Raw genomic sequence first — 144,179 nt, 5'->3', positions numbered from 1 at the left:
TGTTTCTGGGGGGACGATAACCCGACGGACCAGTTGCAGGAACCCAAAACATCGTAGGCGTGTTTTATCATGATTCATATAATACTGATGACGGATTTTTAGGCTAATAGTTAGGCTAACACACTTACCTCTCATCTTTTCTTTTCTCACAAAACCAACAGATCCTCCACTTTTAAGTGTCTCCCAGCGCAATTCTTAGCATATTTTGGTCCCTGCAACTGGTCCGTTGGGTTATTGTCTCCCCAGAAACACTTCCCTTGTGCTTTTGGAAATCTGTTTTTTCCTAGTTCTGTTTTTGTTTTTCCTTTTTCTGTTTTCTTTCCCCCTTTTTCCGTTGTGTTTTGTGTGCTTTTGCAGCGTTTTTCTTATTGCTGGTGTTTTCTTAAGTTGCAGTCCGTTTGGCCTCTCAGGGCCACCGTAGAATAGCATCAAATCAGTGAAACATCTGGGATATTAATCTGCTCAATGAAGTAGCTGGTGCACTTTACAGGTGCAAAAATGAGACAACCTCCAAATCAGAACCAAAATGAAAACTACAGAGGAAATTCCAAGAGACAATTACACAAGAAAAAGCTGGACAGGGCCATAGAAGGTCTGTGGAGCCCAACTGGCATTTCCCATAGAATACTAGGAATCGGCAAGTCCACCACTTATGAGAGCAGGTTCACCTTGAGAACATGTGACAGATATGAAAGGGTCTGGAGAAGCCGTGGTGAACATTGTGGTGCATGTAATATCATTTAGTATGACCGGTTTGGCGGTGGTTCAGTGATGGTGCGGGAAAGCTGTGTGCACATGTGTCTTTGTTTTTCTGTGTGTCACTAGTGGGACTGTCACCCTTTGGCTGTTGGCACCCCATCTGGGGCCTCCTTACTTCTCATGCTGGGGTAGATGCACAGATGTCACCAAGATGTTTGGCCTCAGGTGCTCGGTACGCCCGGGGCCTGCAGATGGCGCTGTTGTCCTGGTTCCATCTCTGTCTGCCCCCAGGCCTCACCCTCTCTCTCTCTCATTCACTCACCAGGGGTGGATCTAGAGAAATCTTCTTAGGGTGGCATGGAAATCAAATGGGGTGGCAAAATCAAAGTTTTCTTTGGTTAAAATACATCAAATACAGTCAGTATACACGTTTTATATAAATATAACTTTATTTTCTTTGGCCCAGATAATTAAAGATTTCAGTTACATAAAACATGGAATTTGATTTTATATACTGTATAGTCTATATAATAACTGTGTAGCCCAATAAGTATAAAAGCAACACAACATGGAGTGGTTCATTTGATTCAAACCCAATTCTAACTTAAGTTTCACGCTCTTTTGTTTTATTATTAGAAATAATCAAATTGTTACATGCTTAAATTTACACAAAATGCCAGAAATCTGCTCTGTCATGAAAGGATAAAGTTATATACAACTATTTACCTAAAAATGCAGCCACTGCATCTTTAGTTTTTTTGTACAACCATTTAAGAATACTACTAAAACTAAAATTAGAGATCAATCAGGTGTCACATTAAGATGCCACACAAATTATTTGTGCCAGGGAAAAAACAGTTTGCCAGAGAGAACACCACAGGGATAAAACCTGCAGGTCTGACAGCATCAGGTGTATCACTCACCTGTTTTTCACCTGGAGACAGTGTTTACATTGCAGTCTGCCTTTGGTGGGTTTTTGGCTAGCAACTGTGACATTCAGAAGTCGCCTCACAGAACAACACAAAGCAACACAACACACTCCAAACATGCTAAATGCCTCCCAAAACTTTACCCTCTTCCTAAATAACCAAATCCTACGTGTTGCCAAATCATTTTTATTAGTCAACATGGTACACCTTTACACCAGTAGGAAAGGAGTGGCATTTTTTCCCTTATTTTTTTGTGCTGTCCATCACGCATATTTTTTGATCACAACTGTGATTGGACTATCAATAAAATAAAATAAAAAACTGGTATATAGTTCTAAGTCTGAACTTTCAACTCAAGTTGAAACACACTCAGCACGGCTGCATCTTGTTGCTATGATATCTTAAATCTGTCATGTGATTTGAAGGTGTCGGCGTGTCTGTCGACCCCAGAGGGTTAATAACACCCACCTTCATTCCATTTTCAAAGTGTAACAATCAACCTAAAAATGCCCATGGTGTTGATTCAAAATGTGCTCTGGCACAATCATGAGCATCGGTTGCTATGGACAACAAGAAATAAAGTCACTTCGCACTATGGGCTGAACCATTTATTAGTGGTGGTGGTGGTGTTGGTGGGGGTAACTTTAATATATTCAGTTTTAGAATTTATATTTAATGTTAAAGGCTCAAAATGTTAATGGTAGCTTTAATAAACAACATCGTCATATGCAAAACTAAGATGGCACAAGGGGTGGCAAGAGATTTTAGGGTGGCACATGCTACTCCATGCCACCCCTGTAGATCCGGCCCTGTCACTCACTTGCTCGCACTCTCTCTCGTGCTCTCAATTATTAAGTCATGTACTAACAGAGACTTGGAAGAGAGAGACCTAATGTTTAATAATCCACATTTCACTGTTTTACTCTTTGGTTCAGATGTGGATGCTGTATTGTTCTTTCTTTGTGATTTTTTATGTTTAAGTCGTTTTTTGCTGGTTTTTAGTTTGTTTTTTGTCTGTTTGGAGCTGACACAGTCTCTAAGGGGATGGGGTTTTGGGGGGATAACGGGAGGAGAGAAGCTGCAGAGGCGTGTAAGACTGCAACTCTGCTTCCTGTTCCCAACTCTGGATAGTCACATTTGGGGGGGTTTATAAATGTGGCCAGATTTTTAGAAATGAGAGCTGCTCCATCCAAAGTGGGATGGATGCCATCTCTCCTAAAAAGAGTTTACAACATCTCAAAAGCATTTAAACTTAACTGTCCTCACATCAGTTATGCCTATTGGGGAAACCAAAGCAATCACTCACATTAGCTCTAAAAAAACAACCTCATTTAGGTCAGGGGTGCCCAATCCCAGTCCTCGAGAGCTACCGTCCTGCAGCTTTTAGATGGATCCTTGTTCCGACACACCTGAATCAAATGAATGGCTTGTTATCAGGCATTTGCCAAACTTGATGGCATGCTGAAGAGGCAATCAAACCATTTGATTCAGCTGTGTTGGAGTAGGGATGCATCTAAAAGCTGCAGGACAGTAGCTCTCGAGGACTGGGATTGGGCACCCCTGCTTTAGGTGCTCCCAGCATATTAATCCCTCAATGGAATGTGATGAACCCAAACAATGTGTCAGAATTCAGTACACATGTCAAAAGAACTCACAACTTTTGTTGCTCTGTATACTCAGACACTCAGGACCTAATGCATTTATGCATCAGGAACTAACATGCTAGAAAAGCAGTCTAGCTACCCTACAAAGTGTGCACAAGTAATTGCTAGTCAAGTAGCTGTAAAACTTGCATGCTATAATTACTCCAGTTGCTTTTACTCAGGCTGAGGACTCTTTTCACCCCTCACTCTCTTGTTCCAATGCAGCTGTAGGTTGAAAGGGCAGAGCACGTCGTACACCGTTTTGTCTTCCTCAGCGTCTAACGCAGGTCTTTCTTAACCTTTATGGTTATTGCTGTAGTTCTGAAATCTTCTCATGATGACTAGCAGGACCCTAAATGGCACGACCCTTGACCTCAGTCACTGCCTGGGCTGTCAGCTGTGCGTGGAATGGTCCTGGCTTCTTGCTGAGTCTCTGAAGATTTCCGATCAACACCCAGTCTCGGTCTGGAGATTCCACCCCTGGGATGATTTCTTCCAGCAATACTCTGGCTACTGCACCTGTATCTCCTTACTAGAAGTAAAAGTTTCTAACCATTTAGAAAACATATCAACCATCATCAAACCATATTTTCCTTTCCTTTCAGCAAACTTTACTCATGCGCCATGAAAACCTTATCTGAACCTGGATGTTCCCCCGTAGAGGTTTAATACCTGTACATGAACTGTTAATCACACAAATCACAGTAAAGTCATAGAAAAATCATCATGGAAAACATTGTTTCATGTTAAACCTGGACTCCCCCTTTTGACACATGGTCCCTCCCATGTGTCAACTCACCAGAACTAGGAGAATAAAAAGGTTAGTGACATTATTTCTCAGACAACATCAGAGATTCTTCTATGGAGTAGCTCCGCTTTGGCCTGTAAACCTGTGTTAGGAAATGAAATCAGTGTGGTTGTCATATTAAGTCTGTTTAAGTCCTGGCTCCACCACCACATCCACATTATTATTTCCTAGAAAACAAAACCTGTGAGTTAATAAGAACTTCAGATTTGCACAATAATGAAGACAGGGTACCTTGCCATTTTCGTTCAAGGACTGGAGGTGCACCACACCTTTGTAATACATGTAAGTCATTAGAATACATTGTCATTGTTTTTTGAATTATTATAATGACATAATGGGAACTTTAGTGTTTGTTGATATATAAACACTTTATTTAAAAACAAACAAACATCTGTTTCAGCTCACAACAGCATGTGCTGTTCCGTTTTGCACAACATCTGCCTCGGTGCTGGTGATATTGTGGCCCGGAGGATGATGTTCAAGATGAGGGGGAGACTGGTTCAGAGGCAGTCAGTGGTGCTCTTTGGTGGGACCAGCTATCTGCTGAGGTGTCTGCCCTGGAGGAGGTACCCCTGGACCAAAATGATTGTCAACAGGCAGGTATTCATTCATTAGTACATTTTTAAAGACCTAGAATATTACTTGTTATATCTGTATTAACAGGATTGTTTGCACAACTTTGTTCTTGCGTCTTTCTGAAGACATTTTAGTGACATGGCAGCCGTCAGTTACATCAGTCCTGCAAACCCAAGAGATAGATGATGTGGTGAACCGTGGAAACAATCATCCCTAAACAACTTGTGGAGCCCACCCTTTATGATGCTCAACTTAGAAGCTAGAAAGGCAAATCGTTTCACTTGTGGCGTCTCCTTCATCTCTTTGGTCCTGGTCCAGCTGATTCAGCAGCTCTGCCCAAGACTTCCTGCTCAGCCAAATATCAGGCCTGGTTAAAAGTGTGCATACTGGGACACTCAGGTTAATCCTGGACTTTAATAATAACTCTTAATAACTAATACTTCTGTTGTGTTTTTTCACTGTTGTTATTTTCTTAATTTGGACAATTTTTTTTTTTTTTTTGTCTGTCCCATTTGGTTCTTTAGCCGTCAGAATTGTTGTCTGAAGACCAACAAGCATACCAAATGGATTTATTTTGCCAAATGGATCATCATGGCATTGCCGTATTGGTCCATTTGATCAACTTTTGTTGTTATTATTTATTTTATTTTCAGTAGTTACAGATGAGACAGACATGATTGGGGGATAGGAAAGGGAGAAAGAAAGAGAGGAAGGAAAAGAAAAACAGAAGGGAAGAGGGACAGTGAGAAAGGGCACTTACAAAGACAAAGAGAAAAAAAAAAAATCTCCTGGATCACCTGTTGAGAGAAAAAGAAGAGAAAACAAGCAAAAAAAAAACAAAGCAACATACTAAACACAACACCATCATGTTAATCTAGGTAAGTGTAAACAGCAATAAATACTAAATATTGAATGTTGTTGTGCAGCACAGACAGCGCACAATGTGCTTTGAAGTAGCAGCTAAGAAAGGTGTAGTTTATGTCTACGAACAGTGAACACCCATGTGCACACCCGTATGGATCAGCGTGCTTGTATACAGAAGGTTTCCCCATGTAACGGTCTGCTAGAGGGTGTGGAGGGCCATAGCCCCGTCCCCCAGGGCATGAAGCAGGCATGGAGGAGATCCAGGCTCCAGACATCCAGGGACCCCAGAGTGCGAGAGCCCAAGGAGTACCACCGGAGGGGCATCCGTGCCACCCTCCTGGGAAGGGCTGAGGAGATCCCCAGACGAGGGGTCACCCAGTAGCCACGGAGCAGAAGCCAGAGGGGGCTGCACTGGCGCGCCCGCCAGCTCTGCCGGCAGCCAGCTGTGCCAGAGTGAACCGAGCTGCAGGCCCCGAGGCCGGAGGTTCGAGGGCCCCCTTTGCCCCGGAAGAGGCCTGACCGAGCGACAGGCACCAGGCCCCGCCAAGTAGCCACCGGGAGTGAGCTGGTGTATACCTGAGCGCCCAGCCCCGGACACCAAGAACCACCAATGCACCGACCCCTGAGTGCATCAGTTACCGGCAGGGAGTGTGGTGAGGGGAGATAGGCCTCCACACTTTGGAGGGCCTGGGTGTTCCCAGGGAGGTGGAGTCTAAGATCTGACCTGACATATAAACACAGACAAACAGGCACACACAGACACAAACATGCATTCCCACCCTCATGCACACATATACAAACACTCAGCACTCATCCAACGTAGGAATAGACATATATGCACATGTACACACAATCGCACTCCCCCAACATACTCTATACCCCGGGTCCAGGTACCCTCGCCCCCAGAGGGGGAAACGGCACCCAGACCCAAGAGATGTGACCCTTTCCCCCCGGGGTGGAGGCAAGCAGACCGCCCCAGGCCTCGCAGAAGCAGGGAGGCCAATCTGTCAGCCAACACCTCCTCCCAGCCCCCCGCCCCGATGGCTGGCAGAGAACGGGGGTGTGTGAAGACCCCATACCTCCCTCCTCCCGCTCATGTGTAGTGTTGCTGCGTGTTGTTCTAAAGTGCATTTAAAACAGGGGAGGGCATGGTGCTGCTGCCGGAGAGCAGCAGGTGTTAGCACGGCCCCTCCCGAGAACCCTCAATGTCTACATGGATTTAAAATTGAGAGGTGGGCACCGGCGCCAGAGGTAGGGTTGAATACTCAGACCATTCACTGGACGCCGTTGGCGTGGTCACCCTCAAGGCCCTATATATATGTGTGTGTTATGACAGTGTGAATAATGTGGATGTCTAAGTTGTGGAATAAAATTGAGGCACAGGTGGCCAGAAGGGGACAGAGGGGGGGGATGTCTCCCCTGCACCCTGGTGACACACCCACACCCCAAGGCCCTACCTGTGTGGGTGGGTGTGGTGGAGCGGGAAGAGGGAGGCAGCCGGGGATGGGGAGGAAAAGAAAGGAGGGGCAAGATGCTCCTCCCTAGGGCCAGCTCCCCCGCTGACCCCAGTAGGCACCCCCGTCCTCTGGCACCCACCAAGGCAAGGGAGTCCAGGCCCATCCAGACCGGGGCCTACGGCAGCAGCACCGCCAAGCCCCACAGGACCCAGGGAAGCCCACCCTACCCCACCGCAGAGGAAACTGTACCCACCCTAACATTCAATCATCTCCCAGACTACACAAGACAACAGACACCCAGGTTAGGTTTGTTCTCCACCTCTCCTATGTCTCTCCCCCACCTGCAGAGTGGACTTCTGCAAGGATGGAACAACCTCACCGCCAGTTAAAGAGCCCCCCAGTTAGGCCGATGCACCAGAGGCCCCCTGCGCCAGGGCTGAGCCCCCGTGCACCCACCCGCCCACAACCTCGGCGACACACCGACTAGGACCGAAGCCCCAAGGCCCAGCCAGAGCCCCATCACGGAGACGAAGCACCCCCGAACCCCAAGCCCCCCCGCCTGCCCCGGATCCACTCAGGGGCAGCCAGGCCACCAGGCCAGTAACCTACGTCCGCCAGCACAGACCATCCCCCAACCCCCGCTGCACGCAGCCACGAGGAGAACACCCTCTAAGAGCAACCAGAGCCACTGACCAGGTTATGACCACAGCCCCCCGGGTTGAGCCCTCCCAGGATAACGTCTCTAGGGGTCCTCCAGGCGCCCTAAGCCCGTCCCAACCTCCACATCAACCACAATAGCTAAGACGGGACCAAACCACGACCCCCCACCCCCTCTAGGTGACGGAGCCGATCAAAGGAGCCCAGAGGGATTGATCTAATGTGGTGGCAGAGGCTGTATCAAGACTAATGTGATCTATTAGATGGTTTCTATATTGGCTAGAATTAAGATTATTTTTATTTTTCCAGTTCATGAGGATCGTTTTCTTGGCGATGCATAGGGCAGTAAAAACCATGTGGACTGTATTAGTTTCTGTAGTGACATCATCCAATTTTCCCAACAAGCACACTAAAGGGGAGGCTGGAATTTTACATTTCAGACACTTTGATAAGTCTTCACATATCTCACGCCAAAACTTCTGAACTGGTGAACAGAACCAAAGAGCGTGGATGTAATTGTCTGGTGTATTGCCTTGACAGTGTGAGCAGTTGTTGGAAGATGTAAAGCCCATCTTGAACATCCGATGACCAGTATAGTGCACTCTATGTAGTATTTTGTATTGTATTAATTGCAGACTGGGATTTTTAATCAATTTAAAGGTTTTTAAGCATACCTGAGACCAGAAGTTTTGGTCTAAGCTTACTGATAAATCTGCTTCCCACTTTGCAATAGGAAGGGATACTGATTCATCTATTTTAGAAAGTGTTCTGTATATTTTAGATAATAATTTGGGGGATTTAAGAGTAAGAAAATGTACCACACTTGGTGGTGTTTGTAATTCAGCTTGTCTGGGGTAAAATTTCTTTTTTACTATGGATTTAATTTGTTGATATTCTAAAAACCTTTTCTTGTTGATCCCATATTGTGCAACTAGTCTGTCAAATGAAATAAATTCTGTTCCCTCTAATATATGTTCTAAGTATTTAATTCCTTTACAACTCCATTCTGGAAAATTAATCATATTATTGTTTTGTAATATGTCAGGGTTATTCCAGATAGGTGTAAGTTTGCATGGGATTAATGAAGACTCCGTTATTTTTAGAAACTCCCACCATGCTGTCAGAGAAGAGCTGATGTTAACACTTTTGAAGCATTCATATCTTTTGATGTTTGAGCTGATAAATGGTAGGTCTGAAATCTCTAGATCATTGCATAGTGCCTGTTCAACATCTAGCCAGGGCTCATCTAAGAGGGTATGTTTTAACCATTCTGAAATGAACTGAAGCCTGTTGGCTAAAAAGTATTGTTGAAAATTAGGCAGATCTAATCCTCCTTTATCCTTAGTTCTTTGTAGCGTTTTTAAGCTGATACGCGGGGGTTTATCTTTCCAAAGGAATTTAGAAATATATGAATCCAGAGATCTGAACCAATCTTGTGATGGTTTGTTAGGGATCATTAAAAATAAGTAATTTATTTTTGGCAAGATCATCATTTTTATAGTGGCGACCCTTCCCATGAGTGATATGGGTAAAGATTTCCATCTAGTCAGATCGCCTTCTACTTTCTTTAGAAGTGGGATGTGGTTTAATTTAGTTAAGTCTGAAAGCTTAGGAGAAACATTAATACCCAAATATTTAATGTTTCCAGATTGTAGTGGGGCAGAAGAAGAGTTATGGAAGGAGCAGTTAATGGGAAGAACTGTAGATTTTGACCAGTTAATTGAATAATCTGAAACTCTTGAAAACCAGTTTATTAGAGTAATTACCTCAGAAAGGTTGGTTTGGACAATTTAATAATTTAAATACAGTTAAAGTGTTTACAATGATTTTTATTTATAGAACTTTATACATTTTATGTTGGACATAGTTTTAAAAAAAATATTCACATAAAGTTCAACAAACAGCAAGTTCAACTATGTACAGTGATTAAATATTTAAAGAATGTTATTTGTTTTTCCCCCTTCTCTTGGCCCAGCTGGCCGTCATCCTCCTGGCTCACTGAATAACTGGGCCCTGGAGTGTCCTCTTGGATGGCGGCAATTAGGACTGGAGGGCCTCTCTGGCAAACCCGGGTGATGTCGCTGCAGTGGGCTTCTCACTCACACCCTAAATCCAGGCAGAGGAAATCAAAAGTGGCAGTTGACAAAAACAGCAACAGTACAGGTTTACATGAATACATTCAATACATTATAATTAACAATACATATTTCAATACTACTGTGCATACTTTGTATTTTTTTTTTTTAAATTGTCCCTTTTTTTAGGCCGGCAAAGGGGTGATTTTCCCCGCCAGGCCCATTTTCTCAAGAACTGCCCTGACAGACAGAATATAATAGAACATGTCAATCATGAACATGTACGCCTGAACAGCATCCACAACAAAATGTATTAATCCTAATTCAGGGGCCGCATCCTTGAGAAGGCGCATTAGAAGGCCAATTACATCACAGCCAGGCGACAAAGGCTGTCCCAAATTGAAGGCTGCTCCAAATGCGTCCTTCATTTCCCCAGATTTGAAGGATCGGTCGGGTGTATCCATCCTGTCCCAGAATTCATAGCTCTGCCCAGCCAATTCCAGTTTCCAACAATGGCGGCAGCTACTTTTTTTATTTTAATATGACTCTTTCTGGGTCACAAAACTTTTGAGATATTTTCAAGCTGTAGCTGTGTAAACTCCAAATATCTGCTCGGTTTATCAAGACATCACATATTTGCAAAAGTGCTCCAAAGTTTTCAGAAACGTCTGTTACCCACCAGCTCGACAGCTGACTGGGAGGTCAAGGCTTACTAGAGCCGGCGAGAACAGCGGACTTCGTTTTCATTGTTTTCAGACCCCCGCGGTCTTTTGCTACTCAGGTTAAACATGATATATAAATCACTGAGATCACTTAAAAATGTTATAGTTTGGCTTTTTTCAGTGTTTTATTTGTTCCTGAGTAAATCAGTTTGGCTGAGATTAAAACGGATTTTTTTACAATTATTTTCTTTTTGCTGTTTTTAGTGTTTTATATAAGAAAACAAAAGTTGCTGGATGTAAGCCCAGTTCAATGTAATAATGACGGTTTCACGGCAGTAAGAACATTATGTTTTATGCCATGTTTTTTCATTTTATATATGACTTCTCACCCATCAGCAAACGTACGCTGCCCAGCCCCAGTGCTGCCAACTTAGCGACTTTGTCGCTATATTTAGCAAGTTTTCAGACCCTCTCAGCGACTTTTTTCTAAAAAGCGACTAGCGACAAATCTGGCAACTTTTTATGGTGTTATTGGAGACGTTTTGATGTGAAAGCAGGTGTTGCCGTGGGCACCTCGCCCGTGCCAAAGCACTCACAGGCGGCAGATAGTCCTCACGCAGCAGTCGCCTCCAGCTGCAGGAGATGTTCACCCCTACGCGTACAAACTGCAAATGAATCGCGCATGAGCGAAGCCATTGCTCCCCTCCCACTGTAACGCAGGGCGGGAGCAGCGGTAAATGTAGATTTTTCTTTGTCTAAAATAACTCAGTGCACTATAATACATCATTCTAATCATTGCAAACGTAGAAATCGGATGTCCTTGCAGAGCCTTAACTCCACGTTGTACATCCGATTTCCACTGAAGAGGTTTGCTATGTTCATTTTGATTGTTAATGGTTAAAATTTTCTTTTTACTGTTACTTTTTTTGGATCACAAGGTTTAAAACCACTTAAAGGAACACACACACACACTAAAACAAAGTAACTCCGCCAGTAAGTCCGGATAAAGGAGGAGGGTTGGAATTATTGAAAACAATAATTACTAAGAGAAAATTAATTTGTAGTTCTAAATATATTCTAAATACTTTTAGGGTTTTTTTTTTTTTAACTCACTTTATGTCTCTTCCACAATGTTTTTTCTCTTTCCTACAGCGTCTGTTACATTTACATAGGCAGGACCAATTATGCAAATTAGGCAATGACATCATTTAGTGACTTTTAGGACAGTCAATAGCGATTTTCCTGACTGAGGAGTTGACAACACTGCCCAGCCCTCTTCCAACACCTAAAAAAAAGTAGTTATTTGTGGCTTGTCGAGCACACAGGCAAAGCAGACTGGGTTTATTATCAACTCAGCAAAATGTTGTATAAAAGGGAGCGCAAGTGTCAGCAGTGCAATGTAGGCCTTTGGCTACAGCTTGAGAGGAAGTGCTTTTTGGAGCTCTACCAGAAGCCTGAACTTATTTAGAAGAAAAGAGATGCCCAAAAACAAACCACAGGGCCAAAAGTCAAATACTTGTTGTTGTTCAGTGTTTTACAGTTCATACTTCAAATTGGCTATTCTAAATCTTTTATTCATGGACATTTTGAGTGCCTCATTCAGTAAAAACTGTAAAATTTCTATTTTTAATCCCTGATTACACTGTTATAGTACGCAGTGCAGAAAAAAAAACCTACCAGATGTGGAAACAAATAGTAATTGTAAAAAAAGTACAAAAGCACACATTCATAGCTGATTTTATGCCATTTTCTACAGTTAAAACAACAAAATAACTCCCGACGGCCTGTTTAATATTATACGAGATAAAGGGTTAAAGAGATTGTACTTCTTCTAGCATCACTGCACATTTACGCAGATTATGTTTAGAACTGTTATAAAATTCATTACCAAACTTATTATTTTAACTCAAAGTGTATCTCAAAAATCAATAAATATGTTATAATTGCTACTAGGTGTGAATGTGCGTGTGAATGGTTGTCTGTCCCTATGGCGACCTGTCCAGGGTGTACCCCGCCTCTCGCCCTATGACAGCTGGGATAGGCTCCAGCGCCCCGCGCGACCCTGAAAAGGATAAGTGGAAGCGAATGAATGGATGGATGTTATAAACTAATGGGAGGGAGATCCCCTATGAGCCCTAATATACTTATTATGAAATGCTTAACTGCCAGTGAGACAAAGCCAATTTTTACTACAAATGAGAAATGAACATACCAATAAAGACTAACTATTCATTTCTAAGCAAAGTTACCCTCTGCCGTGTCCTTTGGAGCAGAATCCATGAATTTTGTAGTAATTCATGGATTTCTTCATACTGTCCTTCAGACAGCTGTTGGATGTTCCTGACAATGACACAGGAAAAAGAAAAAACAACTATCAGAGATTTTGTATAGCACAACAATTACACAATTTAAACATGTATAAACACATCGATGATGCATTTGATGAAGCATCAAATGCATCGGTCACTCAAAGCAGCCAGCTGTGCCAGAGTGACCGAGCCCCAGGCCGAGGGTACCCCACTAGTGATGGGATTTCCGGCTCTTTTTAGAGAACCAGCTCTTTCGGCTCCGAACCGGCTCTTCAGGTTGTTTTGTTGCTTTAATTAATTTATTATTAACAATAATATAAAATTATGCACAAAAGGAATTACTAATGTTAAAAAAAGTGGTTTTATTTATATATGTTTATATATAAATCTATGTGGTGGCCCCTAGAGACAAAGCACGTACAAACTCCAAAACACATTTCTAGCGTTAACTGAACTTCCAAAACAGAGCTACCTAGATCACTTAAATTACACAATTGAAAGCATATGTGTATGGTTTGTGTATTTATACACAAGCACTCATATATATTCAAATAATTTAAAAAAATGTTCATTTACCTGTTACTACCACACACCAAATCCGGTCGTTGGTACTTGCTGGCTTGTGTAGCCACTAGGTAACAAAAGCTCAACACTGCGCCTAGCATTCTGGAGCACTTCTGTTGTGTTTTGTATGTGTTTTGGAGTTATTACGTGTTTTGGAGTTTGTACTGCTTTGTCTCTAGGGGCCACCGTAAATATACTTTTATTTATTCACTCCACATAAAATGTAATAAATAAATCATATAATATAAAAACCAACTAGTCACAGTTCAACTTTTAACTATTTAAATTTTCAGCTTTTTCCTTTTAAACATATTTAAAGTGAAACAACATAGAACACTGCAAACCACAACACAATTAAATATAAATTAAAATATGAAAACAAAAAGAATATGCACGTTCTCTGTCATATAGGCGTGCATGAATAAACTTTCTGAATCCTTTATCATCCGCAACTGAAAATAGTTGTGGATGATTACTATACCTTTCTAATGTGACGTTGTTGTCCCTGGCTCCCTTTCTCTCTCTCTCCCTCCCGCTCTGTTCTTGTGCTACTGCCAGTGTAACTACCGCCCCTCCCCCCTCTGCCCAGCGCAAAGCACAAGGCTCGCATGCGGAGAGAAGCGGAAAAAAAGTGCGAGAGAGAGGGTGAGAGAAAGGAAAAAAAACAACCCACGGCTCGCGATAAGTAGCCGGCTCGTGTCGTTCACGTGAAAGATCCGGCTCTAAGAGCCATTTCGTTCGCGACCGACCCATCACTATACCCCACCCCCGAAGTGGCCTGAGCGAGCCCCAGGCTCCAGGCCCCGACAAGCAGCCACCAGGAGTGAGCCGGTGTGTACCTGGACGCCCATCCCCAGACACAAAGAACCACCAATGCACTGATGTCTGAGGGCGTCTGCCACCGGCAGGGGAAGTGGTGGGGGGAGATAGGCCTCCATACCTTGGAGGGCCTGAGATGTCCCCAGAGAGGTGGCGTATGATACCCGACCTGACATATAGACACACACAGATACAGACATCCATTCCCACCCTCATGCTCTCATACGCAATTACTCAACACTCACCCGACGTGGAGACAGACATAAATAAAGACACTGTACACACAATCACACTCCGCAAGCGTACTCTAAGCCCTAGGTCTAGGTACCCTTGCCCCTGGAGGGGGAAACTGCAGCCAGACCCAGGTAGTGTTACCCTTTTCCCGAGGTGGAGAGAAGCAGACTGCCCCGGCTCGGCAGCAGCAGGGAGGCCCCACATTCCAGACCCCAATCGGACGGCCAACTCCTCTTCCTAGCCCCCCCACTCCAACAGCCAGCAGAGAACGTGTGTGTGTGTGAAGACTCCAAACCTCCCCCGCCTGCTCATATGTAGTGTTGGTGCATGTGTGTTCTAAGGAGCCTTTAAAACCCAAGAGGGCATGGAGCTACCTGCGAGAGAGAGCAGCAGGTAAGTGCATAGCCCCTCCTGATAGCCCTCAATGTCTGAGAGGTGGGCAATGACGCCAGGGGTGAGGTTGTACACCCTAATGGTCTTTTGGATTATGTGTAGCGTGCCCACCCTCAAGGTCCTATATGTATGTGTTATGAGAGTGTGAGTAATGTGAATGTCTAAGTTGTGGGATAAAATTGCACCCCCATACTCTGCAACCCACCAGGGAAAGGGGGCCCAGTCCCATCTGGACCGGGGCCCAGTTCAGCAGCACCGCCCGGCCCCACAGAGCCCAGGACAGCCCACCACAGAGAAAAGTCTGCATACCAGAGGCATCATTAATGCACAACACAAGTAGGATGGCCAAGAGAGTTTGCTTGACAACTTCCATACCATATGATTTATCTGTGTCATCACCAGGACAATTGCACTTTAACCCAACTCACGTTCAGATGTGCTGTCTAACAAACATAATTCTGAATGTTTTTCATTATATAATTATTCACCCCTGGCTGCAAATGGGACACCTAAGTTACCTGAAGTAGGAGACACTTGTATAATTTGGGTCAATAACGTAACACAGGTATTTCCTGAAAAGGCTGATCTCATTGTGACAGGTCACATTCACATAAAATCACACTCACCTAATTTCATCAGAGAAGCAAGGAGGATCCACAATGCAACTTCAAATGAAACTTGAACTTTGCCCACACTCGAGATAAAGTGGGAAAACCTTTCCGGTGCCGTTACTGCCGATGTTAGTTGCATTGTTGGTGGAGAAGGCTGTTTGGAGCTGGCAACATTGTGGGTAAGGCCCAAAACCATCAGCAGGAACACTGCCAACCTGTTGTGCATCTTGAGCAAGATGGATTAAAGAATGTACATTATAACCAACAAAATCAACACCATAGATAAAACCAAAATCAGAGACTGCTGTTTTCCCCGCTAGCTTGATAGTTGAGTGGGAGGTCAAGGATCCATCAATAGCAGCAGCTACTAAGTTTTAATATTACTCTTTCTGGGTCAAAATAAACTTTTAAGATATTTTCAGGTGAGAATGTAGCTGTGCAACAGGCTGTACCTGGGTGCAGATCTCTTCATCAATGGCAAGTTGTTTTTTCTTCACCACCAGCAGCTTCATTAGGCTGTTTGATTGTCATGCCCTTCAAAGAGGATAAGAGGAACAAGATATTATACAATGTACACACACCCCTACAGTGGTTAGGACAGAAACATATGTGTCCACCCGCCTGTTCAAACAATTTAAACTTATTTTAGTGTTTTTCTAACATTTCTGCATCTCTTTGTCAAAATAATGAAGAAACTTCACACTTTGATACATGCTGATCTTCTTAAATCAGACTTGGTTACTGAAATCAGCTGAAGGCTGAGTAGTATTACAGGGCACATTTGTTAGAATATCTAGCAGCATATAATATTTTACAGTAAACAGGAAGTCCCAGATTTCAACAAAATCATGCAAAACTAGTTTACATAGTAAATGTAAATCTGGAAATAAAAATCTGCATAACTCGAACAAATGTACTTCTCCTGTCATCCTCCCCATCTTATAATGTGTAATGTTTGTTTTTATGTATGTAAATTGATCTACTTTTTAAACTGCCAATATTGAGAAATAAACAACTCAGACAAAAAACTGAAGCAAACAACAGCACCATTCATTCTCTTAACTAACTTTTACTTGGTTATACTGGAAGTATTCTTATGTTATTATATGGTGCGATTGCACATCTCTGCACCTCGGCAGCTTGAATCAGAGTACCATTCTGCTTATTAAATTGATTAAGACAGCCATCTGGTTAACGGTATAAACTGGATGACAGATTCCTGCTGTTTAATAATACAGGCATGTAAGCACAGGACCCTTTGCCTTTATCACCTCATGTTTATTCCATAATATTTATTTATATAAGGACTAATATACAAGAACTTTCAATGACAATTGTTTCTTCAAGTAACTTGCAATTTGATTAAAATGCTGCACTTTCGGCTCATAGCACAATTAATCAATGTCAGATGGGAGCAATAAGACTGACTGCATTTTTAACAGTCATCTGAGCCTAAACAAAAGATGTATTATTTTAGTCCGAGTGACTTTTATCTTATTTCTACACTTGTAAAGATCCCTGCTCATAATTAAAGAAATGTAACACTCTGTACTGTAGTTTAACATTTAACTATAATATAAACATCATGAATATCTTACCAAACTAACTAGTTTCATATGGCCGTCTTGAATAAACAGTCATACCAGTTAAAACATCCAGTGACACTAAATTAGACACTCAGCCATGACCAAGATCACAAATCCAGACTTGTTAGGGCTCAGTTCCTAGTATAATGGCCACTAGGAGAAAACACATGTAACCCAAAAAGAGATATCTCACTCAAGCGCCTGTTGACAAATAAAATGATGAAGATTTTTTACTTCACACAAGTCAGACTTCCAAATAATAATGCTCATGCAGACACAGACAAATTAAACTTTAGTTGTAAATTAAGGTTTTAATCATAAACTCCAAGTTCAAGTGGTAATTCTAGCAGCATGAATAAAATATGTTCAAAAACAAAATTGGTTTAAAGCGAGAGAATATGTTTTCAGGGTTTTATTTTAGTTGCTGGTTGTCTGGGTCCAACTTACCTCTGAAAACCTTCCTACAATCGCACCTGGAGACGTGGCTAAGTGATGCACCACAGTGCTTAAAATAAACAAAACACAATGTTGGGTCTGTTCCCACAAACCCCGCTAGTTCTAGAGACTTATTCATCATGAAAGAAAACAAGGCAACAGTGTTCGATCGATTACTTGCGCAAGGGAGGCCTTTGGTCAAGAACCAGCTCTTGGAGCTCACGCTCCTAACCTGTCTCCAGCCCAAAGTCCTTCAAAGAGCAGCTTCCCTCGCAGCTATTTATTGAGAGACAGTTCACACAATAGTTTACAACACGTACCTCCCCTCTTAACCCCCCTTGGTTACAAAGACGAGGCACTGTGTGTGTTTGTGTGTGTGTGTGTGTGTGTGTGTGTAGGTAGGTGTGTGTGTGTGTGTGTGTGTGTGTTGCTGATCAAAGGGTCATAAACTCAGGAAGCTTAGATCAAAAGAAGTAGATCCTCCAGATAGGATGTATCTGTAATCAAACCTACAGCCCCTCACCCAAAAACTCAAGAATCTGAGGAGGGGGACTGTGGAATTGCTTTCATCCCACAGTTAAAACAATGTAGAAATGGATGGCAAGCATAAAAATGACAAACATTTAACAATCCACTCTAACACACAATATAGGTGCAACACTATGTGTCTTTATCTTGAATTTATCTTTCTTAAAGAACCAAGCTTTCAGGTAACCAATATCTGTTATTCCTTATTCACAGTTTTTGCATTTGATATACAGATTTTCTCACTTGCAGTTGTGTTAGGATACACAGCTACAGCAAAAAAATTCATTTTCAAAAACAGGAGTTCAGAGAAAAGAAAATATGAGTTGAGACTGAGCAACTAGTTTGACCAAATAGGCTTTTTTTCCAAGGGAGGAAGAAATAAGCCTCCTGTAAATACGTTCTATGAAGTGTTTTTAAGTTTAATTCTCTGCATGCACGTATGGTTGCAAAAACAACATTCGTTCTGAGATAGACTAAATTCTGCCTTGGTGACCACTGGCGATTCAAGTACAGGGAAACATTCAAACTAGATACAAATATAAACGACAAAAAGGAGCTCTTTTGCAAACCAGCATTAATACTGCTGAGAGATGGAGACGAGTGGGCAGAAATACACATCGTGATAACAACTGATGTGATGTCTAACCTGCATATCTGGCATCAACAAGACATTTTCGCCCCATGAACGGCTGTTTATTGGATATTTTTTCTTTTTCAGGCCATTCTCTGTAACCTTTAGAGAGGACTATCAGGGAAAATCAGCTGATTCTGAAATGCTAAGACCAAGTTTGTCTGGAAATGACAACTATGAGACATTCAAAGTCATTTAAGTCATCCTCCTGTTGCTAGATATGAACTTCAGAAGGTCATCTTTACAGCTTGACCAGTCCTTAAATGCACTGGGTTGCTGCCATGTGATTGACTGACTATATTTGTATTAACAAGCAGTTGAACTGGTATAGCTAATAAGTTTAAGTATACAATGCATTTTCATGAAAAGTTCTGATAAATTCTTTGTAACCCTCAAGAAAAAAAATTCTAACTCCAACTGTTTAAGAGTTTTGTGTGTGTGTGTGTGTGTGGGGGGGGTGTTCCTGGTTAATAAATAAATAGAGTACTCATACCTGAACAAAGACAGTGAAGAAAATCACTGTAATAATGGCAGTGATGGCTCTGTCTCTCTGGAAAGTGATCAGTTTCCAGCAGGAACGCGAGGGAGAAGGCAACGGCACCTCACAGGTCACTGCAGGCAATTAGAAACTGATCCTCTTTGGTCAGCTTGACAGTATGAAATTTGTTGGTCATAAAGGTCAGACCAACAACAGCTGGAAAGAAGAATGTAAGTGTCAACAAACAAGGATTAAATGCAATATGTCTAGTGTATTTAGATTGCAAGAAAAACAAAGTATTTTAATAATAATAATAACATTATCTGTAAAACACTTTCAAACAAGGTGCTGAACAGTTATTTGAGATTAAAAAAAGATAAAGAAATAAATAAAAGCAATACAATTTAAAAACTAAACTAACAAGCACGCAATTAAGACACATAGGATAGGGTGAACAGTGGGTCTTTAACTTAGCTTTAAAAAATCTCATAAAATTTCAGGGAAATAACAAACTTTCTCTTCAGAGCTGTTTTAGCTTTTGGTTAACAAGTATGCGAATACTTGTATGTATGTAATTGTATGTATTTGCTAGTATGCATACATTTGAAAAAATCACGCAAAAATATAGGAGGGCTGACCTATGACCCGTGCAACGAGACACAGAAATACTGTGACTGTGATGAAGGTCCAGTTCCAAACTTTTTTTTTTTTTGTTTGCCTGTCCCGTTTGGCTCTTTTGCCATCAGAATTATTGTCTAAAGGCGAAGAAAGATGCCCAACGGATTTACTTTACCAAATGGACCATTGCCTTGCCGTAATGGTCTATTTGATTCACCTATTATTGTTTATTTTATTTTTTATTTTCACTTTCTAGATAGACTTGAATGAGGAAAAGAAAAGGGAGCGTTCCAAACTTGAGGTCCGGCAACCGCGACCACTCCCACAAAAATAAAAATGAGGCTTTCATTAAACCTGCTCCACATGACCAAGTCCACTTGCAGGAAATGTTGGCCTGGACAAAGGGTCGCATCACAACACAGCGTGCGATTAACCTGTAAAGAGAAATGGTAATAATACAATTATTTTTAAATATATTATGTAATAATATTATTATATATAGTCATATAATATACAGAATACAATTAATGTGGGTTTTTTTTCATTTCACATCCAGTTGGCAACATTATAGACCACAATAAAGTCAGGTAACACACAGCCATGGTATGTTAAAATTAGTACCAGTTTACTTGAGCTGGCAGCAACAGTGACCACTTTAAAAAAACACAAAAGAAAAAACACACAGCTCAGAGGTTCAGTTACATACTAATTTGGAAAAATAAATAAAGATATATTACAATTCCTGTCTGGTAGGGACCTTCTCTAATCTATTCATGCAATGTTTCTGTCAAAAAGGCTCTTGTTATGTGAGGGCTGTGTGCAGGCAGGAATGGTGGACCCAAAGTGCAGACGCTCCAAGGCAAAAGGTGAACTCAAAACAGCTTTAATGCTTAACTCAAAAAAGTTAACAAAACTGAGACTCCAAGGTGAACTTACGCCAACAGAACACACAGCTAGATAAGGGTAGATCGTGACCCAGACAAACTGAAACACAGGGCTTAAATACATGGAGGGAGCAATCAGGGAATGGGCAACAGGAGGGAAACACAGCTGGGGCAAATCAGGCCTAATGAAACAAAGGAAGCACAACCAGACGCATTTAAATGAGACACGGACTTTCAAAGTAAAACAGGAAACATAACACAGACTGAACTTACAGACACAGACTCACAGGCAAGCACTACAGAGGGAACAGAGACGTGGGACCAGGGCAGACACAGACACACAGACAGGGGAGACAGCAACTAAGGATTACACAGAGACATAAACCATAAGACAAAACTCTAACAAAGAAACCAAAGACTAGAAATGATAAATAATATAATAAAACTCAAAACCCTGGGTCAACGACCCAGGCATCCAATCACCTCTGCTGCTGAGGATAAACTCATCCAAGTCACCAGCCACAGAAATTGCAAGTTAACATCCACTCAGATCAGAGCCCAGATAAATGCCACACAGAGTTCCAGTAGCAGACACATCTCTACATCAACTGTTCAGAGCAGACTGTGTGAATCAGACCTTTATGGTCAAATAGCTGCTAAGAAACCACTACTGAGGAAAAGCAACAAGCAGAAGAGATTTGTTTGGGCCCAGAAACACAACCAGTGGAAATCTGTGCTTTGGTCTGATGAGTCCAATTTGAGATCTTTGGTCCAGACACAGCAGACAATTTTTCAACAGCACAATGACCCCAAACACACCTCCGGGCTGTGTAAAGCGGGGCATACACTGTGCGATTTTTTCAGTCGCGCGATTCAGCTCCTGCTCAAACTGTACGATTGACTCGCAGGGGTTAGAAGTTCGTAGGTCACGATGCAGGGTCTCACACTATACGGCCCAATGCTCTGATGCGACCTGAGTGCTCACACTGTGCGTCCATAAAAATGAAGGTTATAAGAGAAAATCTGTCGCTCGCTCTCCCTCTGTCTTTCACTCACACAGACAGGCACACCACCACCATCAACTTTGCTAAATTGCTAATGAAAAACATTGATCAGGCAGCTGTGATTGAGCAGCAATGTAGATCCAACTATTTTCACGGTTGTTGTGGTCGTGATAATTTTGTGAGGCCACATCGAAAAGGCTCGGATGAGCTTTCCAAAGTTCTACAAGTGCCTCCATTGCTTGTGTCCAGATCACACGCGGCACTGCTGTGCTACTCCGTCTTTTTCACCGATGTTTATGTGTTTGCGCGTGCGCAGTGTGAGCGGCTGCGGTGACACCCTCACGACGGTCGTGAGGATTTCAAACAGGTTTGAAATCCTCCTGACCAAGCGATTGATGATCGGGAGCTGGTCGTGAGGTGTTAATCGCTTCTCGTTACCCCACGTATACTACACGAAGCACGATGAAGGCCAAACTCGGGCCGATCACCAAAACGGTTGCACGACTCAAAAATCGGCTCAAAATGGGCCAAAAATCGCACAGTGTAAGCCCAGCATAAGGGAGGGAGAAGGAGAGTGATGGTGTGCTGTGTTGTCAGATGGCCTGGCCTCCACGGTCACCTGACCTAAACCCAATCCAGATGATTTTGGAAGAAATGGACGGCAGAGTGAAGGCAAAAGGGCCAACAAGTGCTCAGCATCTCTGGGAACTCCTTCAAGACTGTTGGAAAACCATTTCAGGTGACGACCTCATGAAGCTCATCGAGAGAATGGCAAGAGTGTGCAAAGCAGTAATCAAAGCAAAGGGTGGCTATTTTGAAGACTCTATAATATAAACAAGTTTTCAGTTATTTCACACTTTCTTTGTTTACTACAAAATTCCATGTGTTCATTCATAGTTTTGATTCTTTCAGTGAGAATCAACAATGTAAATAGTCATGAAGAAGAAAACCATCAAGAACCATTAAATGAGAAGGTGTGTCCAAACACACTCACTCTCTGATATAAATATATATAATATATTAAAAAAGAACAACACACAGGCATTAGGTAGTATGACTATTAGGAAATATTCTTTGGTAATGACACAAGAAGAAATATATATACACAAATACACACATACAAAGGCGCACACACACATATATACACACACGCACACATATATATATATATATACATAAAATAAATGCTGACAGCACTAGTATATACATATCCACATCTCGCTCTCTCTCATATATCTCACCTATGGTGGATGTGTGGCTGGGCTGAGGGATGGGGCTGGCTCTTTTCTGCTGAGGGGGGAGACACTGTGCAGTGAATTTTTGAAAAAAATCACGCAAAAATATAGAAGGAGGGCTGACCTATGACCCGTGCAACGAGACACAGAAATACTGTGACTGTGATGAAGGTCCAGTTCCAAACTTTTTTTTTTTTCTGCCTGTCCCATTTGGTTCTTTAGCCATCAGAATTGTCTGAAGACCAACAAGGATACCCAATGGATTTATTTTGCCAAATGGATCATCATGGCCTTGCCGTATTGGTCCATTTGATCGGCACTCCTTTTCATTTTTGATCCACTGTGTATTGGAACTTATTTGACTACTTTTTTTTGGGGGGGGGGGGGGGGGGGGGGGGGGGGGGGGACCAAGACAGCACAACTGATCAGATGAGAAGTCAGCTCACCTGATCATTTGTGCTGTCGATGTGGGCACACGGGTAGATACATACAGTAAACAGTAAAAGAAGATACAGAGAAAATCCGTTGGATCACCTGTTAAAAGAAGAAAAGAAAAAACAAACAACAAGAGAATAAGACAACATAGAGAGAACAACCTAGATACATATAAGTAACAGTAAATACTAACTATTGAGTGTTATTGAGCAGCACGCAGGACCGACAGTGCACAATATGCTTTAAGGTAGCAGCCAAGGTAGATATAGTTTGTGTAAGCGAGGACCCGTGTGTACATCTGTGTGTGTGAGCAAGCTTAAGTTCAAAAGGTTTCTCCATGTAATGATCTGCTAAAGGGTGTGGGGAGCCATAGCCCTCCCCCCCAGAGTATGAAGCAGGCGCGGAGGAGTTAGTTCGTTAATCATTTACAAATCAATATTGTCTGTATGGACAGTGATTTTAAAAAGTGCACATGTAAAACACATGTTTTAAGCAATGCGATTGAAAAATTGGGGTGCACCTAAGTTTTGTGCTGGTGCACCAAAGAAAAAAATGTTAGACGCACCAGTGCAACCTAGGCCTGATATATATACATACATACACACACACACACACACAAACAGAAGAAAAGAATATAGTGCAATATATATCGTTACCACACATGCTTCAAATTATACTGCAATATGGATTTTACTCCATATTGCCCAGCCCTACTCTGTATGTAGAACACAATCTGTTCTGTGGGCTGTTATATAGCTGACTTGAACAAACTTACGCAATGACGCCAGAGAGGTTGAACATCTCAGCTGACAGGTAGGCCATGTTGCAATGATAGGCAGTGAGGATGCCGTAGCAAGATCCAACTAGGATGCCACCCAGTCCAGCTAAACTGAAAGCAATGACTCCCAGGAAGATCTTCAGAAATGTCACTGAGGCAGTAACATAAAATTCCTGATAAAGACGATACAATACCTATGAGAGGGAAAGCGAAAGAGGGAAGAAAAACTGAATAACAAAAAAAGATACGAACTAATGAATATTAGTCAAATAGTTTAAGAAACAGGAGACTGGCAGGTGATAAGGACATGAACTAATGTCTTAATCAACCAGTCAAGGTGCAGTTAAAATCCAGTCAAGGGATAAGCACAGAATGTATTGGTCACTGTGAAGCACTTTTTTCATGAAATATAATGAAAATAAATATGAACTCTGGGCTGGTTACATATTGTATGAATTAAAATGGAAATATTACAGCAAATCAGAAATCCAAGACCACAGTTCACAAAGTATATCACATTATTTAAATGTCAAGATTAGTATGGTTACATAGGTTGGAAAAAAAAAAAAGCATGCACAATGTGTGGTATATCTTTTTGACTTGTGCCAGTGTCACTTTAGCCAGAAAAATGTCTGCTTCTCATATATATATCAGTCTGGTGTGCTACTTAGACTCCAGTTCGGTCACTCACCACAGCTACAGCATCACTCAGGATTGACTCGCCGAACAGCAGGATGTGTACGATTGTGTTCATTTGGATCTTCTCAAATACAGCAGCAGAATCCACTGCTGATGTGACTGATCCAAAGAGCAGGCACTGCAGTAGACCTGTGTTGGTTAGTACTGTACTGCCTGTGCCAATCTTACATACTCCATAAAGAATGCCCCCAACAAAGAAGGCATTCCAAATGGAACCCACAAAGCCAAAGAATAGAACTCTGCCCAGGTTTTCTAATAAGGGTCCGATGGGCAGGAAGTAGCCAGCATCTAAGATGATGGGGGGCAGCAGGCAAAGGAAGAATAATTTATGGATGATTTGTGGGACTTCTTCTCCCACGGCTCTAAAGAATCCCCCAAACACCAAGCCCACCACAATAAAAAGGCACCTATCAGGCACACGGGTAGATACATACGGAAGCCGCTGGAACCCTGGATGGAAACAAAAGAAGAGACAATATCATGTAAGGAAACAGCAAACATGAACAAGGGCATGATATGAGTTATGACTATAGGCACAGAGCAGCAGTAGGTTTGTATTTATAGTATAGACCACCTGTGCTCACTGTCAACTACAAAACAAACGCAGTTCCATGTGTAAAATACAAGCAAATGGGTATTAAGCGAATAAAATGCTTTGTGTTGGTTTATTGGTTAAAGGATGAGTAAAAACAAACAACGAAACAGTTTTTGTGGACACTCCCTAAAATTTACCTCGCTGTTTTCTGCCTTACAGAGATTACACTGAAGAAACAAACTCAAACATGTCAACCCCATTGCATGAGAAATCAGCTGTGACATTCAGCACTTTTATTATGTTGTCAACTTCTTATTACAATTTAATCTTCTGTCATATCGCAAGACTAAGGGAGCTCGCATCCCTTAAATTTCTCGGTATTTTCCCCAAATGTGATAATTGTTGGTGACTTTAATATCCATGTGGACAATGATAAAATCCCTTTTTCCAGAGATTTTACTTCTTGTTTGCGCTTCTACAATACAAAACATTTTCTACTCATTCTAAAGGTCATATCTTGGATTTGGTCTGCTGTTCTGGCATTACCCCCACGCACTGTAAAGCCCGTTTATTACCCCAATCTGATCATATGTTTATTTCTTTTACTGTAAATACAATAGCCCCGAAAACCTGCACTCCCCGTGACATCATAACTCGTAATCCTTAAGAGACCATATTACCCCAATTCTTCAACAGCTTCACTGTTTTTTTGTATTTTTTTTGCATTTTAATTTATTAGAATCTATTTTAATCTACTGTTTTATTGATATCTTTTCTCTTTGTCAGGTGACCTTGGGTTTTAGAAAGGCGCCCTCAAATAAAATGTATTGTTATTATTATTATTAAATAACTTTTTCTGAGACTACGACGTTGTGTCTTTTGAGTTTACGAATGGTAACAGAGGATGGTTTCCAATTATAAAGTACCACCAAAGCTTGATGAAGCCAGGCCATACAAGTACTGGAAGAATTAAGTTAATATTTGGAGACGAGTTATGAAGCTGGATAAAAAGGAAGTAGGCACTTAAGCTAGCACTGGGACTCATGGAGAGAATCAGAGAAATGGCCATGGAGCAGTGTTGGGTGTAACGCGTTACTGTAATTAAATTACTTTTCCACTGAAAAAGTAGAGTAACTAATTACTGTTCATTTTTAGGTATTTTAATTACAGTTACTTACACTGTACTTGCGTTACATTGTAAAATAATTAAACTCGCTGAATATCATTATTTAATTTCAATAATTTGTCTTCTAAATGTAGAAGTAAACTCTGCTGCTTTAACATCGCTGTAGTGCAGCTGCACGTCATTTCGCACCAGTTTGCTGCATAGTCGTATTCTAAAGCGGAAGATGTCGGACTCGGCTGAAGCGAGTGGCTGTTTTATGAAATGGACATATTCCCGTCTCTTCACTTTTCTGAAACAAGCAGACAAGAACATTACAGTAATATGTAAAAACTATCGGCTGCTGTTAATAGCAGGAGTAATCTAAGCGCCTGACACGAGAGCATAGACGAACACTTCTGAGTGATCCTTGTTCATCATCCATGGATAACACTGCGGCAACTCCTGCTAAGCAGGCAAAACTTGATTTTACTTCAGCAGCACAGAAAGCGTCTAAAGGTGAGCTTAAAAAAATGATTGCAGGCTACATTGTGAAAGAGATGCTACCGCTGCGTACTGTAGTCTCCGTCTTTTAAAAAATGTATTTATTATTTAAAGAGTTTAATTTCTATTGTTTGCCCACTCAAGGTTTATAGGGATTTTAAGAAGTATTTAGTTAAATTATTTATTTAGTAATTAAGTTACTTTTCTGACACAGTAATTAGATAAGTATTTTAAATACAATATTGACTAAGTAATTAGTAATTGGTAATTAATTACTTTTTTAAAGTAACTTACCCAACACTGCCACAGAGATACCCACTGAACACTTAAACAAAGATGATGCTATGGAAACACTACTTGCAAAACTGGACACGGTGTTTCAGAGAGACTCCATTACAAAGGACCGCAGCGTGTCCATGGCAGACTACATAATAGACTTTGAACAGCATTAGAACCGGATGAAAAAGTACAAAATGACGCTGTCTGGAGCCAGCATTAGCATTAAAGCTTCTACAGCTTGTCTTAATGAAAAACATCGAAGAACTTACACTGACACGCGGGCATTTGCGTCTATGAGGTCTGCACTGAAACGGACTTTTGGAGGGAAAGCAGCCGGAGCTTGCAGTGGACTTCAACTGAACCAAAAAGCGGGGGGGGGTTGGTGCTAAACGACACAACGATACTTCATCGCAAAGTGGGCAGTAACAACCACTACAAGGTACTAACCCAATCAAAAAGTTTGGCAAGTGAACAAGATGTGCTATTTGTCAGAGCACTTACCACTGGGCTAAAGACTGTCCTCATCGCATTAGTGACAAGGCACTAACCTGGCACGTACAGAGGGGAGGGGGGGATAAACACCCGCCCCTTTCCTGCCGGGTGCCCAAAGTGCCCTTTTTTAAAGGCGATTTTTTTAAATTAATTTTTTTTAAATGTGTGTGCGTGCTGAGTCCTGTCTGTACCCATCAAGAATAATATTTAACTATTAACCATAGTTTTGTTAAATAAAAAGATCTGGCTTGCAACAGTCACATGTCTACCATTAACCAATGATCGTCCTTGAGAGCAGAGCACGCTGGTTACGAACCGGGAACGAGCTCGCAAAGAGCACGCGCATTTTTTGAGCGGCCAGAAGCTGTTGGAGAAACACAAGTTAATTGGGTGACGCTGACTGATGCAACAAAAACCAGTAAGAAGGCTGTACACATCGCTGGACTGGCCATCGGGCAGTAAAAAACAAACACCAATACAAAATCCGAAATCAGACCTCCAAGTAATAGTGATGGGATTTCAGGCTCTTTTTAGAGAACCGGCTCTTTCGGCTTGGCTCACTAAAAAGAGCCGGCTCTTTCGGCTCCGAACCGGATCTTCAGGTTGTTTTGTTGCTTTAATTAATTTATTATTAACAATAATATAAAATTAAGCACAAAAGGAATTACTAATATAAAAAAAGTGGTTTTATTTATATATGTTTATATATAAATCTATGTGGTGGCCCCTAGAGACAAAGCACGTACAAACTCCAAAACACATTTCTAGCGTTAACTGAACTTCCAAAACAGAGCTACCTAGATCACTTAAATTACACAATTGAAAGCATATGTGTAATTTAATTTTGTGTATTTATACACAAGCACTCATATATATTCAAATAATGTTTTAAAAAATGTTTATTTACCTGTTACTACCACACACAAGTCTTTGGTACTTGCTGGCTTGTGTAGCCACTAGGTAACAAAAGCTCAACACTGCGCCTAGCATTCTGGAGCACTTCTGTTGTGTTTTGTATGTGTTTTGGAGTTTTTACGTGTTTTGGAGTTTGTACTGCTTTGTCTCTAGGGGCCACCGTAAATATACTTTTATTTATTCACTCCACATAAAATGTAATAAATAAATCATATAATATAAAAACCAACTAGTCACAGTTCAACTTTTAACTATTTAAATTTTCAGCTTTTTCCTTTTAAACATATTTAAAGTGAAACAACATAGAACACTGCAAACCACAACACAAATAAAAATAAATTAAAATATGAAAACAAAAAGAATATGCACGTTCTCTGTCATATAGGCGTGCATGAATAAACTTTCTGAATCCTTTATCATCCGCAACTGAAAATAGTTGTGGATGATTACTATACCTTTCTAATGTGACGTTGTTGTCCCTGGCTCCCTTTCTCTCTCTCTCTCCCTCCCGCTCTGTTCTTGTGCTACTGCCAGTGTAACTACCGCCCCTCCCCCCTCTGCCCAGCGCAAAGCACAAGGCGGGAAAAAAGTGCGAGAGAGAGAGAGAGAGAGAGAGAGAGAGAGAGGGGAAAAAAAATCACGGCTCGCGATAAGGAGCCGGCTCGCGTCGTTCACGTCAAAGATGCGGCTCTAAGAGCCATTTTGTTCGCGACCGACACATCACTACCAAGTAAATAACTTGCTTGCTTCAGCTCCTACGACCAAATACAAACAGTGGGTTAGCTCAACCCACCAAAATACCCCCAAGCATGATAGCATTAATGGCGCCTAAAACACATTTGTGGCACACACATACTACACATTTCTAGCATCTAACGAAAACAGGCACAATGATGACAATAATTGAATTAAAATCACATTCAGAAACATCAGAGTGGACAAATATACATTATATGAGTGTTGTACAGTGTCTGGAAAGAAATGACACCCACCTCTCCCGCAGAGGAACTGTAGAAAAGGGGAGAGGCCAAAGGGGTACACTGTATTTATGGGTTGCACCAAAGAAGAAGAACAATGAGGAGGGGCTTCAACTGATAAAGAACATAACTACAGGCTTGAAGGTCCTAAAAGTCAGGTATAAACTGGCAAGTAAAATTTGTGGTCTGGAACAGATTTTTTGTGTAACTATAACAATATGTAATTTATGGCCCGGTTACACACGGCTGCTGCTTCTCTCCCCCTCCCTCTACTGTTGCTTTTTCAATCATGAAACCGATCAATGATCAGCTGATTGTTTTTTCTCTCTTGTTTGCAGTGTTGGGAAGGTTACTTTTAAAATTTATTCCACTACAGATTACAAAATAAATGCCAGAAAATGTATTTTGTAACGTATTCCGTTACATTAGTCAATGAGAGTAACGTATTCTGAATACTTTGGATTACTTAATATATTATCATGATTTTTTACAATCTTATATAGAAAACTATTCCGCACATATATAAAAAAGGTCCGGGGCTCTAAACCGTTGTAAGGTACCTCTGGCTAATACATCGGGTTCGGTGTCGGGCTCGTAGTCGAAAACCAGCTTTACTTTGTTGTCTGGGTCAACTTTGCTAGCAAGACACAGAGAGAGGAGTTGAAAGGCTGCTCCAATGGAACTTATTGTTTTGGAGAAAGACAGTGTACAGTCGAGTCTTAATAGCTTACTTACAACTGGGATCGTCAGGCACTCTTTTTGGCTGCAGTGGTTATTATTATATTTACATGCTTCTATCTCCCGTTTCAGCTCGTTGACAGCTTGTACTTTTCGACTCTCCTTTTCCTCCCTCCCTCGCTCACAGACACATAACAGGTATGGTAGTCCATTCTCCCTGCAGCACGGACTACACTGCCCATGAAGCTACATTCTTTAGGGGAATGCCTGCAACACTCTGTCTTCTTATTAAATAATTTTAAAAACTACTTCTTCACTTCATTATGAGACGCTAGATTGAGACACAGGCATTTGAGTCTTTTAATTAATGCGTGTTCTGTTTGGGTTTCCACTGGCGTGGAATTACCAAAAATAGAAAGGGCATAGCCTAACATATAAAACAGCAAAAGACCGCTGTGTAATCCCTTTATTTCAACAAAGTAACTGTATTTTGAATACCAACTTTTTATACGGTAACTGTAACGGAATACAGTTACTCATATTTTGTATTTTAAATCCGGAACGGCAGTACATATGTATTCTGTTACTCCCCAACACTGCTTGTTTTGTTTATCGCCCACTTTGCGCCAGAAAGAGGAAACCAGTTGCACTAAAAAACAGTACCATGTTGAAGCTTGATAAACTGTTGTTAGAATTTATTTAATATCACTTTCTAGTATCAGCTGATGTTTGCTGGAGCCACAGCATGATGCTGCTGGTCATGATATCGGTTTGGATATCTGGTGAGAGGGAAACATGAAGATGAAACCAGAAGATGTCCTTACTGAATCATCAGAGCTGAACAGGTGATAGAGAAACAGGTTTACCTTTTAGGTGGCATGAATGAGTTGAAGGGAAGTTGTGAACTGTTTCTGAGAGAAATAACACCAGGATCCTTTTCTTCGTAGCTGACAGCTGGTAACTGTGCAGGGGCGGGTCTAGCAAAGTTTTGCCAGGGGGCCAGGTAGGACATTAACAGGGAAAGGGGGGCACAAAGAAATACTTTTCTTTCTTATTCTCATTTCCACAGATGGGCAGTAACGCGTTACTTGTAACGTGTTACTGTAATCCGATTACTTTTTTCAGGTAACGAGTAAAGTAAGGGATTACTATTGCAAAAACGGTGATTAGATTACCGTTACTTTCCCGTAGGAACGCTGCGTTACTGCATTGCTAAAACCGAGATTTTTTTGCGAGAATGTCTCATGACAGTGACGTAAGCGAGTGCGACGTTCGTGACAACAGCTGTGTGCAGATCAACAATGGATCATATATCGAGTGCGGGAGAGAGTATGAGCGTGCAGCGTTTAAAGCGTGGAAGTACTGACCTTACTTTGAGTTTGATTCTATAAAAAGTGACAAAAACATTAGCGTCCATTGTGCGTGGGAAGAAAACTTCTTTTTACAGCGAAAAAACCCCCTAAACTTCCAAGTAAGCACCAGGAGTGCGCTACCACGTAATGGGAAACTCACAGAGAAACTCGCGGATTCTTCATCTGACCGCTGCAGCACACCTGCACCAGGGCAAACCTCCGCCTACGCCACTCCTGCTATACAGGTGAAAATAGAGCAACAGGACCGCTAGTCTTTGATTTTATTTATTTTCTGCTGTGTTTTACTTGCATCTATTTGAAAGAGTGAGTGTAAACACAAAAAATATTTAATTTTATGTGCTGGAATGTGCAGAAAATAGGTTTAAATGTTAAACAAATTTCTTCCAGTCAGAGAATGTTGCATATAATTACATTTTTGCTTGATGCATAAAGTTAAAAGATTAAAACTAATAAAACAAGTTTTAAAAAGAGACTTTTCCATTTGATTACATTTTGTATGATGGATTATGCAGAAAAAGTAGAACTGGGCTGAAAGATCTATCGCTTTATCACCTATTCAGGTTGTAAATCGTGTTTTTAAAAAGTAACTAAGTAATTAATTACTTTTGAAAATAAGTAATCAGTAAAGTAACGGGATTACTTTTTTGGGGAAGTAATCAGTAATTAGTTACTGATTACTTTTTTCAAGTAACTTGGCCAACACTGCTCATTTCAAATGTCTGTCTTTTAAGAAATAATTATCTGAATCTTACAACCAAAGTGGTCATCTGATGTAAAATGTATAGAAATCCATTATTGTATATAGTAAATATTAAGTTTAATACATACCCTTGTACGCTGTACTCCTTTTTCCTTTGGGAAGGCACCATCTGCACTCTAAAAAGTAATTCAGAGGCTTAGTAAATATCACTATAAATATAAGTTAGATGAGCCTGATAAAATCTTTGAATATCCGTTTAGTAATTATTTCAGTTTGATAAATTTAAATAAATGTCTAAAATTTTAACTTATGTGTTCGTATTAAATTAAGGTATTTATTTACATTTATCTCAAGACAAAAAATTCAGTATGTGGTTCACAGAATACCCTCTTTGCATGCACAGTCGTGGCCAAAAGTTTTGAGAATTACATAAATATTGGAAATTGGAAAAGTTGCTGCTTAAGTTTTTATAATAGCAATTTGCATATACTCCACAATGTTATGAAGAGTGATCAGATGAATTGCATAGTCCTTCTTTGCCATGAAAATTAATTAAATCCCCAAAAAACCTTTCCACTGTATTTAATTGCTGTCATTAAAGGAGCTGCTGAGATCATTTCAGTAATCGTCTTGTTAACTCAGGTGAGAATGTTGACGAGCACAAAGCTGGGGATGATTATGTCAGGCTGATTGGGTTAGAATGGCAGACTTGACATGTTAAAAGGAGGGTGATGCTTGAAATCATTGTTCTTCCATTGTTAACCATGGTGACCTGCAAAGAAATGCGTGCAGCCATCATTGCGTTGCATAAAAATGGCTTCACAGGCAAGGATATTGTGGCTACTAAGATAGCACCTAAATCAACAATTTATAGGATCATCAAGAAGTTCAAGGAAAGAGGTTCAATTCTTGTTAAGAAGGCTTCAGGGCGTCCAATAAAGTCCAGCAAGCACCAGGATCGTCTCCTAAAGAGGATTCAGCTGTGGGATCGGAGTGCCACCAGTGCAGAGCTTGCTCAGGAATGGCAGCAGGTAGGTGTAAGTGCATCTGCATGCACAGTGAGACGAAGACTGTTGGAAGATGGCCTGGTGTCAAGAACGGCAGCAAAGAAGCCACTTTTCTCAAAAGAAAAACACCAGGGACAGATTGATCTTCTGCAGAAAGTATGTTGAATGGACTGCTGAGGACTGGGGCAAAGTCATATTCTCCGATGAAGCCTCTTTCTGATTGTTTGGGGCATCTGGAAAAAGGCTTGTCTGGAGAAGAAAAGGTGAGCGCTACCATCAGTCCTGTGTCATGCCAACAGTAAAGCATCCTGAGACCATTCATGTGTGGGGTTGCTTCTCATCCAAGGGAGTGGGCTCACTCACAATTTTGCCCAAAAACACAGCCATGAATAAAGAATGGTACCAAAACACCCTCCAACAGCAACTTCTTCCAACAATCCAACAACAGTTTGGTGAAGAACAATGCATTTTCCAGCACGATGGAGCACCGTGCCATAAGGCAAAAGTGATAGCTAAGTGGCTTGGGGAACAAAACGTTGAAATTTTGCGTCCATGGCCTGGAAACTCCCCAGATCTTAATCCCATTGAGAATTGAGAGCTATCAGTCAGGATTTGGCCCAGAAGTTGATTGAGGTCATGCCCACTCATGTATTAGTCATGTAATCGATAAAAGCCTTTGAAACATATGAAGTGCTTGTAATTATATTTCAGTACATCACAGAAACTACTGAGACAAAGATCTAAAAGCAGTTAAGCAGCAAACTTTGTGAAAACTAATATTTGTGTCATTCTCAAAACTTTTGGCCACGACTGTACTTTACTACTACTGTACTTGTTTAAAATTGAATCAAAATATTTGAGAAATAAATGTCTATACTCATCAGTGTCTTGTACTAAAATCATTGATTATTATTTATTGTCAGCAACTACAACTTAAAAGTGTAAGTAAAACACGATAACATGGAGTAATTGAGTATTAGTGCGTGGCAAGAACGCATAGCCTCACGGGAAATTTTCCATGTCATCACAACGGCAGTCAACAGACATAAACTCATGGGGGAGCCACCTAGAGGCCTGGGCGCAAACTGTTAATGTAATGTTAAGGCTGTTTTACTGTAGCCTTCTCAAGAACTAACGTTAGTAGTTCTTAGGCCGTCTTCCTGTTGTCTCTCAGATTGCCTCTTTTCTGCTGTTGTTGAGACTATTAAAAGAAGTATAACTCGCGGTTAATACTTTGTCCTATTTGATTTGTAATGAGCATATTTTTCCCCAGTAGTGCGTATGTTGGAGAATGTGTATGTTGCGCCTTTTTTTCTGTTTATATCTTTTGTCATCACAGAAAAACCTGTTTGGTGGAGACAATGGTACTTTTACTATCAGTACAAATAATAAAAAAGTTGTTCCATGCTATTTTGATTGATTGATTGATCATACTTTATTCATCCCGAGGGAAATTGGGTTAAGGCTGCCAGCCGTGCCAGCGCCGTCTTACCCTTCCGACCATACATAGATTACACAAACATCACATGGGGAAGACAGGTCGGAGAGGTATAACATGGAAAAAGCACAATATGAGGAAAGATAAGGATAAGATAACCCCCCCCCCAGACTGAGCTCCAACAGGGAGATCAGTTTGAGAACAGAAAAAAACACCTCTGCACATAGCACATGAAAAAACTCTTAATACACCAAAGAAACACATGACAAGCAACAGGGATGGGTAAAGGGTGAGAGACAGCCAATGTAGACAGTACATCCGGGCCTGCAGCCTATGCGCTGGTCTCCTTGATCCACCGTCAGCATCGTAAGGGAATAAGCGTCGAAGGCGTTTGGAGGGGGGAGGGGGGATGAGTGTACATCTGCATGTGTATATATGTCTGTGTGCATGTGTGTGTATGTCCAGAGTTCAGCTGAGACAGTGTCCTTCGCCCTGCCAGGCTAAGTAAACAGTCTTCCAGCCAACCCAGGTGGCCTTGCATAGAATGGGAAGAACAGCTCAACACAGTCGTTATCAGGGTGTTGTTGTTCAGCTCCAGCCTTGAGACCGCAGCTGGCGCCGAAGGGGTATCCGCATGAAGTGATGGTGGTTTTTACTTTAGTGCAAACAACTCATATGAATTTCAAAGCTGTTCTAACAGTCCAACACTGGTCTCTCAATCTCCCGTTGGAGAGCCGTGAGCTTCTCCATGATGTTATCAAACTTACGCTCCGTGATGTTGTCATTCTTGTGCTCAAAGAGCCGATTCTGAGAACTCACGACCGCAGTGAGCTTCTCCAAGATGTGATCCAATTTGCACTCAGAGGTGTTATTCCGAGCGAGCCCCTCCAGATGTAATCCAGTTGCACTCAGAGGTCTTGTTCTGAGTATTCACGGCAGCCGTGCGGTTCTCCAAGTTCTTATCCGTGCTGCACTCAATGAGATGATTTTGAGAAACTCACGCCTCGTCCCATCGTTTCAATCCCAGCGGGCAGCCTTGTGGGGGTTTGAACAGCCGGTTCCGCTTTCTTAATTCTTCGATAAGCCAGGGACAAGCCAGCTCCGATCAGCAAGAACCCTGTTATCATGGTTCTGAATAGGTAGATATCTTCAGCACTCAGGCTCACCCAAGCCCAGACTTCTCGTTGAGAAAAGGGTGTCAATTGCATTCAGGGACCAGTTGATCAAATTCATAATTCCTCTTTTAGGTTTTAGAGAACAGACTGTGAGAGAGTGTTCCAGGGAAAAGTAATACAAAAAACACGAGACTAGACAAGGACACAAGAGGCTAAGCAGGGAAGCTAAGGGAGAGGAGGAGGAGGAGAAAAGTGCGACTGCCTTTGTCAAGAGCAAGAGAGAAAAGAGTGAAATCCGTTAACACATGTCACTGTCACGTGAGCTGATGCTGCTCGGCTGCATCCCCATTGCTTCATATTGGTATCAGTGTGGGCGGTGTGTCCAAGTTTCTAATGTTCTCTAAAGTAAAATGCCCATGCCGTTAAAGCTTAGCATCCAGCATAAGAACAGTTAATGTGCAAAATGCATGTTTTACTTTACTTTGTACAGGTTTTCGGTTTATTATTTGAATTGTTGTTTAATACCAATTTAAACCATGTGGTAAATACTTTTGTATACTGTTTGTAAGTTACTCTCAACCAGAGAACAGATGCTCCATATCTGTATGTATGTATGTATGTATGTATATATATACAGTGGCTTGCAAGAGTATTCGGCCCCCTTGAACTTTCCAACATTTCGTCACATTACAGCCACAAACATGAATCAATTTTATTGGAATTCCACGTGAAAGACCAATACAAAGTGGTGTACACGTGAGAAGTGGAACGAAAATCATACATGATTCCAAACATTTTTTACAAATAAATAACTGAAAAGTGGGGTGTGCGTAATTATTCAGCCCCCTTTGGTCTGAGTGCCGTCAGTTGCCCATAGACATTGCCTGATGAGTGCTAATGACTAAATAGAGTGCACCTGTGTGTAACCTAATGTCAGTACAAATACAGCTGCTCTGTGACGGCCTCAGAGGTTGTCTAAGAGAATATTGGGAGCAACAACACCATGAAGTCCAAAGAACACACCAGACAGGTCAGGGATAAAGTTATTGAGAAATTGAAAGCAGGCTTAGGCTACAAAAAGATTTCCCAAGCCTTGAACATCCCACAGAGTACTGTTCAAGCGCTATATATACACATATAGTATATATATACTTATAAGTATATAATAATCCAAAGATCAGTCGGTCTGACACATTGAATAATGGACAAAAAGACAGTGTTATTGCACTACCAATCTTCGTGTTGCTTTAGACTTGCCCATCGATGTTGTGGGTATATTTAAAAACATGACAGACATGAAAATGTCATCACTGCAGCATTAACATTTTGTAGTAGGTTTGAGTGAAGGAAACTGGACTCAATTCAGGATCGACAAAGCTCCTCAGATGAGAAGCGAAACATCTTCAAGGAACTAAAGAAGCCTAGTTTCCTTCACTCAAACTACTAGGTTTACCATGAACTGGATGACTGAAACCTTTCACCAGCTATTAAGGAAACATTAAGTAACTTTTTGTATCATGTTGTTTATCACTGCTGGACGTCCCCCACTTATTCCAAAAGAACCACTCCACCTATATTATTTCACACAGAGAGACCACTTATCGAGCGGAAAAACTAAAGCTATGAAGTATATCAGAGAACAGCATTTACTACAAATTGCTAAAAATTTTGAATCTCAGTTTTCAAATTAGTAGCTTCAGATTCCATGTGAAAACAGCCTTTTTGTGTCCATGTCTTAAAATATGAGGAATAAAAGTAAGCTTACGCTAGTTCCTTTTGTCTACAGGAGGATACTGATGATGCCTGTGTTGAAGAGGCTTTGGCTGAGGAGGTGATGAAGATTTAAGTGCTGGAGAACCAAGATGGGTCACTCAAACCATGTGATGTAGGGATCGTTATTAAGGGCATAACTGTTCTCAGTAATCTTGGGGATCTCAGCAGAGCCTGTTGCTATCTGTTGGTACTAGCCTATGTTGTGGATCTGAAATACCCCAAAAATCTCAAATATTTCAAAAAGTGTTTCTAGAGCTGGATCCTGCAAACCTTTCAGCCAAGGTTCAGAGACTGAAGAATCACCTCTGTGCATTGTAGATGACTACATTTCACAAAATGGGACTTTTTTTTAATGGATAGCCATCTGTCATGTTTTGGCTGTGTGCAGGCAAGAGAAGGACCCATAAGCAAAACTCACCAAGACAAAAATGAACTCAAAACACTGCTTTATTGCAGGCTTGGAAAGGAAACAAAGAACAAAACTAAACTGGGAAAACTACAAATAAATCATACGTGAAAACACAGGGAGAATCACACAGCTAGTGATGGCTCACTTGAAGCTGACGCTCCGGTGCGTGTGTCAAAATAATTAACACACTGCTTCAGAAGCACTGTGTCGAAGCTTGATTCGTTTGGCCAGAGTCACGTGATCAGTGACGTCCGAAGCTTCATTTAGAACATAACTGCTTCGGTATCTGATTCAATGGTTTATAAGGAAGCGAATCATTCGCGGGATTTGAGGAGTTGTTTTGATGGTGACAGATAGCAAACCACTGATATTTCTACTGAGAGATTTGGAGCCAGCAAGGATTAGAGGAGGTTCTGTCGTGTAGGAGTATTTTGAGTTGATTTTGGTCAATCGGGTGGGTTTTCCAGCTTTGTGTTCTGGCTGTTTGCTTTCGTTTTGTGCGTGTTTATTTTATCTGAAAACGGGAAAAACTTAAAATGTCAAAAATCTGCTTGTCATAATATAAATATCATTAAATAACTTTAGAAAATCTTCCATTTGACTCTTTACATTTAATGTCATAAAAATATATATTTTGTTTTTAAAATAACCTTAAACTCTTAGTCTGCCAAATGTGCAGCAATTTAATTTATTTATTCTCTTTAACTGATAGTTTGTGGGGCCCAGGTAGAATGTTTAACTGCATCTCTACCAGTTTCTCTGCACTCCAGCCTCCTCTGTGCCATGTGAAGGGATTTTCCTACACATGGAAAGGCAGAAGAAAGGAAAATTTCCCTAATATAATATTATTTATAAATACACCCGTCTAACGATTAACTGCATAAGTGCATGGAGGCTGGACCTCACAGCAGAAGCATACTCCATAATGTGTTGTACATTAGTGTATATATATATTATATGTAATGTGGTATTTTTCAATTATTGTATTTACCAACATCAAGAAGTCACAAGTAAAGAAAGACCACAGCATGGTGCACGTTTAAACAAGGAAAGTTTACTGGTCAAAATTATTCATTAAACAAATAAACCACATTTTTTTCACCCCCCAAAATACACGTTTAAAGCAACACAACGGTGGCCCAATATCAGACAGAATTCCACTCTGTACAGTGGGCAATCACTATGAAGCAGTTTGTTTTATTTTGTGGATTCAAGCTGCTCTTCATATTTTTGGCCACCAGATGTCACCTGAGGAGACTGTGTTGAAAAGCCTCGAGTAATGAACCGTTTATCAATACAAGCTTCAGTGCTTCAGAAAGCTTCATTTGACCATCACTACACACAGCTATGAGGGAGACTACAACACTGACAAAGAGAAACACAGGGCTTAAATACACTGAGGGATTACGAGGGAATGAGAGACAGAAGGAGAGCACAGCTAGGAGTAATCAGACTGGATGAGACAAGGGAAGCAAAACTAGAAACACTGACATGAGACACGGACCTTCAAAGTAAAACAGGAAACACACTGACTGAACTCTAGACATGTAAACTTAACAGCAACTGGGGAGACAGAATATAGCAACCTGAAACATGGTACAGAAAGGCACAGTAGACACAACATAGAACACAGGGAAGCCATATTACAAAACCTAAGAACTAAACCTATGATAACCATAACTGAAACCTAGGGAAATAACAAACAGTACAACAAAGGACTCAAAACATAAACCATAATATAAAAACACAAGAACTCAAAAAGCTGGTACAGAAAGACCCAGAACCGTGACACCATCAAAAGGTTAATGCATTGCCTTGATGTGATGTCATTTCCATTGTAGAGAAAGCATTTTTGGAATAACAAAATCTCTAATATGTCAAAAAAGGCCAAGGGAATTGTTCTTGAAAAGAACCATAACCTGAAAGATGTTTTTCATACAGGCCAGTAACCTGAGGGAGGGTCTAAGCTTGTTCTTGTGTTATCACAGTTCTATTGTAATTTACTAGGGGATGGAACATAAACAGTGAGCCTTTATCATTGTTTTGTTCATTTTGTTTTTTTAAATAATCTGAGCTTTTGTGTTTACTCTCCTGGTTTGCCATTTATCCTTCAAGTATGTAAGGCACTGAGCTAAAAGGGAAAAGCCTCTTGTCTTTTTAGTGCTTGTTTATTTTGAGTTACTGCCATGTTTATGAAAAAATATTTTTCATTTGGAAAAATGTTAATATGTGGTCATTTTTCATACATGTATTATGAAACACACAACTACATATGATTTTGTTTGGTTTTTTAGACTTACAATAACATTCGTATTTGAATGTTAGGGGGTGATCGGGGCTCAAGAGTTGACAGTTCGTTTTGTAATCGGAAGGTTTGCGGATCGAGCCCTGCCTCCGACAGTCTCGGTTGTTATGTCGTTGTGTCCTTGGGCAAGACACTTCACCCGTTGCCTACTGGTTGTTCGTCAGAGGGCCCGGTCACGCCAGTGTCCGGCAGCCTCGCCTCTGTCAATGCGCCCCAGGGCAACTGTGGCTGTGAATGGGTGGATGACTGAATGTAGTGTAAAGCGCTTTGGGGTCCATAGGGACTAAGTAAAGTGCTATACAAATACAGGCCATTTACTTAATTTTGATTAAGTTCAGTTTACAACATTAAGTAAATGGAACAAAATTTTGGATTAACTGACCATCTATATTTCAGTTACATTGACCAAGCATGTCAGTGTTATTTACTCAGTTTTTTTGTGTGGTTTTCACTTAACCTTACATTTGTCTTTAACTCATGATATCTGTTATATTTACTCAGTTTTTTGATGTTTGTGTAACAACTACAATTATTTATTTTAACTTAATTTGTTGATCAAGTATATTGAACAGATTTGATTAGTTTCCAATCTACTCAATATTTTTAAGTTGTAAAAGTGTTGCCTCAAAAATGTTAGTTTTAGATTTTAGAGTGTGTGCAGTCTGCAATTCTGTTGAAGAAAGATTTTGAATCTATTTAATTATTGTAGAAAAATAATCGGAGTGTAAGTGAATGCAGCATCGGCTTCTGCACTATGAGCATCATGTTAGCAAAGGTAGGAGAGCCAAGCACGAAAGACAGCACCGCAGAAAACAATTTTTCGCCGAAAGATTAACAGGTTAACATAGCTGGACTGGCCATCGGGCATACCGGGTGGGCTGATGACTTATTTATTTTGTAACGGCATGAACAATGAGAGGTGGTGGATTGGCCAGATGCTGGCCGATGTGTAAAAAAAACTCAGTTGTTTGGTGGTGGCTATGGTGGAGCTTCCACAGAGGCCAGCAGGTGGATGAGGGAAGGGGAGGCAGGAGGAGGAGAGACCCGAGGCAGCCGCCAGTCCAAGTGTCAGGTGAACTGTACATCAGGTAAAAGGTTATGACCTGCAGTCTATCTGGGTCAGATATAAACCAAGTTTAGGTGTAGTTTATTTTCGTTGCACTGACTTTTTACAGTCAGTTATAATAACTTGTACTGCGTGCTAGCTAGCATGACGGAGTTTCTATACAGCTGGGTGGGTGCTGTGATGTTACTGATAGTGAACTTTATTTTATTCATAAGGTTAGTTAGTAGAGTTGCCAACGGCTCCTTAAAAAATGGAATGGTCCCTCATTCAGAGAAAATATTACACGTTTCCTATTGAGCTGAGAGAGACGCCGTTTGTCCCGTATTTCAGCTATAATGAAAAAGACACAAAGCTGGATTTATTCTGTGTCTTTGCTGCACAGCTGTCTCTTCTTCTCTCATTCTCTCCCCTCTCTCTCCTGTTCCTACTTCAATCATGAAACTGATCAATGATCAGCTGATCGGCTTTTCTCTCTTGTTTTTTTATCGCCCACTTTGCGCCAGAAAGAGGAAACCAGCGGATGTCGCGCTAAACAACAGCAGCACGTTTAAGCTTGATCAGCTGTTGTTAGAATTTATTTAATATTAATTTCTAGTATCAGCTGATGTTTGCTGGAGCCACAGCTGTAAAAGCTGCTGGTCATGATATCGGTTTGGATACGTGGTGAGAGGGAAACATGCAGATGAAACCAGGAGATGTCCTTACTGAATCATCAGAGCTGAACAGGTGATGGAGAAACAGGTTTACCTTTTAGGTGACATGAATGAGTTGAAGGGAAGTTATGAACTGTTTCTGAGAGACAAATAACACCAGCATCCTTTTCTACGTAGCTGACAGCTGGTAACTGTGCAGGGGCGGGTCTAGGAAAGTTTTTCCAGGGGGGCCAGGTAGGGCATTAACAGGGAAAGGGGGGCACAAAGAAATACTTTTCTTTCTTATTCTCATTTAAAATATCTAGCTTTTATTAATTTATTATTTATTATCTGAATCTTGCGAACAAAGTTTTTATCTGATGTAAAATGTATAGAAATCATACATATACCAAAAAGACAGTGTACATCACTGTCACAACAGCGTCTGTTTTCATTCAAAGGCTTTATGGCTTTAATACCTGGTGGGCCGGTCTCTAGTCAAAATGCCCTGCAGGTTAATACTGGCAGTGTCACCATGCCAGCTGACTATATTTCATCATCAGCCAGTGTTGTTCTTTATACATCAATATTACCAAAGTTTACCATAAAGCAGCATAGAAAGTATTTACTTGCTTTCAGGTTTTATTCAAATGTTAGTTGTTTCCCCACTTTTTTCCTGTTTCAAAATCAAACACCAGTTTGTAAGAAGATTATTTTCTTTCTTTTTTTAAATAGGCAGATAAAGTTTTGCATTGGCTAATTTGCCAATTGTATGTTAAAAATGTTCGTATTTTAATATTCAAAAATGTTTTTGCCCAAAACATATGTGCACTATATGTCAGTAAAAATACTATGCAAATATTGCTGTCCTTGAATGCTGAATAAACACTGACAAAGCACTGATTGTATCTCTTGTACTTTATCAATGCAGTATCTAAAAACCGTAGTGCTTAAAATCTCATTCTAATAAGAGTTAAAAGCGCATTCGGTTACTAGGTTTATAGGGTTATTGAATTATGGTTAACGGTTGGTAGAATTTTTTTTAACATTATCTGCCAATTACATCTGCCACCCTTCTCCAAATCTGTGCCCCTACATGGCCCCCCCCAAGAAAAATTTTCTAGACATGCCACTGTACTTAGGACTTAACCAAGACAGAACCAGAATCAAAACTAGATGATAGTAGCACTAAAAATCATCACAGACCTGCACTATACTTATTTTTTTAATTCTACCAAAGTACACTATTTAGATTCAGAAAAGTTTATATAATTATTTAGCCTTGTTGTGCAAACAAGCCTGCATTTTCACGACTAGTGAAGTAGACTCAGGCGCAGACCACAAGCTCTTCAAACAAGAGTGAATTTATTTACAGTGCTCTCCACAGTGAAATATATATACAACGGTGTTTGGGGGTTCCAGGGGCCGGGAGTGAAAGGGGCAGGAGTCCAGGGAGGGAAGATTTCCACACAGCTCTCGCAAACACAAACAGCTCCTCTTCTCTCCACCACCACTCTTGCTCACGCTCAGTCACAGTGCACAGGGAACGGGTCCAGGGGGAATCTACACACATACAGATAAACAGTTAGTCTCCAGGTTCAGGCGTACTCACGACTTAAACTTTGCAGATTGCAGGACAACTGATGCTGATGGCTCAACGATCCAGCGACGAGTTGAGCAGGTCCGCCAACTTAAGTAGCGCTCTAATTCATAATCAGTGGCAGATGTGCTGATCATCCCCAGGTGCGTGGGCCAGGGGTGGGAGCCCACACTGAGCTCCACCCCGGCAGGAGAAAGAGAGAGTGAGAGAGAGCGACAGAGAAAGAGAGAGCAGAGGTGAGAGAGGGAGAATAAACAAAACAAGGTGTCTGACTGACGTCAGCTGGCGAGGTGCGGGGACCATGACATGCATAACTTAATAAATATAGAATTTGAAAAGTAACAAATGGTATCTAAAAAGATACACTAGGTACTAGATACATGTTCTGATGAGCTTTGGCAAACAACCATTTGACTAACAGGTCTGTCTCACCTGGCTCTTGTTCCATCTCTGTTCAATTAAATTTTATTTATATAGCGCCAAATCACAACAAAAGTCGCCTCAAGGCGCTTCATAGGTACAGAGAAAAACCCAACAATCATATGACCCCCTATGAGCAAGCACTTTGGCGACAGTGGGAAGGAAAACCTTTTAACAGGAAGAAACCTCCGGCAGAACCAGGCTCAGGGAGGGGTGCGACCGGTTGGGGTGAGAGAAGGAAAACAGGATGAAAGACATGCTGTGGAAGAGAGGCAGAGGTTAATAACAGATATGATTCAGTGTAGAGAGGTCTATTAACACATACTGAGTGAGAAAGGTGACTGGAAAGGAAAAACTTATATTTTGCTTCTTTTCTTGGTGTCACTCATTTTAACTACTATACCTTTCTAGTGTGATGATGCTATCTGTTGTTGTTGCCCCTGGCTCTCTACCTCTCCCTTTGTTTGTGTGCTACTGCGAGTGTAACTATCGCCCCTCCCCCTTCTGCTTAGTATAAACAAAAGGTTTGCGTCCGGTGTGAAGCAAAAAAAAAAGTAAGAGAGCGAGGGTTAGAGAAAGAAATAAAAACCACGGCTCCCGATAACGTCGTTCACGTCAATGATCCGGTTCTAAGAGCCACTACAGAATTCCCCCGCTGCCCCGCCTCGCCCTCTCCTCCCTGTGCAGGCGCAAACGGAGTGTGCCCTTACTCCCAGCAAATGGGCAATAGAAAACTGGCATGACGTCGGGGCAACATGAGTACGAGCAATTTTTTTTTTTTTTTGGCGATGCCCGTGATGCCACCCCCCAACCTCGGCAACCGCCCATGTTGCCCATATCAAAAACCGCTACTGATAGCACGAGACAGCGTCATTTTGTACTTTTTCATCCGGTTATAACGCTGTTCAAAGTCTATATGTAGTCTGCCATGGACACGCTGTGGTCCTTTGTAATGGAGTCAAAACACAAGTAGGCTTCATACGTTCGGTCTTTTTCTTCTCTCTGAAACACCGTGTCCAGTTTTGCAAGTAGTGTTTCCATAGCATCATCTTTGTTTAAATGTTCAGTGGGTATCTCCATGGCCGTTTCTCTGACTCTCTCCTTGAGTCCCAGCGCTACCTTAAGTGCCTACTTCCTTTTTATCCAGCTTCATAACTCGTCTCCAAATATTAACTTAATTCTTCCAGTACTTGCATGGACTGGCTTCATCAAGATTTGGTGGTACTTTATAATTGGAAAACTATCCTCTGTTACCATTCGTGAACTCAAAAGACACAACGTCGTAGTCTTGTTACGGCCCTGGGCCTTGGAGAGAGTGAGACTACCCTTTTGTGTTTATGCAAATCTAAGTGTGCCAGGACTTGTGGATGACTGGCTGCTGGGAGTCCTGTGCCAGCCTTCTTTTATGCAGATCACAGTGTGCCAGACCTCACGGACGATTGGCTGCCTGGAGATCCCATGACCACTCCAAGACCAATTGACTGGCTGATTGTCTGCACCAGGGAGTATAAAAGGCTGAAGATCCTTCACACTATGGGGAACTGCTGCTCTGAAGTGAACATGCAGTGTCCGTCTGCTTTGCATGTGAACGTTGTTTGTTAAACCTGTTCGCTGTGTTGCTCCTTGTTTGTTAAACCTCATATACAGCTGAACTTAGTTGCATTAGAGGTTTGTGATGCTGGCTTGTCTTAGTTACCCTTAGCTTTTATTTTGTGTGCCGCCAGCTTGCCTTAGTTAACCCTTAGCTTTTACTCCTGTTTTTTTTTTTCTTTATGTAATAACTGTTTGCCCAGTGGTCTGTTGAACAGCCCTGTCGGTTTTCTGTTTAAAGTTTGAAATTAAAACCTTTTACTTTACTCAGTTTTGTGTGGGGGGCTTGTGTATGTTACTCCTCCCCTGACGCCTAGCAGAGGGGGTCGTAACATCAGTGGGGGCTCGTCCGGGATCTGAACCCGGGACCTCTTGCACCCGAAGCAAGAATCATACGCCCAGACTTATGTTACGACCCGGCTCAAAAGCCGCAACATAAATAAGGAGACGAACACCAGATTGTAGGTGAGAAGAGGTTTTATCTTAAAATGGAATACCAGGTTGGCTAAAATGGCTGGTGCCACCAAGGCAAAGACAAGTGATCTCCCTTGAAAGCTTGCCTCAGGTATGCTTTTATCCACACCTGACTAGGTGTGGCCAATTAGCACCAGCTGAAAAAAAATGAGGAGATTAGGGGCTGCAGATGGACGTAACAGTCTCAGCAAAAGTTATTTAATAATAATAATAACAATACATTTTAGTCGAGGGCGCCTTTCTAAAACCCAAGGTCACCTGACAAAGAGAAAAGATATCAATAAAACAGATTAAAATAGATTCTAATAAATTAAAATGCAAAAAAAAAAATACAAAAAAAACAGTGAAGCTGTTGAAGAATTGGGGTAATATGGTCTCTTAAGGATTACGAGTTATGATGTCACGGGGAGTGCAGGTTTTCGGGGCTATTGTATTTACAGTAAAAGAAATAAACATATGATCAGATTGGGGTAACAAACGGGCTTTACAGTGCGTGGGGGTAATGCCAGAACAGCAGACCAAATCCAAGATTTGACCTTTAGAATGAGTAGAAAATGTTTTGTATTGTAGAAGCGCAAACAAGAAGTAAAATCTCTGGAAAAAGGGATTTTATCATTGTCCACATGGATATTAAAGTCACCAACAATTATCACATTTGGGGAAAGTACCGAGAAATTTAAGGGATGCGAGCTCCCTTAGTCTTGCGATATGACAGAAGATTAAATTGTAATAAGAAGTTGACAACATAATAAAAGTGCTGAATGTCACAGCTGATTTCTCATGCAATGGGGTTGACATGTTTGAGTTTGTTTCTTCAGTGTAATCTCTGTAAGGCAGAAAACAGCGAGGTAAATTTTAGGGAGTGTCCACAAAAACTGTTTCGTTGTTTGTTTTTACTCAACCTTTAACCAATAAACCAACACAAAGCCTTTTATTCGCTTAATACCCATTTGCTTGTATTTTACACATGGAACTGCGTTTGTTTTGTAGTTGACAGTGAGCACAGGTGGTCTATACTATAAATACAGACCTGCTGCTCTGTGCCTATAGTCATAACTCATATCATGCCCTTGTTCATGTTTGCTGTTTCCTTACATGATATTGTCTCTTCTTTTGTTTCCATCCAGGGTTCCAGCGGCTTCCGTATGTATCTACCCGTGTGCCTGATAGGTGCCTTTTTATTGTGGTGGGCTTGGTGTTTGGGGGATTCTTTAGAGCCGTGGGAGAAGAAGTCCCACAAATCATCCATAAATTATTCTTCCTTTGCCTGCTGCCCCCCATCATCTTAGATGCTGGCTACTTCCTGCCCATCGGACCCTTATTAGAAAACCTGGGCAGAGTTCTATTCTTTGGCTTTGTGGGTTCCATTTGGAATGCCTTCTTTGTTGGGGGCATTCTTTATGGAGTATGTAAGATTGGCACAGGCAGTACAGTACTAACCAACACAGGTCTACTGCAGTGCCTGCTCTTTGGATCAGTCACATCAGCAGTGGATTCTGCTGCTGTATTTGAGAAGATCCAAATGAACGCAATCGTACACATCCTGCTGTTCGGCGAGTCAATCCTGAGTGATGCTGTAGCTGTGGTGAGTGACCGAACTGGAGTCTAAGTAGCACACCAGACTGATATATATATGAGAAGCAGACATTTTTCTGGCTAAAGTGACACTGGCACAAGTCAAAAAGATATACCACACATTGTGCATCTTTTTTTTTTCCAACCTATGTAACCATACTAATCTTGACATTTAAATAATGTGATATACTTTGTGAACTGTGGTCTTGGATTTCTGATTTGCTGTAATATTTGCATTTTAATTCATACAATATGTAACCAGCCCAGAGTTCATATTTATTTTCATTATATTTCATGAAAAAAGTGCTTCACAGTGAGCAATACATTCTGTGCTTATCCCTTGACTGGATTTTAACTGCACCTTGACTGGTTGATTAAGACATTAGTTCATGTCCTTATCACCTGTCAGTCTCCTGTTTCTTAAACTATTTGACTAATATTCATTAATATTACTAATATTCATCACCCCTGGCGTCGTTGCCCACCTCTCAATTTTAAATACACGTAGACATTGAGGGCTATCAGGAGGGGCTATGCGCTTACCTGCTGCTCTCTGGCAGGTAGCTCCATGCCCTCCTGGGTTTTAATTGCACCTTAGAACACATATACATCAACACTACATATGAGCGGGTAGAGGGAGGTTTGGAGTCTTCTCACACCCCCGGTCTCTGCGGCCTGCTGGAGCGGGGGGGCTAGGAGGAGGAGTTGGCCGTCCGACTGGGGTCTGGTGTGTGGGGCCTCCCTGCTGCTGCGGAGTCGGGGCAGTCTGCTTCTCCCCACTGCAGGGAAAAGGGTAACACCACCTGGGTCTGGGTGCAGTTTCCCCCTCCAGGGGCAAGGGTACCTAGACCCGGTTCTTAGAGTACGCTTGGGGAGTGTGATTGTGTGTACAGCGTCTCTTTATGTCTGTCTCCACGTTGGTTGAGTGTGGAGTAATTGCCTATGAGAGCATGAGGGTGGGAATGGATGTTTGTATTTGAGTGTGCCTGTATGTCTGTGTCTATATGTCAGGTTGGGTATCAGACGCCACCTCTCTGGGGACATCTCAGGCCCTCCAAGGTATGGAGGCCTATCTCCCCCCACCACTTCCCCTGCCGGTGGCAGACGCCCTCAGACATCGATGCGTTGGTGGTTCTTTGTGTCCGGAGGTGGGCGTCCGGGTACACACCGGCTCACTCCTTGATGGCTGCTTATCGGGGCCTGGAACCTGGGGCTCGCTCGGGCCACTTCGGGGGTGGGGTGCCCTCGGCCTCTCGGCCTGGGGCTCGGTCACTCAGGCACAGCTGGCTGCCGGCAGAGCTCACGGGCACGTCACTGCAACTCCCCCTGGCTTCTGCTCCGCGGCTGCTGAGTGATCCCTCATCTGGGACTCTCCTCAGCTCTTTCTGGGACAGTGGCGCGGCTGCCCCTCTGTTGGTCTTCCTTGGTCTCTTGTGTTCTGGGGGCCTCTGGATGTCTGGAGTTTTGATCTCCTCCATACCTGCTTCATGCCCTGGAGGATGGGACTGTGGCCCCCCACACCCTCTAGCAGATCATTACATTAAGGAACCTTTTAAATACAAGCGCGCTCATGCTCACAGGTGTACACACAGCTGATCACACACACAAACTACACCCTTTTTGGCTCCTACCTCAAAGCACACTGTGCGCTGTCGATCTTACGTGCTGCACAATAATGTTTAATATTAAGTATTTAGTGTTATATTCCCATATATCATTGTGATGTGTTACGGCCCTAGCAGGGCCTCCTCCTGAAGGTGCCTGTGTGGGCGTGTCCCACCACCTCTTCTGCCTGAGGTGCCACCTTTTCTCCTCTACACACCTGACTCGTATCAGTAATTAAAGGGATTTAAGCCCAGGCAAAGGTGAGCTCTGGGCCAGAGTGCCATTAGTGTGGTTACAGCTTGTGAGCTGAGTGTTTGTTGCGTTTGCAGCTAGTGAGCTGTGGTTTGCAGCTAGTGAGCTGCTTGTTTGTGTTGGCAGCTAGTGAGCTGCTCTCTTTTTGACTTTTATTTTATTGACCAATGCTTGAGTTTTGTTTTTCTTGAATGGTGATAGCGGCTTGTCCGTCTCTTTTAGTTAGTTTTAATACAAACTCTAATAAAACTCTTTAATTGAACCCTTTTGCCTTCTTGTCTCCTTTTTCTGACCCGGATACTTTTTGTTACTTCCCCCTCACCGCCTAGACCCCTCAGGGGAACGTAACAGATGTTGTTTATTCTATTACTCTCGTTTTCTTCTGCTTGTTTTCTTTTTTTCTTTCTCAACAGATGATCCAGGTGATCGATATATGTATTTTTTGTCTGCTTATTTTGTTGGTTTTTGTTTTTTGCCCTTTATCCCCGTCCCTCTTCTCCGCTGTTTTTTTTTTTTTTCACCCTCTTTCTTTCTCCCTTTTCTTTTCGCCTGTCCCGTATCTAGCAAGTAAAATAAAATAAAATAAACAATAAAAGGTAAATCAAATGGACCATTACGGCAAGGCTGGGATGGTCCATTTGGTAAAGTAAATCCGTTGGGCATCTTTCTTCGCCTTTAGACAATAATTCTGATGGCAAAAGAACCAAACGGGACAGGTTTATAAAAAAAAAAAAAAAAAAAAAAATTCATTAATTTGTATCTTTTTTGTTATTCAGTTTTTCTTCCCTCTTTCGCTTTCCCTCTCATAGGTATTGTATCGTCTTTATCAGGAATTTTATGTTACTGCCTCAGTGACATTTCTGAAGATCTTCCTGGGAGTCATTGCTTTCAGTTTAGCTGGACTGGGTGGCATCCTAGTTGGATCTTGCTACGGCATCCTCACTGCCTACACCACACAGTTCACCTCCAATACGGGCATCGTTGAGCCTCTAGTTGTTTTTCTCTATTGCAACATGGCCTACCTGTCAGCTGAGATGTTCGACCTCTCTGACATCATTGAGTACGTTTTTTTTCAAGTCAGCTAAATATCAACCAGAAAATATCACATTTTCAGATTGTGTTCTACATACAGAGTAGGGCTGGGCGATATGGACTAAAATCCATATTGCAGTATAATTTGAAGCATGTGTGGTAACGATATATGTTGCGCTATATTATTTTCTTCTGTGTGTGTGTGTATATCAGGCCTAGGTTGCACTGGTGCGTCTAACATTTTTTTCTTTGGTGCACCAGCACAAAACTTAAGTGCACCCCAATTTTTCAACCGCATTGCTTAAAACGTGTTTTACATGTGCACTTTTTAAAATCACTGTCCATACAGACAATATTGATTTGTAAATGATTAACGAACTAACTCCTCCGCGCCTGCTTCATACTCTGGGGGGGAGGGCTATGGCTCCCCACACCCTTCAGCAGATCATTACATGGAGAAACCTTTTGAACTTAAGCGTGCTCACACACACAGATGTACACACGGGTCCTCGCACAAACACGCACAAACACAAACTATATCTACCTTGGCTGCTACCTTAAAGCATATTGTGCACTGTCGGTCCTGCGTGCTGCTCAACAGTGATGGGAATAACGGCGTTACTTTTTTCAGTAACGAGTAATCTAACTAATTACTATTCCTATCGTTACAACGCCGTTACAGTTACTAACAATAAAATGCGGTGCGTTACTATTTTTCAACATACACACACGGTTGAAGCTGTCTTCGGCTTACTGGGAGGTAGGAGGGTAAAACAGTCGCACAAGTGGTTCTGATTGGCTGAGTAAGAGTAAGGTAGTAAACCAATCAGAGGTAGACTTGGGCGGATGTTCACATACAAACAGATAGCACAGTAACAAAAGTCATGGAGAGCCCGGATAATTCGAAGGTAGCATTTTTTAAGTGGAGGTACAGACATTATTTTTCACTCAAAGAGATAAAAGGCAAGAATCTGTATGTGAAATGTAACCTATGCCCTGGAACAAAGTGTCTTTCAACATCAGTTACAAGCAATTCAAATCTTACGAAGCACCTCTCAACGTCACATGCTTCAACAAAACTGGTCGCCAAGAACGACGGTGTTGACGCTAGCAGGCGCAGCTCAAACCCAGGTGAGGCTAACATGAGCTCAGCGAGCAATGGAGATGTAGCGACGCAATCCAACCAGTCTAAGCTTGATTTCTCTTCTCCACAAACATTTGTGACTGTGACACAGACTGAATTAAACAAACTGATAGCCAGGTATGTCGTTGAGAACATGCTGCCTTTATCAACAGTCGAGTCGGATTCCTTCAAGTCTCTTCTTGCCAAGATACCAACAAGACGAGGGGTCGGCCCACCATGCAGAAAGACTTTTTCCAAATACATCGACACCGAGTATGCTAAAATGAATGTCGAGCTCAAAAAGACATTTAATGAGTTAGAATACGTCTCTACTACAGCAGACATCTGGACTGCATATAATAAAAGCTATCTTGGTGTAACAGTACATTGGATAAATCCACACAGCACGCAGAGAGAGAAAGCAGCACTGGCATGCAGAAGATTTAAGGGTCGCCATACGCATGATAATATTGCTCTTGAGTTGGACAACATTCACTCACACTATGGCATATCCCACAAAATAACATCAACTGTGACGGACAATGGCTCTAATTTTGTCAAGGCCTTCAAAAAGTACCAGCCAGTTGAGGAGGATGACTCTGAGAATGATGAGGATGAGGTAACTTTTACAAACATGAATGATGCCTTAAAAAACAGTGTTGGTGATGATAATGACAACGATGAAAATGTAGGTGTGATGATCACTCTGCCGCCACACCAGAGATGTGCATCACACACATTAAGTCTTGTTTCTTGTAATGATGTTGACAAGTGGCTACTTTCACAATCAGAAACAAAGGCAGTATATAGAAGCGCTACCACAAAGTGCACAGGGTTATGGAACAAGGCCAGTCGTTCAACAGTGGCTGCAGAGACAGTGGATGGCATTACTGGAAAGAAACTGCTAGTTCCTTGCACTACAAAATGGAATTCGTTTTATGATTCCCTGGCTCGAATCTGTGAGATTTCTCTTGTTGAGCTGAACACCATCTTCTCCAAGTTTGGGTTGACAGCCATGACAGAGCGGGAACATCAGTTCATCAGGGAGTACTGCACTGTCATGAGGCCACTTACAGTGGCCCTGGACATTCTTCAGGGAGAAGACAACACTTTTTATGGGATACTCCTACCCACACTGGAGACATTGATGTTTAAGACCCTGGAGTTGAGCAGTGGCCTGCAAATTCTTGAAAATCTTCCAGAGGCAGTTGTCACAGTAAGAACTTGTATTTTTAATCAATTGCATTTTATACATATGGATGGAAAATGCATATTGTTAGTTTATACATCTTATTCTACGCTTTAAAGCTGTATGACTAGAGAGCAGACCTTTTGCTGTAAAGCAAGAACAGAAACCATGTACTTTAAAAAGAACAATTATGAAAAATGTAATGTAAAATGCAATATATTTTTAAAGATCCACATGATATATAATGTGGTGTGTGTGTCTATGTGTATAGATAGGTTGTATAATATATGCTTTACATACTTTACTTTCAGGCAATCAAAACAAGATTTTCGGAGGTGTTGGAAAGTGAAGATGCTCTCTTGGCTGCTGTGACTCTGCCCAAGTTCAAACTACGTTGGCTGCGGACACAGGAAAGGAAGGACAAGGCCAAGGCAAGTCTGCTGGCAGAGTGCCGGAAAATTGTCCTTGACAAAGACCAGTGAGCAGGTACCAGCACACCAACATGCCAACTTAGCACAGACTCAGCCACAGAGGATGACTTTTTTCCTTTGAAGATGAGGACGACACCTCTGCTACTGCAGAAAGTCAAGTCATAGATTATTTCAAATCAGGATCACATGGAATGGACTCTCTGAATAGATATGCACTGATAAAGAATATTTCACTCAGATACAATGCAGCCACGCCATCCAGTGCACCAGTAGAAAGACTGTTTAGCTTGGGAAAGCTCGTCTTCTCTCCAAAGAGGAACAGACTTTCTGATGAGAAATTTGAGAAGCTCCTTGTTTTGAGATACAACCACTGGTTTAATGGCTAGGATGAATGGATGTAAGGGGTTTGTGGATGTGGCAAATAAGAATTCTCCATGTTTTAAAAAAGCAGAAGACATTAAAACAGGACTCTCTAATATGCCTCTACTGCAAGAACAGCACGTTTGACTTCAAATAGATTGTAAATGGCCATGGAGTTGACACTTTGTATTATCTGTTTACATTTTTATACTTTATAAAAATGTTTTAGTTTTATTATGCAGTGTATTTTTTCTGTGTTAAATTGAAATCATCTCAACTATTTACTTTTGCATGGAGGAAAATACTTGTTTAGCCAGAGTTCTCTAAAGCTGTTACAGTTCGGCTCATTTAATTTGCACTACATTGCTTAAAAAGCATAATTTAATTTAATGCTTATTTGACAGCCAGTTGCAGCCTGTTTATGTGCAATAAATATGAAAGGTTCTGATACATCTGTTGTGTTTTATTGTATTATTCATGACAAATTTAAAAAATACTTCTCTTTACAATTATAGAATATTATCTGATTGGTGTATTGTCATATTATCACAGTAACATTTGAATAGTTTTTATACATATATATTAATGTTTACTGTTAGTTCCTTCTGTAAAGTGCCTATTTACTTCAATTATATATTTAGTTTTATAACACAGAGTTGCATATATGTTTTAGTATGTTCAAGTATGTTTAGTAATTTATTTTTTATTATTTTAGTAACTTTGTTTAAGACTGGATCCAAGTTGTTTTACATATTTAAACATTTTTTTTAAAGTAACGCAATAGTTACTTTTCCTAGTAATTAATTACTTTTATAATATTGTAACTCAGTTACTAACTGAGTTACTTTTTTGAAGAAGTAACTAGTAACTATAATTGAATTACTTTTTCAAAGTAACTTACCCAACACTGCTGCTCAATAACACTCAATATTTAGTATTTACTGTTACTTATACGTATCTAGGTTGTTCTCTCTATGTTGTCTTATTCTCTTGTTGTTTGTTTTTCCTTTTCTTCTTTTAACAGGTGATCCAACGGATTTTCTCTGTATCTTCTTTTACTGTTCCCCCTTCCCCTCTGTTTTCTCTCTCCCTTTCTTTCTTTCTCCCTTTAAGTATAATTGCCTGTCCAATTTTTAATAACTTAAAATAAGATAAAATAAAAAACAATGATAATATAAAATAATCAAGTGGAACAATATGGGATTGGCATATTTTCTCCACTTGAAAAAATAAATCCGTAAAAAACAAAAGAAAAGAAAAAAAGACAATTATATTTTGCATATACATTTAGGGAAATTATATTCTATAAATTCCCAATGGTTTGCGAAACTAATCTAATCTAACGGCACCTGAACCAAGCCGGGATTTAGTGGCATGTATAGCATTTTCTGACACTACTATTTCATCAGCTCTTGTAATATGTAGCAATCCATTTTCTGTTTACTTTCAGGCTGTTTAAGATTGCGGGTATTATTGATGTTCCTAACAGAGGTGCTGATGCAGTTAGTCAGGAATGATGGATATGTAGCTTCAAGGACAATCCCTTGCCCACAGCTATGTGTTGCCCCTCACCTTAAAATCTGAATTTGGTTTTCTGGATTACTGGTCTGTAAAGGAGGAATTTTATTGATGTGAATTCCTTTTATTATTCTGCAAAACCTAGAAAGAAAAAGTCAACGCAATGGTCCCTTGCTATAACGCGGTTCACCCTTGCACTTTTGTGGATTTTGTTTAGTGCAAATTTTCATGGTTTTTTCTTTCTTTCTTTCTTTTTTTACAGCACATTGTGTTCTTCATCCTGATTGGCTGTAGGCCATTGTCAATCAATCTCCTCTGTGTTGTGTCTCCTGTACAGTACAGAATGCATTCAGCTTGTCATATTTATTTAATTCGCTAGCAGTGTGACTCTGAAGTTGGTTTCATTCTATAATACTGGAGTTATTTTTCTACAAATGTTTGAACTTTGAGAGTGTTTAAACAAGAGAGAAAAGTGTGAAAATGCCTGTCTGAGAAAAGTATATAATGTGTGTCGTGAGGGGTTTAAAAGCCTTAAAACATCTATAATAATTGTAAAACAAATAAACCTGGCTAGTTTGCGGATTTCACCTATTGTGGGTTATTTTTAGAACAACTCCTGCGGTTAACGAGGGACCACTGTACTGAAAAGGAGAAGGAATCCTGACCAGTTGCTTTGCTTATTGAGCATATTTGTAGGTTGTTTTTGGCCCTTTTTGACACACAAAAATTGCATGAATAGATTAGAGAAGGTCCCTACCAGACAGGAATTGTAATATATCTTTATTTATTTTTCCAAATTAGTATGTAACTGAACCTCTGAGCTGTGTGTTTTTTCTTTTGTTTTTGTAAAGTGGTCACTGTTGCTGCCAGCTCAAGTAAACTGGTACTAATTTTAACATACCATGGCTGTGTGTTACCTGACTTTATTGTGGTCTATAATGTTGCCAACTGGATGTGAAATGAAAAAAACCCCCACATTAATTGTATTGTGTATATCAGGGGTGCCCAATCCCAGTCCTCGAGAGCTACTGTCCTGCAGCTTTTAGATGCATCCCTACTCCAACACAGCTGAATCAAATGGTTTGATTGCCTCTTCAGCATGCCATCAAGTTTGGCAAATGCCTGATAACAAGCCATTCATTTGATTCAGGTGTGTCGGAACAAGGATCCATCTAAAAGCTGCAGGACGGTAGCTCTCGAGGACTGGGATTGGGCACCCCTGGTGTATATTATATGACTATATATAATAATATTATTACATAATATATATTTTTTTAAAAATCTATTATTACCATTTCTCTTTCCAGGTTAATCGCATGCTGTGTTGTGATGCGACCCTTTGTCCAGGCCAACATTTCCTGCAAATCTGAAATGACCATCAAATATTTTTTGAATATGTGGAGCAGGTTTAATAAAAGCCTCATTTTTATTTTTGTGGGAGTGGTCACAGTTGCCGGACCTCAAGTTTGGAACTGGACCTTCATCACAGTCACAGTAATTCTGTGTCTCGTTGCATGGGATATAGGTCAGCCCTCCTTCTGTATTTTTGCGTGATTTTTTCAAATGTATGCATACTTGCGAATACATACAATTACATACATACAAGTATTCGCATACTTGTTAACCAAAAGCTAAAACAGCTCTGAAGAGAAAGTTTGTTATTTCCCTGAAATCTTATGAGATTTTTTTAAAGCTAAATTAAAGACCCACTGTTCACCTATCCTATGTGTCTTAATTGTGTGCTTGTTAGTTTAGTTTTTAAATTGTATTGCTTTTATTTATTTCTTTATCTTTTTTTTAATCTCAAATAACTGTTCAGCACCTTGTTTGAAAGTGTTTTACAGATAATGTTATTATTATTATTGTTATTATTATTAGTAGTAGTAGTATTAAAATACTTTCTTTTTCTTGCAGTCTAAATACACTAGACAGATTGCATTTGATCCTTGTTTGTTGACACTTACAACATCACTGACATACAAAACCTGACTAATTTGTACACTGTTCTTTCCAGCTGTTGTTGGTCTGACCTTTATGACCAACAAATTTCATACTGTCAAGCTGACCAAAGAGGATCAGTTTCTAATTGCCTGCAGTGGCCTGTGAGGTGCCGTTGCCTTCTCCCTCACTTTTCTGGATGATTAACACATTAGTTCATGTCCTTATCACGCGCCATGATCAGTCTTCTATTTCTTAAACTGTTTTACTACCAGTTCATATTCATTAGTTCGTACCTTTTTATTTGTTATTCAGTTTTTCTTCCCTCTTTCACAGCAGATGCCTTTGTGTCCAATTAACTGAGAATAAAACATGAAGGAGATTTTCCTGGCCACAGATTTTTCTATGCGTTTGGGCCTTTTGTCCACACGTAAACGCCGTTTGGGGTCTCTAAAAATTGAGATTATTTAAAACTCCTGCCAGGGTCGAGATTTTCGAAAAAAAAATCGTTTATTTATGGATGAGGAAAACAGATTTAGTCACGCAACATCAAAGGTGTGTGCCGTTTTTGAGGTTAAAAATCTAATAAAAATATAACTATATCCACTATAACAATATTTGTCACATATTACTTGTATGTATCGATTAGTTGGAAATATTTGCTCTTTTTTTTTTTTTTACTTTAATTGTTAATTATCAAAATTGAAATTGTTTAACTTGGACTCTTCTTCATCTAATTACAACATATTTATCTATGTCTATAAATGCTGAAATGTTGTTGCCAGTAATTCATTCCTGTATTTCCCTCTTTGTCTCTGTCTTCATTTTTTTGCCCCTTCTTCCTCTCAGACTATAACGATTCAGTGACCGGTATTTAAAGAAGTGGCTGATTGCGGGTGAAGGCAAGATGGAGGAGCAGGTGGAGAGTGGAATGGAAACCAAGGTGCCTTCTGCTGTGCCTTCCACTGTTTCCATGCAGTAAGTACTAAACAGCATCTTGCTCAAAGTCATTTTTGTCCTAATGGTTTTTAGTGTTGGGAACACCATATCAGGCCTACTGCTCACTACATCGTACAACAGTAGGCCTGATATGATGATGCAATACATAACCACAGAAAAAAAGTTGGCAGGCTTAAATTTCACTGATATCATGAACATGAGACACGCACACACAAACAAACATATGACCATATATATGCTCATTCTCTGTGCGTTTGTACCTAATAAATAAAAATAATAGGTTAAAATTTCTTTTTAAAACTTACAATAATCTTTTGAGTTTGCACATAGCCAAAAGATGGCAAGATTGATGAGGCGTATATAGCTCATGCTTAAATGACCACTGATTACAGATTCTTCGCTAATACTTTTGTATAAACAGCACTTTTCTCTCTTGTTTTTCATCTGTCAAGTATTAACAAGGGTTGTTGTAAAGGTCTTCTTGGATAGTTGTATTATCCAAGAAGAAAAAGCAATCAGTGATAAATCTGGAACAACCTTCCTGCTACTATTCGAGTCTCGGACTCTATCCAATCTTTCAAATCCCGGTTGAAAACGTACTTTTTTATTCTTGCATTCCCGACTAGCTAGTGCCCTCATCTCATGTAATTTTAATCTTATTATTGTATTTTTCTTTAGCTTCCTAGTTGATTTTTTATATGTATGAATTGATCCAATCTTTGTATTGAGGTCTGATACCTACTGTATTTAACCCACACTTCTGGTTTAATTAGTGCTTCCCATCTGTTAGTGCTAGTGCTTGTTTTGTATTTTGCTAATGCCTTTTATGTACATTTATTTTGAGCTATTGTACTATTGTGTGTCAAGATCTGCGAGGCAGATCATCAGGAGATGAGAAGTGTGGACCCAAGTGCAAGCACTGCCAACTGAGTAACTGAATGAGTTTATTTACAGGGAAGGTGAAGCACAAACAAAAGTAGAGCATGGCAGGGAACCAAACTAACAAAACCTAAACCTAAACTGAGAGCAGCTACAAAACAATAATACAGCGGAACAAAAAATCTGAGACTAGAAACCTGAAACCCTGGAACATGGAGTAGTCCAACAGGGTTCACACAGGAGACATACAGGTGACGGTACACAGACAAACCAGCAACCAACAAAGGCAAACACAAGGCTTAAATACACAGAGGGATAACGAGACAGAAGGAGAGCACAGCTGGGAGTAATCAGACATGACGAGACCATGGGGAAACAAAAGTCAATACACAGACGTAAGATACGGACCTTCACAATAAAACAGGAAATACACAAAGACGCAGACCGGAGGGAGGGAGACAACTAAATAACCAGGGAACTAAACAGAGAACACAAGAAACTAAAAACAGGATAACTAGACTCTATAGTATGAACTAAAGACTAACAAAGTGAATCGTAAATCATAGTACAAAACACAGGAAAACACAAAACACTGGGCCAAATGATCCAGGACCATGACATTGTGAAGCACTTTGGTGTACATTTGGTTTTAAATGTGCTATTTAAATAAAGTTGTATTGTGTTGTATTGTACTAAATGAATCCTTGACCAGTCTTAATTTCTAGTGTAAGTGCATGAGTCGATCTTCAATAATTGTGAAATGGTGTATGCACAATCGTAAACAGCAGTATGAACACAAAAGAAAATCCTTTGTTGTGTTGTGTGTTTGTTACAGGAGGATAAGTAGCTATGCTTCATCAAATGCGTCTAATCTTTAAGCATCATCGATGTGTTTATACAAGTTTAAATTGTGTAACTGTTGTGCTATACAAAATCTCTGATAGTTTTTTTTTTCTTTTTCCTGTGTCATTGTCAGGAACATCCAACAGCTGTCTGAAGGACAGTATCAAGAGATCCATGAATCACTACAGAATTTATGGATTCTGCTTCAGAGGACACGGCAGAGGGTAACTTTGCTTAGAAATGAATAGTTAGTCTTTATTGGTATGTTCATTTCTCATTTGCAGTAAAAATTGCCTTTGTCTCACTGGCAGTTAAGCATTTCATAATAAGTATTGATTGGTGCTCATAGGGGATTTTGAGATACACTTGGAGTTAAAATAGTTAGTTCTGCTCATTCTTTTAAAGGATGCAAAATCAATTTAGTTTGGTAAGGAATTTTATTACAGTACTGAACATAAGCTGTGTAAATGTGCAGTGATGCTAGAGGCACAGAGGCCCTCCACCAGTCATCCAGTCCTAATTGCATTCATCCAGGAGGACACTCCAGGGCCCAGTTCAGCAGTGGACCACCAAATGCAGGATCAGGATGAGCAGGAGGATGAGGGTCAGCTGGAGCCAAGAGTAGGGGAAAAAAAGGAAAAGTTCTTTAAATAATAATCATTGTACATAGTTTCAAACAAATAATTAAAATAAAGTTCAGCTATGTACAACATAAAATGTAAAAAGTTCTGTAAATAAAAATCATTGTAAACACTTAAACGTTGGTCATATGGACCTGGTTTAGGTTTAAGCAGTCGGATGTTCAGCAGAAAAATATCATCTGCAAATAATGCCAGGTGACAGTAATACCAAAGAGAGGGAATACAAGTAATTTGTTTTATGAATATGAGAGAAGCCAAAAAACTGCACCCTCCACAAATGCACAGTCAGTCAAATGGAAAAAAAAAAGCAGACTGATATTTTCCTAGCCCTTCCCAAAGGCACTCCGCATGGGAAAATGAATCAGCCGTGGGTTGATATGACAAATGCCATTACCGTATACTTGTGTAAGGACATGGCATCGTTTCTTACAGTAGAGGAAAAGCAGCTTTAAGAAAATGATTAAGCTACTCGATCTATGTTACGAGGTACCCAGCTATGGAACGCCAGGACTGATATGATCAATTAATTAAATACACCATTAAAAAATTAAATGTGTCAATAATTAATTAAAATTGGAAGTAATCAATTAAATAAATATTTATGACATATTCAATTAATTAGTTATTTATTTCACATTTTAATTATTTGACACATTTAATTAATTATTTAATGATATATATATTTAATTCATTTTGGCACTTTTGTCCCCTTCAACTCTCACCCTGAAACACTTTTAATATTGTCTGGTTAAATTATCAACACAGAACATGTTTGCAAAAGTGCTCCGTACATGCTGCTCACATGTCAGCTGTTTAATGCCTGCAGCTAATTCAAGAAACACGCCCACATTACCTGGTGGTAGTCACAGTTTAACTGAGAACTGAAACACTTTTAATATTGTCTGGTTAAATTGTCAACACAGAACATGTTTGCAAAAGTGCTCCGGTTTTTTTTATGTTACTGTTTCAGTCATGTTATGTTTAACTGTCAAAGGCTTGTTAGAAACTGAAACACAAATTGTGCAGACTTCTGGATGTTAGAAGAAAACTAATACTGCTCATGAATGAGACTAAAGGCAGGAAGGCGTCCTTTAAAACTAAACATGTTATTAGCACCTCCACATTTATATCGTAGTTTCTAAAATATAGCACATGTATTTCAGTAAGAGCCAATTTATTGGTGTACCCTCATGATTAATATTCACAATAAAAATATTAGTCAAACGTCATGAAGTCTGTATTTTTTTTTCATGGTGTCTAACAAGCCTGGTAAAGTTAAACCTAACAGTACGTGACGGAAACACCGTGTTTCTGTCAGACATCTCCGAAATCACTGAAGCACTTTTGCAAAGAGGCTCCATCTTGACACACCGACCAGATGTCGGAACATTAAACCTCTACATTCTCGGCTAAAAAAAACCCTATTAAAACTGTATTTGGTGAAATACAAAAAGGGTTTTTCAAAGTACAGTTCCGTTAGTTTCCACATGGTGGTTGTTGGCGTGGAGAAATTACTTCCAAAGCAACGTGTTTGACCTGATCAGCGTTAACCCCTCCCCCTGAGTTTGATGGGTGAGGTTGACAGATAAAATTAATTCAGGAAGAGAGCTGAAGATGTCAAGTCTGCCAAAATGAATAAATTAAATAAACCATGAAATAATTAAATATAAGGGTCAATAATTAATTAAAATGTGAAATAAATAAATAAATGTGTCAATAATTAATTGTGTCATAAATATGTATTTAATTGATTATTTCCCATTTTAATTAATTATTGCCACATTTAACTAATTATTTAATGGCATATTTAATTAATTCATTAGGATAGTCCTTGCAGTCCATACCCAGCCGCAAACATTTTAGCTGAACTGAAAAGCTCAAAGCTGATTAAATTTTTTTTTAATGTTTTGCACAATAAATGTTCTTAAAATGGCACTCTATACTTTTTTGAAGTGTGTTTAATTATTCAGCATACTCACATACCAGATAGTGATGGGATATCCGGCTCTTTTTAGTGAGTCGAGCCGTAAGGAGCCGGCTCTTTCGGCTTCAGGTTGTTTTGTTGCTTTAATTAATTTATTATTAACAATAATATAAAATTATGCACAAAAAAAAAGTTCATTTACCTGTTACTACTACACACCAAATCCGGTCGTTGGTACTTCCTGGCTTGTGTAGCCACTAGGTAACAAAAGCTCAACACTGCACCTAGCATCTTGGAGCACTTCTGTTGTCTTTTGTACATGTTTTTGAGTTTTTACGTGTTTTGGAGTTTGTACGTGCTTCAGAGTTCGTATGTGTTTTGGAGTTTGTACGTGCTTTGTCTCTAGGGGCCACCGTAAATATACTTTTATTTATTCACTCCACATTAAATGTAATAAATAAATCATATAATACAAAAACCAACTATTCACATTTCAACTTTTAACTATTTAAATTTTCAGCTTTTTCCTTTTAAACAAATTTAAAAGTGAAACAACACAAAACACTGCAAACCACAACACAATTAAATATAAATTAAAATATGAAAACAAAAACAACATGCATATTCTCTGTCATATGGGCCTGCATGAACTGAAAATAGTTGTGGATGATTACTATACCTTTCTAATGTGACGTTGTTGTCCCTGCCTCTCTTTCTCTGTCTCTCCTTCCCGCTCTGTTCCTGTGCTACTGCGAGTGTAACTACCGCCCCTCCCCCCTCTTCCCAGCGCAAAGCACAAGGCTCGTATGCGAAGTGAAGCGGGAAAAAAGTGCGAGAGAGAGAGAGGGCGAGAGAAAGAAAAAAAAAAAAACCCCCACCGCTCGCGATAAGGGTCGTGTAGCAGCAAACAACTCCTCCAGAGAGGCTGTCCTGGTGAGGGAGAAGTTCATGGCCCACTTCTTGGCGGAGGGAGCTGTGTCTTGGCAACCAAAGGAATAGCCTGTTTGAACTCCGAGTGACGTCCCCACAACGGCTCTTTTAAGAGCCACCCACAAACCACTAAAGAGTGTTCCTGCCTTTTTAAAATTTTCTTAATAAATGGAGCTCTACTCCAAAATAAACTAACCTCTCTTTATTCTCTTAAATAACTTGTCTTCACTATGTTCCTATATACAGTGGGATGCAAAAGTTTGGGCAACCTTATTAATAGTCATTATTTTCCTGTATGAATCGCTGTTACAATAAAAAATGTCAGTTACGTATATCATATAGGAGACACACACATTGATATACACTAAATATTTATATCTTTTCTTTTTTTTGTGTTGCCAATTTATGCACCTGCTTGATTTTGTTTAAACAGTTATTGCACACTTTCTGTAAATCCAATCAACTTCATTTCACTTCTCAAATATCAATTTGTGTGTCTCCTATAGGACATATTTAACTGACATTTGTTATTATTTTTATTATTTTTTATTAGATTTTTAACCTCAAAAACGGCACACACCTTTGATGTTGCGTGACTAAATCTGTTTTCCTCATCCATAAATAAACGATTTTTTTTCGAAAATCTCGACCCTGGCAGGAGTTTTAAATAATCTCAATTTTTAGAGACCCCAAACGGCGTTTACGTGTGGACAAAAGGCCCAAACGCATAGAAAAATCTGTGTTTTCAAAAATACCCGTGTTCGTGTGGACGCAGCCTCACCCAACGGCATGAACATGGACACGCCGTTTGGGTTTAAAGTCAACAGCTCACTGAAGCTGAGCTGCAGGTTTTGTCCCTCTCCGACCAAAATGTACTTCAAGAACAGTTTCCCATCTCACATCTCTGTTTTCTGCATTATTCGTCTGCTTATTACGCACTAGTCTACCATTGTATACAACAGTGTCAGCCGCTGTTTTTTTCTCTTCCCCCAAAATGACCTCCAACAACAAAGCTTAAGTTTTGCTGTTTAATACTTTTTTTTTAAGTATGCCAAATTAAAAAACACTTATATTTTTAAGACGGTTATCTGCTATAAAAAGCCAGGCCAGGAAAATCTCCTTCATGTTTTAATCTCAGTTAATTGGACACAAAGGCATCTGCTGTGAAAGAGGGAAGAAAAACTGAATAACAAATAAAAAGGTACGAACTAATGAATATGAACTGGTAGTAAAACAGTTTAAGAAATAGAAGACTGATCATGGCGCGTGATAAGGACATGAACTAATGTGTTAATCATCCAGAAAAGTGAGGGAGAAGGCAACGGCACCTCACAGGCCACTGCAGGCAATTAGAAACTGATCCTCTTTGGTCAGCTTGACAGTATGAAATTTGTTGGTCATAAAGGTCAGACCAACAACAGCTGGAAAGAACAGTGTACAAATTAGTCAGGTTTTGTATGTCAGTGATGTTGTAAGTGTCAACAAACAAGGATCAAATGCAATCTGTCTAGTGTATTTAGACTGCAAGAAAAAGAAAGTATTTTAATACTACTACTACTAATAATAATAATAACAATAATAATAATAACATTATCTGTAAAACACTTTCAAACAAGGTGCTGAACAGTTATTTGAGATTAAAAAAAAGATAAAGAAATAAATAAAAGCAATACAATTTAAAAACTAAACTAACAAGCACACAATTAAGACACATAGGATAGGGTGAACAGTGGGTCTTTAATTTAGCTTTAAAAAAATCTCATAAGATTTCAGGGAAATAAACTTTCTCTTCAGAGCTGTTTTAGCTTTTGGTTAACAAGTATGTGAATACTTGTATGTATGTAATTGTATGTATTCGCAAGTATGCATACATTTGAAAAAATCACGCAAAAATACAGGAGGGCTGACCTATGACCCGTGCAACGAGACACAGAATTACTGTGACTGTGATGAAGGTCCAGTTCCAAACTTGAGGTCCGGCAACTGTGACCACTCCCACAAAAATAAAAATGAGGCTTTTATTAAACCTGCTCCACATATTCAAAAAATATTTGATGGTCATTTCAGATTTGCAGGAAATGTTGGCCTGGACAAAGGGTCGCATCACAACACAGCATGCGATTAACCTGGAAAGAGAAATGGTAATAATAGATTTTTTTTTAAAAATATATTATGTAATAATATTATTATATATAGTCATATAATATACACAATACAATTAATGTGGGGTTTTTTTTCATTTCACATCCAGTTGGCAACATTATAGACCACAATAAAGTCAGGTAACACACAGCCATGGTATGTTAAAATTAGTACCAGTTTACTTGAGCTGGCAGCAACAGTGACCACTTTACAAAAACAAAAGAAAAAACACACAGCTCAGAGGTTCAGTTACATACTAATTTGGAAAAATAAATAAAGATATATTACAATTCCTGTCTGGTAGGGACCTTCTCTAATCTATTCATGAAATTTTTGTGTGTCAAAAAGGGCCAAAAACAACCTACAAATATGCTCAATAAGCAAAGCAACTGGTCAGGATTCCTTCTCCTTTTCAGTACAGTGGTCCCTCGTTAACCGCAGGAGTTGTTCTAAAAATAACCGACAATAGGTGAAATCCGCAAACTAGCCAGGTTTATTTGTTTTACAATTATTATAGATGTTTTAAGGCTTTTAAACCCCTCACGACACACATTATATACTTTTCTCAGACAGGCATTTTCACACTTTTCTCTCTTGTTTAAACACTCTCAAAGTTCAAACATTTGTAGAAAAATAACTCCAGTATTATAGAATGAAACCAACTTCAGAGTCACACTGCTAGCGAATTAAATGAATGTGACAAGCTGAATGCATTCTGTACTGTACAGGAGACACAACACGGAGGAGATTGATTGACAATGGCCTACAGCCAATCAGGATGAAGAACACAATGTGCTGTAAAAAAAAAGAAAGAAAGAAAGAAAGAAAGAAAAAACATGAAAATTTGCACTAAACAAAATCCACAAAAGTGCAAGGGTGAACCGCGTTATAGCAAGGGACCATTGCGTTGACTTTTTCTTTCTAGGTTTTGCAGAATAATAAAAGGAATTCACATCAATAAAATTCCTCCTTTACAGACCAGTAATCCAGAAAACCAAATTCAGATTTTAAGGTGAGGGGCAACACATAGCTGTGGGCAAGGGATTGTCCTTGAAGCTACATATCCATCATTCCTGACTAACTGCATCAGCACCTCTGTTAGGAACATCAATAATACCCGCAATCTTAAACAGCCTGAAAGTAAACAGAAAATGGATTGCTACATATTACAAGAGCTGATGAAATAGTAGTGTCAGAAAATGCTATACATGCCACTAAATCCCGGCTTGGTTCAGGTGCCGTTAGATTAGATTAGTTTCGCAAACCATTGGGAATTTATAGAATATAATTTCCCTAAATGTATATGCAAAATATAATTGTCTTTTTTTCTTTTCTTTTCACAGATTTATTTTTTCAAGTGGAGAAAATATGCCAATCCCATATTGTTCCACTTGATTATTTTATATTATCATTGTTTTTTATTTTATCTTATTTTAAGTTATTAAAAATTGGACAGGCAATTATACTTAAAGGGAGAAAGAAAGAAAGGGAGAGAGAAAACAGAGGGGAAGGGGGAACAGTAAAAGAAGATACAAAGAAAATCCGTTGGATCACCTGTTAAAAGAAGAAAAGAAAAAACAAACAACAAGAGAATAAGACAACATAGAGAGAACAACCTAGATACGTATGGACAGTAATTTTAAAAAGTGCACATGTAAAACACATGTTTTAAGCAATGCGGTTGAAAAATTGGGGTGCACTTAAGTTTTGTGCTGGTGCACCAAAGAAAAAAATGTTAGACGCACCAGTGCAACCTAGGCCTGATATATATACATACATACACACACACACAAACAGAAGAAAAGAATATAGCGCAATATATATCGTTACCACACGCTTCAAATTATACTGCAATTTAGATTTTAGTCCATATCGCCCAGCCCTACTCTGTATGTAGAACACAATCTGAAAATGTGTTATTTCTTTGGTGTTTCTGTGGGCTGTTATATAGCTGACTTGAACAAACTTATGCAATGATGCCAGAGAGGTTGAACATCTCAGCTGACAGGTAGGCCATGTTGCAATAGAGAAAAACAACTAGAGGCTCAACGATGCCCGTATTGGAGGTGAACTGTGTGGTGTAGGCAGTGAGGATGCCGTAGCAAGATCCAACTAGGATGCCACCCAGTCCAGCTAAACTGAAAGCAATGACTCCCAGGAAGATCTTCAGAAATGTCACTGAGGCAGTAACATAAAATTCCTGATAAAGACGATACAATACCTATGAGAGGGAAAGCGAAAGAGGGAAGAAAAACTGAATAACAAAAAAAGATACGAACTAATGAATATTAGTCAAATAGTTTAAGAAACAGGAGACTGACAGGTGATAAGGACATGAACTAATGTCTTAATCAACCAGTCAAGGTGCAGTTAAAATCCAGTCAAGGGATAAGCACAGAATGTATTGCTCACTGTGAAGCACTTTGTTCATGAAATATAATGAAAATAAATATGAACTCTGGGCTGGTTACATGTTGTATGAATTAAAATGCAAATATTACAGCAAATCAGAAATCCAAGACCACAGTTCACAAAGTATATCACATTATTTAAATGTCAAAATTAGTATGGTTACATAGGTTGGAAAAAAAAAAGCATGCACAATGTGTGGTATATCTTTTTGACTTGTGCCAGTGTCACTTTAGCCAGAAAAATGTCTGCTTCTCATATATATATCAGTCTGGTGTGCTACTTAGACTCCAGTTCTGTCACTCACCACAGCTACAGCATCACTCAGGATTGACTCGCCGAACAGCAGGATGTGTACGATTGCGTTCATTTGGATCTTCTCAAATACAGCAGCAGAATCCACTGCTGATGTGATTGATCCAAAGAGCAGGCACTGCAGTAGACCTGTGTTGGTGAGTACTGTACTGCCTGTGCCAATTTTACATACTCCATAAAGAAAACCCCCAACAAAGAAGGCATTGCAAATGGAACCCACAAAGCCAAAGAATAGAACTCTGCCCAGGTTTTCTAATAAGGGTCCGATGGGCAGGAAGTAGCCAGCATCTAAGATGATGGGGGGCAGCAGGCAAAGGAAGAATAATTTATGGATGATTTGTGGGACTTCTTGTCCCGCGGCTCTAAAGAATCCCCCAAACACCAAGCCCACCACAATAAAAAGGCACCTGTCAGGCACACGGGTAGATACATACGGAAGCCGCTGGAACCGCATCAGAGAGATGTCGGCTTTCTCAGGCTACGTACACGGGTATTTTTGAAAACGCAGAGTTTCCGTTTTTTTAATAAATCTGTGCAGTTTTGAAAAAAGATGTCCACATGTAAACGCTAAAAAAGAAATGTTGGCCAATCGGAAGTCTAGAAGCCTAGGATGGAAAAAGCGAACATGGTTTTGTGCCCTCACAAAACCTGAAGTCCTTCAGAAAAGTTTTTGTATTTTTCTGAAAAGGCAGCTAGGTTTTGTGCTACTTTTCAAGTGCGTTTATCATTTCAAATGTTATTAACTAAAGACTATTTTGGCTGATGTAGACTCGCAACTTAGGAATGAACAAAATGCATACGTAATTTAATAAATGCATACAGCAGACGCAGTTTAATTTAAAAAAATACATTTATTCAAAACTGACATCGGGAGTTTGGGTTGTGAGAGCGTCTGTGTTCAATGTAGAAGTTCACTCTGATGTCTCTGTCTTTCTAAATGTAGGGACAGTAACTGCGTGTGTGTATATGTAAGCGTGTAAAAATCGCAGATAGTAAGATTAACAGCAACAGTAGTTATTTATTGTAGAAATTCAACTCATTAATCACGTGGCGTCAAAAACGGCACACACCTTTGGCGTTGCATGATTAAATCTCTGTTTTCCTCATCCATAAATAAGCGCAAAAACTGAGTTTTCGAAAATCTCCACCATGGCAGGAGTTTTTAAATCTCCATTTTCAGTGACCCAAAATGGCATTTACTTCAATTTTGCATGTATTTTTTAAAAGTATTAAACAGGAAAAATAAAGCTTTCTTGTCAGAGGTCATTTTGGGGGAAAAGAAAAAAACAGTGGCTGACAGCGTTGTAAACAACCGTAGACTAGTACGTAATAAGCAAACGAATAATACAGAAAACAGAGATTTGAGATGGAAAACTGTTCTTGAAGTATATTTTGTTCGGAGACAGACAAATCCTGCAGCTCAGATTCAGTGAGCTGTCGACCTTCAGCCCAGACGGCGTGTCCGTGTTCATGTTCATGCTGTCAGGTGAGGCTACGTCCACATGTGCACAGGTATTTTTGAAAACACAGATTTTTCTATGCGTTTGGGCCTTTCGTCCACAGCATTTTGGGTCACTGAAAACTGAGATTTTTACAAGCACACACAATTCTTAGCAGGGCAAAGCTATGAGCTAGAAATCCAGGCAGACAGCCTAATACAACTGCTAATCCAAATGTTAATCCCTGAGCAAACAGGAAAGGGAAAGGGATTTTGAAATGAGGAGTGGAATCGCCATTTTAAAAAGCATTTTGAAAATCAGTTTATTAAATTGAAATTTGAAAAAAGGTTTTTGAAATTTAAGAAAAAGCATTTTGAAAATCACTTTATTAAATTGGAATTCAAAAATGAATTTACAAATGCAGAATTTATTCTACAATTCATTATTTAAGCACAGAATTCTTTATTTCGATGCGGCTGGCTCTTGTGGTCCTCCATATGAAAGGCCATATAGTGTGTAAGAGAATAAGACTTTTTTTTTTTTTTCACGCCATGTTCTTAAAGTAGAAGATCAGGCAGTTTCGACAATTTCTGCATGCTGCCAGTGGCATAAGCACAGTGTTAAACCACTAAAACAGTCAGTCAATATTTGCAACAGCTTTAAAGTCTTTGTGCATGAACACGCTTGGTATTTACTGTACGCATTTTTAAGCAAAGTCATCTATATGTAAGTGTGACAGTTAACTACAGTGGAACCCCGACTTACGAAATTAATTCGTTCCCGAGGGTCTTTCGTAAGTCGAAAATTTTCGTAAGTTGAAGCACCCATTGCGCATGTTGATTGAGGCGATGCTGAACGATAGGCTAATTGCTAACTAGAACAACAATGTGTCGTTCAAGCGGAACAGCGAAGCGCAAGTACGGAAGCCAAGGGGTTGTCACATGATTCGGAAGGCTTTGTAGGCTCAGCCAATCAGAGCCAGTGGATTTCGTTACTCGGGCATTTTGCTGTAACACGGGCAGAAATATTACCATTCAGTGTCTTCGTAACTTGATTTTTTCCTGAAACGGGGTATTCGTAAGTCGGGGTTCCACTGTACTTTTTTTTTCTTTGTTAAACAATCTGGGCTTGGTTTTTAATAAATAACACCATAAAGGTATGTGGAGCACACTTTGTGAGAGAGTGACTTATTTTTTGGTAACGGTTCGGTTTCAGATTTTGTACTGGGAGTATTTTAAGTTAAGCCCAGCCCTCCCAGACACCCCCAGTGTGGGCATTTTACTTCATGGGTTGAAGACTCATGTAAGAACGGCCCTGATTTTGCACCTGAATGCAGTTCTACACGGTAAGTGGAATTAAGTCAAACTTACTAAAATAGTTAGAAACTGGTGCTAAAATGTGTATGTATATATATATATAGAGAGAGAGAGAGAGAGATATAGAGAGAGATATACATATAGATCTAGATCGAACTGGTTAAGTCTGCATACCAGAGCCATCATTAATGCACAACACAAGTAGGATGGCCAAGAGAGTTTGCTTGACAACTTCCATACCATATGATTTATCTGTGTGATCCACTATGTGATCACCAGGAAAATTGCACTTTAACCCAACTCACGTTCAGATGTGCTGTCTAACAAACATAATTCTGAATGTTTTTCATTATATAATTATTCACCCCTGGCTGCAAATGGGACACCTAAGTTACCTGAAGTAGGAGACACTTGTATAATTTGGGTCAATAACGTAACACAGGTATTTCCTGAAAAGGCTGAACTCATAGTGACAGGTCACATGGAGCGTTCACATAAAATCACACTCACCTAATTTCATCAGAGAAGCAAGGAGGATCCACAATGCAACTTCAAATGAAATCTGAACTTTTCCATAGTCAAGATGAAGAAGTGGGAAAACCTTTCCGGTGCCGTTACTGCCGATGTTAGTTGCATTGTTGGAATGTGCCGTTGGTGGAGAAGGCTGCTTGGAGCTAGCAACATCGTGGGTAAGGCCCAAAATCATCAGCAAGAGCATTGCCAACCTGTTGTGCATCTTGAGCAAGATGGATTAAAGAATGTACATTATAACCAACAAAATCAAGACCATAGATAAAACCAAAATCAGAGACCCCTGTTTTCCCCGCTAGCTTGATAGTTGAATGGGAGGTCAAGGATCCATCAATAGCAGCAGCTACTTAGTTTTAATATTACTCTTTCTGGGTCACAAAATAAACTTTTAAGATATTTTCAGGTGAGAATGTAGCGGTGCAAACTTCAAATATCTGCTTGGTTTATCAACACATCACATATTTTGTCATGGTCCGGGTGTGTGCTAGTGTGTCTCCCTCCGAGCCGGCATCTCCACCCCTGGGAGGGGCCTCTGTGTTCTGCTGCTTGCTCGCACCTGTGGGTAATGAAGCCGGGGACTCATAAGGCCAGCGCACTCAATCTCTCTTCGCCAGATTCTCAGTGTTTTCTTTCATAGCCACTCACCAAGTTGCCAGGCACATCTCCGCCAAAGAGCTCCCATCCGGACGCTGGACATTCTGACAGTCCCACGGGCTGTTCACCCTACTCACCTGCCTGCCTCCCTGCCTCAACGCCAGGAATTTCGGACCACTCACCCGGACCACTCACCCCTCCACGCCACTACAGACCACCCGCGGCAAGTAAGCAGTACTAAGGAAAATTCAGAACGAACAACTTGCCCGTATTCCTTCCGAACCATACCTGAACGTCTGTACTCTATTTTCAGTGACTCTGTCCCTTTCCCCGGACCCAGTTTGACTCTCCCTCCAGCCCGATCCCCGGAAAAGCTGTTTCCACTGACCAACGACCAGATTGCTTACTTAGCCCAGGCTGCATAGAACCCCTTTGGTTTAGTTGTGGCATTTAGCACTTGTTCAACTCACATTCCAGTTTCCTGATTGTGAACACTTATTGAGAAAATAAACGTTGTCACTGAAACTACTTACGTGCTGTTCGGCGCCCAGCATTTGAGTCCTTTCTCTTTTGAGGCGGCCTCGGCCGTGACATATTTACAAAAAGTGCTCTGATGTTTTCGAAGACGTCTGTTACCCACCAGCTGGATAGCTAGCCTGGAGGTCAAGGCTCACTAGAGCCCGCGAGAACACTCGACTCCTGGCACATTGTTTTCTGAACCCGTGCAGTCTTTCGCTACTCAGGTACATGATATATAAATGACTTAAACAATAATATTTTTAAGTTATCTAACTTTTTTTCAGTGGTTTATTTGTTCCTCAGTAAATTGGTTTGGCAGAGATTAAAGTTATAGTTTTCACACAGCTGAATAAACATCAAACAGAAAACTGATTAAACAGGAGCATGAGATGGTCGAGAATTTATGCCAGTGTCCTGTTATATTTTAGATATCAAAGAGCAGATGGCTGAGTTTATTAAACTGTACTCAGACAGCTGGTGACGCAAATCTGAAGTCTAGGCCGTCCAATTTCACAGCCTTGTCCTTCCGGCCTTTTTGGATGCAGCCCCTGAATTTGGACACGGCTAAATTGTTCTGCTCGTTACTCACGCCATAGTTTATGCAAATTTCTGCTGTGACACAATAATTCCTGTATAAATTTAAGTAGGTAGGTAGGGTAGGACGGTTTGCCACTTAACTTTACCCATCAGTTTGCTTCTAGCTCATATTCATACATGCAGCATGGCTTGACACTTAATTTTGTGTTGTGTGCATGCGCAAAATTTTCAATAACCTACCATTGCTTTAATGCTAGGTAAAAGTTTATCACGACTTCCCTAATGACATAAATTACTTTGCAGCATCATAACTTTGTAAACATTTCATTTATACTTAAGGATTAAAATTAAGTCAAAACATCCTTACCTTTAGTACCTTTAGTACAGAAAATGTGTCTTAATCCAATGATATTTCAAGTGTTTTAATCCGGTGTCTTAATCCAGTGGTGCGAACTGAAAAATTTTGCAGAGTAGGGGGATGGGTTTGCAAACATCTCACGATATTTCATGAAATAACGCAAGATTTAAAAAAGCACTCCTACGTGGATTGAAAAATATTTCACTCAAATGTAAACCCTTTAATTTCTCAAGCATCTTACAATTTTAAGCCACATCTGTTAATTTCCCCACTGATGAATTTTTTAGCACTGACTACGAAAAAAGTATCCATAACTCGAGATTTCAAGTAATTTTTCCCCAAATTTCGAAGTAATAAGTCAAAATTTCAAGTTATTTTTTTGAAATTTCCAGTTATTTTCTCGAAATTTTGACTTAACTCAAAATTTTGAGAAAATAACGTACTCTCGAAAGCACCAATTTGTTGCGATCCAGTTTTGAGTACGCATTCCTCTGCGCTATATCCTTCCGGGAAAATGATCTCATTCACGTAGATTACTGATTGGCAGCACTAATTCGAAATGTTGAGTTATTAACTCGAAATTTTGAGAAAAGTAACTGGAAACTTCAAGAAAGATGACATTAATATTTGTTTTTCAGTACTTAGACAGCAGCTTAAACATTACTAATAATATAGGGTGACCATATTTTCCAAAAAAGAGGACACTTTGCTTAGTCATGAAGAACTTGCTTAAAGAAACATATTTAACATATTTAAACAATGCCTTCTCTGTGCAGTTAATGAATTGTGAAATAAAATATGTCATATAGGATTTTACAAGTCAACTAGTGCAAAAAAATAACTTAAAAGCCTTTGGAATTAAATAATGGTACAGAAAAAATGCCTCATTTGCATAAGAAAAATTACCAGTACTGGGTCGGTATGAGGGAAATTTCTTTTGCAGTTTGTCTGAAAAGATGCACTTGCGCTTTGGGATCTTTTAAACATCATTAGGCGTGTTGCTGCGCGCTGTCTGTCCGGTCAGCGCTCACAAAGCAGCAGTTCGGCGATGACGTCACACACATGGGTCCTCTGTCGGACTATAGGAAAACCAGGACATTTTTATCAATCTCGAAAATCCCCCTGTACGGAACGTGAAAAGTGAACATGTCCGGGGAAAAGAGGACAGTTGCTCACCCTATGATAATACCTTTGGAGACCACGATGCAGGAGCACGATGCATTTACAAAGCACCAACAACTCATAGGTAAACATTATATTGGAAAGTCTGTTTATATATGTTGTTTATATAGTATTTAAGCAGGGCTCTAGAGTGCGACCAATTTGGTCGCAAATGCGACCAAATTCTTAATGGTGCGACTAAAAAAAATATTTGGTCACACCGGTGCGATCAACTGTTCAGGTAACAACAACAACAAAAAAAATCTCTGCAACTCTCCGTGTGGTCAACAACAGACACTCATTATGTCCCTATCGTGGACTAAACCAATCAGAAAGTCAGGGGCGGGACCTCTCTGATTGGCCGTGGTCCAGTTGAAAGTGCAGTTGGAAGAGGGAGGTGAGTAGCTTGAATAAAGCGATATCGATTCATTAAATCCTGAATTGACTTTTAAATATAACTGTGTTTTGCCAGAAATGCCAGATTCTCAGATTAAAGCTCACAAAACTATTTCAACAGCCACCAAACAGCAAATGAGAGCAGGTACACGGACTCCACACAAAGACTTAAACACAGAGCGGACCCGACGCATCAGAATCAGCTTTGTCTTTCTCGGCTTTCTCACCCGACGGCCTGTAGACGGACACGCTGTTGGAGCTCAGCGATTCTGATGCGTCGGGTCCGCGCTGTGTTTACGTCTTTTTGCGCTAGACTCTGAGCTGCAGGTTTTGTCTCTCTCCAACCAAAATTCGCCGAGCCAGCAGCAAAAGAAGCAGCAAACTACGCTTCACATTTGATCAATTTCGTCATGAATTCCCTCTGAGTTTTGCTGTTTTGCTTCCACCACGATAAAAATCACACTTCATGCACAGCTCTCTCTCTCTCTCTCTGTACTTCAAGAACAGTTTCCCGTCTCAAATCTCTGTTTTCTGCATTATTCATTGGCTTATACCCAGTGTTGGGACTAACGCGTTATTAAGTAACGCGTTACAGTAACTACGTTATTATTGTGGTAACGAGCACGGTAACTAGTTATTATGCCAAACCCAGGAACGCGTTACTCATTACTGGGATTTAGATAGGCTCGTTACTCGTTACTTCGTGTGGTGGATATCGGGGAGCTTCCATAGATTCAGTAACATTAGCAAGTGGTGGAAGTCAGCAGGTGGATGAAGGAAAAGGGAGGCAAGAGGAGAGACCCGAGGCGGCCGCCGGTCCGCGTGTCAGGTGAACTGAACTTCAGGTAAGAAGTTATGACCTGCAGTCTATCGGAGTCAGATATAAACCAAGTTTAGGTGGAGTTTATTTTCGGTATCCTGACATTTTCGTACTGCGTGCTAGCTAGCATGACGGAGTTTCTATACAGCTGGGTGGGTGCTATGTTACTGATGTTGAACTTTATTTTGTTCATACGGTTAATTATTAGAGTTGCCAACCGTCCCCTAAAAAACAGAATCGTCTGGTATTCAGAGAAAATATTACGCGTTTCGTACTGAGGTGAAAAGGAACACAGTTTGTCCCGGACTTCAGCTACAATGAAAAAGACACAAAGCTGGAGCTGCACAGCTGCCTTTCTTCTCTCATTCTCTCCCGTTTCTACTTCAATCACGAAACTGATCAATGATCAGCTGATCGGCTTTTCTCTCTTGTTTATTAATCGCCCACTTTGCGCCAGAAAGAGGAAACCAGCGGATGTTGTGCTAAACAACAGCAGCACGTTTAAGCTTGATCAGCTGTTGTTAGAATTTATTTAATATTAATTTCTAGTATCAGCTGATGTTTGCTGGAGCCACAGCTGTAAAGCTGCTGGTCATGATATCGGTTTGGATATGTGGTGAGAGGGAAACATGAAGATGAAACCAGGAGATGTCCTTACTGAATCATCAGAGCTGAACAGGTGATGGAGAAACAGGTTTACCTTTTAGGTGACATGAATGAGTTGAAGGGAAGTTATGAGCTGTTTCTGAGAGACAAATAACACCAGCATCCTTTTCTACGTAGCTGACAGCTGGTAACTGTGCAGGGGCGGGTCTAGCAAAGTTTTGCCAGGGAGCCAGGTAGGGCATTAACAGGGAAAGGGGGGGAAATACTTTTCTTTATTATTCTCATTTAAAATGTCTCGCTTTTAAAAAAATAATTATCTGAGTCTTACAACAAACAATTGATAGATTGATACATATATACCATCAGAACAGTGTATATCACTGTCACAACAGTGTTTGTTTTCATTCAAAGGCTTTATGATTTTTCCTATAATGGTGGGCCGGTCTCTAGTCAAAATGCCCGGGACGATTTTTTTGTCCCAGTCCAGCTCTGTATGCAGCTCATCTGCAGTCTGGTGTTACCTACATCTTCCTATTCAGAAGGCAGAATTTCCAAGTTCTGAGTACAATCAAAAGCACCACGACTGCAGTTTTTGTGTTGGATGTAAAAAGCAGGCTAGAATCATGGCGGCGGTCAACGACGGTCCAAGCGTGGGATTTCTCTCGTGGAAATGTGCACATTATTTTTTCCTTTCTGTTGGTAGGTGGCACAGTGCACTTGTGGCAAGTAAGCAAGCTAGAAGACTGGCAATCTTGCTGGGTATCCAGTTACGGAAGCAACACATTAACAAGAGAATTCTGAGTAAAACCAAAATTACTTTCCCTAGTAACTAGTTACTTTGAAAGTAACGAGTAACTTTTTTAGAGAAGTAACTAGTAATGTAACTAAGTTACCAATTTAAAGTAACTTACCCAACACTGCTTATTACCCACCAGTCTACCGTTGTTTACAGCCTGTCAGCTGCTGTCTTTTTCTTTTCTTTTTCATTTTTTTCACTTAGGCTTTCTTGTCCGAGGTCTTATTTTCTGCTGTTCAATACTGAAGAAATTTAAACTTTTTAAAATTATGCAAAATTGCAGAATACTTTGAAGTTTATCTGCTATAGAAAGCCAGACCAGAAAAATCTCCTTCATGTTTTTCTGTGTTTTATTCTCAGTTAATTTTACACAAAGGCATCTGCTGTGATGTTCACAATTCTGATGAAGTCTCACTGTATCAGTACTGATAAATGATCAGAATTATAATATTTCTGACTGTCTGAGGCTAAATTGAATCGAATCAGGACTTTGAGAACCAGAATCGAATGGATTATAGAAATCAGTGATGATACCCAGCCCTAGTGAGTAGCCTAGGCCCGACAGAAGTGGATGTAGTTGTGGGTAATAAGAAAAGAACGATTGATAACTTTTTTTGTTAAGGCCTGATCCGTCTGAAATTCATAGCCAGTGCTCTGACACGGTGCCATCAATCTTTGAATGCTGAAAAAGCACAGTGTATCCAGAAAACACATTATATGCTGCAATAAATGCACTGCCCAAGTGTCCCCTCTCCCCACTGCCTTTCAGCAGCATGCGACAGCAAACAGGTCATCAGAGGAGGCCGATGTGATGATTAAGTTTAACATTTTCTACAATATTGACAAAGCACTTTAAGCACAAGATTGTTAGTTAATAATTTAGAAATGAATATTGTCTGTATGGACTGCAATTCCCCCCCCAAAAAAAGTGCACGTGTAAAACTGCGGTGTTAAGTGATGCGGTTGAAAAATTTGAGTGCGCCTAACTTTAAAAAGTTAGGTGCACCGGTGCGCCCATGGCAAAAAGTTAGTCTAGAGCCCTGTATTTAAGGCTTTGTCCCTTTTTTTAAATAAACAGCTAATATGTCAGCAGAACTGTAGAACTGAAAAAATGAAAGAGGAGAACTTCAGATCCCGAGTCTGTGAGGATAGAGAAGGATGAGCTTTATTTCAGATTTGAGAGAGAAACTTTATATTTCAGTTGGTGATGACTCTGTTTTCTTCGTGATTACAGGAGCTGCCCTCAGATTCAGACTTCAGCACCACTTAGTGTCAGCAGAAAAGATTATCCAACATGTTCACTGTTAACTGCAAAATTAAATGATGACAACAGCACTAAAGTCAAAGTACCACATGTGCGGTCAGTGAAAGTTGCAGCTGTTTTATTGAAAAAGTTAAAAACAAAAAGTCAAAAAGACTAATCACATACAGTGGCGGTCCTAGCCTGTTTGGTGCCCTGGGCGAACACTCCCTCTGGCACCCCCCCCCCCCCCCCCCCCCACACACACACACACACATACATGTGAAGAGAGAGAGAGTATGCATAGTATGCAAACGGCTACTAAACAGACATCATAATTCGTCATACAATGAGAACAGGACAAATCAACAATTGACACTGACTAATATTATTAGTTTGGAGTTTAGTCTGTTACTGTTACTATTTTTACCATTTCTTATTGGAGCAACTGTAACCCACATAATTTCCTTAGAGATTAATAAAGTATTCTGATTATTAATGTTTAGGATACATGACCTGCCATTATCCTATGACACATCTGCTTACCTGTATCTTTTGCTCGTTGCTCCTTGTAGGAGCCATAATTAAATGTATTGAATTTTAATGATCTCTGGGTTTTCATTTGTTTGGTTGCTATGGTGATTTGTAACGGGAGTCAAGTGGGTGCTAGCGGTGACATTAAGAGGGCGTTGTCAGTCTGTCTTTCACTGGTTTGATTTTGACAGAGAGGAGGGCTGGGTAGCCGTAATTTTTGTTGACCGCAGCCAACGAGTTTCCCCTTGTTGCATTAGAGCCTGTGATGTTTTAAGAGTTTGAATCGCGAGCCGATCACATTGCTCTGTAAACTTTTTAAGCACTTTAATAAACAAGCAAGCAATTCCACCTCTCGCATTATTGCGTAAAGTTGACAGCGCGTCAGGCAGGCTCAGTCCCCGGCCTCTAGCGACTGTGGAAGTCGCTACACTCCTCTTCTTTTCTCTTTTTTTTAAAACTTTAAAAACAGGTTGTGTGTGAGACTTTAAATCAACAAAATTTAAAATATACATTTTAAATTGTTATTGATCCCTTTACCTCAAGTCCTAAAGTGTATATTTATTTTTTTACTCTTAAATATTTATTGTTCGTTTACTTGCACTGCTGTAACTGGAGCCTCGTCGTCTCGTCTCTCTATATACTGGACTGTATGTAGCGGAGATGACAATAAAGTTTACTTTGACTTCAGCAGCGAGCAGGCGCACCGACGGCTCTTGCGCTCACTTTTCGCGTATAGAATTTTGAAAAAACATCGGTGCAAATTATAAGTCTGTATTATAATGTCTGGTGTTTTCGTGTTGTTGATTTGTTTTTATTTTGTTTTATTTTGCGAGTTGGTTATTAGATGCTGCTCCAGCCAGCCAGAGAATCACCCGCCGCCCCGCCCTCTCCTCCCTGTGCCGCAAACAGCAGGCGCAGCTCGCAAACGGAGGGCGCCCTTACTCCCAGCAAATGGGCGATAGAAAACCAATCGGTGCCTATGCCATTCCCAATATGCGCTGGCATGATGTCGGGGCAGCATGAGTACGAGCAACCGCCCGTATCTAAAACCCGCTACTGATCACACATATAGTAACTGTGTCACTATATATCAGCATTAACAGGACCTCAGTTTGGTGTTTCAGAGAGCTTCTGATCTCAGACCTGCACAACTTCTGTTTTAAACGCTTGATGTACTCAGCTGCATGAAGCGCGCATAAGATTTTCTCTGACACAAATAAATAAAACAGGATGAAGGTCAAAGGTCGTCACTTGTATGTTGAACTACAAACTTGTGATCATTCAGTCATTCAAACCAGAGAGGATAATATTTTTTTAATGAAAATAATATAATAATAATATAATGGACTGAATATAATATCTTTATGTAAAAGTCCAGAGCTTCTGGGGATTATCCAAGGATTTCTAACATTACATAAACCAAATGCTGGGTTTATCCATCTACTGGGGCGGGCCTACAGTGGAGCTCTGAAGATTTCCCTTTAAGGGAGCTGTTGGTGAAGATCATGAGGTCCTCCTTGATCCGTGCGATGAGCTAGAGTCTTTCTGATATTTCTTAAATGATGCCTCTCTCAGTGGGTCAACAGGACAGCTGTGACGAAAAAAAGGGAAGAAGTTTCTCCAAACCTCTGGACCCAGAAACCCAGCTTGGTCCTTATGGTCTCCCTCACTAGTTTCTCCCCCATGTGCATGTAGCTGTTAATATAATATGGACTCTATCATTAAATGAAAAGAACAAATTAGACTACACTACTGAAACATTCTGCTGCTGTTTTTAAAGTTTCCATGTTACCAGGCTGTAGAGGGCTTGGAAGATTTAAACAGTTTTAGATAAATTGCACTCACAGTCTTATGTTAAAATCTCATAAGACAGCATTACATTTTTGATATTAACAGTAACTCTGGGCCTCTGTGGAGTGTGCAGCTAGATAGATATATTAAAAAAACGGTCCAGGAACAGGTCACATCTTTTTTTCTAAATTGTCCCATTTATTTTTGGCCTGCAAGGTGGTGACTTTCCCCTACTGGCCCATCTTCTCGAGAACTGTCCTGATCACACACAAAAAATAAGAGAGAAAACCATGACAACTATGATAATCCCTAAATCCAAAGGTTTTCACAGCAGAACACAAGAGGAATACCGTCTGGACATCACACGTTCTATACAGAATGAGGGTTATTGAAACCGTACTCAGATTAATATGTGTAAATTGATTTATTCTTGTACCTCCATCCCACAGTGGCTGAATTTTTTACCCCGGTGAAGAAATGATCGTTTTCTCCTCTAATTTTTATGAAGACTGCCGTTTGCTCTTTGGTCCTTATAACATATCACAAAAAAGTTAATTGGGAAAAATCTAAATTAGCTGTATGTAAGTGGCAATGAAAAACCACGGGACCCACCATACAAGCTAGTTTACGGGCACTTTTTACGAAGATTGTTTAAATAAATAATACAAGTCTATGCAAATTCACAAACCTAACAGCATAACCGCTATAAAAATTAAACTTTTGTACCACCAGATTTTCATATACTTACATTTTAAAGTGTATTCATCTTCTGGTTTATCTTCCACTTGTGCCGCCATCGTTATGTGAAAAATTCCACAATGAGCTGAGCCGAATCTGACAGGCATTGGCTATTACATCTGGCGAGTTAACTTGCAGCGCATGGTCAAATTGAATGTTATGTGCCTTATTATGCTGCAGCAAGATGTCAAATCCACCACTGTGATGTTTTGTTAAGGAAGAAAGCTAAATGTTGTAGAATCTGTGAATGAGGTTATTAGCAGGCTGGATAGCTGACTGTTACAAGCTAGCGGATAAGCAGACCTGGCTACCATCTTAATATGGCGGCCAATACAAGGACAATTATCAAGTTGATTTGTTCATGCCTAAGAAAATTTGTTGAATAGCATTTATTTTTTCTGTTTATATTTTTACATGAACAAGAATGTATTTTTATGATGGTAAGACTGCTAGATGAGCCATTAGTGACATTGACACTGACTTAGTGGTACTGGAAGTCATGAATATGCTTTGGTTAATTTCCCTGCACGCTTATGTGTAGGCTGTTTTTTCTTTCCTGTGGTAGTCTGTTCCTGCTGGATGAACCACTTTAGGACAATCCTCATCTGATGACTCCACTGAACCATCCTTCCTGGTAGATGGTCGTTGCTGCTAGCTGGATGCTGTTACTGGATAATACACTGTTCCAACAGCTTGGTAGGAACAAATTGATGGGCTCACAAGATGCACTTTACTTTTCCTTGAGCTCACGTGTCTTTTTTGTCATTAAGTTGATTTTTGTCTACTCTTGCAGAAATTTTCTATTGATATTATTATTGTTATTTTGTTTTGTTTTATGTCATGTGATTAATGTTGCTTTTCCTGTTTGGGTGTGAAAGAAAAAGAATTAGTAGCAGTGGCTCCTAGCTGCAGTACTGCTATCTGTCCACACAGTGGTGCAGTTTGCTTAGCTAAGTGTATATATATGGATATAAAATGCAAGGCTTCAGTCAGCGTGTGTTAGGCTTTAAATGTGTTTGCTTTGGTCTTATTCACATGACCCTGTTTTATTTTTTAAGTAAATTAATTTAGATATTAAATAAGGCTCCCAATTGACTCTTGTGCACAAAATATCACTTTTACATAATCATAAAAATAATTTTATTTTTATAATCATAATCATAAAAATATAAACAAAGAAAAAGGCTGATTTGTCATATTTAAGATATCGTGACAAGAGACAAATATGAAACAAACACCAAGAGAGAGATGAAATCATTTCCACTCACAGAATGAGAAAAAGAAGCCCACAAATACACAATAATATCGTCTTTATTTAATGCTTTTATCTCATTTTAACTCAATAAATGCTGAAACAACAGTATTATGGTTTAATGAGCTCTCCAGAGCTGCTACAGTTGATACAATTTCATCAATTAGTCGCTCTCAGTCACTTACACAGATGCATACACACACGTCACACACTCGTCTCACACACACACACACGCACACACACACACACACACACCTATATACTTGTATGGCTTTCTGTGAGGACATTCTTTAACAGACTTCCCAGCCCCTCACCCAAACCAACTGAAAAACCTAAAACCAACAATAGGGACAAAAACTTTACACGCTGGTCCTCACAAATGAACCTATACAAACACACACACCTCTCTCATGAACTACTCTGGACTATAGATGATGTCATGTCAAACACTGCGATGAGATAATCAGATTGATCACTGTCTACTGAGGTTGTTGCTTTTAGGATGGCCGAGGAACGTAAACAAACACTCGTGGGCTATTTGAGCTACCACCAAACTATGAAGGAACATGGAGGTCATAAAATAGATACTAATCACCGTGACTTCACAAAATGTGTTCATCGTGTGTGTGTGTGTGTGTGTGTGTGTGTGTGTGTGTGTGTGTGAGGGGTAGGGCGGCATTGTTGCTCCTGCTGTGGACTTCCAGATGTGTTGGCCAGTTGCTGTTTGTTTGCACCCATCAGTAAAGAGAAGTGTGTGTCCACGTTCAGTTGTTGTTGAGGACCCACCAGGAGGCTGCAGTGGAGACACAAAACAAAAATAAATGACCAGATGCAGAAAGTGACACTTTTAAAGGTAGAATTAGAGAAGAGAAATAAAAACACAAAATAACCATAAAAAACACATGCTAAAATATTAACAATTACATTATTCCAGGAGAGCAAATTGTGCCACGTTTAACCAAGAAAACTCACTGTTAACTGTGCAGACAAGTAGACTGAGTCATTGATTTCCCAGTGTCAAGCTCTTAACCAATCTCATTTCTCTGATGCTTAATCACATTTGTCGGGTGAAATCTCAAAGCAGTATGACCTTTGAATAACTTCAAACACTGCAGAGCCCTGATTTGAATTTTAAAAAATCGATTGTTTGCCTGGAGAGGATTCTTTTATGATTAACGGCAGCCCCAGTAAAAGCTGCCTGAATCAGTCTTAATCTTTTTCCTGTTGATGTCACACAGTTCACTGCTGATGCTATGGATGTTCTTACCAGGAACCAACATGGTGGTAATGGACTCAGGAGTTTCCAGGAAGTCCACGTTCCCCCTCTGGAAGGTTTTACTGTAGTTGGTCTGTAGGTGACTAAAGAGCAGAAAAGAGAAAACTCAAAGATGGTTTCAGGTCAGAGCGGCCGTGATCGTATAGTGGTTAGTACTCTGCGTTGTGGCCGCAGCAACCCCGGTTCGAATCCGGGTCACGGCAGGTTTTCGACATAATTTCTTTCTAGTAAATAAATGAATAATTCTGATATTGATTTTGAGTTCAGCTGTTTGCGTAACACTATTTTTCCAAATTATTTGCTATTAAAAGTCAATAAGTTAAAATTCTTTAAACAAAAAAACAAAAACAGAAATATGTAAACATGTACACAAAAGCAACTAAAAAAACTGCCATACCAACAATTCCTTAAAATGTGCTCAACCTGATTCACTTCCTGAAAGTTTATGATCTTTAGGGGCAGGACTTGCAGAGTTGAACACTTCTCATTGGCTAAGTGTTCATGGCAGTACATCTATAGACTGTATATAAAAATGGACATACCCACAGTGATAATAATAATAATAATAATACATTTTATTTATAGGCGCCTTTCAGACCCTCAAGGTCACCTTACAATAACACGTGAACAATAGCATAAAAAAACATTTAACCCTGGAGAACCCATGGGGTCAAATTTGACCCCATGGGTTCTCCAGGGTTAAAAAAAAAATATGTATATATAAGAAACATGGTAAAATAAAATTTAGACATAAACAGTCATAAAAGTTTTTTAATAAAATCCATAAAAGTGGATTGTTTTTCCAGCAATGGAATGTGTCCATAAGTTAGAAAATGAAAAAGCTGAACAATCTGCAATAAAAAAAACTGAGAGACTAACAACTGAGATCGGAAAGTGTTTACTGAGGTAATCAAGTGAGCAGTGGGGTCATTTTCTTACAGACATCCATTGAAGTTTTGTGGATACGTAACCACAAACTACATGACTGGGTCAAGTGAATAAAGCATGAGTCATGCTCGCCTAGAGACATGAGAAATGTGTATTCCTTCACCCGTTGGTTTATGATTGTTTTGGTCACCATCAAGTTGCTGTAATCACCAGTAGTTTGCACGAGACATACCAGCTTGTCTGGAAACAGTTTCCAGGTTGTAGTGAAACTGTGAAAAGTGCAACACAAACTGGAAATGGACTGTTGCCTAAAAAGTAAAAGTTGTGCTTTCGAAATATGACACACAGCTTTTAGTTTGAAGAACAACAATCTGTTTCTGGTTTGTGTTTTACTATCTGGTTGTATAATGTCCAATAATGTGAACAACAATGTGCACATGTAAGAAACCTCTATACAATCAGACCTCTGTAGGCGACGCCCCCTGGTGGTCAAATCAAGTTGATGCAGGCCTCACTTCCTAGGGCAGAATTCTATGCACAACTTTTATGATATATGATTTTATCAAGTTAACCACTCGGTCGAGCTCATAAATATCAAGTCCCTAGAAGCTTCACTTCAGATCCCGTGTTTTTGGTGTTTTGATTCTACTTTACTTAAATATCCTCCATGCTTATTGTTGCTACAGCCAGTGGCTTCCCTTCGCTTATCTGGTCTAATCTTTCTTATGCAGTCTTTTGCATTTGTGACAACAGCTGGACTTCAGTGGAGCAGTTAAGGAAAAACAGCTGTCGCCTCAATATTTGCCTTCACGGTTCTTCAGACTGTGGCGGAAATGCAGCCTGAAGTCCTGAAATGCTGGCAGGTCTGCATTATTCACAATGGTTTTGTCTTTGATTTGTGATTTTAACCAAACAAAATGATCTTGTTATACATTTGCTTTCCCACGCTGTGCTTTTATATTACATTTAGCTGTGTGATTTGACACTGGGAATGCTTGATTGAAAGCTGTTTGTTTGGGAAGGGATGGGTCAAGGAGTGTCTTTTATATATATATATAGAACTGGGAAAATTAAGTAGAATGGTTAATTTTGATAAATACACTATACATGATGTGACACAACAATAGGTATAAAAATTCCATGTTAAAACATACATTCAAGTAACAACTACATTGTCACAGGCGAATACTTACTTCTTCCACACGTTGTTGTGCTCCCAGAATTCATAGAGAATGAAGCGTGATTCATTTGCCAGCCGCTGAACTGCGATGCTGCCAAATACAAAACACGAGAGAGCACAAGTCATGCAGTTACTAATTAGTGTGCTGCATCATGTCGCCCAACACAGCCTCTCTGCCCGAATTGTGTCCTACACTCTGACAGCATGTGGGTATTGTGGGTCTGTCAAAAACGCTGTTTGGTTTCGTCCTTACGTTGAGGCTTCATGCAGCAGGCTAGTGTTTTATTAATCACAGTTTAACTTAAAAATGAGCCTGAAACATGACTGAGTATTTAGAGAAGCAATCATGACAAAACATATAAATGTCAAGCTGTCCTTTAGGCTGCTGGGATTAGTCTAAAACCAGAGTGACAGTATGTGAGAGCGATTCGGTTTGTCCTGCTGAATTTACTCACGGAGCGACTCGGGTGACAGAGCTTCAGATTTTTGGGAGGTTTTGGCAGGCAGAAATGCAAATGTTATTTTATCCGCTTTGTTGTGATCGCACACAACAGTAGAAGCCACAAAATGTCCTGAGCTATGACAGAAGACTGATTCTTTACTCCTATTAGGAGGACAATGGCTCAAACCAGCCATATGTATTTAATTTGATATAGATTTAAGTCACTAGTCAAGCTTAAATTTCACTACTACACTGTAATACACATATGATATAGGCCACAAAGGATGCTGTGTAGTATTGGGGAGTGGTGAACTAGTAGCTTATTAATAGTTTAGCAATGCTCATATTTCTCTAGTGATTTAATAAGTTACTTTTTTAAATTAAAGGTTCAAATCATACAGTTCGACGTATAAAGAATATGTTTCTGCCTTCTTCATAACTCTAACTAATCTTCCTTTAAACAAACATCTGACCTTTCTGTTTTGCATGTGCAAGTAAGTATTAATTTTTACTGTTTAGAAGAAGCTGCCGCATGTTATTCCTGCTTGTTGCAGTAAGCCTGCTCAGGCTTTTGTGGAGGACAGGTGTCATTCCTGGCTTTCCCATTAACAGTGGTGTAAAATGAAATATGATATGTAAATACGTATTAGCCACCTTTTTACGCTAGGTGGCTAATACGTATTTACATATCAGTGTCTGTTTGAACACTTTCCTGTGATTATTTTCATGTTGGGTTGAAATAATTTATCTCCCTCTGCTGGTACTGCAGCTTATTGCAACTTCTTCATGCACGTGTATTTCACACTTTGAAGCAAAGGGGGAAATGGACACGCTGTCTATTACATGCTTTGCCATGATAGTGGGTTGGAATGTGTGTGAATGGGTGAATGTGACATGTTGTAGAAAACGCCTTATGTGCTTGAGTAGAGAAGCGCTACATAAAAACCAGTCCAGAAGTGCATTAAGGAGCGGTTGAACAGGTGTCCCTAATAAAGTGGCTATTTAATGTATACTGGAATTGAAGATCACCTTCATTCTTCTAATTGGTCCATGAGTTGACATAATTATCAAAAGGTCAAAGGTGAGGCTCTTGTCTTTATATCAGAGTGTGACTTTGTTTCCTTCACTGCTAGAAGATGTTTAGTTTTTCTTGTGCAGCATTTCAGTGGAATCTTATTAAAACACATGCGTTATGATTTCCGTTCCTTAAGCTGCATAATTCATTAAAAATGCAAGCAATATGTTAAAAATAGTTTCTAATGCCAGAAAAGCAGCTGAAATATTTTTAGTCTCAGGTTAGAGCAGCTTCACAAGACCTGTCTGTGTGCCCGTCTTAATCAAGCCTTTACAAAAATGTGAAAAATAGAAAGGATAAAAATAAAAGCAGTAAATCCCTGACGCAAATGAACAAAGAGAATATAAACTGACTGCAAACATCCAGTCTGGGCACAGGCGCACTCCATGTACTGTCTGAGAGCCAAGCGAAACTCCTCCAGCTCTTCCTCCAGCACCGAGAGCTGCCTCTGAACTATTAGGATGTGCTGCGGAGACAAGATGCAAACACAACATTTAAAGGCGCACAGACGTCAGAAAGACAGAGGCTGCTTCTCGTATGTTGAGAGGCTGTTTGAGCTGAGGTGTTTGGAAATCTGGCAGGATTTTGAATTTGCTCAGTGCATTGTGACTCACGCAGAAGTGTAAAGTGAAAAATGATCATGTCTCATAAGGTCTTGGCATCAGCTTCTGAATAAATGTGCCAACACATTTGCTCAGAGACCAGAATATGACCCCGAATACACATTTAGAGGAAGCATGTACAGACATCTTGTTCAAAGGTGTGAACAGCAGGGGGGGAAAGCTGGTGTACCCATGACTGTAGACAACCTGCTAATCATTTCCTGTGGCTGATGAGGAATTGTTAACAGCAGCAGAGCAGATGATTAGAACAGGAAGTGAATGGTCTCCCTGTTGGCTATAAAGCAGGCAGTGTGTGTTAATGAGGGTGAGACTCTAGGAAATGAAGGTAAGTCAATATAATGTCTTTTGAACTGACTGAAACACGACTGCAGTTGTGTGTATATATGTGTATGAGTGTGTCTGATGAAATGCACACACTTTTGCTCTCTCTGTGGCTAATCTGGGAGAAAGTCACCCTCGCACGCATGCACACACTCAGGGACACATCCACTCAGGCATGTTAACGCACACACACACACGTCAGTCTTGTGTTGTGGGTCATTATTGGATTACTCAGCAGCCCATTTATTCCCAGTGACACACAGCAAATTAAACAAAATTACATATTGATTAATTCACACACACAGAGATGTCTGCATTAAATTAGTAATGAGAATGACAGTGGCATGAAACATTCATATGCATACCTTCATTTGGAGCTGCCTCTGCAGTAGGATACAAACACAAATCATTCCATAAACATAACGCACACATATTGTGTTATAAAATAGCCTCACTGATGCTCCTCAGGCCTTCTTCTCTCTGAAACAAACTATTTAAATCCCACTTTCTTTTTGTTTGGGCACATATAGTACTGTACAAAAGTCTCAAACAACCTCTTATTTTTTATATTTATCTTCAAAGGAGCCAGACTTTTTGTAAATTTCTAAAAGTGGTCTTAACAAACAATTATCCAGACTTTCTGAAGGTCTTTAAAAGCGTTTTTTTGTGTGAGAGCCTTTTCAATAACTTTAATCAGTTCATTCCTTGTGCCTGACCATTATCAGAAGGGGCCATTCTAAAAGAACAGAAACAGGGAGAAAAGTTGATACACAAAAACATACTATAACACTATTAGCGATGGATTGAGCCTGGATCTCGTCATTATTGAAGCAGTGCGGGATCATCCTGACAGAGAACAGAACTAAAAGCAGTCAGAGAGGGGTAGCTAAAGACGTTTGCACAGTGCTGTATAAAAACAGCTTGCAAGAATTATTAGAAGTGTAAGGAGCATCTAAGGTACAGAAACTATAGTTGAGCTATCCACTGAAATTATCAATATGACACAAAGATTTCAGTGGTTTCATGTCACTTACAGTTTTGAGTTCTCACTCGTTAACACTGCCCTTTGCAGATGGCTCAGGATAGCAAATAATTTTGCTTCAGGCCCTTATCTGTCAGAAACCTTCATCTTAACTAACGTGAGATTGTTTTTTTTTTTTTTTCACAATTTCATATTTGACATACCTGAATGTGTCACATCACGGACCTCCAGAGATGTCTAAAAAACCCTACATGCAATGAGGGGTTCTCATGCTAAACATGTTTCATGTGCTTCTCTCAGCCGTTAGACAAGATAAATGTATCTGTTTTATATTGACAAGGGTTAAGTGGCAGTAAGGTGTTAAAATATAAAATAGCTATTTCGCCAAAATAATGATTGCAATTGCTTTTGCATTAAAACGTTGAAACTAATGCATGAAAAATATAAAATATTAGATGTTGGCTATGCTGCTGAGATTTTCATGATGGAAGACACTAAAGAGAAATCCTGTTAGTGCAGGTGTTGATGTGATAGTCAGTGAGTCATCATTTCAGCCATGAAATGAGTGCCAGGCAGCTTAGACTGCAACAGCAGTTACTGTTTGCTTTGGCATGTGGGGACACACACACACACACACACACACACACACACACCGGCACATTCAGCGACACAAATACAAACCTGGAAAACATTTTGTTTGTCAGTAGAAGTTTTACACTTTGGGTAAAAAGAAATGCATGTCCTCCTGCAGTGGTGGGAATCAAAAAGTAATCACAGTACAGTGGGTATGTGATGCAATGAAGACAATCATCTATGATACATCACAATATCTGTGAAGGAGGAAGTGTGTGTATATCACTTTTAATCAACCTAAATGACATTGTTGTGCCTGACTGCCATTTTCCTTCTGGGACTTTTTTCTACTTTAGTCCAAGATTTTTAAGTTTTACTCACCCTCGTTTATCTGCAAGCACGAGGAATAATGACCCTAATGCAGTCACGTGAAGAAGAAAGTACACCCTCAACCAGCTCAAAGCTTTAACGAATCAAGACATAATACAAAATGGTTCTAAAATTAGGTAATAGAACTTCAGGTGAACAACAGCACGTGACATTATGACATATTGCAGTGTGACATTATTTATTTAACAAAAGCTAATCCAAGCCTCACTTCTTAATGATGCTGGTTCAGTTTATTGAGGTTTCTATCCATTTGTTTATGCACAGCTCTCTTCAAGTTCCACCACAGCATTTTAACCAGGTTGAGGTCTGGAAAACATTGGTATACAGAGGAGTTCATGGTTGATTCAGTGACTGCAAGGTGCCCAGGTCCTGTGGCTGTCATCATAAGTTATCACCTCTCCACCACCATGCTTGACAGGATGATGTGTTGTGCTGATATGGTGTGTTTGGTTTTATCCAAATGTGATGTGGTGCAGTTTGGTCTCACCGGTCATTGTTACAGGAGGCTTGTTGTTTGTTCAGGAGAAACTCTGCAAATCTAATCTGTGCTACCATGTTCTTTTTAGAGAGAAGAACCTTTCTCCAGGAAAATTTCGTACTTTCATGAACTTTTACATATAACATGCTAACTGAGGCTTGCAGGTCTGAGCTGTAGCACTTGGGTTTTGGTAGTTTCTCTGAGCATTCAGTGGCTTGGACCTTGGGCTGAATTTGTTGGGACTTCCACTCCCAGGAAGAGCTGTCTTGAATGATTTTCTCTTCTTTCTTACTGTAAAATAAATAGTTTGGAAATGTCTTTTTCCAGATTGATGGTAAGCAACAGTTGCTTCTCTAAGATCATTGCTGATGTCTTTGCTCCTTGACATTGTGTCGTCACACCTGCATACAGCAAAATGCCAAAACTTCTGTATTTAGAGATTTTTAGACCTGGTTAAGAGAAAGAGGATACACTTTTCCACATCACTGTAAATCAAACTGCTGGGAGAACCCGTTTAGACTGCGTTTATTGATGTAGGCAAAACATCAGAGTTTGGCTCCAGCATAAAAATAAGTTATGATGTATTGTTTATATTTTTTCCTATTGCTGGTCCTGCATTATTCACATGACCAGTATTCTAAGCTATGGGTTTTTGCAGAAACAGTACAAGAACACAGAGGCACTGTAACATCGACTCCCTAGCTCACACGTCCTCGTACCTTAATGTCTGCTCCCTACTCTAACTGAATATTGAGCCCTAAACAAACAGATGGAGGATAAAGACAGACAGAGCAACTTTAAACCCTGCTGTTGCTATGACAACACTGACTGGGCTCCATGTGAGAACAGTGAAGTGGTCACTGTGGAAAAACAGGTGAACAGTAGATTAGTAAGGAAAAACAAACCGATTTGCTCTCCAAGACCTCTTCTTCAACGGGCTCCAGACGGATCTCCTGTGGAACAAAAGGAAGTGATGAGTCCTTTACCAGTGACTCATTTTAATTTATCTCAGTGTATAACCCGTCATTCACAGTCTTTATTTACAAGTATTACACGGCCCATTGGTATGCTTTTACAGATTTATTGTCACATATATGAGCTGTTACTACCATGAGCCAAAAACTGCAAACAGCTCTAAATGCGCAGTTCCAGGAAGCCTTCTCTGCTCCTTGTTTCTGTACGAGTTTCTGAAGCCAAATATCTTTATATGACCATCTAAGGCCATATAAATACATCTCAACCCAATCGCAAGAAAGCTGTCTTGAGAAGGAGAAGATAAAATGGGTTGGTGCAGACAGAAGATGAGATATCAATATGAATAATTAATTATATTATATATAAACTCTGAATTATACTAAGCCACTCAAAGATACTCCAGCAGCTGAAAAAGAGAAAATCAAGTCTCCTTAAAACCTGCACTGACTGATTTTTCCAGCTGTTGGCAACACAAACAAGTTGCAGAACAGAACAAAGAAAGAAATATGTAGACAAACCAGTTGTTTTTTTTTTGTTTTGTTTTAGTAGAGCTCTTTTTTTTGGTAATGATCTCATGAGCTCTAAGATCTATCTTCTGAGTCCTTGTGGTTACCATGTATGAGTATAACTACATAATAAATAAATTAATAAATACATTCAATTAAAACAACATTACTATATCTATACATTTTTAAAAATTAAAATATATAAACCAAGAATGAAAATAAAAAATTGAAATCTCCATAAAATAATTAAAAATGTATAAAAGGATGATTAAAAATACAAAGAGAGACATTAAATAATGAAATAAGGATAATCTATTGGATTCCTAAAAGCATTAATCATAATAATGCTTTGAAAAAAATTAGCATTTAGAGTCAACTGGGGTTTAAATTTCAGATATTTATATTATTCATATTTATGCTTGCAGTTGTTCACAGTCTTGCACTTGTAATGTAAACAGATCACAGCTTTTCTGGGTTTGCATGTCAATTTATTTTATCTACTTTTACACCACATTTCATGCAGAGAGCAGCCATGATGGTTTGTGTGCAGCTGGTACTTCCTCTATACGTACATATGTGCATGTGTCTGCATGTGGGTGGGTGTTGTTGGACGAGTGAATATGTTGACACAGTTTTAAATCCACTTGCCATAATCTCAGGTTAGTTTCAGAAAATGATGCAAAGCTCAGATGGTTGAAACAGAGACAGGAGAAAGATGTGAAACAGGAAATGACAGAGAGAGACCCACAAGAAGAAGGTAGGAAGGAGAGGAGACTGGAAAGGCTGAGCGAAAGGTCAAGTAACCTTTTGTTCTAGGCGGTCGATAAGTTTCTGCAGTCTGTTGACCTGGATTATCCACTGGCTGTCTTCATCATAAACACCTGGAGGGGAGAGAGAAGCAGAGAGAAGGATGGATTTCAGTCAGAAAGGTGGGGATGAAAGGTGCTGCATACATCGACTGTATTTTAAACACTTTCCATCGACTGCTTCAACAGTCGCTGTAGTAAGGGGTGGTGGTGTGCCAGGAGGCATTTTAAGGATCCCTTTCATGTCATGCGACAAGAAACCAGGCCAATCAATGAGAAAAGCTTTGAGCACTGTAATCGAAGTTCCTAGATGCTCTGTAGTGTTTTTTTTGCAGCTCTCCTAGCAACCACATCTGGCGCTATAATCCAGGTCGACGGTTAAAAACGTAAAACAATGAAAATAAAAACCACTGGAAACATGTAACTGTCGTAGATAAAGGAAAATTTATCAGGATTCTAAGCAGAAATATTATAAAAATCATACCTAGATTTCATATTTATTTAATTTGAATCAGGTTTTATGACAGTTAAGTAAAATCTAGATGCAAACTAAAAAAAAGAAGAAATTGCAGGTGATGGCAAAACAACTCCAGGAACAGCTAAACAAGCTGAAAACTAAAGCAGGTTGATTGATTGTATAGTAACTACAGTCCTGTACAATGTCAGAGCTTGTGATAAACAGCACATACTGTGTAGTAGTATCTGGAGTTGGTTAGTAATAGATTATAAAACAAAAGAAGTAACTCAGATTACAGAAATAAGCAGCCATTAAGAAGCCATTTTTTCTCACTATAATTGACAGTGATTATGTAAACATAAAAAAAGCTTTGTAGATGTAATCAAAGTCAATAGCTGACCCCTAATTTGACCCTGCACCCCTGCTAAACTGATATTAGTTTTAGCGAACTGGAACTGGAACCCAGCTGCAGAGCTAACAACAGGACAGCCAATTATAGTGCGCTCTGCAGGTACTGCATTGAGACTTGCCACTGACCTCCAAATATGTACAACCTCAAACCTCCACCTGCGCACCAGATAAGTGGCTTTGAAACTAAACATAGAAACACATGTGGTCACAGCCTTCCTCCACCTCAAGCTCCCTCTGTGTGTCTCACTGCACTGTTTCTCTCACACCTACATGACCTTCCTTCCCCTCCTGTGCTCTGCTCTCCCTCGGTGTGACTCTGGTCCAGCAGCTTTTTTTTGCTTCTGGCAAAAACAACGCAGGATAACTCAAGGAAGGAATCACAGTTAAACATAACGCAACACAACATGGCGATGGAGAGTTATTTAAACATAAAAAACATTAAAAAACCCCACCTGAACTGACGAGGCTAAAGAGAGGGTTGTTGGGGGAGAGGCTGTTGTTTCTCTGAAGCCTCCGATTAGAGCGACGACCCGACCACTGGATGGACAACACCTCTGGCTTCACAGGACCCTGTCTTGAATCAAAACAGGCCAGTAAACATCCTAAGCCTCACATATTTCAGCATACATTTTTATTTCTTTATGTTTTTCTTAAAAAATGTCAAACCGCTGAAGGACACACTGCATCACAGCCCTCTGTAAAGTACACATGCTCTTTCAGCACATGTCGTATGTGGTGATCACAAAATTACAGTTAAATTATTTGGTTTTTTCTTCTATTTCTTACAATCTGTGATGAGAATCAGGTGTCTGGAGCCACAGTTGTCTTGACTTGCATTAAATTTCTATGTAATGCTGGTCTGACAGTGATACTAATGGCAGTGACAAGGTATGTGCACCTACAGGGTGTCTTCACCTAAGATTTATCTTACTGCTGCCAAGTTGTTGGTTCCCATAGTTTGAAGGGACCTCAGGGTGTCTGTGAGTAGGCTGCGTGTGAACATGCATGATTATGTGCGTGTGTGTGTGTGTGTGTGTGCGCGTGCATATGCGTGTGTACAGAGCATGTCATAATTCTATTTTGAACTCGTTCTACATTTTAAAAACCCTACATGCTCACTTCTTTTTCAGTTCCTGGACTATTACCAGATACAGTCACGTGGAAAAAAAGGTCCCGTGTAACCAGACCATGCAATGATCAGAGTAACTACAAACCCAGTCAAACAAGAAATGATTGCTTACAATACGTTATTGCTGCTAAATGTGCTTCTACAGTCATGGGTATATTTAGTTTTTCACACACTGCTTCTGTATTCTGGTTTACTTTTGTTAAACAAATGATGGCATACTGTAATCACGTGTTTTTCTTTATCTGCAGTTGTGTTTAATAGCAAGAAAACCAACAAAGCTTTTGAAACTGAAGTTTTATAAGGGAGAACGAACAAAAATTTCAGGAAGCTGATGTTGGAGACTGATGGCAGATGAACAGCAAAACACAGTAAAACATTATTACTGCTAAAATGGAAGCAATTTTAGGTATAAGACCAACTTATACTCTAGATGTAAACTTTACAAACCCTTCACTTATTACAGCAGCAGGGTGAGGAAGAAAAGTGAATTAAGGAAATAATAGAAAAATAAAAAAGGAAAAACAAACAGTGGGAGTGGTATACACAGACATACATGTATATTTTAGCGCCATCCTACACGGTGGCTGTAACAGCTTATTGCTGAAAGAGCTGCTCAGGGCCTCCAGTCTCATGCAGGGGTGAGAAGTGTTACCCATAATGGGTATGAGCTTGGCTAACATCCTCCTCTCGCCTACCTCCTTTATAAAGTCTACGGGGCTGGCCTGGACACATCTGGCCCTCTTCACCAGTCTGTTAAGCTATTTTCTTCCTTATTCTTCTTTAATTCAAAAGAAGACTGAATCTGTTCTTTCAAACATTTTTAAACGTTTACTTTGATTTTTAAAAAGTCACACAGAAAACATTTTACATGGGATACACTTGTTTTTCAAGACTGTGTGATCGAAACTTTGTTTTTCAACTGTAACTGTGCAGTATTCTGGAGTGCACTCATTTCTATCTTAATGTAATGACTGTTGAAACAACCAGGTTTTCTTCAGCTTGATCTGCACTTGTTGGGAAGAGAGTGGTGGGGCATAGCACAGTTTTTAATTCACAAGCTGTTGTCTAATACATCTATACCACTGAGACTTGATGAGGACAAATTGGGAGGGGCAGATCCCCTTTGATCTGCCAGTGAGTCATAATCTCACCTACATAGCTGCTTTAATTGCTAAAACTTTCAGAGATATCTAACAGATCAAAGCACAACAGCTTCCCCATCCACATGTTCCTCCTACAGTTTTTATGCCAACTGAGGAGGAGGGAAAAGAGGTTTCGAAGCTGGAGAGCAAAGTGCGATCTCAATGCTCATCTTTTTCCAGAGAGGATGATGAAGAAAATAATGCTAACCCAATAGGAAACATAAAGCTCTTGAGCCATTGTTAAGGCCCAAGTTCAGTTCTGAGTAATACCATCATAGCCTATTCACATATACCTACAACTGAATACAAAAACCTATTTTAAACCACCAGAGAGAACCACATCTCCGAATGTTTGGAAGGATGGAGCAATTGAAACGCACAAGGCAATTTCTCCAGTGAAACGGCTGCAGGAAGAGGAGAAGCTCCTTGGGGAGCGAGGGACAGTCACACTTTGAAATGACGTGAGAATGAAAGAACGATACATTTAGAGGGAAGACAATCTGTGAAGGTCTCCTTAATTTAAAGGTCGTTTATCCCAGCACATCATTTTCTGCCCATGAGAATAAATGTCAACATAATTATTGTGTGAAACAAAATATTATGGAAAGCAAAACTGTATCAACCCAAAAATATAACTGGAAAATGATTTGATGGGGATTTGGATCTTTGGTTGCGATTTCGATAGCTGCAGATGTAACGTGGGAAAACATAAGAGACATAATGTGGCTAAAGTAGTAGACTGAAGCCACCCCTCATTTCTCTACTGTTTCCTATTTTTATTTCTGAGATGAAAAATGGGAAAACTGGTTTAGTGAGCTCTTGAAACATGTGCAAACATATGTGGAAATGCAGCATATAAGCCAAAAGCAGAGACTGTGCAGTTCTAATGAGCTTGGAAGTCAATAATTGGAGCTTGGAAAGAAAAGTGACTGGACTTTGAAGTTTTTTTTTTTGTTTTTGTTTTTAGTTTAAATGTTCAACCTCTCATCAGTTCAAAGTCACTATTAGATATTGGACCACCTTCATTTTCCAACACAGCATAAACTCTTTGGGAGGTTTCTAGTAATTTGTAGTCCTCATGAATAGTTCTCCAGGCTTATTGAAGGACATTCAAAGCTCTTCTTTGGATGCTTGCTGCCTTTAGATGATCCCACACTGCTTTAGTAATGTTGAGGTCCAGACTCTGTGGAGGACAATCCATGAGTGATAAAGTTCCATTGTTTTTCTATCAAGGTTTCCTTTGGCTGCATTGGCAGTCTGTTTGGGATTGTTGCCATACAGAAAAAATAACCTGTTGCAAATCGGATCTTTTCCAGATGCTGTAGGATTTTTGTTTAAAATCCGATTGTACTTCTGTGCACCACCACCACCACCACCTGAAATGCAGCCCTGAACAATGACAGAGCCTCCATCATGCTTTACAGATGGCTGTAGACGTGCACTGCTGTGCCTCTCGCCTGACCTCCTCCGTACAAGCTGATGATAACTTGAACGAAAAATTCCAAATTTAGATTCATCACTCCATCAGACTGGTTGCCCCTGTTTTTCTGTTTAGTTTCTGTGTAATTTGGCATACCTCAGCCTTTTCTCCTTGTTTTGTTCCATAAGCATATTCTAGTCAGCCACCCTTCCACTGAGATCGTTTCTGATGAGGCTTCAGTGAACAGTGGATGGATCTACAGATGCATTTCTCAGGTCCTGTGTTGGGTTTTTTGCTTTTTTGCGTCAGAGATTCTTAGTACCTGCTTCCATGGTATGAACTTTAAAACCCTACATCGCCTCACTCTTGAGTTACTGTACTGGGTGTCCATGTTTTCTGCCCTGAGGGTCAAAAATGAGCATAAATAAAATCAATTGACTTGATTTTGGAATCACTTGTGTCATTCTTCCTGAATTTGACCACAAATGTCAAGGAAAATTCTGTATGATTTCCAGCAGAAGGCATAAATATAATTAGCATTGTTCCTGTACTGCACTCCAAAGCCTCTCAGTGCTGGAGTGTCACATGTTTGTCAAAGATACCAGCTGCTCTCCACTGAGCTTCGACCTTTGCTGCATAAAGATTAAGGTGGCAAGAAAAAAAACAAAAGGACTTAAGGACTGCGATTAATGTGTTTGGAATACCAAATACTTTAACTTTAATCTAACAAACAGATTAAATCCAATATTTTATTTTCTCTTTATTTAAAGATCAAAAATAAAACTGTCACTGTTACATGTGTGAGGCTGAAGAAACCAATTTTTTCAACGTTATGCTTCATTGAAAGTCAGCTTTAGCAAACAACGTTGTATCTTCTGAAACCTCATTTAAATCATATCTCATTTTTCCAGCATCCAATAAGCACTTAATTAGAAACACAGCAAGAGTTTGCAATGGAGTGTTTTCAGCAATATGTTTCCTCCGCAGAGACCGAAGAGCAATTAGAGAAACACAAAACAAGGGCAGCCTGGAATAAAAAACAAAACAAAACAAATGTATTATTTGGTAACAGTTCAATTTCAGAATCTGTTGAATGCAGGTTTGGTTGCAAATGGCAGCAAATTGTTTCTCAATTGTTGATCTGAGATCGGTGACAGGTGCATCATTACCTGTGCTTTAAATACACCAGGATTATAATGAACACAGACATGACCTGCAGGGGACACTCATCTACATCCACACTCACACCATATATAATATGTTGCACGCTGGTGAGTCATCCTCACTAATGAGGCATGTCTGATTCCTGAACGCAGATCCAGACTGATCAAATACTTTGAGCACATGCGGGAAACAGAGTCCACTAAGAACATGAGCCTCGGGTTGAATCATCACTCCTTCACTTTTCACGCTCAGAGGCGAGTATTCATTAGCAGTCAGTGCATTTATAAAAATTATAATAATAAAATCATGACCACATTAAGGTCATATTTTTAATATTCTAGTATTCATAAACATGGCTTGCAGTAGTAAAAACAAACTGCCATTTTTACACATTGCACAACAGTTGTGACAGCACAGCAGCAGAAATTCAACAACCCTGATTCTGAAAAACAATGCTGTATAGACTGTAAATAAAAACAGAATGCAGTGATTCCCAAACCTCATAAACCCATATTTCATTCACAACATATCAAATGTTTAAACTCAGAAAGTGTACCATTTTAAGAAAAATATGAGCTCACTTTTAAATTAAAGGCAGGAATATGTCTCAAAAATGTTTTTTCAGGGCCATGTTTACCACTGTGTAGCATCCCTCCTACTTTCTTCAGCAGGCTGTAAACATCTGGGAACCGAGGAGAGCAGCTGCTGGATATTTGGGAGAGGTTGTCCCATTCTTGCCTGATAGAAGAGTCTAGCTGCTTAACATATGTTTTGTTTTATGATGTTCCAAATTTTCAGTTGGTGAGAGGTCTGGGCTGCAGGCAGGCCAGTTCATCACTCCTCTACTTTCAAGCCATGCTATTGTAATAAATGCAGTATGCAGTTTAGTATCTTCCTGCTGAAAAATGCAAGGCCTTCCCTGAAAAATCATCTGGATGTTATATGCTGCATATGTTGCTTTAAAGCCAAATCCAGATGTGTAAGCTTCCAATTTCACAGGCACTGTAATGTACCTTCATACTATCAGAGATGTAGGCTTTTGAGCTGAGCATTGATGCTGGATAGTGCCTCTCCACTTTAGTCCAAGGGATGTAGTGTCCAACATTTTTCAAGAAGAATTTTAACTTTTCCTCAGAAACGGATTATTCTGTGCCCATGCAGTGATTTCAATGAATAACGGCTTTCTTTAATACAATACTACCCGAAGACCTGAAGCGGGCATCAAATATTCATCCCTGACTTTGTTCCATGTGCACCCTCTGTGCACAGGGAAGGCTCTACTTTTCCAGCCTTTTGTTGCTCTTGTCCCAATTTTCTTAGATGTGTTGTTACCATGAAATTCAAAATGAGCAAATATTCTTCATGAATCAGTAAAATATCTGAACTTAAACATTTGATATATGTTCGGTATATTAAATCATATCAAATTAGATTTCACTCAATGTTTTTATATGCCATTCTACATTTAATCATTAGTCATTATTAATCTCTGGTTATATTTCACAGCTTGCTTTTTGTTCTGTATTCCTGCCCTTACTGCTGGCGGTTTCTTCCTGTTAAGAGGGAGTTTTTCTTTTCCACTGTTACCAAGTCCTTGCTCAAAGGGGTTTGTTTGATTGTTGGGGTTTCTCTGTACTATTGTAGGGTCTTTACCTTAAAATATTAACCACCTTGAGGTGTTGTTGTGATTTGGCACTATATAAATAAAATAGAATTGAATTGAACTGAACCGAACTGAAATATTTATAAATATTTTTATATATATTGTATTGTATTTTACACTGCACTGACTGATCTGGCACCATTTGTTAACGCAACATTTGGCACCTTATCTGTGCAAAAAGAAAGAGAAAGAGTGAAAGACTCTAAAATGCAAAAGAGAACTACAATAGATGTTTTAGCTCATACCAGCACTGTGCTTCACTTCTCTCAGATATTCCTTCATTGAGAACGGGTTAATCAGATAAATTAGGACAAATAACTGCTGGATTGCAACAGAAAGCAGGTGTGTTTCACAAACACTTAAGAAGAACCTATGCTGGCATCCTGAAGTCTAAAATGTGGGAGGCAAACTGGTGTGTGTGGTTTAAAAAAAAGTGAGAGCTGTAATTATTGGTGCTATTGTACAATATATTCTGCCCAAGTTTGCAAGACTAATTGTGTGTGTGTGCGTGTGTGAATGACCAGGGGAGATTTGTTCTTACTTCTCCTGGCGAGTCTGTTCAGCTGTGGTTTCCATGGCACACTCGAGTGAGCTTTGAAGTGAATGAAGCTGATTGGTCGTCTCCTTCAGCAGGAAGCGGGTCACAAACTGCTCCAAGTGGGTGGACTCCTGATAATCCTGTCAATCAAGGCGATTAGAGGAGGACAAGTTAGAGTAGGAGGCACGGTGAAGGAGGGCCGAACGAGGAGAGCTGTGACACGTTTCACATGCCAGCCGGGAGTCGCTTGACGCCCAGACCTCCTCTGCTAATTAAAAGATGCCCACGAGATCATTCATTTAGAAAAGATTACACAACAGTGCTGCTGGAAAGAGAGGAGAAGAAAGAAGCAGATGTCAAACCTTTGGTCTTCTTATTAACTTATTTAATAAAAGAATCCCTGTTAGCTGTGTTTGATCCACCACACTAGACTGATGTCAGCAATGTGTCAGTTGACGTCGAGTTAAATGTAGGATGGAGAGCTTAACCTGAGTCGAGTTTAACGACAGAATGTTTCTACAAAGTGAAAAGTGAATTCTTCCATTTAACATTTAACAACGTTACAACTCATTCTTTGTTTATGTCATGATTTAAATGGAGAATTCTGTCCATGAACAAAGGCTTTCAGCTAATATTTTATTAATGTTGTTGATTGGTTCCCCCAGTTTACAGATACACTTGAGTTCAGCACCTTTAGTTCACTTGTGGCATTGGCAAATGCCTTGATGTGGTAACTGTAAATGCAGGTGGATGATATACTGTAAGGTAAACCCAACTTAACTCAGTTGAGAAAGCTGCAAATGTGGGTAGTTCAGATATTTGTTTCTATCTGAGATCAGTCATTTTTATTTTAATAAATCTTTTTTTGGCTCTTTGAATCCAGGATCCGTGTTCCCAAAGAAGCAAAAATCTAAACAGGAGGTGACGGCACAGAAAATGACAGGAGGTGATTTAATAGGAACTGAACTGCTGGTATGTGTGTGTCAACACTGATATACAGTTAGATCCATCATTTGTTGGACAAAAACTCTTTTTTGTTGTTGTTTTGTCTCTGTACACTGCCATTGTGATTGTGTGCTTTAATTCAAGAGGTTTTGCAAAAAAGAATGACAGGTTTTATACACTGGACTTCATTTTCAGAGGTTCAAAAATAACTGGAGAAACTAATATATTTGTGTTCTAAATATAAAGATTTTAATCCTTGGATGAAAATTGTTTGCAGTCAATGGCTGCCTGAAGTCATGCTCTGCTGGTCCTTTAATGCAGCCACCTTTAGTTTAGATGTCTGGGTTTCTCTTTTAGTTTTGTCTTCAGTAACTGAAAAGCTTCTCTGTTGGGCTGATATCAGGTGACTATCTTGGTCATTGAAGAATATCCCATTTCTGTACTTGGAAAAACTGTTGGATTGCTTTTGCACCACACTTTGGGTCATTATTGATGTTTGATTGATATTTATTTATTCATCCAGTCACCACATATTACACAGACTGTGTACTGTTCATATTTGGTTAAATCTGAGCAGAGAGATTAGCGCTGTACACTTTAGAGTTCATCGTGCTTCTGTCAGCAGTCACATCATCAATGAACACGAGGGACCCAGTTCCACTGGCAGCAATACATCCAAATACTATAATATCATGTACATCATACATCATGTTTGACAGATGATGTGATATGCTTCATATCATAAGCTGTTTCTCTCCTTCTGCATAATTTTCTCTTCCCATTATTTTGGTACAAGTTCATCTTGGTTTAATTGGTCCAAATAATTTTTACAGAACTGTGAAGGCCCTTTTATTCTGGTGAAGTCTAATCTAGCCATGTTGTTCTTCAGTGTAACCAGTGGTTTGTACCGTTTTGTTAACCTGCTGTACTTTCCTCTATTATGAAGGTATCAGTTGATTGACCCTGACAATGTTACATTTACCTCTTTGAGATTGGTTTTTACTTGGTTAGATGTTGTGCAGTTGTTTTTCTTCACAATGATTCTGTCTGTTTGTGAAGGTTCTCAGTCATCCAGGCCATCGTAGCCTAGAGAACTTGGAAAGAAATGCATCTGGAAGTTTCTTGAAGATGTTTCACCTCTCAGCCAAGAAGCTTATTCAGTTCTAAGAGCAACTGGTGGACAGTCCTGGATTTTAAGCCCAATGGGAGTGTCTAATCACACACGCAAAAGTCACAATCAGATTGTGGGTCACAATCAGCCAAGGTTTCAGGTAAACCCATTGTGAAACCCTAACCTGTCATGTGATTTACTGAGGTCAAATGGCCCAGGATGTGAGTGGGCGTTAAGGCGTCTGGCAGGGGATCTCAAAACTGGATTATAGATGGCAGACAATTGGTGTCGTAACCCACCCCTCTGTTCAAAGATCGTTCACAGTGGACACAGATGGTTTCTTTCACTCCTTTTTCAAACCACTTGTCTTCTCTGTCCAAAATGTGAACATTGGTGTCCTCAAATGATTGACCATTGTCTTTACGATGCAGATGAACAGCTGAGTCTTGTCCTGTCGAAGTGGCTCTGATTCTTTAAGGCCTTTTGGTGTTGCTGAGCTGATAATCAGAATGGACCAGGCTTTTGATTTTTACTTCTCCTTGTTGCTATCTGATAAACTCTCTTACTTGAATCAACACGTCTTTGACCTTATATTGAAAGCTCTAGTGAAAAGCAGCCAAAGACAAACCAACTCCAGAGCTTTTCTCTGCTTAATTTGTAATAAAACACCAAGGAGTCAGCTCTGATCTGTTTCCCAACTGTACATTTACTTTTTGGCCTCTGAAAATGGGGGCTGTGCATAAAAGTGGCTGCAATTTTTAAACATATAAAACAAAATATATGTGTAAGTTAAAGCTGGAAGTCTGTAAGTACACCTTTAAATACTTTGAACTCTACTTTTAAATGTGTTATGGGTAAGAGGTTAGCAAACATTTTCAATTTACATATTCCAGAGCTCTAGTTACCCACATGATGTCACTATTTGCTGCCCCTTTGGTTTGTTTTGATCTCTACTGACTCCCCCAAAACATATCAGGCTGCTGACAGCCTGAACACATTCATTAGTCTTCACTCTGTAGGGTATTTATTTATCAGAGAGAGAGTGAAAGGGTCTAAATGATGATAAAACAGCTGAGGGAAACTCAGTCATGTGACACCATGTGCATAATCGTGATACTATAAACATACACATGCAGTATTGAGAAGTATGGCTTTAAAGAATTAAATGTGTTATTTTTGCGGCTTTATAGTTGTAAACAAACAGCATCAATCACCACCTCTTAATGATGCATCCTTTCTTCAGATTGGTGTAACAGGTGTTTGCCTGCAGTTATTTATGGGAAATAACATGTTTACATTTCTATTATGTTGGCAACAATCAGCTTCTTGTTATTTTGTGAGCCAGAGTTGGATATTTTTTCATGGCAGGTTGGAAAATTAGACTCAATGAGGCTTTGGAGAGATGTCATTTGTTATGCGTGGAACAGCACAGCAGGGCTAAGTGCTGTTTTGAATCTAATCAAAGGAGAGTGAGGGATGGTCAGCACAGCAGTTTGCTGTTTGCATGGCAGACCTGCTCCTACAGTTCTGAGCACCATGAGCATTCGTACACTCCACTTACAATGAGGCATTTGAAGGCAAACGCTAATGCAACTTGGATTAGAGAGTGCGTAATGCATGCATCGAAGCAAAACAAAAGATAGTGTTTCTTTATTTGGGTAACTGCTGTGTTTTTCAATAGTACGATGAAAATGGCTGAATTTTAAAAGCTGGATTTGTTTATATGTTGTGCACATGTGTGTGCAGACACACACACTAATTACAGTTTGTTGAGTGGGTGCCTACTGGGAGAGAGATAAACTCTTAGCAGCTCCTCTAGCATTCAGATCATTAAGACTCTTCCCCATCAGTCCTTTTAACAACATACATACACAAAACCATATGTAAGCAGACTAGATTAGGAGTAAAGATAACACAAAATCTCTGCAGTGTTTGCAGTATTACTTTTTTTTAAAAGTCTCATTATCTCTTATGCACAGATATTGTTTGATCCCCTGGCAAACGCGCACACATGTACACACATGTACACACATGTACACACCTGCACACATGCCTGCGCGCTCGCTCAGCCAGAGTGAGTCACGACAAAACCGGTAAAGGTCAGTCTCCTGTGATCTCCACCTTTGTGCAAGTGTGTGTTAGCGTGTGTGTGTCCGTCTCAACAGTGTAGAACCATTTTAAACAGCTTCATGTTTCTTTTTTTGCCTCTTCTTTGATCTTTTATTTTCAGTTGTACAAAAGGTCAAAGGAGAGCTTTGTTGAAGGCAAAACTGTGTAGTTTTCTATAATTTTCTACCTCATTCTCTGACCCAGAACTGCTGCTAAAATCATAGCATTTAAGTCTGCACTGAATAAATGCAATCCCAGCCCTGCAATCATACCTCAGCTTCAGCTTCAGTTGTTTTTACCCTTAGTAATTATAAAAATCCTGATTAACAATTATAATTAAATGACATCAAAAGCAAGCTGATTGAGCACAACTATGCTAAATAAAACTCAGTTTGCATGTTTTAATCTGTTTCTGGGGAGTGTGTAAATTTCCACTAATTTTAAACTTACCAAACAGCAAACAACACGGCTACATTTTACCAGGCAGCAACACTGTTTTTTTTTTGTTTGTTTGTTTTGCATATTATTTTTTATTAATTAAAACTTTAGATTACAGGTTTGGCATCAGTATTTGTATAAAATAAAAGACGGACTGAGTCTGATCACATAAATTTGGCTCTATCTTCAATGCTTCTTCCAGCACCCCCGCACGTGTACATAAAGACTTGAGGCATGGACATAAATAAATTAGCTTGTGTGCACACACTTATTGTATTCCAGTGCAAAATTAAAATATATATATAAAAAAAACCCCACCTTGCAGCCCCCTCACGTACATCTCCAGCCAGAGACTACCCACTCAAATACATACTCAGCCCAACAGAGACGATTGAGCTTTATTCTTGTGACTAAAGGAGCATCTGTTCTCCTTCTTGCTCAGCCAATACCCAGAGACAATCAGAGAAACACGGGGATTGGTTGTTTTTTTTTTGTGACTCATTTCTAAGGTCAAAGAAATCTTATAAAAGCGCAAGCAGAAAGGCTTCATCGTGGTGAAATCCTGTGTGTCTTTCACAGTCCAGTGTTGGAATTTAATTTGGAAGTTATTGCACAGTCTGTCCAATTTGTACAGAATAATTTGTCTTCATTTAGGCTCAAATATCCAATGTGAGTGTTTGCTAGGGGGAGAACTAGAGATTTTCTTGTGAGGATAGACTACAGCCTTTTAAAAGCTGAGTGCAAGGTGAATAGCATCAGTAGAAAATGATAAATCTTTAGCATACACACTGCCTGGTTCTCCCCTCCGCCCCGCCGATGTCTCATTTCCGGCTCTCAGTTATCCTCTTGGAGAACAGAAAAATGATTTGAGGTGCAATTTGATTTTCACACCTCAGCTTGAACGTGTTGAGACCCTTGAATGATTGCAAAAGGGGTTGCAGAGCTATGTGTATTTTTTCTCTGCAGAAATGGTGAAATTTCAAGCAGGTGTACTTCACAGCTATGCTCCTTCATGTCTAACCTTTTTTCCACAACGCCTTTTTGTCTTATGAGCTTCTACTACTTTTTTGCACCTCATATTTTCTTAATAAATCTGTTTTGATCCCATTTTTTCTATAAAATCTACCTTTGCTGCTGTTTTTTCCCCAACACACTCTATAAACCAAAGCCTTATCTGCCATTGGCCATCATTTATCTTTGTCACTACAGCTTTTACATGTAGAAGTTGGATGTCATCATTTGTTACCTCTTTCTGTGCCAGTAAAAAAAAAAAAATACAACTGACAAATTAATGGTTTGACTCCCACACAATGGCCACGATGAGATGTGTCCGCTTCACTGAAGATCTGAGGGGCGATTTGAGCTTCACAGCATGTGTTGTGTGCACCAGCTGAGATACTACAAAGAAGACGAGAGAGTGCGACAAAGAAATAGAAGCTCTCCCTCCAGATCTAATAAGCCACCTCTCTTCCTTCTGCTCACATCCTTTTCTCATTTCTCGTTGTCATTTCTCCTTTCACCCTGCCATTTTTCTTCGTGTCTGATCATTCCTGTCTTTTTGACTTTATGTCTCATGCCACTCTCATCTTCCTTCCTCTCGTCTCTGATAATGCAAAGGGCACTCTGCTTCAGACAGTAAGATCAAGAGGACGTAATACATAAAGATCAAAAGCCATATTTGTTTGGTAACGCAGCCACAATCCATTCAATTTGTCATCTGTGCTGGCTGCAAGTCCAAAAAGAATTATAACATGTTTTGTTCTGGGGGGGTTCATTAGTAGCATGCATGAGCCGTGGCTTGTCCTTTTTGGCTCTGTAATGGAAATGTGACTAATGGGAGATCTGAGAACGCCAGCTGGGCGTCCTCCCAGGAGCATGCTGATTTTCAGCATGTAGCTTTGGACACATTCTGGGAAAATCAAACATGCCTTCCTATTGTCTTTACATCTTCTAAATTTAATCAAAAGTTTCCTGTGTTACTCCAATTGACATAACTTATCTCAAATGTCACATCCACTGAGTCTTAACTCACTCACTGTGAAAAAAGCACACACATATGATTGTGATGTCTGATATCTAGCAAACAAAAATGTATAAAGGAAATTATCATTAGATACATTTATTTTACTGTAAAATAAAATTAAAAATTAGTGGCCTTTGCCAGTACTGTGAATGCAGCTTACAGCCATTTGCCAAGATAAAGCTCTACTTTAACATGCAGGTATAAATAGTTCTAATTTATTATGTCTAATTTGTGTTGTTGCCACCATGTCTGCATGCCTAAGCGCACTGAGTTGGACTGACTGATTCTTAGATAGCGCTTTCCTCCTCTCCCAGAGTACTCAGTGCCACACTCACCCATTCACACACTTTCTTCTATGATTTTCAGTGTTTCCTAGCTAATGTTCACACACATTGATACTCTAATGGATGCATCGGGTTAGTATCTTGCCCAAGGATACTTGGCATGCAGACTGTGATCGAACCACTAACCCTCCAATCTAACCTGCCAATCAGTAGACGACCTGCCCTAATTCCTGGGCTACAGCCACTTGTCAGGGTCCTGGGTTTTTTCGACCCAGTATTTTGAGTTTCCTGTGTTTTTGTCATTTTGAATTATGTATTAAGTCCTCAGTGTCAGTCTTTAGTTATTCTATAGGGTATAGTTCCTTGTATACCTTGTTTAGTAATTTTCCCTCTGTGTAGCTGACCCCTGTGTCTCCCTCTGTGTGTCTAAGGCTATGTTCACACTGCAGGCAAAAGCGCATCAAATCCAACTTTTTTGACCCTATGCGACCCATATCCGATCATGGTATGACAGTGTGCACAGCACAAATCCGATATTTTCAAATCCGATCTGGGTCACTTTCGTATGTGGTACTGAATCCGATACATATCTGATGTTTTAGAAAGCGACTGCAGTTTGAATGGTCATGTCGCATTAAATCCATCTTTTACGTCACTGACACAAGACAGACGCCAATTATCAGCGCCGGAGAAGCGCCCGATAAGACATCGTGAACGCTTCCTGGTCATCCAGTGAAACTGTTGGGAAGACAACGTTGGAGAAACGTGAACATTTTATTTGTACTGTATAATATGCAGATTTTGACAGAAATCCGCAACTATCCTTTGAAGCACCGCTCCTCTCTAAAACAGCAATAAGGATCATTATTAGGCCATATGTAAAGAACAAAATAACTTTATAACTTAAAGCAAAATTGGGAAACGTAAAGTCCGAAACAAGTCTTTATATTAAGGGCAGTCAGTCAAACAATACTGTTTGGTCTGGGTCTAAACAGAGGGCGTTGTGTGTGACGTCTTCTTTTGCGCATGCGGGCCGCTTTGAGGGTTCACACTAGAGCGCGTTTGCTGTCGCATTTTATTTGTAGTGTGAACGAGCAGACAAAAAAATCCGATTTGATCAAAAAATCGGAATTGAGCATTAAGACCTGCAGTGTGAACGTAGCCTAAGTGGATATAGTGATGTGAGTATTGTGCTTTGTTCCCACTCCTTGTGTTCTGTGTTTCCTCATCCCATCATGTGCTCCTCCATGTTCTTTCTCCCTCCAGGCTATCTCTGTGTACTTCCTGTTTTACTTTGAAGGTCTGTGTCTCATGTAAGTGTATTCTGCTTTGCTTCCTTGTCTCGTCGGTTCTGATTTCTCCCAGCTGTGTTTCCCTCCTGTCTCCCATTTCCTGATTGTCCCTGTGAATATATAAGCCCTGTGTTTTCTCCTACTGGTTCGTCTGTGATGTCTCCCTGTGTTCATCTGCATGTTATCCTATGAGTTTTGGATTCAGTTTCATGTGTTTAGGTTTTCCCTGTTTAATTATTTCTTAGTTCCTGTCCTCGCCATCTCCATTTAAATAAACTCACTCCTCATACCAACCTCTGACTGCACTTGGGTCCTCACTTTACCTCCACACGGCCTGCCTCGTCAGCCGTGACGCCACCCATGTGATTGGCTGATTAGATATTGAGTTGAACACGTGTAATAAAATTGCTGATGAGTATACAGACACACACACACATGCATATTTGGCAAGATTGTTAACCAAAGAAACAGTTGACAAACACAAATTTTCTTACTTTTTTATGCTACGTTTATAATAAAGGTGCATTTAAAATATCTGTTATGTCAGTAGCTTCATCAAGACGACCTCCCTGATAGAAAGAGCCCAAAAAACAGTGTAATGTCTTAACTTATTTTGTTTTAATAGAACTGGAATTTGCATAAAATCTGAAATGCAGAAATCATTGTGAACAAGAAAAACACGCTTTCAAGAGAATTTCAAAAACATCAATGCCCAGAAGATATGTGAATATTAACACAGGAAACATCATTACAATTCACATCTAGTGTTCCTGTGTATGTTCCCCCCGATTACATTCATTTATAGCATCTTACCTTCTTTGTTTTGTCCATCGCCTTCAGGATGGACATGTTCAGGTCTTCTAAGGCAGCAAGAACGTTCTCGTATTCACCGAGGTGCTGGGAGAAGTACTCTTCGAAGCAGAAAAACCAAACCAAAAAACATTTTGTGAGTCAGACAACTGGGACAGGGCTGTAGGTGTTTTGTTGAAGAAGCACTGGTGTGACACCTCACTCGCACTGCCTTAGGGGTTTGGTCTGGGAGCATGTGACCATGTCTAACATCTTACTTTCCTATCTTTACTTTTCTGTCTGTATTTAAAAGACTCAACTTACCACAGAGTTCATCCGTGTCCAAGTTGCTGTAAAAGAAGAAAATGACAGGTATTTAAATTAAAAACAGACATTTCCAGGGACAGAGGTACATTTTTCCTGCAAAGATCTCTTTGACACAGTCTTCGCTTTGATGAATCAATGTGATGACAGATAGAACTGAGTAAAATATGTGATGAGTAACAGAATAATTTTGGTGTTTTGGCCTCCAGAGGCATGAGTGAGAGACAAATTGGCCAAATGGGGAGTTTTTGAGTGGAAACCTTTCAGAAATGTTGGCTGTTTCTAATAAATGTTCATGCATGGACGCTTTTCTGGGTGGTCTGAGTATTTTTGTTCCTGAAAGAGAGAGCCCAAAAGAGAAAAGAAGTGGAATAAAGGAGAGGTGACGAAGTGAAGAGAATATTAGGCACTGTATTAGCACTACAACTATCTTCAGGAGACACAAAAAACACATCTTATTTCTTGTTCTAGTCATTGATACCAGGGGATTTCACTCGTGTAAACTGCATTTCATGCAAGCCGTGGCTGCTGTTTGCAAGACGAGAGTGCTGCAATCAATGATCCAAACAGGAGAAAACACTTACAAACAGCTGAGAACGGAGAGAGGAACCAGAAGTCAGACAACTAAGTAACGGACCATTAGCCTCTCTCCTGTTTTGCTTGAAGCCTGGTTGCTCTGACACTGAAGGTACATTACCATTGCTCTGAAGATTTGTTACCTTTATAAATAAATAAAACAGCCTTGAAATACTGTAAATACAGTTAATTCCACACCAATAATCTGCCATCCATACATGCAGCATGCTGTGTATGCCTATTTAAATCCATTGTATTGAATAATGTCAGTGTTCGACATGGACCTGAGCAGGTTTAACAGCCTGTCAGGGAGACCTTACAATCTGGTTACTCGTTCTTTAATCAATATAGGATTCAACCAGAGACTTCCAATTGACTTCCTTACAACTTTGTCATCTGCCTCCTCCTGTGTTCATTTCACAGGTGGAGGCACACATTAACACGGAGTCTGGTAAAGATAATAGGAAACTGGACTCCACTGCATGTCAACAGGATGCACTTTTTCTTTTTTTTGTTGTTGATATTTTCTTGAATACATATCTGATACAATCTATATAATAAAACGAAATATCATTAATTGAGTTCTGCTGAGCTCTGCTTAGGAATAAAGGATCATTTTAGGTCTCTATTCTCATTACAAATATCACATCAAATCTACACATACACCGTCACGTCATCTGCTTGTTTCTGAAGTAGTTTGATTGTGCACTATTTTACACATTCACTTGACTCAGTGAAAGGTTGTTGGTTCAATTCCAGCTATAGCCACAAATCCTCTTTAATACTGAGTCAGGAAGAGATCTGGCCAAATATTTTTTTTTCTTTTTGTTAAGTCACCCCTATCATTGGCTTATCTTGTTGAGACCATGTAAAAGTATACGATGAGGAATTAGGCACTAATGACCTCTTAACTAATTACACCTTGCTGTTGCTGCAGATCAGAAGATGCATACACTTTGGGTATAAAGGGATGAACATGGTCAGCAACAATAATTAGGTAGGCTGTGGTGTTTAAATGATGCTCAGCTGGTGCTTAGGAGGCTGAAATGTACCAAGAAAATATCCCTAACAACATTAAACCACTGCCTTCTGCTTGAACTGCTGATACAAGGCAGGACTGATATATGCTTTCATGTTTTTTATCAACATGCCTAAAAAGTTGCTGTCATCTGATTGGGTGTGTGTATATAATAAATTTAGTTAGTAACTGTATTCCGATTTAAAGAAATCTGGTTTGGTTTCTGAAGTTATCCTTTTAAAAATGTTTATAAAAATCAATTAAACTTCAGTTTTGATGCCTCTGTGCTGGGTCTGCAAAAAACCTTTTCTGAAAAAACTGAAATTCAGTTGTTAGTAAGTTTAACTTTAGCTCAGTGAGTGTATGTACAACCCTTCAAAAGGCTCTATAACTGGTTAGGTGAGGAGACCAGACTTACTGATCGCTGTGGCCTCCCCAGAGCTTGTTTTTTCTTTTGTCCACTTGCAGTTTATGTGAGTTTGGACACCAAAACATTGAAACTGTTTAACATATTGATTTAAATGTAAATTTTCCAAGGTGATCGTTGTGTGATGTAACGCCGAGTGCAAATCCAGCATTCTTATAATTGTTGTGATGATGTGATGAGCTGCAGCAGCTATTTATTTAGAGAGAGAATCAACCTGTATCAAACCACTTGAGTCAGAGCGTTTAATTTTCTGTTTGTTTAATTACACCAATGAAGTACGTAACATGATTGACACACCACTGTGTGGAGTGAACAGAGATATTTTAATAAGCTTCCTGATAAGTGTACTCATTAAGCAGTGTTAATAGAATTAACACTGTTTGCTTCGGGTGATATAGACAACAACAATCATCCTGTGACTATTACTCTATCAACAGACACTAGGGCCCAGTGTGTAAACTATAAGCCCCACAACATACAGAACAAGTTCCTTTACATCCTTGTGTAGTTTTAAACTAGCTCTTTGTTTATAACAGCTGGCTGAATGCTCAACAGCTGCTTGCTTTAAAGCTTAGAAAAGTCTCTTTCTAGTGTTTTTAGACCACTGATGCAGAACCTGCATCTGATTAATGTGAGCCATACCAAAGAAAACTTAACTAATAGCTTACACAGAATGAAGTTTCTCCTTATGAAGCACTTTTTGAAGAACTATTTTCAACCTGATTCAGACTGCAGATCTTTATTAGTACACACAGTCATCATTATTTTTCAATGTCTAACGTCAAACTGAGCGCCAGGTGAGGTGGTTTATTCAAAGTGGTAATTCATCACAAAAAATACTGAGTGTTCTCGAGTCTTTGACATCTCTATTAGAAAATGTATTTCTATTGAAATAAATCACTATCATCACTTCTTCTGTTGTGAATGGCTGCAGTTTAGTTTCATAAAACCAAATGTCCAGCAGTGTTGATTCAGTGCACAACAGAGTCAGTGGCTAAAGTGCTAAAAGTGGCGCTCGGTGTGAAACCACTAACGCTAACCATAAATTCTCCATTTCATTGGCAGGTAATCAAGGGTAAACCAAATAATAATGTGTGATTATATACTGGTTGTACACGTTGACAGATGATACAGTTACTCTATATTATTCTGTGTATATTTATGACAGCACTTGTTAGCTTGTTTGTGCACATGCTAATTGAAGCGTAGCACAGAAGCTAGCATGGCTTTACACTTTTATTTCTCTTCTGCTATACTATAATATCTAAACATTAGATCAATAACAGATGCTTTTACTAACCTAACCATGTTCTACATCACTCTACAATAACACACATATATTTAGTTCTACTTGCCAGTGTTATATAGCTGGAAGACAGAGATTAGAAATAGACTTACATACTAATCTAAGCTTTGTCAAAATGGCACTAAAAGGTTTGTTCACCTGCTAAATGCCTCTCAGACAGAAACAGTGCTTCAGTGCTGCACTGCTATTATATAACTGAAACTAGCAGCTATTTCTAAATATCTTGTGGCTCAGCGGGTCATTTGCTCACAAATGCCTTCAGTGTAATCACAGAGGAGCGACTGTATAAGTATTATCTGTATCCTGATTAGGACTGATGCAGGAGCTGGTTCACATTATAATGTCTGCAGGGAGCACAAGTAATGTGGTTTCTCATGTGTGTGATTTAAAAGAATTGGTGTGAACTAAAAAGCAGAAAAATCAGTGCAAATCGGCCGACAGTAAAGTGTCAGTGTGTCTTTGGCTTCCTCTCACCGTCAGGTGTTTGGGACATTGTGAATATAAAGGGAACATTGCACATCAGTGCCTGATTTTTAAAAGTAGATGATCTGTATTTACACACGTTGTGCTTCCACCTCCAGCTGAGTCTTGCAGAACAAAGCTGCAGGTCAGGAGGAAAAGAGGAAGACCAGAGAGAAGGTTCACAGGTGTAGTGAGGGAGGACATTGGGATCAGCATTAACGATGATTTAGGCCTCATTATGATTATCTTAACTGCACTACTGTATAGTTCTGTGTAAATAATCATTCTGTACATACGATAATTTTTAATCCTACAACTGTTCATAACTTGCATAGTTCACATTTCTGTATAGTTTTTTATTTCATATTCATATTCAGAATCCATCCTGCCTGGGTGTTTCTAGCCTTTAAATACAGTTTAATGACTGCCCTCTTAAGACATTCACCGTAGCTAAAACCAAAAGATTCCAGGTTATAGCCCCTAACATCTTCATCCTTAAAACAAAACGGTTGCTTATATTGGTAGTTAAGAATAGATGCTGTAATAGTGATTGGGGAAAAAAAGATGTGGGAGTGGAGAAGACGAAGGGGGGGGGGGGGGGCAGCTATGATTGTGCTAGCGACACAATAAATGCAAAGCTGCAAGTTTAGTCCTCTTAACACAAAAAACAAGAATGTGAGAGAAGATGATGAGTGAACTCAGAGGTTTTTTTTTTCTTTTTACACGAGTCTCTTGTTTCATCAATATAACAATAATTAACAAGATAACGAGTAAATAAAGAACTTTTCTCATAGTTTGATGTGAAAAATTAATATTCTGTTTGAGTTATTTTGCTTCGGATGCTTTATATTATATTCTGTACAATGTATAAAACAATTTAAAAAATTACATTTTGGCTCTCTTTTCTCTATTTTAAGTTGTTATGATTTCCACAGAACACTAAGCTTGAACATAAACAGTTTATATGTAAACACTACACTACTTGGTGAGAAACTAAATTAAATTATAACACATCAACCAGAAGCTGACTGCTCCTGTGCATTAAACAGGAAGAGTAAACAGAAAAAATGTAAATTTGTTCAGATCATTTTGAAGGTCATAAACATAATAGTTGCAATGTTTATTTCATATAATATAATATAATATAATATAATATAATATAATATAAATAGGATGATATGCTTCAACCTGTTTTTCAGCTGTGGGAAACAGAGTTCAAACTCATCATAGAAAGACCCTGCCTTGGTTCACAGCTGGGACTGACTTGTTGTGAAGCAAGAGCACAAACCACTACGTCCCCACGCTGCTGTAAGCAACGTGCTACAACCTTTACACATTACTGAATGCACAAGATGCAGACGCAACTCTGAAATATTTGGGTTTAAAGCAGCACTTGGCTTTATTCAGATTGCAGTAAAATAAAAAAAATAAAAAATTAAAATTAAACATGAAGGCTGAAATAGACTATTACAGCTCAGTATTTTCTAATGATTTTTATTTCATTTTTACTTTTGTTTTACTCAGTTTCAGTTAGTTTCCAGAGTGTGTTTGGTCAATTTGGTTTAGTTTTTATTGGTTGAAAATGTTTAATTTCAGGGTAATTTTTGTTAATGTCACTGTTGGTTTTAATCTTTTACAATTATTTTTATTCCATCCCTCCATTCGCTTCCACTTATCCTTGTTCAGGGTTGCGCGGGACTGGAGCCTATTCCAGCTGTCTTAGGGCGAGAGGAAGGGTACACCCTGGAAAGGTCGCCAGTCTGTTGCAAGGTGAGCACAGACAACCAGTCGCACTCACATTCACACATATTGGCAACTTAGAGTTTCCAATTGTCCTATTCCCACTGACTGCATGTCTTTAGACTGTGGGAGGAAGCCGGAGTACCCGGAGTGAACCCACGCAAACACAGGGAGAACATGCAAACTCCACACAGAAAGACCCTGCCTGATGGAATTGAACTCAGGACCTTCTTGCTGTGAGGCAACAGTGCTTTCCACTGTGCCACCGTGCTTACTTTTATTATTATTATTTTTTATTATGTATGATTGTATGTCAGAGGCAAAATGTAGAAAAATCTGTACAGGTATTACAATTAAAAAAATCATTTTTGAAAGCAGTAGACTAAATTCAAAATTACCTCTCAAAGCCTCAGTGGGAAAGCTCCAATAACAAATTTTACCAGCCATTTCATTTATATTGTTGTATTATTTTAGTTAGTTGACAAAATAATTTCAGCAATTAAATCTCTTCTTACTTTTAAAAAGATGAATGTTATTAAAAAGGAAAATAGAATGATATCTTTCAGAATTTGGAAACCGATTACTCTCACCCCTTACCTCTCCTCAACAACCGACACATCTGAACGGAATAAACTGGTAAGAAGGCAAAGCGAGTCTTACTCTGTGTTATGGGTATCGATCGTGTGAAAGAGCTCCTTCAGTTCCTCAGCTGTCAGGACTCCGTCAGAGAAGTAGGATTTGAATTCGTCAAAGGACAGCTTTCCATCATCTGGGGGTAAAGAACAAATCTTCTCAGGATGGCTTCTTTCTCAACACTTTAAAACATCGTGGATTTGGTTTGTGTTTGCAAGACATCAGACTATAAGAAAATGTGTCCAAAAAAATGTAACAGTGAAGCTGGTGGATCATTTTGTTATAAAACTGATAAGATGACATTAATAAAGAATTTTTGTCTTGAGCTGGTTTGACCTGAGGTGTCTTTAGATGTTAAAAATTATACCAGTAAAACATGGCATCAAGTTTAAACATCAGATTCTCTTTCACATCAAACGAGGAGTAATATAACATAACAAAATAAACCGGCAAAGGTACATTGATCTTGTTTTTATTATCCCTCTCTCCATATATAAAGCAGGTCATCACCATTTGTTCCACTAGACTAACATTATATCAAACAGTCAGTCATTTTTTATGATTTGAGGCTCTGCAATTATGAAGAGAATAAAAGTAGTATGAAATATTCATGAGCTGAAAATAAACACAATTTCAAAACAGAGCACTCCAAACTGAACACCCTCCGGCGAAAACAAAGACCAACGACATCTAGTTTTTCACGCAGCTCTGGCTCCAGCGGTGTCTTCCTGTTTTTGTGACACAGTGTGGCCCATCTTCAAATTGTCACTGCTGACCTGATCTGGAGGAAATGTGTAGCATGTTTCTATAGCTGCTGTGAGGGAACACAATCACATGCCCAAAAATAGAGCCTACAGTGAGTCACTGTCAGTGCATTCAGAAATACGCTCGAAGCAGGTTTGGCATGTGCTGCTCCTTGTGCAACAATAAAAACAAACATGTGGGATGACTTCTCTTGCTGCATGACAAGGCTTCAAATCATACACGGCGTGGGATGGATATTTAGTAGATGATGGAGCATGTCATGCCATGTGAAAAATACTGATTTGCTATTTTTGGTCATTTCTGCTAAATTCAAATGGACTGCATTTATGTTGTTTACACTACAAGCCGCAGTCACACATTCATGCAGACTTTTAATGGGTAGATATAACAAATACACTAATGACATGAGGGGCAAACGGGTCAGCAACTTATCCAAGAACACTTCTACGTGGTGCCTGGAGGAGTTGGGGATCAAACCATCAACCTCCTGCTACAAACTGAGGCCCCGAATTCAAAAGAAGGACAACTAAATGTAGAGCTCTGTTAATTTGTCAGTATGTTATATGACTTATAGGAAACTTGATTCTACTATTTCCCTTTTTAACATTTTAAAACAAACAGCTGTTTCCAGAAATAGTTGCTAATGTTTACTTATTTATTGCAAAGTACACCCGCCAGGTTATCGCTGATGGACGTTATAGGATGGACATAGCGGCAGTTTTTCGTGACGTCCCCTTCTGAACCCTCGACATGAACATTTTGGCCATTTCCAGCTCGTTTCTATGAAACTGTCAAACAGGGTGAATCTCAGACACCGTGGCTACTGCACTCATGAGTCCACAGTCACACAGACCAGTCGGGAAATCCCTGGGAAACATCAGTTGCTAGAAAAAATGTGTATTGCCCGACCAACTGGCAAGTGGCTGCAGGTAGTCACTGGGTGAAAGTGGTTACAAAGAGGTATACAGTATTGTATCAAAAACAGTGGGATTTGTTTGGGCGCTTGCAGGTTGTCATGGTTACGTGTAGTCTGAATGGAAGACGCAGACTTGTCTGCAATGCAACTCGCCGAGCAGTCGTGAAACTTGAAAAAGAGTGACCCAAACCAGAAACAGAGACTACTCACCTTCAACATAAAAGCTGCACCTTTTGAAACATGTTGGTTGCATCAATTAAGAGCAGCTTTTAATTTGAAAAGCAAACGTTCTCTGTTAAAAGTAGGTGCATAGATTTTTTATAGGCCAGCAGCTGGGACTTAACCAGCTTATATTAATTTGCACAAAGTATCAGGACTGCTTTGTAATTACTGACAGATTTCAGCAGGGGTCATGACTTTTTGTGCCTTTTTGCACCTTCCTTTCCTTATATGTTCAACACCTTTTCTCTCTATCATTTCTTCTATTTACACATAACTTAATTCATGGACATTTATGGTGTGATTACTTTGCATGTATGGATTGGATGGGTTGTTACCAACATCTGGTAAGAATTTCCTTATAAACTGATTTATTTTTTTCTTATATTTATTGTTTTGTGGAAATTAATGAATGGTTTGGTCACACTTTTCACAGTATTTTCAGTGAAGCAACTTAAAGAAGCTAAGATGGAGGATTTATGTGTATCCTATATTACGCTTGCATGTGTAACAGAAAGAGATTTACACTGTTATTTTGGTGCTTTTTGGATTCCCTGCCTTTGTTGTCTGCTCTTCTCTGATCAATAAGAACATAAAAGATGTATTTTTGTATGTTTATCCTGCATTAGAGAGTGGAGGTGAAACAACAACATAATTTGCCACCTGATAAACCACCTCTGAGTCATTTTGTGTGGACCGCTATCATAAAAGTGTTCACAAGTGTCAGTGTTTTTCTTTGTAAATGCTCTGAAACTGAACCTCAGTGGGCTTGGTCAGTTTCCTGTTTCCATGGAAACTGACACAGTATCAGCAGAGAGTCATGATCGGAATTTCATTGAGAAAGTAATCTGTGAAAGAAAGGTTGAAGTGATGCTCAAGACAGAAGAGAGTGGTGTTGGTGTGTGAGTCTGAAACGAGCCAGATGGTGAAATACTCACCGTTTTTATCGGCCCTCCGTAAGATCTGTAATTAGGAAATGAAGAAAAAAACAACAGGATATTAAAGCAGGTTCCACACCACCAGAGTTAGAGTAAGTAAGTGTGCGAGTGCGAGGATCATCGATCACTCTGCCGAAAGCAGTGCGTCATTAAATTATTGATAGTGCTGTCCCAGAGTCCAGAGGAGATGAAAGGCGGAGTGGCAATGACCACATCAGCTGTAAAAGGCTTGAGCCATCAACCTCAAAATAGCACATCCTACTTTTACTTACTGTGAAGAAGACTGCACAGGCGGCTTTGGAGGATAAATCTATATCTACATGATGTCTGTTTCAAATTCATTCATTTATTTGTGGGATTTCCAGACTAAGAGGATTCTAGCCCAAAGCTGCACACAGGTTAAAAAAAAAAGAAAAAGAAAACTACTATAAAATATCCACCCACCATCTTCAAGCTCCTGGCAGTCGATTGTGTGCTCTGATTTACTTTTTTTTCTCCTGTTTTTTTAAAATCTGCTGTACAAATACTGCTTCTCTCTGTCTTCATCTCTTAGTTAAATTCAGTTCCTCTACAAAGCGACAAAGCAGAAAAAATTGTTTTGTTTCATTATTATTTCAAATATCTAATCAACCATTCACTTGGCAGGAACCATCACAACCATGTTAAAAATGGTCCAAAAAAGAGAAAGAAAATATCCAGTTAGTGGCTGTTCTCTGGATGAAAATTCCAGAATGAACAGACTGCTTTGAGCTGATAGGAAAACAAGAGTAACAACTCGTTGGAACCAAGATATGCATAAGAGCATCTCTAAATGCCCTACATGTTGAATTCTGAAGTAGATGTGCTACAGGAGCAGAAGACCACACTAGCTGCCACTCTTGTCAGCTAAGAACGGGAAACTGAGGCTACATGTCACACTGACTCACCAAAACTGGAAAACAGAAGACTAGAAAAAAAAACATTATCTGGTCTAATTAGTTTCAATTTCTGCTGCTACATTCGGATGACAGGGTCAGAATTTGTCATAAACAACATGGAAGCATGGATCCATCCCTGCATCAGTGATTCAGGCTGCTGGTGGTGTAATGGGTTGGGAAATATATTCTTGGCACATTTTGGGTCCTTTAGTACTGACTGAGCATCATTTTAAGGCCACAGCCTACCTGAGTTGCTCATCTTTATAACCACAGTGTACTCATGTTCTCACAGCTGCTTCCAGCAGGATCACATATCATCTCACAAAGTTCAAAATCATCTCAAACTGGTTTCTTGAGCATAACAATGAGCTCCCTGTACTTAGTACAGGGTACAGGGAGTCCCCAAATCTCAAACCAACTGAGCACCTTTGGGATGTTGTGGAACTGGAGATTTTCATCATGGATGTGCAGCCAAAAATCTGCAGCAACTGTGTGATGCTGTCATATCAATACAGACCAAAATCTGTGAGGTATGTTTCCAGCACCTTGTTGAATGTGTGCTATAAGGAATTAAGACATTTCTGAAGGCAAACGTGGGACATAGTACTAAGCTTCATGGTGTACCTAAATGAAGTGTCTGGTGAGTGTACATAAATTAGAAAAGACTACCAAAAAGACATCACTTTGTATTATAAGAAACTATAATAGGATTTTTTTTAAGTCATGGTATTTTAATTACATATAATTAAGTTTTTATCAATTAAGTATAAAAATAATATAGATATTAATAAATACTCAAAATAAGCATCTGTTCCTGATGTAATTGTGTCTGCTCTCTAAAGCTGTCGTGTCTGTTCTTTATCACCCCATGAACGCATTGTCACAATCTTAATAGCACAGGCTTAAATAATATTTAGAGTAATCTTGATGACTACTCCTGCCATTTCTGCTTTTACCCCTGTAATTAAACTCAAGTCCGGGTCTCATCTCATTTCATACCTCAGCTCACCCTAATGAATCTTTCATATGCTATTAATAAAATAAATCTCACACCGCAACAACAGCAGCAGAATAAAAATGCAAACATCTGAGATAATGTCAGTGATTGGGTTGAAGATATGTGTATTAATGAGGCACACTGAGGTTGATGCTCAGAAGAAACAAAATATACCCAAGAAGCAACAAATTGTGACCAGCTCTCCCCTAAAAACAAGAAATGGTTTGATTCCCTGTAATCCAGTTGGAGAAAACAGATAATGAGTTTGACATTAGAGAGACATTTGGCTGGATAGATAGAGGTTTCTGTCTTTAATAACTCTGGTTAAATGCTAAATGTGCTACAAAGCACTTTTCTCCTCTTACCGAGCACTCAAAACACTTCACTTAGTTCATTTGTTTTCATTCTGTGCCTTCCCGAAAATACTGATGGCAGCCAACAGGTTTATGATTAAGATATCACAAATGAATGAAAGCATGGAGGGAAATTTAATCAGTAGGTGGATAAGAGGCAGAAGGCAGTCTGATTAAGAGCAGGGGTAAAGCTGCTAAGACACAAACACTTGGGGAAGGGTCATTAGATCAGGATGCGAGTTTAAGATGTGTGAGGAATCAATCGTAGGCTTATTTTATTGTCCACACTTACACCCTCTGCACTTGCCTCCATCCCTAACAAAAACAGGACCCAAACAGAAGACCCGCTTAAGGAAAATCACCAGCATGTCTACAACTACCACCTATGGCCTGGTTTGTTTGTTTGTTTTTCTTTGCACAAATTCGCAGTGAAAATTAGGAAATTAAGTGAATGATGTTCATAATTTAATTGAATATGTACCCCCACCCCCTGCACAATACTCAAACAAAACCTACACCCATGTTTGCATGATCATTTCCCCCCACAAAAAATACAGTTTTATCTTTTCAAATTAGAAATATGTTAATGTTAATTATATTTTTCATATTTAAGCTGGTTTTGTGAACAAACATATTAACAAACGGGGCAGATTCCTACTAATGAATGAATGTACTGTGTTTGATTTTAAGGCTGAGGAGAAGTGAAAGGAGTAAGCTTTGAAATCCTTCTACCAAATAGATAAAGTACATGTGAGTTGTATGAAATAATTACTAGAAAGAAAGCCCTCTGTACACGTCATACATTAGAGGAATCCATATTAAATCAAGTGAGCCACAATCAACACTAATAGGTCTTATTTATTTCTAATAAATTGAAATCTGTAAACTGTAATGCATTTTTGTAAGGATCATAAAATTCTGGTATATATATTTTTCTACAGTTAAGTTTTAACAGTGTTGATTTTTAAGTGTAATTTTGGTCTTAATAAGGATAAAAAACACTTGATACTTACATCAATGAAAATGGACATTCCCTTTTTGAGCTCTATTTGAGCGCTGGGCTCCTCGGACACCGGCTGAACCTCTTCTGAACAATCCATCATCCACAGTGTAGCTTCACTTGTGATCTGCAGAGGAATGTGTGTCCGCCTGAACCTCTTATTCTCTGACTCCGTGCCGCTGACAAGACAGGCGAAGTAACGCACAAGTTCCGGGCTGGAGTGCCACAATTAAACGTTTACTTTTAAAAGCCGAAAATAAGAGTTAATGCGATCCTTACAGTGCACGTAACGAAGCCCAAATATAACTGCCCTGCGGTCAGCTTTGAGACTGCTTTTTCCTCCCTGTCAGGCAGCGATGTGCAGCTATATGCTTTTATTTTGACAGCTAAATCAACAGCCTGCCATATACTGACTGTCTGTGTTGATCCCGCCTCAGTTGATGCAAAGCATTCGTGTTTTTCACACTGTGATGCACAGGCTTTAAAATATATAAATAAATACATAAAAACTTCACCTGAGACACTCTGACAACATCGCTGCATTCAGCCAAATGAGCAGCACTAATAGCTTACTCCAACAGAGGGCTGTTACATAAATGTGAACTTTTTGTAAAAGCTACAAAGGCCACATAAAAGGTCGGCTTATGATGTCCTCTCTAGACAGATCCCCCTTCCCCCAGGTAGTTGAATGCTTGAAAACGGTGGTCTCACTTCATAACACAAAAATGGCCAGTCTCTCAAGGACTGACATTTCTGTGTTTTCGCTGCAGTATATGCTGTCTTTTAATCTGACTATAATGAAAATGTATACAACTAAAAAACAAACAAAAAAAAAACCCAACTCATTAAGCATGATTTCTATGGTAGCTTTGCATTAGCAAATCTGATAATAATAATAATAATAATAATAATAATAATAATAATAATAATAATAATAATAAGAAGAAGAAGAAGAAGAGGAATATTGAACTATAACAAAGATATGTATGTTATAATCTGCCACATGTATCACGCTCATGCTAAACTTGTAGTGGGTTGAAATGGCTGTAAAACTGTGTAACACTTCCATCTAGTGGGGTGCTGTGATAGCACAAAAATACAGATCAACAAAACCAAAAATTACATTGATGAAAAAAAAAAGAAAAAACACATAATGTAATTAATAGTACAGGGTTTATGTGAGATAATACTCAGATAGGAGGGGTTAGCCTGTTTTTAAAGGACTACCACCTCAAGGCTTACAGCTCCACAGCCGAGAAAGTGGTGTTAGATGCACCAATGAACTTATTGTCTGCTTCACTCCCCTCGTTATGAATTTATGCTGAGCACACCAAGCAGGGTGATTCCCCTCAGGCTATAATATTATACTGCATGCTCTCAGAAATACAGGAGAATAAGTGAAAGTGCTCTTACTCTGCTACGTATCACAGTAATGTACCATCTGAAATTATGAAACAGATTTTATATAAACGTGAAATTATGTCCGTCCGTAAAAATTATCTGCAGTGTATTTTTATGCTAACTATATTTACTGCAGTACTATTGTTCAGTTACAGATTTGTGGTACATTTACTGCATTTAGGTCTGCTTCTACATCACCTCATTGCATGATGGATATTTATTTTTGATTCCTTCTTTGACAGCTATTTTTAAAACAAGCGTTAATATGAACTCTTTAGCAGAATATAAATGATGCAGTGAGGACTGACTGTGATGCAATAACCCGTACTGGCAGAAGATAATGCAGTTGAATGAATATGGTAAGAAAATGAAGCTTAATTCATCTTGTTGTGAATGAAGACTGATTGGAGACAATCTATACTTTTGCCAGCTGAATTTAAGAGCATGTTATTTTAGGTGATCAATAGGAAACGTATAATTTTTATAGTAGAATAAAACCGAATTGAGAACCTTTTTTGTAGGCTTATATTCCAGTGAGCAAACATATGTGTAGATCAGGGGTGTCAAACATAAAGCCCAGGGTCCAGAATTGGCCTGGCAAAGACTCCAATCTGGCCCACTGAAAGGTTGTAGAAAGTGTGAAGGAATGAATAGATTTAAACTTTAATCTGTATTTTGATAAGTTTTTCACAAGTTCATAAAAACCTCTCCTATTGCCATTCATACTATACCAAAGTAAAGAAATAGATAATTAAATGACAGAAAAGTTTCTGTTTTTAGTGCCTATTACTTATACTACTAATAATGATATCAGTACTGGAATGTTTATCTAGGCAATGAGCTACCAAAAACCTTTCTGTCATTTTCACTGGTCTGGCCCACTGAAGGTCAGAGTGCGCCCACTATGTTAAATGAGTTTGACATCCCTGGTATAGGTAATATCTGTTCTGCACATTGAGACACACACACACACACACACACACATGTCTGGTTTGCTATCCTCGTGGGGACATCCCATTGACATAATGCTTTCCCTAGCCCCTTACCCTAACCCTAACCATTAAAAATGAATGCCTAACCCTAACCCTTACCCTAAACCTAACCATAACCTAATTGTAACCCTGACAGTAAAACCGCATTTTGAGTGTGAAAATTGCTTTCAACCCCGAGGGGACCTGGATTTTGGTCCCCACGGTGCAGAAAGTCCCCACCAGGATAGTAAAAGTCAGATTTTGGTCCCCACCAGGATAGTACGAACCCGTACACACACACACACACACACACACACACACACACACACACACACACACACACACACACACACTCTCTCTCTTAAAATAAGTTTCAGAAAGCATGTAACAACAACAACAGCAATAAATTGCTCTTGTGAATTTATATGAATCTCGTGCGTGTGTGTATGTGTTTGTGTGTTTTAATTTGCTTCAGCTGTTTATCAGTTACATTTATTTAAATTTCATAAACCATCAAAAATGACTTGTGTTCAAAATGAAATCCAGGCCATCTTAAAACGACTTTTAATCTAATTCCGATGTTTATTTTCCTCTTGTTGTGTAATTTGTAATTTTCTAATTAAATCACTGTGTGTTTGCTCCTGTTTATTTTTAGAAAGGAGAGCTTTCCACGTAGCTACGTCCCCGGCCACACTGACGGTAAGGAGTATCAACACGGGGACATTTCACGGTGATATCTGTTACTTATATCTTGCCTTAAAAAACACAGAGAGACTCCGAATGATTGAAGTAAGAGAAACGTTACAGGGGTCGCGTTAAGCTTGGCTGACAGAAACAAAAATCGTTCAAGCAATCGCTCAAAAACAACTTATTTAAAAAAAATCTCGCGGTGACATCGAGAGCTTTCTGATTGGTTGAAACAGTTAAACGGTGGGTCACGTGGGCTGAGGTTACTTGGCATTCTGGGACACAAACAGTGGTCTGTATGAATAGCTTCAACATCGACAGCATCCACTCAGGAGAGAGGACGACGAGTGAAACATCAACAGCAACAGCAACAGCAGCTAGCCTGGAGACAAAGAGCAAACTGGGCTTTCGCATCCGGCTTGTGAGTCCTGTTTGTCGCTCTGGTGTCCGGGAGAGGCGGCTCTGAAAGGCCAGTGGCGGTGGTTTTAGTCTCGAGATTGTACTGTTGGACTTTATCCTCGCAGAGAGCTAGTTAGCTAACGGCGGAGAGTAAGTTAGCCACGCAGTGATTTGTGCTGGTGAGTTATCGCTAAAGCTGGATGTGAATGCTGAGGGAGTCCTGAAAGTTGATGTCGATAGCACAGGCTCTCCCCTTGTCATGCAGACCCATCTTTGTCGTGTCACCCCGGCCACTGACTCAACCTTGTCCTGAGCGAAGTGATAACAACTCTGAAGATGGCGAGTGCTTTAGACAGCGACTACAAAACTGACAACATCAAGTCATTGCGCTGGCACGCTACACAGCTGGTGTACCCGAGATAAACTGCTAATACGGGTTAAGTTGGGCAGTTAATGTAATGGCAAAAGGTTACCTGTATGCCTTACTATACCAGTGCAGTAAGAGCACCAGAGCAATGGACTACTACTTATGCTGAAGCCATCGTCTTCAAAGTTTGTGATTACTTGTCTCTGTTGAGATGGACTTTGACTGTGTTTAGACGCTTTCTAGGAACCTGTAACATAACAGCTGCTTCCAGGCCAATCTGAGCTCCACTGCTGGTCCCCAGGGGCTGTTTGAGGACCGACATGTCAATGTCAGGGGCTACGACCGTGCAGCTTTTCACCAAGCTTGTAAAGCACGCAGTGGGCAAGACGCAGATCCAGCTGAACCGCTGGCTGCAGAAGACCTCCACGGATGAGTGTGACAAAATCGACATCCTAATATGCAACGCCTTTGATGAGAGGGGGGCTGGCTTGGGGAAGTCGGATGGTGTTCCCGAGGCCAGCGTTGACGCAGGGGGGACGACCTTCACCGGTGGTGCAGAGTTCAGACACCCGTGTTGTATCACCACCTTCTGTTTTAAAAGCGCCCTGCTGGCGTGCATCCTCACTGCTGTGTGCTTCTCCTCGGTGGCTCTGGTACGCCAATACCTCAAGGACCTCCTGCTCTGGGTGGAGAGTTTGGACAGCTTTGTTGGAGCCATGCTCTTTATAGTTGGTTTGATTATCGTGTCCTTTCCATGTGGATGGGGATATATTGTTCTTAATGTGGCTGCTGGCTACCTCTACGGCTTTGTGCTGGGCATGGGACTAGTTATGGTGGGGGTTCTAATAGGGACCTTTGTGGCACACGTGGTGTGCAAACGACTGTTGACTGACTGGGTGCTGAACAAAGTTGGAAACAACGAACAGCTCAGTGCCGTCATACGTGTGGTGGAAGGAGGAAGTGGACTCAAAATTGTGGCCTTAGCAAGACTCACCCCCATACCTTTTGGACTTCAAAATGCAGTTTTCTCGGTGAGTATGTTTCCAGGTTTTCCTAGGCCATCATGTAAACTCACAAATTGCAGTAGAAGTGTCACAGCACTTGTTCGGCTCTGGGAAGAATTCATTACTGTACCAGATGATGGCTGAACAAATCAAACAGAGTCCTGACAGTTAATTCTGTGGTCTTTTTGTGTGTGTTTTAGAGGGGATGCATTTTTCTTATTTCTAGGCCAGCTGAATCTCAGGGGAAATCAGAACTATCTAGATACAAGTCAGGAACTGCCAGTTTCATTTCAGTTTAGGACACTGAAAAGAGTAGTTGGCCTGTTACTTCAATATTCAAGGCAGACCGGAGTCTAAATGTGGAAATGAAAATAGGAAGCCGGTCCACAGAGAATGGAAACTCATTCTTCCTGCAGATAAATGGAGTGCTCCTAGGACGTGGCTCCCAGTGGTCAGTAGCCATATTTCAGGTTTTATATTTAGGAGCAATGTTTTTTTTTTTTTCTCTTGAACATCTGATGACATAAACACAATTTAGTTTAAGGTGCCACCTTTTTTGTTTGGTTTCCTGTGTATTTTTATTTTTTTAAGATGACTCTCATGTCAGAATAGTGTTGTGATATTGCTTTCAACTGCTCTCCTACATTTAACCGAGGCCCTTGACCTTCATACATTGCATGAATAGTTTATACCCCTTCATTACCTTCCTCACTCAACTCATTGATACATCCAAAAAGGTAAAAGGCTTAAGTGATCATCCTCTGTTTTATAGAATATCAGAATGGGTCACTCAATATGAAAACAATAGGACTATTTAAAAAAAAAAAAAAAAAAAAAATCAAATAAAACAGGGTATTACAAGTTGAAGCCATGCAAAAAACATAGGTTCACTTACCCAGTATATCCACAGTTGTCTTTCTAGATGCATTTAACCTCCTAGGACCTGGAGTCCACATATGTGGACATCACATTTTGGGTTGTTTAGACCAAAATACTCAATTTTGCTCTACAAGGGCCTGATGTCCACTTACGAGGACATTATACTGCTACTGTTCTATCAAAATTTTAAATGAATATCCTCATATGTGGCTCTCATTTTTCTTAGAAACAAAAATCAGATAAAAAAAATTGGCAATTCTTTGTTTTTTACATTCATCGACCCCAATATGCCCAAATATCAAAGAGAAATCAAAAATTTGTGCCATGGAAGAGTTCAGGTCTTAGGAGGTTAAGGATCACACTCCTTGTGTAGGCAGTAATGTAATTTATAATACTCGTAAAATTGCCACTGAGAGGATTTATTCCTGCTAGTTATAATAAAATTTAGCCGGGACATCCTTTCCACACACAAAAAATATATATATATTTATATCTCAAAACACAAACTACATTTAGTCTGCTGCATCTAACATGCTCAAAGAGCTTGATTAACGGTAAACATGCTAAAAGTATTGTCCGATGAGAAATCCCCCTTAAATACTGGAAAACGCAGAAGCACAAACATGCAAAAGTGGATGCAAAGCGTTGAGCTTGAAAGACATTAATAGCTTACAGCAAGAAGGAGTTGATGCACAGGCCCAAGGAAGGGAAAAAAACTGATGATGTAAGTGTGTTTCACAAGCACAGACGTTGTATGGTGCTAAACCAGTGGGGTTTTCCGGGGTGACTGATTTGGTTAGACATTTGTCAACTTTATAGAGTTGAGTGCTTTGCGTTGATTATGATTTCTCACAGTTTAATGTCACCACACTGACATAAAAAAAATCTGCTTTATAACCCTCATGCAAATATTGAGGTGTTCGACCACTATACTGGTTGATCTGAATAACTATCCAGGGCTCGCAAAATTTCAAAATCCCTGGTAGCCCTTCGGGCAGGGACTCTTCAGTTTTTGGTAGCCCAAAATAAATTTAAGTAGCCCGAATAAAAAGGAGAGCAATTTTTTATGTTTTGTTTCCTGTTTTGTTTCCGTTACAATATTATACTTTAATGTATAATATTGTAACGGAAACAAAACATTAATCAAAAAATTGTTGAAACACAAATTACAACATTGTATAAAAATTACAATCATCAACTCAAATATTTGGTTCTAATTGAACAGAAATTTCTATGAACTTGTAAGAACTGTACAACAGGAATCAGTCTGTGTCAGATCCTGAATTTGAAATTTCCACTGAAGTCACGGGTAAGAGGCAAGTGGAACCAAGATCTAGGCCAGGGGTGGCCAACTCCAGGCCTCGAGAGCCGGTGTCCTGCAGGTTTTAGATGTATCTTTGATCCATCACAGCTGATTTAAATGGCTAAATTACCTCCTCAACATTTCTTGAAGTTCTCCAGAGGCCTGGTAATGAACTAACCATTTGTTTCAGGTGTGTTGACCCAGGGTGATATCTAAAACCTGCAGGACACCGGCTCTCGAGGCCTGGAGTTGGCCACCCCTGATCTAGTCCATTTGCTTTTTGAAGTTTGCAAAGACTCCTAAATTTTGCCAGTGGTAGTTCACTCTTTGCAACATAGTACGCTGTTCTAAACAGATTTTTCAGGATTATTTTTAGTATGTTATTTGCAATTGGTGTTTGTTCTGGGAAAGATATTGCAGACTGAGCAGTAATGCATTTCTTGCATTTCTCATGGGTTCTAATGGGGCCTTTCTTAAAATTACTGGTCCCAGTAACAAAGGACTCAGAAATCGAGGGAAAACCAACAACACACCCGGCAGAACATTATGTTATTTACACGGGTGCACATAAGTGGTCCGCATGTGCGCATTAGCTGTCAAAATAAAAACGCGCACCAGATAAGAAGTTGCAACGCGCGTTTGCGTCCATATAAAAGGCACTGTTTTTGTCCGCTAGAGTGGGATTTTCACGGCACATTCTGCACCACATCTCTGTGCGTTCATCATTTGTTTGAAGCCAGCTCACCTCCTGCAACCGCTTTTCCGAGAATACGCGCTTCTTTTGTGGTTCGGACTCCATCTGACATTTCTTTGGAGGTGGAGGAACACCAAAGTAATTTCTTAAAGGAGCTTGCTTCTTCGACATCTTTAAGAGTTCTAAACAAATGTCTGTCCTCCTCCAGAAAATCTTATGGACGCAAACGCGTGTTGCAACTTATTATCTGATGCGCGTCTTTTATTTTGACAGCGAATGCGCACCTGCGGACCACTTATGTGCATCCCTGGCTATTTAGCTTGTCATATTGCAGCCACTGAAATTCTTTTGTCCATGAAACCATAAAGCTGCACTTTCTTTTTGCCTTAGTCTGATTTGTCATAAATTTTCCGTTTTGTGGTAAGCTTTTCTTTTGCTGTCACTTCTTCACCCTGACCGGTCTTATTTGGCTCAGCAGAACTAAAATATATATCCTGCTGCCTTTACACACGCACTCACATAACGCTCAGCGATTCTCTGCGCGATCAACCTCTCACATGTTTAAGCTTGCTGCGGGAGAGTTCACTTGTCATGTTTGCATAGTAAACTAACGATTGATAAGACGATGTCAGAGGAATTGGTGCGCAAATTATCGTCACTCACCAATCAGTACTGTCGCTCTCTATACACAGTTCGCGCGATTGCAAAGTGAAAGCAAAAAACAAGCGCAAATTCAAACGCGATTTCAATATGTCACATATTGACAGTGGCTCACCGATGCCAATGACATATTTACCCAGCTACATTTCCGAAAAAATGCAAAAGCATTGACATATATTTTTCCTTCCTATGATAGCCCGACGGGCAGGGCAGAGATAGATTTTGGTAGCCCGACTGGGAAAATCGCTAGCCCCGGGACGTCGGGCTAGCGATTTTGCGAGCCCTGCTATCTAAATGTGTCCCCAGTGTGATATTTATCACTGAACATAGAGAGAAGTCCTGTAAAGGGGTATGAAATCTTAATCTACCCTGTAGCATGTGAGAGCAACATGTTGAAGTTATTTATTGCACTGCATTACGTGAACGCTAGACTTTGGTTTAACATATCAATATTGTATTAACATATCTACAGTTACTGTTCAGAACGACCCTTACAACTTCAGACGGTAATTTGATAATGGTGAGATGAGATCATGGTAATAATGAGAAGCTTTGTGGGTACAAGAATCACGGGAAGCAATAAGCATTTGTGCTGCTGTTGTATGCTGACTGATAGGCTGCTATTTGAGAAGCATCTCAAAGTCAGATGTATGGATATCAAGGTTAGGCAGGGAGCTGACGTAGATAAGGGTTTAGAGTCGGTGGTGATCTGTTTGGGCAATGATTCCTTTGATAATTGCACCAAATGTGAGCCTGTTTTGTTTTTTTAAGTTGTTAGGATGTTCGTGTAAAATATGCTCACAATGTGTTTTAAAATGAAGGTTTTTCAGACTGTGTTGGTGATAATTCCCAGACATACAGTGTCATCAAGTATGAGAATCTGTAATTCTGAATATGGGCATTATTAGTCTTTATTTCTACACTAAATCAGCAGTTTACCTGATCATGGACTTTATTGAGTATGACATAGCTTAAGCCTAGCAGATGGCTTTCTTTTGCCTGACTGACTTCAGTAGCTTAATTTTTTCCCCTTGCTGTATACTTCAAAGTTGGGACTTGTCTGTGCTTCATGGGAGGATAACTGGAGACGCTATGACAATAGTTGCAACATTGAACTTGCTGCTCCACGCTGCAGAAGTGAAAATGAGGTGTCAAAGTCAAAGGGACAGATTTTAACACTCTTTTGCTCAGCTGCTGACTCTGTGACTGGCGCTGTTAGTACCCTCAGTCAGCTCATGAGAGTCAAAGTACAAGGTGAGCTTACTGACAGTCATGTACGATAGTGATCTTCAGCTTGCTCTGGGTTATTAAATACATAGTCAAAGCAAACAAAAAAAGGCTGCAATTCTAAAATGGCTAAACAACAAATGCTACAGATGTAGGTCATATTTTTTTGGATGCCAGTTTGCATTTGTCACCTTTCTGCTGGTTTGTTCCAGCTTATGACAGCTGTTTGTCTTTGGAAAATGTGTCTGTGCTTGACTCATTGTCAGGCTTTTTAAGGAGTTTTTTGTTTCTTTTGACATATTTTAGATTTACAAGCAGCTTGTTGAGTTCTTGGTTGATGTTGCTCCGAAAAGCTTGGAAAAACTCTCACCTGTTTTATTGCGATATCATTATGTCTATCATCTGCATCTTTCTTCGATAATGAATAATATCGTGTCAAATGATAACTTGAAAGAAATCACAAAGACGGCATTGAAAGTAGTCCATTAATCATTATTTCCACACTTTTATCAGCGGTTTCCTCCTGGATCTGCACCTGTCTCGTATGCAACTTGTTCTGACTGCTCACATAGCGTCATGCAGCTGTTTTATGAAAAATGCTGTTAAAGCACCCTGTACGCTAGCTGCTCGGCACCAAGTGGCAAGCAGACACACTTAGCATAGCAAAGCATTTACCAACCACAGTGTACTGGAGTTAGTGGAGTCCTAATCTTTCTAAACGGGTATCTACATATACATATGCAGAATGTGGAGGCCCGGGCCAACTTTGGCATCTGAATTTGTACTCATCAGTCACAAGCATGCTCTGGTTACCTGACAAGGACAGGAGGCAAAAGAATGATTTTATTTTTGCCATGAGCTATCACCTGCAATGGATTGGTGCTTTTGAATTTACCTGCATTTGTTAATACATTTGCCTAACATGCAAAATACTGCTGGTTTGAGATAAGGGGGAGAGACAAATCTCCGCGTCAGGAGAGGCATCCGGCATAAGAATCAAAATAAGGTTGTAATCGAGCAGATAGAGCAGGAAGCCTCAGATATCTGCTGGCTGCATCTGAGGAGAAAATTGGCCTTTGTCCTCAGATGCTAATGCTTGATTTACAGGACTGCATTGCCTATGCTGTAGACTGACATGCACCTTCCAGACACAGACTTCAGCATCTCTGAGAAGTCTATTTGGTAGTAGTGTCTGATATATATTGATTTGATTTATTAAGAAAAGCATGATGTTTTAATAAGAAGAGACCTGATTAACACAGTCAGGTGGCTGTTTCCTTCTAAGTGAAGAAGGTGGTGGAGAAGTGATAGCCTTTGCTGTTAAATGATCAGGATGGAGAACTGATAAATTCATCACATCACCCAGTGATGGGTGTCGCAGTCGCTTCCATGTGAAATTCTTTGGTTTCTGTTGGAGAAATGACTGTCAGAGTGGAGCTTTTCAGTCTCACCACCTGTTTTCCCTGCAACATTTTCACTTCCAGCCTCTATGGGGTTTCAACCCCAACTCAGGCTCTTGCTGGATACTTAATCTCATCTGGAGGTTCATTGTAAAGCCGAGCTGCTGTTGTATCTGTACGATCTTATTCTCCACAATAAAAAGAGAAACGAGCCATTTCTAAGCATAGGCCCGTGACGGCTCACAGTAGAGTTATGTCTTGTCTGCCCTGCCCTTGGTAAGCACTTTCTGCGGGTGAGGCTACATTTCACTGTGCCCCTCACTTCTTTCTGCTGAAGTCGGTGGTGCTACATTATCACGGGTAACCTAAAACGACACAGAGACTGCAGCAGTTAGCAAAACAATAGGACAGCTCAGGAAAAATGCTTGTGAATCCGTTGAGTTTCAGGTGAGTGCTTTCATCTCTGCACATCTATTTTATTGCACTTTTATACCTGCTGGCTAGCCTGGCTCCAACACTCGTCATAATGAGCTGATGAAGCAATCTGGGAAGTCTTTGTGTGTGATTTATGGACCTTCGGTACAAGCAGGCATGTTTTAATAGTGTTCTTCACACTCCATTAGTATGAATAAAAAAGAGCAATGGCATGACAGTTGCAATCCTAATTATACTGCATAGTCAAAGCACCTAGTGTTTTGTTTACAAGCACAAAGTCAGGCCTGCATTGCTGCTGCTCTAAATAAATCAGGCCAGTCATAAGACGGGGTGATATTTTTTTCACTTGAATTTGCAGATTATCGTGATACAGGCTTGCAGAAGCAGGTAGGAGGTTCAGTGGGAATTCTCTGCACAGTCATAAAAATACCACAGACTGGCCCTTCCCTGGTCGCATACAAGACAGCTGTGTGTGCCCGATGCCTGGGTGGGACTTCAGAGGCCCTGTGCTTCAGAGACTGCATTCATTTTCTTCTATAGCTCTCACAGATGTCTCAGAAATCAGCTGAAGGCGTTTTGATTGTGTTGGCACGTGGCATGGACACATCAAGGCTAATCTTGCAAGGAGAAAAAGCCTGTCACATGACCGTGCAGAGGGAAAAGTGCTCGGCGAAAAACAGCCCGGACTACAATGTTAGCTTGATTAACCACGATTCGATAATGTCAGTGTTTTGTGAAGTGTAACCTAAGCTCTTATCAGTGTCTAGTGTGATAACGGGAGAGGATTTTATCCCAGCAAAGAGACACTTTGGCCGCATCGAGCGCAAATGTTTTCAAGCCCTGATAACATTTTGGCACAGACAGTCTTGCAGCAACATACCAAAGCCCCTGACACACTGCTATCAGCTGCAGCGTAGTCACTGAGCACACGGTGCCAAGGTCACATCCTCCCACAGACAGCACGGGCGCACAGAGGCTTATGTCATCACTTAATCAAGAGATCAAGGGTGACAGCGAGCCAGCAGTTATTTATATTTACCGGTATATTTATATTAAGGTGGTTTTTTGGAGATACCGACATATCAAAGTTCAGGATACTTGCACCAAAATTTATTTAACAGCTTGTAGATTTAAAAAAAAAATAAATTAGAAGAAGAAAAAGAGGTCTGTAGCAACATTTTTTTTCTTTCTTTCTTTCTTTTTTTTTTCTTTTTTTTTTTTTAAAGACAGCATCCTGCCTTTGTGTAGTTTTTCTAGTAACTGAGGTGAAGGGACTCAGTTGTGATGTAGCCCGTGAGCACACCAATAAGCCACATCATTGACACCACTGGCAGTGCTCTGCAGAGACACCTCTGGTCCTGGCGTTCATGCAGATGTTATATTTACTCGCGTACCACTAACCAGAACAAACCCTGAAGGCAGCGACACTCCCCAACTGCAGCCGTCTCCTGTAGCAGAGCACCCAGCCTTTGCACAGAGTAGCTCAGGACTAGCTCAAAGACCAGACTCACCCTCCAGGTTTATCAGATCCCAGTCTGATCGAGCATCTCTGGGACGCGCTAGAACAAGCCTGATTCGTGGAAGGCAGCCCGTGGGGACCAGACTGCTTTCCCGGTGCCAAACCCCATTGGAACATGAGCTGTTTTTGCATGATGGGTGCAGGTTCAGCACTCAAATTTGTTAGAAACGATTTAGTTAACCCAATTTACTGTGGTTAGTATCATATTTATTTATCCTGCGAGGAAGCCAATGCTCATAAGAATTTATTCGGTGTACATATATAAAAGTGTGTAAATAAACAATAAAAAATCAGTCGTAAGTCGTAAAACAAGTTATTTAATTGCTGGAGTTGTTCACATGTTCTTTTTTAGAAAAGGACAATGCCACCGTGTCACGTAGCTTCTTTTTTAAATTCTTTAAAAGCTTTACAACGTTTCAGTAAAACTCGACAGGTTTTGGAAACTACACAAAGTTCAGGGCACAACAAAATCAGACAAGTTTGAATTTCACAGACTGACAGAGTTCAACATTGTTGAAATAACTGGAAGACTAAAAATTGAAAGACAGTCTTTTAATTATAGATGTTTAAATATGATTAAACCTGATCTTTTTCTTGTGTGTTTTACTGTTATTTTATTAAAGTTTGAAACCTGTTTTGTTTTTTTGGGGTTTTTTAATCACTGCTCCCCTTTCACAGATCACAGATGTGTCCTTGCCAAACTACCTGGTGGCCTCCTCTGTGGGCCTGTTGCCCACACAGCTTCTAAACTCCTACCTGGGCACCACACTTCGTACTATGGAGGATGTCATCGCTGAGCAAAGCGTCAGCGGCTACTTCGTGTTCAGCCTGCAGGTGAGCTGGAGGTGATAATGAGTACGAAGGTAACAATTTTCAAATGTCCGAGATTTGAGATTATATGTTGCTTTCCCATTTTGCTCAACGTTGTGCTGACGTTTAAAGAACAAAAGCTCAGCAGAGCTCGTTATCAGCAAACCCCTATTTGTGACCATACTGAATATTAGATCAAATTGACAGGAAATTGATTTTGCTTTTGATTTTTATTCTTAAATATTGGTGATTATTGAAGGAATAATAATAGTAGCTGTGGATATAAAAATAAAAAAAAAATTAAAAATTGTAGATAAATGTATTGTGGAAAATGCTTTAAAATGGAGAACAGTAAAACAAGCTTACATACAGGAAGTGTAAGATGTTCTTTTCTTGAAATGACTTCAGCAGGTCTGTGGGATGGTAATGGTTTCTCTCATTGTTCTGGTTTGAGCTTGTTCCACTCTTCCACAGTTTAACTGTAGTTATTTTCATTAATTTGCCCGCAGGGATTTTCCAGAGATTCTTGTTTGCGAAGGACTGAGCTGTTTCAGTATTTCACTGTTATCAGATTCGTGGAACTTATGAAACCGGTTTTGCAATTCAACAGTTGTTTTGTTTTGTTTTTTTAAAGAAGGAAACAGGGATGCATGAATGAATGTCTGATGTGGGTGTTTACCTTTTTGTGTTGCAGTAAGGAAGGAATTCCTGCTATAGAAAACATTTTTTTAGACAATGACCCTTCTTCCAAACTTCACTGACATCTTCCTCTATTCATGCACTATATGTCCTTCAGCAGGTTTGAGTTTAGCCTTTCGAGTCCATCTGTTAATGATCTGTCAATGAGCTTTCAGTCCAAATTCTCTCAGGCGATGAGACACTTTATGCCAAGAAAAAAACATCAATGTTCAACAGTGAACTGACGAGCAATGCGGTCAATGAGCAATGAACCAGTTTTCCACTCAAAAGTTTCTCTCTGGTGAATTTGTCCCAAATGGACAACTATGAATGGATTTTTTTTAACCTCCTGAGACCTGAAGATTTTTAATTTCTAATTTCATTTTAATTTTTAATAGAACGTTCAGTATCAGGTGCAAAAAAGTTCCCTTATGAAGGATGTTATCCACGTTGGATCACATTTCCTTTTAAAACATCTCATTTAAGATTTTTATTTAGGATAGAGTATTTTTAAAGTACAAAATACGCTTTAACTACATCCTGTTCACTTATATTAGGCGCTTTAAATAGATTAAGGAGTAGCTTTGGTATTCCCTGACCTTTTTCTCTTCTGTATCTCCACCAGATGCCCTGCTTAGATGTTATTCAGCCCTTTTAGGCAGGTCTTTGCTTTGGAGCACTCCTTGTTGTAGGTTTTTGTGAGTCAGAAAACACAACAAAACCACGTAATCTACCAAAACATCAAACCCACAACAAGAAGAATGTGCTCTCCACCGGCCAAGCCTGTGTGTACGCCAGTCTGACCATGCGAAATGCAGGTTGAACACTTTTCTTTAGAGTTACAATAGTAACAGAGAAAATAAATATGACCTACACACACACACAAGCAACAGGTGACAGACCTGGTCCTTGCTCCTAAGAAGAACTTTCTATGACTTTTCTGTGAAGTATTATTCCAGGCATTGCTCTTGTTTGTGCCAGAAAAGTCAGCTCAGCTCACCTCAAGTTCATTTCAGTTTTACAGCATCCCCCAACACCTGTTTAGTTTTATGTAATTCTCACAGGTGCTCAGGGAAGAGTTAATAAAGGTCAGGAGTCCAGTGTCTGGTGAGTGGAACAAGGGTATTAGTGTTTCATGTTATCTCTTTGACAGCTGGCCATATTCACATGGAAGCCAGTCATGATGGGAAACTATGGGAGGTGCCGATGTTGTCCAGCTTCCCTGACACCAGCATGAGGAATGGACAGTCTGATTTTCTGGATTTGCCCTGTGATAGATGGCTCTCGCTCAATAGCAGTACAGATAGGCTCCTCTTCACTGCTACCTTGGAGAAAATGAATCAATTGGAGTTAAAACCAACCTTTAAATAACTAATTACGTGTGATTTATATAATAAACATATTGGTGGTTGTCCTTCAGTATAATTAATGCAGTGTTTCAAAGGCTACTAACTGAGTTTTTGCCTTTGAACTCATATTATTTGTTTGGGCTTGTTCTGAAAAACTCAGACTCCAAAGTGACTAAATACCAAACTCCAGCTGTCTTCGAGATTTAGTTTTCATAGATATGTGAGTTGTCTAGAAGGTGAAATGTCTTTAAATACAGAAGAACGCAGCAATGTCTTTAGTTTTTGAACTAAATAAGTTCCATCGATATTTGTTCTAGTTTATAATTAGTAACTTAATTGTTACTGTTTTAATTTCTAAACGTTAGAAGGTAGCTAAAATTTGTCTTCATCCCTTTTTGCTTTTAGGAGACAAAACGATGTGCCTGTAAATGTAGTGCTTTACTTTATTATCATCATCATTACACAAACAGAAGGCTCATTACCACAATCGTTAGTTAACACAAAGCTTCTTGCTCTGCTCCGCTCTACAGATCATCATCAGCATCGGCCTGATGTTCTACGTCGTGCATCGGGCTCAGGTAGAGCTCAACGCAGCCATCGCCGCCTGCCAGATGGAGCTGAAGTCGTCGCACATGAACGGCTCCTCCACCAATCACAGCAGCTTCACCTACTGCAGCAAGAGGGTGACAGCTGGAAGCGGAAACTGCATCAACATCGTGTGACCTCGAATCGCCGCACGTGACTGTAGCAGCCACGACCTGGTCACTCAATTGTAACGCACGTATCCTTGAGGGAACCAGCACAGTTCAGCTGGTGTCCCAAACACGCCGGCGGCACGGTAACGTACTGCAGCGATCGTCCCGGCATCTCGCTCTGAGCACCCTAAAAGTGTACGCCTGCAGTCGGTGTGGAAGTGCGGGACCATGCGCCTGACAATGGTGCTGATGAACGTGGTACATCATAATGGTAGTTTATTTGTTTTTTTGTTAATGGTACTTTTTTACATGTGTTACATGAGATGACTGCGGAAATGTGACGTTCTCATGGCAACCTGCGAAATAGTCACGATATTTAATCCTTTCTTTTGTGCTCATGTAGAACTTCAACTTACAAAGTCCACACTGGGAGGCAGGAGATGGTGGCAGTGGCATGAGTTAATCATACACTTATTGAGACTGTAGTTTGAATGCTGAACAGGAGCAGAGCTTTCAGACTCTGTTTTATTAACTTTACACTTAAGATGTTTGCTTTCTTTTACTGCGGTTTGGGTTTAGGCACCAAAAGCACTAACAAAATAATAGTTTGGGTTAAAATGCAAAGTTTGTTTTCTACATGATCTAACGTGACTGTTTCACTTTTGCCATGAGAGCGGGCAAAAATATGGCGGGTAGCGCAGTGAGCGAGTTTTTAAGTACATGGCAGGAAATGAAATACCTGCTTTTTTTCTGAATGTGCAATGTCCTTCCTTTCAATGTCGGTTCCTTTCAAGAAAGGAACCGATTTTACTTTTCATTTCAGTGTCAAAAGAACACCAGCCTATGCACCTTTATTTCAAAGTATACCTGTTTCTATTTTATTTCAGGTGATTGAATTATTTTGCTTATTTGCAGTATGAGTAATAAAGGGCATTATTAATATTTTTGAATTATTTTGCATTTAATTATGGTTCCCTTTTTTTAAGTGTCTTATTTTTGGACTAAGGAGAAGGCGGGAACACTCCCAGTGCGTGTAGGCTTTGCGGCGACTTCAGCTGCCTGGATATCAGTTTGAGCACCTCCTGCAGGTTTGAGAGGAGAGCCGGGAAGTTTATAATCCAATATGTTTTACTCAGAGCCGCACACCCTGCGAGCGATTCCCGCCACATTGGTGATCCATTTTGATTTTTCGTTAATGTTCGTTTTACTTTTGTTTTTGTTTTTGCTGTGAGATTTTTCTTTTCTTTTTTTTTCTTTTTTTTTGGAGAATTATACAGTTTTTTTCTCTTTTCTTTAAAATGGTAGATTTGATAAATCAGTGCAATACATCGAGGAACGAAACTGCAAGAATGTCACATTTCAGTGCTGAAACCAAACTAATAAGAAATGCTGTCATGCATACGACATAACACAAACCCAAGTCTGTGTGTTATTTGGGGTTTATCTTACTTAGATTATAGAGATGTGAGCTCGATGAGATAAAAAAGCTTTTATTTTTTAATGTGCCGTGAATTGATGAAGCTTATGAGACGTTATGACCCTGGCCTCGCCTGAGGTGAGGCTGAGTGCAACTTAGGACTTTTTACTTGTTGGTGGTGTTAGACATCACCTGGTAACTCTTTTTTTTTTTTTTTTTTTTTTTTTTTTAAATTTCTTTAAGCTCTTAATACAACAAGGATCTCATGCTGTAGGTTTGTTTGCACAGTCCACTACAGACAAACATTATTTTCATACAGATGAACTACAAATGGGTTTGGTTGGTCAAAAGGAGAACTGGATGTGTCATGGAAGCTGACAATCAAACACAACACGGACACTAAGGGATGAATGTGATACTACTTTTTATTTTTTACATTTATTGTGATGCTGCTCCTCAGACCAAGTCTGATAGAGGAATATTAAGGGCTCCTATTTAAAAGATTTAAAAAAAAATTACACATCTTAATGTTCCTGTAGTTCACAAAAAGCCTGCTTTGTGATGCTGGTGCAACTTTTTGTTTTGTTTTTAATTTTAATTTTTGTACCTTTTTGTTCTTCTTAACGCCAGAAACTGTCTTCACCCAAACACATTCCATGCTGTCAGTCGACTGGCAAGCTGTAGAGTTATTTTCACACTAAATGTTGGTTTAAAGGGCCCCTTCCGGTTTGAATTTAGCAATAATTTTGACAGTTTAAAGCAAAAAAAACAAACATATACCAATATGTACCAGTAAGCTCTTTAGCCAAGTGAGGGGAATTGCTTAGTCGGGTTATAACGTGAACAAAAAGCTGCATTTAAGTTATTTGATTTATATTCCAGAGTATCACCTTTCCCAGGTTTGTATTACAGTGTTCAGCCTGCCTTTTACCTCCCGCTGCCTCTTTGACAGACATCTCTGAGCTGCCTATGATTTGAAAGAGACGTCACGAGACACGCTGGTATCTGTGATCAGAACAGCTTGTTTGGTATTGGGAGAGTCCCTGAAATGACTGACTGCTTGCACACAGATCACACGAACATCTTTATCGTCAGATTGAAACACTTTTACAGGTTCTTACTTGAGTTGACAGTTTACGTATAGAGGGAGAGAGAGGAACATGTTTTACAGCTGATAGCTTGTGAAAAAAAATCACTTAGCACTTAGTCATGTTTTAAAAGCATGGAAATGTGGTTTGTTTTAAAGTCTTAGATGTCCCCTAACAGAGACTCTCCAGAAACGTAGCGTGATTAATGAAGCTGTTCTGCTCGGAAGTGGGATATTTCTTTTTTTAAATTTATTTATTTTTTTTGCCATGTTTAATGCAAAAATCAAACATATAAATGAAGCTCAATTGGACACCGTGGACACACGTCATTACGTTTAAGCGTCTCACCTGGGAACTCAGATTGTGCAAAAATTTAGTTTTACATTTAAAGGCTTTGGTTCTTCCTACGTGGGCTCTACTTAACTTTAGATATAGTTATGCAACAACTGATTCCTAAGGGAAGTATGTTTCATAGACACCCATATAAGACCTGGGTTTGGGATGCAGGTGTTATATCGAGTGAGGGATCATTAACCTAAAGGGCCATGAGGTCATGTGTGGTTCTATGAAATGTAATACTTCCCCATCTGTATCAAGTGCATTACACATATACTGTATTTTGTAATACAGAGAATTTTACAGTGTATAAATGTTATTTATCACTGTACAATGCTTGTTCAGTGTTATTTATGAAAGAGAAAATAAAACCAGTCAGTTTGTTATAACCTTCTGCTTCTTTTTTTCAATGAAACGTCACAACTAAAACCCCTGAACTTATTTGCTTCCAGTGTTTTCTTGCAAGATGACCTCTTTTAATCCTCCAAGGTGAAGTTCATAATTACTTAGAGCCACAAATATTTGGACAAAACATTTTTTTTTCCACAGTGGATTTCATGTCAACCAGTGTTTTAAGTGCCAAGTTTCAGTTTTAATTCAAGGGATTTAAAAAAAACAAAGAAATTAATTTTAGGAATTAAAGCAATTTTGATGCATAGTCCTCCATTTGTAGAGGCTCTAAAGTAATTAGGTACGTATTGATAAGCAGTACAGGTAAAAGATCTGTTCATGCAAAGTGTTTTAAGTTGTGTTTTGCTGCTTTTCACTGGAATTCTCAAAATGAGGTCCAAAGTGATTTTGGTGCAAGTTTCATCATTAGTCTGAAAAACCAGAAGAGAGATTACGCCCTTAAGTGTCCAAATCAACTTTCTTCTTCAAAAATAATGAATGCACTGGCCAGCTCGGCAACACCAAAACACCTGAAAGACCACAGAAAGTTAATTAAAGTGGGTGATCACAGAATTATTTCCATGTTTTAAGAAAAACAACTTCACAGCTGCTACACAAGTCAAGAACAGACTTGCGAAAGTGGCCAGATCAGTGTGAAAGCCTGCAATTAAGAGATGCCTTGGTAATGGTTATACTCAAAAACAAGGATAGGCTAAAGGAGCTCACACAGGTCTCAGCTAAATTCTTTGTACACATCAATCCAAATCATTCTGCGAAAGCAACCCAAGAGTCTCAAGACAAAGAAATGTGATATTTTTCAATAGCCAAGTCAGTCACCTGATATCACTCCAACAGAGCATGTTATTCCATTACTGAACACAAAACTGAAGCCAAGGAGACCCACAAACAAGTAAAGGTCTCGCAGAGCATCTTGAGGAAACGCAGCATGTGGTGAGGTCCATGTGTTCTGCACTTCTGCCGGTGACTGCCTGACGGGATTTTCACCCAAGTATTAAAGACAATCATCGCTTTTCATACCTTGCTAGCTGGTTCAGTTACTTCTCAGCCTCTGAAAATGAGGGACTGTGTTTAAAAAGGACATTTATTCCTAAACAGCTGATTCTGTAGTTATGTTAAACTCCCTGAACTGAAGCTGAACATCTGCACTTCAACTGGATGCTGTTTGTTTGATTTTAAACTCATTAGGGTGTTGTACAGAGGCAAAAAATGTTTTATTCTATCATTCAGGTGATAAAAACTTACAAATGCAGTTTAATAAAAACACAACACAGAGTTTCATGATGGGAAATATATGATATGGTATTTTTGAAGTTGTCCCATAAAGACTGAAGCCTGGAATATTTCAACCACTGCTTTTGTCTTTTGTGTCGCTTATAGAAGAGTAACACTAAACCACTGAGACTTTAAATACACAAACTGGTTGTCCTTGTCTGTTTTTATGAGTTACAGGTCAGGATGCATTATGTAACACTGAGTAAATAACTGTCCTTATTTGTCTTCACTTTAAGGGAACTGGTTTGAGTGGAAAACTCTTGACTACATGTCAGATGTTTTAACAGAAATGTGTCAGAAAGCTTCTGCTGCTGATTCATTTTTAAACTTGTCACCGTCTTTGTTGAGCTACCACACTTTTTTTTTTCTTAGTAAAATGCCTTTTTCCATCCTAAATCCGAGCACGACTCTCCAAATATGACCCAGCTTCATCTCCTAACCCTTTGAGAGTCTTGGAAATGTTCTTA

At 39.8% G+C, this 144,179-nt stretch overlaps 2 protein-coding genes, 1 non-coding gene and 3 pseudogenes across 3 annotated transcripts; 3 read left to right on the top strand and 3 right to left on the bottom strand.

Moving 5' to 3' along the window:
* Positions 1-12,689: 12,689 nt before the first annotated feature.
* On the bottom strand, positions 12,690-30,305 carry LOC135932748 (Na(+)/H(+) exchanger beta-like; annotated as a pseudogene).
* Positions 30,306-32,930: 2,625 nt separating this feature from the next.
* LOC135932738 (Na(+)/H(+) exchanger beta-like) lies at positions 32,931-57,225 on the top strand (annotated as a pseudogene).
* A 3,439-nt stretch (positions 57,226-60,664) lies between these two features.
* Positions 60,665-71,552, bottom strand: LOC135932728 (Na(+)/H(+) exchanger beta-like; annotated as a pseudogene).
* Positions 71,553-82,718: 11,166 nt separating this feature from the next.
* Positions 82,719-123,079, bottom strand: necab1 (N-terminal EF-hand calcium binding protein 1). The gene is made up of 13 exons (XM_065470876.1): positions 122,724-123,079; positions 119,444-119,468; positions 116,633-116,741; positions 110,444-110,469; positions 110,144-110,241; positions 101,132-101,268; positions 94,525-94,646; positions 93,203-93,279; positions 91,823-91,870; positions 87,904-88,016; positions 86,047-86,124; positions 83,957-84,048; positions 82,719-83,482 (listed from the first exon to the last, which is right to left on the bottom strand). The coding sequence occupies exons 1-13, from the start codon at positions 122,811-122,813 to the stop codon at positions 83,454-83,456; spliced, it is 1,044 nt and encodes a 347-aa protein (XP_065326948.1). The 5' UTR covers positions 122,814-123,079; the 3' UTR covers positions 82,719-83,453.
* On the top strand, positions 84,097-84,168 carry trnah-gug (transfer RNA histidin (anticodon GUG)). Its single transcript has one exon. It is a non-coding gene; the product is annotated as a tRNA-His (tRNA).
* A 2,980-nt stretch (positions 123,080-126,059) lies between the features above and the next one.
* Positions 126,060-142,400, top strand: tmem64 (transmembrane protein 64). The gene is made up of 3 exons (XM_065470875.1): positions 126,060-127,566; positions 136,335-136,490; positions 139,024-142,400. The coding sequence occupies exons 1-3, from the start codon at positions 126,856-126,858 to the stop codon at positions 139,213-139,215; spliced, it is 1,059 nt and encodes a 352-aa protein (XP_065326947.1). The 5' UTR covers positions 126,060-126,855; the 3' UTR covers positions 139,216-142,400.
* The last annotated feature ends 1,779 nt before the right edge of the window (positions 142,401-144,179 follow it).

This window comes from Pelmatolapia mariae, linkage group LG22 (genome assembly GCF_036321145.2).
Source record: "Pelmatolapia mariae isolate MD_Pm_ZW linkage group LG22, Pm_UMD_F_2, whole genome shotgun sequence".
Lineage (NCBI taxonomy): Eukaryota > Metazoa > Chordata > Actinopteri > Cichliformes > Cichlidae > Pelmatolapia > Pelmatolapia mariae.
Note: the sequence above shows the minus strand (reverse complement) of the source record. Positions and strands in the feature narration are given on the sequence as shown.

Excerpts from the sequence above, each read along its gene's own strand:
- necab1 (XM_065470876.1), bottom strand. The coding sequence starts at position 122,813 with ATGATGGATTGTTCAGAAGAGGTTCAGCCGGTGTCCGAGGAGCCCAGC. Across the intron at positions 119,469-122,723 it reads GAATGTCCATTTTCATTGAT|ATCTTACGGAGGGCCGATAA; the intron begins GTAAGTATCAAG and ends TCCTAATTACAG. Across the intron at positions 83,483-83,956 it reads TACCACCATGTTGGTTCCTG|CCTCCTGGTGGGTCCTCAAC; the intron begins GTAAGAACATCC and ends TCTCCACTGCAG.
- tmem64 (XM_065470875.1), top strand. The coding sequence starts at position 126,856 with ATGTCAATGTCAGGGGCTACGACCGTGCAGCTTTTCACCAAGCTTGTA. Across the intron at positions 127,567-136,334 it reads TTCAAAATGCAGTTTTCTCG|ATCACAGATGTGTCCTTGCC; the intron begins GTGAGTATGTTT and ends CCCCTTTCACAG. Across the intron at positions 136,491-139,023 it reads ACTTCGTGTTCAGCCTGCAG|ATCATCATCAGCATCGGCCT; the intron begins GTGAGCTGGAGG and ends TCCGCTCTACAG.